The sequence below is a fragment of the Pinus tabuliformis genome, chromosome Q (genome assembly GCF_031772625.1).
Source record: "Pinus tabuliformis cultivar Carrire ecotype Pingquan chromosome Q, CPIR1, whole genome shotgun sequence".
In the NCBI taxonomy this organism is placed as follows: Eukaryota; Viridiplantae; Streptophyta; class Pinopsida; order Pinales; family Pinaceae; genus Pinus; species Pinus tabuliformis.
This window is the reverse complement of record NC_142296.1, coordinates 1,345,361,561-1,345,495,075: the sequence shown is the minus strand read 5'-3', so window position 1 is coordinate 1,345,495,075 and position 133,515 is coordinate 1,345,361,561. Positions and strand designations below refer to the sequence as shown.

The following is a 133,515-nucleotide window of genomic DNA, read 5'->3' as shown; positions in this document are numbered from 1 at the left end:
TTGGATGTTGGGTTACTTCAATGCCAAGATAGTAATGAACATAGCCCAAATCAGTCATTTCAAAATTTTTTCCTAATTCTTTCTTTATGGATGCAATATAGCTTTCATTGTTCCCTGTCATTAAAAGATCGTCTACATATACCACAAGATATACAACTGTTTTGCCAACTTTCTTGACAAATAAAGTTGCATCATCAAGATCAAAATGTTTGAATTTGAGTTTCAGAAGATGCTCAGTTAGTTTTTCATACCAGGCTCGTGGTGCTTGTTTGAGGCCATACAAGGACTTCACAAGTTTGCATACTTTGTGTTCATGTCCTTTCACAGCAAATCCTTCAGGCTGGGACATAAAAACATTCTCTTTTAGATCTCCATTCAAGAATGCAGTTTTTACATCCATTTGATGGACTTTCCAACCGTTCTGAGCAGCTAGTGCAAAGAGTGTCCGGATGGTGGCCCATTTTGCTGTGGGAGCAAAAGTTTCCTCATAATCGACGCAAAAGTTTCCTCATAATCGACCCCTTCCTTCTGTGCAAAACCTTTTGCCACAAGCCTAGCTTTGTGCTTGTCAAGTGAGCCATCAGCTTTGTACTTGTTCTTGTAGACCCACTTGCAGCCAATTGGTTTTGTTCCAAATGGAGGATCAACCAGCTTCCAAGTGCCATTCTTTATGAGGGCATCATACTCCTTCTGCATCGCTTCTTTCCATTCATCATGAGAAGCAGTTTCTTTGAAGGAAGTTGGTTCAAAATCTGTAGACAAGTTCAATTCACAATCATAAGTAACATCCATATCAACAGGTGAATTAGAGTTATCTACATCACCTCCATTTTGTCGGTTTGTATTTCTGGTTCCTGTTTTTCCAATTTCATCAGGATGAACACTTTCAAGTGTCTTTGTCAGCCATTTTGGGGGACCTTTCTGAGATGGTCCAGGCTGCTCTGTTGATTGAGTTGGGTCTGAATCAAGATTGAGTCTCCCAATTCTATCAATTACATCACTTAAAGCATCATCCGTTGTTGGAGTGTCATGCAGGGGAGATTGTTCTTCAGAAGAAGATTCCACATGTTGATCTAGTATAGGAATCCCCCTTTCAAGATGTGGAATCTGATTATCAAACTCTTGAAATGATTTCGGTTTTGTGAATTTATCCAAGCGATCAAGTTGCCGCTCAACAACACTGTCAGATTTGGATGATTCAAGAAAAATGACATCTCTAGATAAAACAAACTTTTTATTTACTTCATCATAGAGGCGGTATGCTTTAGATGTGTTTGAATACCCCAGGAAGATACACTTACGACTTCTAGCACCAAGTTTGTTTCTATGTACCTTTGGTATGAAAGCATAACAGGTGGAACCAAAAATCCTGAGATGTTTTACCGAAGGAACATGTCCATACCATAATTCATAAGGGGTCTTGTTTCTTATCGCACTAGATGGACATCTATTCTTTATATATGCAACACATAGAACAACATCAGCCCAAAACATTGTCTTTACATTTTTGAAGAAAAGCATGGATCGTACCATATTCAAAATTGTTCTGTTCATTCTTTTAGCTACACCATTCTGTTGAGGATTATAAGGCACAATTGTTTGATGTTTAATCCCATGTTGGCGAAGATAGTGTTCAAATTCATTTGATGTATATTCTTTTCCATTATCAGTGCGAATAGACCCAATATGAGATTGTGCATCATTTTCAATCCACTTATGAAAAAGTGTTAAGATTTTGGGTTGCTAAATCTATTTTCACTGTAAAAAAATAATTCAAACACTCCGAATTTACATAAATTCTCAAATCACATACTTCATTCATACAGATTTCATTTCATGATAATCACTAATAGAATTACCCCTATAGTTTGGTGAAATTGATCTTTAATATAGTGTCACTTTTATTTTAATGCTCCACAAGTTCTTTAATTTAATTCTTCATGTGTACATTTCAGTTTGTGATTATTGGTTTTATTTACAAACACTTCAACATTGTTATAATTGCGGTCTACTGTCATTCCATACAATTTTCCAATCGTCAAAACTTGGAGACACCCTTTCCTTCTCCAAACTCCACTGTAAAAATTCTCACATTTCACAATTCTTTCCCCGTCCATTGCCAGCGCACTGTGAAACTCGAATCTCAGAACTATTTCCTAGTCTATAAGTGAAACATTCCGAACTCGGTTACTAAACCTTTTTGCAATTGGCCTGTTTGTGAGTTCTCCGGAATTATGAATTCGCAAATATATAATACTCTGGAAATGTAAATGCTTGTTCTTCTTGTTTTTTTGCAGATTACAAGACCTAGTTTTCGCTCTAGTTTTTTGCAGTCGTGTAAACACTAAACTTATTAGCAGATTCTCTGTACAAGGATACAATACAGGTGACACAGGTATGCTGTATAAAGTCCGAAATCGAGGATGGCTTTACCATTCTAGGTTTTGTCTCATCTCTGGACTCTGTATAGTTTGACTTGTTTTTCCCAGGCTTCAAATCTTTAATTATCAAAAGTTTTTTAGATTATGTCGAGAGACTGTTCATAGATCCCATAGGCATAATTTTTTCTATTTGAATGATAAGGGATTGTCAGTGTTATTATTTTTCTGATTTTTAATCATCTTTGAGACTGGATTTCAAGAGGGATGTATGATATAGTCTATAGTAATACTTGAGAACTCCATATAGGTAGAGAATTATGATTTTCTTTTAAAGGAAGAAAATTATGTTTGTTTTACATATTTTTAAGCAGTACTAAAATCTTAGCAGAGTAGACCCTATAAAAAGAGTCTAAAATCTATGAAACTGTGTAAAACATCAACTGGAGGGAGAGGAACACCACTTTGAAAGAGGGATTCTTTGCTCGAGAATTAAGATCTATTGGACACCTAATCCTCAATGGGTTAATGTGGAAGCCGAATAGACAAAAGGAGTCTAAGAGACCTTGGGATGTGGAACCCAACGGCCAAACCATGTACAATAAATGTATATCACTTGTTAATAAAAATGTATTCTCATGTTTTATCTTTCAGATTATGTTGCTACCCATGTGTGTTTAACATGGTATCAGAGCAGAGGATCTCCTGCTCTGCTCAAGTGTGAGCCACCTGTTTCTGTGGCCTTTGTAAACCAAATAAAAAAACCTGGCAGCTCTCACGCTGACGCTTCCACTGGTCTGACATACCTGCTCCTGTCACTGCTGGATACCTGCTCCTGTCGCTGCTCCATACAACATACAAAAACACTCAGCCTATCGCTCTCCCATACAATCGATCCACTGTGGTATACTTTTCCCTTTCCATACGTTATACTTGCACCACACTGCGCCACGCTCTGCAAACACAATGAATCTGGTTTGGCAAACCCACAACTATCGGTTCCTCTCCCTTGAGCCTCTCACATTGGTTTACATTGTTTTTGGTGATATGTTGTGGGCATCCCTCTGTATCAAAGCCTCTTTTGACTAGATTCCAAATTTGGAAGGTGCGTGAATGTTGAAATCTTGCCATGATCACTGTCTGTAAATTTTCATGAGCCTATCTGTATTTGCGCACTCCTAAAGAAGTATACACCTCCTTATCGAATTGAAGCGGTGGAGAATAGAGCCGCTGCGTTGGACTCGGGTCACTGGAGGCATCGCGGGATTTCAGTCATAAATTCGGGTAGCATGAAGCGGCGGGGGAACCAGTTTCGAGCCCTGAGACCTCTCATTTTTCCCAGCCCGTCGACAAAGCCCACTTCTTTGCTGGGCTCCCCTTGAAAGGAGGGATACAGAAAGTTGGAGGTCGCCTGGGGCACAACCACCCGAAAATATTCCCACGATAGGCAAATCTCTGTCTTGTACAGGCTATTTGGAGAAACTCAGCTACTTGTGGCAGAAGTTTTGGAGCTCGTGCTTTTCAGCGTTGAACAAGCTACTTGTTTCGGAGTGAGAAACAAATTGGATTCAGTAATCACAATTCCGTCCATTACAATAACATCCTCTTCATGTTGTGCCGGCTTGTAAGTCGGTATCTTCATCCGCGACATTTTCATCGGAGGTGTGCTGAATGCCGAAAAGCATGAAGGGGGTGACAAACTCCCAATTGTGGTTTCGGTCATATTCCGAGTGCTTGAGAAACTAGATCGCCTGTTCCAGCCTATAGGGCTAATTACAAGCTCGAGTGACTAGGGGCTCACGAGCAGTGGACCTGTATTCTTAACACGCATAGAAGTGGCAGCGCCATCATTTAGAATATTAATTGAATGTCTATGATCAATGTTCTTCTGCTTTTGAATATGTGACTTTGTGTATCCCATTGCCTTTTTTATCTCAGAAAAGCATCGAGGCCACCAAAAAGAACTGCTTCAGGAGAAACACAGCTGATTTTCACTACAAAATGCATTAAGATGAGGTGAGGAAGGCCGGTGATGTAGCTCGCTGCAAAAATGTAATCCCAGGAACTCTGTTGATTGCGCTCATAAACGTTTTGAAAGGATTCACCCTTGAGTAGAAATAAATTACGAATATCAGGTATACAAACCCTGCTTAGTATTAAATTATTGTGTTTTTATTGAGGCTTGCTCGGTCGCGCTTGCATTTCTGTAATTCGAATTGGTATAGAATTCACATGCTACATAAACCAACGAGTAATAAACCTACATCAACATGAGAAACCTACAATGTTGCCTCTGAGATGTAAGAATGCAAATCAATGAACACCTACCAAGGAAGCTGTCAAATCTCTTGATGGATCCAGATAGGTTTTCATAGTCATTGATTGTGTATATCTGCGACCCCAATTAAGGCCAAAGCAGAGATTTATGTACTGTTTTGATAACCGTTTTTTTGATATATATACACGTCGTTTTCATCACTATTGTATTGACATATATGTGTTGTTCATCTTTGGCACACCACAACAAGCAATTTGCAGTTTATGAGATTATGTACAGCTCTTTCTCTGGGTATCTGTAATCCCACAATTGCAGCCGTTCCACATGCTATCATCAATGGTTACAAGAATGTATTAACAGTCGCTATGACTATTATTTTCCACTAGCCGAGAAAGTGGAGGAGTATTTGAAAGATCCAATTCAATTTAGAGTTGTTGCTTGTTCAATTTTCTTGTCCCTGTTGTGTAGTTTGGGCATAAATTTATGTGCAACAAACAAATTTGTTTTTCTCAACAGGGTTTAATAAGAAGGTTGCTTTAATTTTTGGGGTGATATCAATGTTATATGCCCCAGATTGTCTGCGATTTGTTTGCAACAACAATTCAGAGTTATGAGTGTTTCGCTTGTTGTTTTCGGCATTGCAATACAGTAAAAGACAAACACATGTATAAATTCCAGCATGTGCTAACTTGAAGTGCTTTCAATTTCCTTCAAATACTCGAAATATGAAGCCATTAAATTGAGGAAGGGAATTATTTCAAAGGGGACAAGATTGTTTTATATCGACTCCGCTGCAAGTGTCTAAATATTTCTTTCTAGAGAATTCAAGTGCTTAAAATTGTTGTCATTATTCTGCGTTTTTCTTGGCACTCTTGAACTGGAGAAAATGGGGAAAGCTTATGAAGTATTAGAGTTTTTGAAAATTTTGATACAGTGTACTACTAATGACACAATGAAAATTAGCAAATCCTCTCTGGCTGACATTAGAATTTGTCTGCAAAATGCATAAGAGAAGATAGAATTTTTGGAGCTTGAATCTCAGCTTCAACAAAAGGAATTGAAACAGAAGAGTCATCATTCTGAACCCGCTTCCTTTCAAAACATTAAAACAGGCTCCCATAAGAAGCAAGTTCATTATGATCCAGTGCCCAATAAAGCAGCGGTTGTACATGCAGAAGCAGAAACTCAGTCTACAATTCCCAAGCCCATCATCAGACCTTGGGAACAACTTGTCCATAACAAGCACAAAACTGGTCTTGGACATGAAAAGGACTTGTCCTTTCATATTCCAGATTACTCAAAACAAATCCAATTTCAAACCGCTGGATTTCTTGAGGATGATTCATCTTCACCTGTCCTTCAGGACAGTGCCATTTCAGTTGTGTCAGATTCTGGTTATCTTCCACAGCAACAGCGACAGCGACCACAACAAATTGTGAAATGCCAACACTGTGACCGAGTTGGCCATCTGAAAAATCACTGTTTTGATATTCATCCATGTAAGCACTGTCATAAAACCAACCATTCTTCAGACAGATGCTTCAGAAACAAACCTCCTGCAAGAACAAAGATTCATCTTGGATGGATCGCTTCTTGGCAATGGGCATCGACAACCAAGAAGATATTTCAATCACATGTCAGAACTTGTTCCAGAGTATTGAACAGTCTTGCAGTTGAGTTTTCTCCATCGTCTCACCTTGTCTCTGACAGGGGGGGAAATGATGGTCATCTACAAGCTTCAAAGTCACATCAAGCGAGCCTGAGCCACAACCTGCCACCCCAGTTTCAGAGTTGTAGCCAGAGACAAAGATGCCCCTGACCATGCATTCATTTGGTAATGCCTCTTCAAAGATCTGGGACACTTCTTCTAGTAGAAAACTTCAACTTCTTGCCAGTTTCGGAAGAATTCCAGGAACAAAATTGGGGACACTTCCTATAGCAGAAGACTTCAACTTCTTGCGAGTTTTGGAAGAGTTCCAGGAATTGCATTAAGCATTCCAAAGTTGTTGGTCATCCTTAAACCATCACAGGTTGAGACTTCCCTTTTCTTGTTGAAGTTCTCCCTTTTATGCAGGGTGAGACCTCCCTTTCATGGTTGAAGGTTTCCCTCTTCAAAACAATAGGAGCACTTCCTCTAGCAGAAGACTTCAGCTTCTTCCCAGTTTTGGAAGAGTTTCGGGAACTGCACTAAGCGTTCCAGTGTTGGTGGTCATCCTTAAACCACCGCCCTTTATACCAACATTATAAAGAGCACATTCAACATAGTGCTGCCATGCATTTTTGCACATTTTGTATTACAGTTCTCTTCTTGGACTCATACATAACCCTTCGGATTAAGGGGGGAATGTTGGACACGTAATCCTCAATGGGTTAGTGTGGAAGCCGAATAGACAAAAGGAGTCCAAGAGACCTTGGGATGTGGAACCCAACGGTCAAACCATGTACTATAAATGTATATCACTTGTTAATAAAAATGTATTCTCATGTTTTATCTTTTAGATTATGTCGCTACCCATGTGTGTTTAACAAGATTTGTAAGGCTCGACTGTTAAATTGCTTTGTTGTGAAAATTGATTGGATGATTGAAGGCCGACACTTCGAGTCTGCAACAATATTGAGACGATGGGGGCGTAAGGTGTCACATTTTTATTCTAACATTGTAATTTGTCTCGAGGTTAACCACAATTCCCATGCCTACATAGTTACGGTTCTAAAGCAGTACGACCCTAATCTTGCAACTGCTGCGAGGAAAAGATAACTGAACCTGGTTATCCTCGATTTTAGAATACGACTACTACATGAAGGGGGGCCCTTAATTGATCTTTGATATTGATGAAGCCCACCAGGAGAGGTTGGGGCGTAAACTGGGAAGACAAATAACATTGAATCAAGTGTTGAAGATAATGGAGAATAACCTAGAATAGGTAGAGTTGGTTCACGTAACCTCAGGGTAGGAATTAGTTTCTATTTCTTAGGATGTTGTTCTAACTTCCCTAAAACCATGTTTTCTATTTAATGTGTAATGTGCATAAACAATGTAGAGCATTCTGCAGAGCCAGACTCTCCTGGTTCAGAGTCTCTTTTGTAGCGCTGACCAGTGGGTTTTAATTTTTTAATATAAACATTGCCATTTTTATCATGGTATCAGAGCGTCAGGGCTGAGGAACCTGTACGCTCGCTGGTGGGTGTCACTGAATAGGAATCATCACTGTTTTGAGGAGTATAACTGCGACGAAACCGAAATCATCGCAGGTTAAGAGGAGTATCACTGCGACGAGTGCACTGTAGCTCCTTCACGCATATTTTTATTTTGGCCGTCGCAAGTATTCCATGTACCGCTGCGATGACGTCGCATATAAGTCATGTGCATCTGCGATGATCGTGTAAATCATAAAAGCTGTGTGGGGAAGCCAAGAACAAGGCTATTGCTGACAACCTTTTGGAGGCTGTGAAGGAAGCCACAGTGATCAACGGGTGTGCTGCGAGATCAAACAACATTGAAGATCAATGATATGTCTCTGTCACAGATTTGGGGTAAATCTAACATCTTTTACTTGTTGATTTTTTTTTTTAATCGCCAAGATGAATAACAATATGTTTGAAGCATGCTTGAATGAGCATAACAAGTTCGATGATTCCAATTATGCAAATTGGAAATTCAAGATGCAGACTTTGCTAAACGTGCAGAGTGTTTGGACGATTGCGAATGGGGATGAGCCAAAACTCGCGGCTAGATCAACATCGATCCCAGATTGGGAGAAGCGACAAGGTAAAGCAAGGACGCTGTTGAAGATGTCAGTGAAACACTGCATCATACCACACATTAGAGAATGTAAGACATCTAACGAGATTTGGGGAATTCTAAAGGATTTGTATGAGATCAAGAATTCAATTCGTCTTCTGTTCCTCAAGAGTAAGATCTTATCCCTGAAGATGGAGGAGAATGAAACAATTGCTCCATTCGTAGCAAGGATCAAAGACATGAAGAACAAATTGGCAGACATTGGTCATATAATTGACGATACAGATATTGTAACTGTTACAATGAATGTTGTCACTGATGATTACCAAATGTTCATCACTGGGATAAATGCCAGAAAGAAGATCCCGAAATTTGGAGAGTTGACAGAAACTCTGATGCAGGGAGAAGAAAGAAGATAGACTCTGAAGCCCCAGAGTGCCAATCTTGCATTGATGACGAAGAAAAACTTCTTCAAAGGGAAAGGAAGTCCACAACAGCGAAACAGAGCAAACTCACACAAAAGACTGAATCAGACCCAAGGTATGCATCCGAATAGAAACTGCTCTAAAATTAAATGTTTTTATTGCGGAAAACTGGGTCATATTGCCAGGGAGTGCAAGAAGAAGAAATATCATGAAGAATAACAGAAGCAAAAAAGACATGCGGTCATCTTGCGAATGACAATCATGTGTAGAATTTCAGATTGTTCATGGCAGATCGTGATGAGAATGTTGATGCAGACATCTGATATGTAGATTTGGGAGCATCAACACATATGACAGGGAACAAACATTGGTTCGAAGATTTTAAAGAAATCAACGAAGGAGCACAAATTTACCTATGTGATGATAGAAGTCATCAAATCAAAAAGTGTGGGAAAGTTTCTGTCATTCCACCTAATGGTAATATCAAATAAATTCATAATGTTATGTATGTGCGTGGTGTAACAAAGAACTTGATTTCTGTATCCATGATTACAGATCAAGATCTGAAAATTGAATTCTTTAAATCTAACTATTATATTAAAGATCTGCTAGATGGCATGAAGACAATTGCTACAGGAATACGAACAAGAGGACTGTACAAGTTGGATGTAAGACCTGCACCAGTTCGAGCATTGACAACAGCGAGCATGACTACAGAAGAGCTATGGCATCAGAGATTTGGCCACATCGACTACAATGATTCACTGTTACTACAAAAGAAGGAAATGGTAAGAGATCTTCCTATGCTAAAGCAAGTACATAATGATTGAGATTCCTGTACATTAGGAAAAATGCATAGAGAATAATTCTGTGTTCAAGTAGAAAAGACACAGAGATTTACTTGAATTAGTGCACACAGAGCTTTGTGGACCCATGCAGACAAAATCATTAAGAAGTGCACTATATTTTCCGCTGTTTATTGATCACTTTACGAAGTTTTCTTGGGTGTATTTCTTAAGTAAGAAGAGCCATACATTCGAATACTTTAAGCAATTTAAAAATTTGATTGAAAAACAAATAGGGAAACAGATAAAAATTCTCCGTTCTGATCAAGGGGTAGAATGCAAGAAGGATGAGCTTATCAAGTATTGTAAAGATCATGGAATTTTGCAGCAGTTCACAATACCCCATACTCCACAGCAGAATGGAGTAATAGAAAGAAAGAACAAAACACTGGTGGAATGTGCTAGAAGTATGTTGAAAGGTAAGAATCTTTCGAATTGTTTTTGGGTTCAAGCAATGAATATTACAGTTTATTTGAAAAATAGGAGTCCTACAAAAAGTTTTGACTCTAAAACTCCTTATGAATCATTATATGGATTTAAGCTTGCAGTAAAACACTTAAGAATATTTGAATCTAAAACATTTGCCCACATTTCAAAGGAAGATAGAAGAAAATTAAATTCAAAAGCCATCAGATGTATCTTTATAGGGTATTGTTCACAGTATAAAGCTTACAGATTATTTAATCCCTCTACTCACAAGATTTTTGTTAATAGAGATATCAAATTCCATGAGCAGGATCATCAAGAATCTGATGAGCACAATGAAGAATGGGACATTCCGTACTTGGTGGAAGAAGAAGCAGAGAATAATCAGGGTCAGTAGCAGAAAAAGACAAAGGATGAACAACAACAACAACAACAGCAGGAAGAAAAAGAAAATGATGATCAAATAATGTTTGAAGCCACCCCACCACTCAGGGGATCAGGTAGGAAAGTTCAATTCCCTGCACGATATAGGGAAAATGCTTTTATAACTAGTATGATGAATGTGGTTGAATCTTCTACTTATAAAGAAGCAAATGAAGGTAGTGAATGGAAAACAACCATGGAACTTGAATATGATTCAATAATCAGAAATAACACTTGGGAATTGGTTGAACTCCCTAGAGGAAAACAAACCATAGGTTATAGATGGTTATATAAACTGAAAATTAATACAGATGGAACCATAGAAAAACTAAAAGCTAGGTTGGTAGCAAAGGGGTACTCAAATTGAACACTATCAGAATGTTAATCGTTTCAGCGACTAAGAAACATTGGATGATGCACCAACTAGATGAAAACTCCGCATTTTTGAATGGAGAACTAAAGAAAGAGATTTATTTAAAACAATTAGAAGGGTTTGTCCAGAAAGGAAAAGAACATTTAGTCTGTAGATTGAAGAAAGCACTTTATGGACTAAAACAAGTTCCCAAGTCTTGGTATGAAAAGATTGATTCATTTTTTCTGCAAGTTGGCTATAATAGAAGTAAAAATGACCCTAATCTTTACACCATGAAAGATGAACAAGGGCACATAGTGTTGATTTCGTTGTATGTAAATGATTTGATCATTACAGGTGATGCTACATATCTAATCGATGAAATCAAGCAACATATGTCACAGGTATTTGAAATGAAACACTTCGGTGAACTCTGACACTGTTTAGGTCTTGAGATCTGGAGAGATTCAGGTCAAACATTTCTATCCCAAGCAATGTATATCAAAGCCCTGTTAGAAAAGTTTAGAATGGATCAGTGTAACACTGTCGCGGTACCATTGCAGCGAAACATCAAATAGCAGTGTGAGGATGGCTCAAAAGTAGCGGATGCAACACTTTATAGACTAGTTGGGAGTCTAATCTACCTAACCACCACTAGATCTGATTTGGCTTATGCAATTAGTGTGCTAAGTCAATTTATGTCTAAGCCACTTGAAAGCCATTGGAATGCAACGAAAAGTGTTTTGAGGTATCTACAAGGCACTATAGATTATGGTATTATTTACACTGACTCCTCTGATGTTAGATTGACAGGATTTGCAGTTTCAGATTGGGCTGGAAATGTAGATGATCGCAGATTTATAACAGGTTATGCATTCAGCATTGGATCCGGGGTGATCACATGGAGCAACAAGAAGCAGAACACAGTCTCCTTGTCCTCAGCGGAAGCAGAATATCAAGCCATGTGCAGCGACGTGTGAGGCAATTTGGTTGCAGAGACTTCTCCAGGATGTTGGGGAAGAACAAATAAACACAACAACAATGAGATGTGACAATTAGAGTTCAATCAAACTTGCCAGTAATCCGGTGTTTCACAAAAACACTAAACATATTGATACACAATTTGACTTTGTCAGAGAGAAAGTGCAATCCAAAGAAATCCATTTGGAATATTGTAATATACATGTGATAATGTTGCAGACATTTTCACCAAGTCTCTTGGAAAAGTTAAGTTTCAAATGTTTAGGGAGATGTTAGACATATTTGTGAACTCATTCTCCATTAAGGGGGAGTGTTGAAGATATGAAGAATATCCTAGAATAAGTAGAGTTGGTTCACGTAACCTCAGGATAAGAATTAGTTTCTATTTCTTAGAATGTTGTTCTAACTTCCCTAAAACCATGTTTTCTATTTAATGTGTAATGTGCATCAACAATGTAGAGCGTTCTATAGAGCCAGACTCTCCTGGTTCAGACTCTCTTTCGTAGAGCTGACCAGTGGGTTTTAATTTTTTAATACAAACAATGGCATTTTTATCATCGAGACAATAAAACAAAAATGATGGAAGGTCAAGAAAGAGATAGGGTTCTCGCCTACTCCAAATACTGGTCCAAAAAGACTCCAAATTGAAGGGACAATCCATAACCTAGGGCCACAAAAGGGGAGAGCACACCACCACAAAATGAACCCCTCTTGGAGCCATCTCTCTAGACGGAGGTCAAACACAAGGATAAGTTTGGCCCACCTTAGATGTGTTATAATGGACACAAGTCATAAAAATATTACAACAAAAATCTCTTCAATATAAAAATTTAAAACTATTTTCTGTTACATTAACATGACTTTAAATTATTGAAACAGATAAATTACTTTATGAAATGCTAATCTCTGAGTTGCTGGTCAACAAATCTATGTTCATCGTTTTTCAGAGTCCAAATTCAAATAGGAAAAATGTATAAAAATCTCTTCAATATAAAAATTTAAAACTGCTCTGTTACATTAACATGACTTTACATTATTGAACCAGATAAATTACCTAATGAAGTGCTCATCTCTGAGTTGCAGGTCAACAAATCTATATTCATTGTTTTTCACAGTCCAAATTCAAACAAATTCAAATAGGAAAAATGTATAAAAATCTCTTCAATATAAAAATTTAAAACTGCTCTGTTACATTAACATGACTTTACATTATTGAACCAGATAAATTACCTAATGAAGTGCTCATCTCTGAGTTGCAGGTCAACAAATCTATATTCATTGTTTTTCACAGTCCAAATTCAAATAGGAAAATTGTACGTCGAGAGAAACAATAAACATAAAACTTAAATATCCAATAAAACATATAAAATTTCCAGAACTCTATTATTTTTGTTTTTTTAATATTTTTCAGAGATTCATAATAATTTTTATTTTAGATTAATGGTTTAACCTTTTTTTGTTAAATTTGGTAGGACTCTCATTTTTTATTTTATATGTCCATTGGGTAGTACAAGATTCAAACCATTGCCACTCGAGCTACCCAAGGCGGACAATTGTAATGTTTTTAAATTGAAAACTTATTTCAAATAAATTTAAATTTAAATTAAAAAATCATCTTTAAATCATAATTCTACTTACAATATTTACCTTAATAATTATTTTTATTTTTTTAATCTTAAACATTGAATTTTATTAGTTTAATTTTGTTTTTCCACAATAATAATTATTAATTTTATTTGACTTATTAGACATAAAATAGAGATGGTGATAGGATATTTTGTTAGGCACAGGGAATTTTGTTAACGCATTTTTTTGGTGAAAAAATCATAACATACATGTTCCAAACTTGGTAGACAAAAATCCAATCATACTAGAGACCTACTTAAATTACTTAAATGTTCTTTAAATTACTTAAATGTTCTTTATTTGTGACTACAAAAATTAGACATGCCAGTTATCTCAAAAGTCATATTATCTAACGAACAAAAAATAATTTATTAATTTTATCTGAAATATTAATTTTACTGATTTTTTTCTAAATAATTGAACTAGGCTTAAATACTAAGAATTTATCGGCAGCATATGAGATCTACATTAACAACCTAATAGATATTCCTATCATCTTGTCAAGGCATTGGATTATTCTCGGAATAAATGCACAGACACCCTTCACAAGTTGAACATTGAGTTTAAGAGACGCACTAAATGCTACACAGACCATTCAATGTTTGTCATCAAATCTACACAGCTATACATTACTCGAGTTCTATTTTTTTTCAAATAAATTTATACTTCTAAACAAAAAAGAACACGTTCATCCAGGATCTTACACCCCCTTGATCGCAGAAGGAAAGCTAACATATCACACTTCCACGAAAAAATCAAGAGTCCATTTCTGGCATAAAATCTTTCGCATAAATGGCCACCGAGGCGACAACCACAATGCATTTTCCCGTTCCATTTTGCAACTTGGTCTTTATTTAAAGAATATCACTTTGCAGGCCTAGTCTTGAGAGGCTGCTAAGAGAATATTCTATCACAACAGATATTAGAGAACGCTGGAACGCTGCAAATAGTTTCAGGAGCCCTACCCTGAACAGTGAACACAAAAAGCTGGGCTTAAAAGCATTGAGATCCCATGGTACCCATTGGATTTTTAAAATAAAAGGTACCCAATCGGTGTTTTGATAATGGGCAATCCGTAGTCACGCTCATGCCCTGTTAGCTAATCAATGACTACCAGATGCAGTAGCAGTGTTTGGAATGGCATCCTTCAACTCCTTGAGTGAATCCTCGAAGCACTGGGCAAGAACTTCAGGATCAGGTATAACATCTTTTGCCACCATAATCTGGAACTTTGCTATCCCCATATAGCTGATCATGTGCAATGCGATAGCCTGCATATTGTCAATTATCAATATCTGCTTCAATTCTACAAGTCTTTCTTTTCTCTATCACCATTAACATATTATAATCCAACATTTGGTGAATTCTGCTTCAAAATGATAGAAAGAAGGGAAATCTTAAAATTTAATTCCAAACATTTTGATCTTAGCATTATACAATCAATGCAACCATAAACCCTTTTGGGTCCACGGAAAAAAATTAATCAAAGCACACAAATTGTCAGAGAAAAGGGCATGAGCATGGAGTTACTTGTGGTAAGCCAGAAACTGTTGCAGTCAGGGAAGAGATCGGATTTCCAGCAAACATAATCTCCTCCGATGGGCCCCGGACATTTGACAAGGTGAAAGTGGTATTTGACAAAGCTCTGTAATGAAGATCTGCGGCAATCTGAGAAAAATTACATTCATAACTTAGTTCTTCAATACCCAAGCATTAGAGGATGCAAGACATGCAGGCAAACCTACCACGAGAAGCATTTTACAAATTTTACGCCTTAATATTGTGATTACTCTGTATTTCAATTCCTTATTTCATACTTGTCGGATCTCTCAGCATCCTAATACCTTTGTTCCTACGAGTTTCATGATCCATAATGTAATTTTATAAGTTAAATATGCTTCGAGAGACGTCTTCTTGCGGTCTGATAAAGCCTTGGCATTCCGAACAGAATCAAGGGGGTTCTTGAACTTCTTAAGACATAACGGGATAAGAACATATCCCATGTCATTTCCCCACCTTGCATCTGGATCTCCTCTCAACATCTTCGACAGTTCCTGCAAAGTTTCCCTCAAAAACCTCGTTCAGTTGATTGTTGCATTATCAAAGCCCATTATGACTATCAAAAAGCTAGAAAGACGCTTTATTTCAAGGAAATAGACGACTAACCAACCTGTGTTTCCCGTGCCATTCTTGTATTCACCATGGATATGCCGGATAACCTGAGTTTCTCAATTAGACCTGCCAACAAAAGCCACTTAAGCTTAACCTACAATCACCCTTTGCAATTCTTTCATAAAATGAATAAAACTAATCTATGGTTTCTCTGTTTTAAAGTTGATGTCTTCACTATGTCTTTGGCTGACATTAATTTCAGAAAATGGCCTTTTTCATTTATCTTATATAGAATGCGGTTGGCGTATCTTCAATGATACGTTTAGCTGCCGAATAAGTCGTACATAAGCACTATGCTTCAGTACTTATATAAGGCTCCGACCCAAACATTATTGCTTTACAGCAACTCTTCCTATACTTAGGAATGATTTTAGGGGTGTAAATGTGAAGGTTTTCGGTGTCGGAGATTCAAGATGCTCCACCATTCTTATGGGTATCAGAAAATTCAAACTTCACTGTCCACTAGGAATTTGGTTTGAACACTATAATCCTATTACCTATGATCCTCATAATGCATTACTACCTACAAAATAATAACCATAACGACAGAAGATGATAAGCCTCGCTGCATGTGATGCTCCTATGCATTACGTTGCAAAAGTGTACACAACAAATGTTTTGTATAGGATGAATGATGATACCTTACAACTTCTAATATTCTTTTTAAGGTATGTTCTTTTCATTGAAACACAGCATCGCATCATAATAACATGTTGGCAGTGCTCAAGGTACGCACCTTAACTTTTAACTTTTAACAAGGCTAGATACAACGAGGTTTGTTATACCAAAGAGTTTGGGCAATTGAAGGAATCCACATTAAACCAGTAGTCCAAGTCACAAACTAATAAAACTACTCTTATTAGGTTTATGAATTTGCTTCCTATAGTCTCAACCTTCTCTAAGTGAAACTTCAACCATGAACCTTTTCCCTATCTTTATGTTTGTCTGAGCAGTTCAAGTCTACTACATACTTCCACCACTCAAAACTGCTTTCTCCAAGAATTAGTCCAAACTGCAAATCTATCTTGGGATCAAGTTTGCCACTTACATCCAATCCACAACAGCTTTTGAACTTTTTTAGGCAATTTGAAGCTAAGTTGTACTGAAACAGATATGGAAATGGGGTTTGAAATGGATATGGCGAATTTTCAAAAAATCCAGATACAATACAGTGAACAAACTATATATATATGTGTGTGTGTGTGTGAGACAAAATAAAAATTTCATATTACCATTCATCTTTTAGAGCCAAATTTCTATATTTAAAAATACATAATCATCATCAAAAAATCAACATAAACAAATCACCATCATCAATTCCGCATAAACATTGTCATCATCATTAGTTCTTATTATAACATTCAACATATCAACTTTTTGTTTTCAATTTCAATCATCAACATCATCACCAAAATTAATAATGCTAAATGCACACTACATAGCACAAATTACAAAATGAACTATCACTGGCAGTCTACTATCATATGACATATTATGGTATTCAATGTTCATTGTTCAAAAGTTTAAAACATCATCATAAATTACATTTACATATCGTCAAATATGTCTTCATCCATATAATTAAGATCCACATCAACATTTGGATCTTCTCCATCACTGGGATCATTATTGCCATATCCACTTGAAGATGCAATTGCTAGTGCATCCTCATCAAACAAAGTCATATGAGACATGGCATTCAACATCATATACAAGTCAGGAAAATATGGAAACGGATCCAAAACCCTTAAAAATGCTCGGACTGTTTCAAAAATAGGATTATGCGTTTCCCAAAAAAACTGGAACGTTTTAACGCTGTTTCTGATTTCGAAATATTGAACGACATTTCTAGAGGTTTAGAGGGACGTTTTCGGTGACTTAGCTTTGAAGTTGCAAGATTGCCTTTAACCTAGTGTTACTAAAACTGGACTAGAACTAGTGGGATCGGCCAGTCTAACTGGTTTGGGGGTCAAAATAGTCCAATTCGACGTCTTGAACCGGAAATGGTTGGTTCGATACCAAACCCACTAGTTTTGTAATGCAACTAACCAGTTCGGTACTAAACCAACTTTTTTGTTTGGTACAAAACCCATCGGTTCCGTACAATTTGACCAAAGATGTTCTAAACACAATTTTTTTAAAGAAAAAAACAATAATTTTTGAGTGGGACAGCCTAATATTCAAGCCTATGGCGCTAGTATTGCTATGCAATTCATGGTAATGTTAAATTCTTGAAATACAAATGACATTCTCCTTTATCTTTCATTTTCATCCTTTTACTTAAATTTTTAACATTACCATGAAATGACTCAGGATGTTTGAGAGTGGTTCCAACCTCATTGCATTTCATATGGAGAAAGTGGAATTTTAGATCCCACTCAAAATCTAGCAGACTTGATATTTTTCCAGGATTTTAGGATTGGTGGGATCGCAACGTTTGCATTGGATTTTGTCATATACGAGGGTATGGAACTAGTATTTAACAATGTTTCACCAAGACTTCAGGACGGTGAGATGCAAGTGCGGGGAAACGCGCAATGGAGATGTGTGGGAGTACCCTCAAATTTTAGGGAAATTTAGGGGGAACGAGGAAACATGGGGGTATATATATATATATAATGAAAGCATAAATACATTGATCCATACATAATTGAATTAAATAATGAAATACACTGATCCATATTCATCATTCATTATTCACCATTCTAGAATCTAAATTGATTTAAAAATTAAATTCACCATTCATCATTCTAGACTCTAAATTGATTTAAAATTAAAATTCATCATTTATTTAATAGAATTAATTAGTATTAACCAAAATAGGCTATAGTAGATACAGAAATCTAAAGACTCGAATAGTAAATTGATACAACTAAAACTCAAAAATAATAGTAGATACATTGACGAGTTTCAGAGTCAATCTAAAGTACACAAAGGGCTTGGTGCTCTTGATTAAATACTAATTTCATACCCTCATACATGAAAAAATCCAATGGAAACGTTACAATCCCTCTAATCCCAAATTCCTGAAACACTGTTAAGTCTGATGGATTTTGAGTGAGATCTAAAATTCTACTTTCTCCATATGAAATCCAATGAGGTCGAAACCACTCTCAAACATCCTAAGTCATTTCATGGCAACGTTAAAAATTTAAGTAAAATGATGAAAATGAAAGATAAAAGAGAATGCCACTTTTACTTTAAAAATTTAACATTACCAATAGTTACATAGCATTAGTAAGTCCTGAAGTTGACTATTAAGCTTCTCTATTCATAAATCATTGTTTACAAGCAAAATTAAGCAGGGACACCTTGCCCTTTTTCAGGGGGAACGCCCTTTTGGGGAGTCTTCTCTCGCACATTGGGGAAACGTCCCCATGCGTCTTCCCAAAAGGGGGACGTGGGGAAACATTTTCCTAGACGTCCCCTCGTCCTAGGTGCGTGAGGTGCGAGAGGTGCACGCACCCGATCCTAGGGGATGTGTCCCCGTGGAACATTGGTATTTAATCAAGAGCACCAAGCCCTCTATGTACCTTGATGTTAGTAGCAATGGTTGTTGAACTACCCATGAAAATGTAACCATCACTCAAACAAAATCTTGACTTTACATGCTACATATTTTCTATCTTATTTTAATGTTCGGAGGGTGACATTGATGACGAAGATCCCAATATAGGTAATAAGTAGGTATTTGTTGTAGCATATTTTCTTTTGGATGCTAAAGGCCATCGAGAGCCTATTTATGGACGTATATGGATTTCACTCTGCTATTTTGGTCATGTGCACCCTTACATGCTATATAGATGAGAACTTTTGCTTATTTGTGTATCTCTGGTTTGGATTCATATGGATGCACATGAATATATATGTTTTTCTTTAAAAATTGAATATTTTAAGTGTTTTTGGTCAACTGGTTCTGGTCTAGTTTTAATCGGTTCTCGGTTCAAAAGGTTTTCTAGTTTGATCACTAGTTTGGTTTTGATAATATTGCTTTGACCTAGACTTGGTGATTTAGACCTCAGTCCTACTAACTAAATGACTTAAGTCTCCAAGTTGGGCTTATTAGATTTGGTTGCCACAATCAAGTCAAGTTGAAAGTTGTCATTCTTCAGTGCTTGAACTCCTCCAATCTTGCTTCTCAAACTTGAATAAAAACTTGATTTCCTTCTAGCTCCACACTACCCACTTTATATAGTGAGGAGGTCTTACCTCTTCTTTGAACTAAGGTGGTCCCTTCCACTCCACATCTCCCCTTGTGGATCCATGGTTTCAACTCCACCTCAGGTTCGTTGTACATGGTGTGATGGGAACAAATTGTTCAACTGCCTTCACTATTGAGTTCACCACCTTGAATGAGGCCTTGTTGCTTTCAGTGTTATGATGAATTCCCTTAGTAGTCTGTTCGCTAGTGTTCACCAAAGGGCCACCACCTTCAATACACTTATTGTCACATTCACAAAGTAAAGGCCACCCATACCTTGATCTTGCAACTCACATTCTTGACCTTTTGCTACAAACTTGCCTAGACCTTCTATGCAAGCACTTAGAGCCTTCAACTTTTTCTTTGAAGTCTATTTCTCTTAGACTTTTTCTAAGGCTACCACCTTTTCCTTCAAAGGGTAGTGCATTAACAAAATGGTTTTGGTAACAAAGAAAGCATGCAACATTCTTACCTCTATTATTATGTGTTCTATGCTACTTAGTTGTAGTGTCCTTCAATTCACTACAAGACTCCCTTTTAGGTTGTGACTGCATCTTTGCTTGGTCCATCATAATATGTAATTGATAAGACAAAGAGTTTGATTTCATGTGGACTTATTCCAACATTACCTGGTGGTATTGTACAACTCCAATAGTTTGTTTCATTAGATCTCCAATGCCATAAACTCCCTTTCACCATCTCATTGTTCTTCAAAGCTTGGCTCTTTCTTGCTTCGACCTATTGCATTAAGTCTATTATTTTAGTAAATTGTGCAACTTTGAAACACAACGAAGGTGGACTTACCACAATCGAGTCTAGGTGGAACGATATGATCTTTCTTCCTTTGTTGTCTCAGTCTTCTTGAATCAATGCATCAGATTGACATTGGCCTTGGACAACAATGCACTTGTTCCACTTGAAAACAAAAATGGTCTTACCAAAATCTTCTACACTTAACATCTCTAGCAAGATTTCTTGTTAAGGAACGTTTTGAACATTATGTAAGCTTAGTTCTTTCAAGGCATCATGTTGCTTATTGACCACTTGTCAACGAAGGTGGACTTACCACAATCGAGTCTAGGTGGAACGATATGATCTTTCTTCCTTTGTTGTCTCAGTCTTCTTGAATCAATGCATCAGATTGACATTGGCCTTGGACAACAATGCACTTGTTCCACTTGAAAACAAAAACGGTCTTACCAAAATCTTCTACACTTAACATCTCTAGCAAGATTTCTTGTTAAGGAACGTTTTGAACATTATGTAAGCTTAGTTCTTTCAAGGCATCATGTTGCTTATTGACCACTTGTCACATCTATCATTGAAACCCATTACTTTTTCCAAGTTGAAGTGAAGAGGAGCACACTGTTTTCAAGCCTAGCTCTTGTAACTACCCATTTCCTCCCAAAACACGGTGAAAAACACTTGACTTTATTTAATACCACTTGTCATTATAGCGGCAATGGTGAAGAGCACCAAAATTGTCTCAAAGTCAAATCTGATCCACCTGTCATGGCCCTAGAGTCACCCACAACTTTTTTTCATTTTTGGGCCTCTCCAAGTCATGTCATATTACCTTACATCCTTCCTAGTGATTTGTTCACTCTAGGAAGCTTGCAAATAGCGTATGTGATATAATCCTAAGGGGAGCATATATGGGGTTGAATGTACATGATATGACCCCAAGGGAGGGCATATATGGAGTTAAATGTACATGTAATGTGTAAATGTATGTGTAATAGGGTTGCCCTAAGAATAAAGGGACTACATTTGCAATGTGTGAATAGGTATATATAGAGATCATGTAGTCATTACTGTGGACATGTAATTTGAATGTATGAATGTATTGCAGTTATTTGGAGGAGTTTCTATTATTATTTAAGGAGTTATTATGTAACTTATTTCACTTATTTGTCTTGGAATTGCACTCCACACTCGCATTGGTGTACATGTGTGTGTGTACTTATAGTATTTTGTGTATTTGGACCATAACATTTGGTATTAGAGGTATGATCCTAAGGTTTTGTTTCCTCAAGCAAGACATCTTGGCATTTTCGCTATAGCTTCATTTTGGGGATGTTTCAATCAACAAAATTTTGAAGAGGCTGAAGCACAATATCAAAGTATACGTGGTGAAAATTTCAAGTTCTGGTTTGTTACACTTTATGGGATATACCTTGTAGAAGTCAAGGGTTTGTGACTAGTCTTGAATTTCGTTTCGAACAAGTCATTTTGGTAATTTCAGTATAACTTTTTTTTTCTTCTAAAAATATTTAGATAGTGAAATTTTGAGGACACCAAGGGGACATATCAAGGTATAGGTTGTAAAATTTTCAGGGTCTTATTTATTATAATTTTGGATATATACCCCATGGAAGCTAGAGTTAGTGATCAATTAAAAAATCAATTTCAAACGAGACATCTTGGTGTTTTCACCGTAACTTTTTTTTAAAGAAGTTTCAACTGTGAAATCTTTAGGGGTCTGAGAAGACCTTATGAAGCACTTTTCATAGATATTTTAGAATCATATTTGAAAAATTGGAGACGACGCATTTTGTACAAAATCACTTTCAAGAATGGGCAAAAATTCAACAAGTTTTGGAAAAGTTACCATAACTTTCACTTGGTAGATCAAATTCATGGTCAGACCTATGTGATAGTAGAAATGACATACCCAAGCATTACAGGCCAAAATTTTAGAATTAGAAGGCACATAACAACAAAGAGACAATAGAATCAAGGTCAGCTAGAAAGATGGACTTCAAAACAAGGTTTTAAAATGTATGTTAACTTAAGACAATCATAACTTTTAATTGGAATGTCCAATTGGGGTGATTTAAAAGTCACTGGAAAGAGAAAACATAGAATATTATACTTGGAAAAGAACCATAACTTTTTGGGATCATTACTGTTAATATTGAAATTGTGGGTTGAGGGTTTTTGTTGGACCTCAATTAAGAAGCAATGCCAATACCTAAATCCAATGGAGATGAAGATAAAGATGAATTCAATCCTATTGTATGGTTGATGATATTAAAGGAAGCTATCAAAGTCATTTTTGGACAAGATGTTATTTTGAGGGTGAGACTTCCAAGTGGTCAAAAATATTTAATGGAAATATTAGATTACACTCCACATGGGAAGAATTTGAAGAGTTGTTCTAAAAAAAGTGGATCAAGGACTCAAAAGTGGAAGTAATGCATAAATTGAAGATGCATTAAAATAAGCTAAAGAAAAGGGTGCTGAGCTAATTAAGATACAAAACTTTAATGAAACACTCACTAAGGATAATGAACAATTAAACATTTAAAGAGTAGCAAGAGGAATTGGAAAACAAACGATTCAAGGGAATAATTGAAAAACAAAGATAAGAAAATATGTAGATTATGAAACCATAATCTACAACTACTAAAGGACATCACGTGATTGAAAGAAGAAAAGAAGCATTTTCAACGTCAAGAATAAATATGGAGCTTAGAGGAAGAAACTACCAAAATACTTGAAGAGGAAAATTACAAGAAGATTGAAGAAGACCTAAACATGATGAGGTAAAATAAAAAAAATGCATTCTAGAATTGAAGAAGGATGTCAAAATATGATAGATAGGGTCGCATTGTAGCTTCAAAAGGATAAAGAAGACAAAATTCAAGAAAATCACGATAAGATACCTGAAGAAGTTGAACTCCATCTAGAGGATATGCATGTCAAATGTAATGGTATTATCCCCAAGGCTAGAGTAACCAAAGACTACGCAAAGAGGAGAGAAGAGGCCATTGACTTTGAAAAAAGAGATGGATGAAATGAGTATGCAAAGTTAAGGAAAGCCATCAAACGTGAAACCATATCAACATCCTCATTACTAGGAAATATTTCATAGAAAATAAGAAAATCAATATCTCACCATTATTAGGGAAGAAGATGGAATACTCCACAATATTAATAGAATAGAACATCACAAAATCGTGATTCAACAAGGTAGACCAACAATTGCTACAAATAGGTGAAGTCACAACAAATATAAATGAAATCAAAGGAAATAAATTTATGTAACAACTAATCGTCGAGGATTAAGACCGAAAAGAATTGAGCTTGGATGGATGGATTATCATCAATGGCAACAAGAAAGTAGGAATGTAAGGATATCCTATTATTTGGTCTTGTTGCCAAAATATCCAGTAAGCTCAATGCAAGGCCTCACTTAGCGAGGTCAAACCTTATGGCAATAAGTGAAAGGGTTGCCATTGTCGCCTCAACAACCTTTCTCTTGCTTTTTAGTGGCAATCAACCACAAGGGAGGCTTCCTTAGATCACCTAAAGGATATTCTAATACTATGGCTCGAGGTGATGAATAAGAGTATCGGCAAGGCCAAGGAAGGCCTACATGTTCTATACTAGGATTCAAATGCACTATGCCTAAACCAAAAATAAGGTTGCTATAAGTTAGGGTTTGGTCGATATGCAATGATAAGGAGAACAATGTCATATAACAACCAATGAAAACACCTTCTAATGATAATCAACAACAAGGTATCAAATTCCTTCTAATAGATACTAGGGTTATGGTAGGAAATTAATTTCTATGACTATTAGGTTTGCATAAACAACAAAATAAAGGATGACGCCAACCCTAAATGAGGAAGATTTACCATGCACTATGCTAGATTTTTCCCTTATACATGGTAGTTAGAGGAAATAAGTTTAGAATTAACCCAACCAAAGTATAAGCATTATGAAATGGCCCAGTCCACCCTATTTGATTGAAGTTTGTAGTTTTATGGGAGCTACTTAGTGTTTGAGAAAATTTGTTGAACATTGTTTTTGGTAGCATCTTTATATGCATATGCCAAAGGAGGAGTGGAATCCCCATGGATAGAGTTATAAGAGAACCTTTAATATCTTGAAACAAAAGATTTATTGAGTGCTTATGTTAGATTTTCCTAACATGAACAAAGCATCTGGGATTGACGTGGATTTGTTTAGATATGCACTTGGAGCAATTTTAATGCTATATGACAAACCCACTATCTATTTTTTCTGTGAAATTCTTATAAACAATCTTGAAATATCCAATTGACAACAATGAATTGCATACTTTGTATTAGAATTAATTATCTTGTTTTCCCATGAAGCACTTTATTTTCAAAACAACTTCCATTAACTTCCATTTATGGCTTGCACATGTTTCAAGAAGATGGTACATGATGAAATGATGTTTTAGTATATGTTATTCATGAACTAAGCCTTTAAACAACTAGATTTCTACAATTTATGAGTAACAGTGTCATGTATATCAAAGTGCATTATAAGAATAAGAAGCATGGCAATTAGAAGAAAAAAAAGAACCTTTTTATGGAGATATGTTCAATTCCGTCACACATTAAGACAGGTAAATGTTATGCATGAACTAAGCCTTCAAACAACCAAAGATTTGTAATTCATGAGTGATAGTGTCACATATATCAAAGTGCATTGGAAGCATAAGAAGTAAGTGAACTAGAAGAACAAAATAGCCTTTTTGTGGAGATAATGTCAATTCCCTTGCATGTTAAGACAATGACTTCCATTGGATAGCTACATATCAGTGGTTCTTGAGCCTAACTCTTGAACATAAGCTTAAGAACAAGATTTGGACAACTAGTCTAGTGAATTTTGGGTGCATGCCCAAAGTTTTTGATTTCATGGAGTTGGTTTTTTAGTGTGCTTGTTGGTTTGATAAAAAAGTGGAGCGATTTCAGTCATAGTGGAAGGAAAGAACCCAGTCCTGCTAACTCCCAACGTTTTCAAAACAATGCTTCGACTACCCAATCCCAATAGAAGTCTCAAGCTTCTTGATGTTTTTGTTTTTGCTTTTGTTTTTTCTGTTTTTGTTTTGTTTTTTTGTTTGTTTGTTTGTTTGTTTTTTTTTTTTTGTTTTGTTTTGTTTTGTTTTGTTTTTTGTTTTTTGTTTTGTTTTTTTCTTTTTTTTTCAGATTCTGAGGGAGGTGGGTTGAACTTATTTAAAGACTTCATGTCTCCATCAACTAAGATGTTAGATGATCTTTTAGTGATTGATATATCTTTGTTGGCAAAACTATATCGAGGTTTTGTGTAGCGATTCACATGTTTGGTCAAATGAGATTCTATATCTCACATTGATAGAGGTGATCTTGAATGAGATTTACTAACAGCTGGCCAATTACTTGAATACTCAAAGATTTTGCATGACCAAATATCTAGTCTTGGTCGTTGTTTAGCGTAATGTTTTTGAGGTATTACCCTTAAGGATTAATCTAGATGTTGAAAGCAAACCCATTCAATTTCGATATTTAGTTCATTGGAAGCACAAGGCACTATTCTAATTTTACCTTATTTAGGATTAATTTCTTAAGGAGTTTAGATATATGTTGATTGGAGTAAAACTAACAAGGATAACTCAAGAAGCATAGGATTTCCTCAAATGAAAGTGAATTTTGTGCTAGATGACAATCATACTTACATCATTGTATGGATATGATGGATGCCCTTTCATTCTTCCTACATTTGTTTGTAATCGATACTTTGTTGTTGAAATTTGTAGGTAGTATAAGACATGGTCTACCCTTTTGGATAAAAAAAAAAAAAAGACAAATCATTTCCCTACCTAATGTGACAATAAGAAGTTCCTCTCATTTAATATAAGTTTCTGAAATGCTTAATGCTTTCAACCTAAAGGAAGTAGAATCCCTCAAAGGTCTTGACCTTAAAGATTATTTTTTGAACATTTGGTGCCCATGATGGATAACAATCTTTTCACAAAAATTGCAGAAGGCATTGACAACAACGACTCAAATACTCCTAACAAGTAAGAAAAGTGAGTATGTAATGATGATTTGGTCATTGAGATTAGTACAAAGACTCAATGCCTACATACTAGAACAAGGCAAAGAGGGAGAAATGCAACTAATGTACAATCTTCTTCTCCCCCTCTCCCCACCATCGATGTAGGAGTTCCTCCTCTGCCTAGAAGAAACAAGAGTCCAACTATAAGAAAATAACATAGTAACGAAGAATAATAAGCTGAAGGAGATGATGAAGTTCTCCTTCATCGTGTTGACATTGAAAGAACAAGTGCAGTAACACAACCGAAAAGAAAGAGAAGCCCAAGTAAGAAAGTCTTGCAAAGTTTTAAAGGGCCAAGAGATATTGATGACATGGAAGTCGACAATGTCACTAATATCAATGTACTTGATTGGGTAGCATTGTGAACCGCTGAAAAACAGTGGATAACAGAGTTGTTGACCCAAGAGCAACCAATTGCTTTCGAAGAGAAATTTTTAACAATGCACAGTGCCCAATATAATAAGGAGGAGGGTAAGTTGCAAATAGAAAGCATCCACATTAAGAATAAAAAAATAACTCAATAATGGAGTTTAGAAGCAGACATTTTGGGAGTCAGGTCCTCTAGACTCCTCAAATTGCAAATGACCATTGGAGATGCCCTTGCTCGCTCTCTTTTAGAGCATGAGCTAGAAAATGCTAGATTAAAAAGAAGAATTATTGAACTTGAGGACACCTTGAGTTGTAGACCTTTATTCACATAACCATTAGCTATTGTTGCTCCAAACCAAATGGCTCAAAGTACACTAGAGACATCAACATGGGTAAATAAGGCCACTAAATTGCATATCAGAGTGAGAATATGTGTTGCGGAAAACATCAATAAGTGATTACGTATTGTTTCAGAAGCCTAGGAGGTCAATTCAAATTTAAGGGCATTGTCATAATGGATCTCTGCTTGTACTAAATTGAAATCCCTGCAAGACTCTGATCCCTGTGTCCCTATTTCCTTGCGCAAACCCCAAGGAAATTCTCCTATAAATTTGTGCACAAGCCTCTCTTGATACGTTGATCCTCTCACAAGCTCACACACACAAACAAAATTTTGTGGTTTCTACGACCTTGTCTCACCAACTCGTGCTCACAGGGTAATTAATAAAAATGTGCCTTGATCCTTCCCTTAAGCTTTTCGAATAGGCTAAATCTGGAAAGTCTTTATTTTAGGAAATCAAACTGTTGGTTGAATGATTAACAAAGGCTATTAAGCTATTGTAACTCATCCTACCTTAATTTAGAAGAAAACCACTGAGTCTTCCACATCTGCACTAATCAAACTCCTTCATGCACACGTCCTAACTTCTAGGAATTCAACCTAAATTTTAGGGACTTGTCCTAATTTTTAGGAAACAGATCCTAACTCAAAGGGATTGGTTCCCAACTTATAGTAACTTGTGCACGCTAAGGAAAAATTTCTTCTGGTCCCTTTGACTAAGGCACAAGTCAAAGAATGATCTTTCTTGCTACTATTTTCAACACTCCACCTTCAAGGAATATTTACAAAAGCATTTGGGGTATGATAAATACTTTTATGAAAGTGGTTCAAGCACTTTTGTTGTGCGGGTGTCAAGTTTAGGTGATTTCCATAGAAATCAACAAGATTTACCTTCAAATCATAGAATACAACAAGTGAAAGTAGGATGGCTTGCAAGGATACAAATGCTACAAGATTTAATTGCCAACTATACAAAAATTAATGCCAAAATAAGTAATGCATTCTTTAAAGAGCTTAAAATTGTTCAAGATCTTAAGGGACGACAACTAATAAGAGACTCTGTGCTTATACCTAAGGAGAAACTGGAGATAAGTGTAATTAGAGCTTCATTGGCTAGTTAGTTTTACAATCTCATTAATTTTCCCAAGGAAGAAATTAACCAATTGTTAGGTACTTTCGTGAATGATCATGAAGATCATCTGGCATTATTTGAATAGCTACACTTTGAATTAAAAAAAATAGAGGAAGAAATGATTTCACTCTAAGTTAAGCAAGTTATCAAAATTCTGCCAATGAAGGAGTACATTAAAGAATAGCTCAAAAATTTGTTAACATAGGTCGTTAATCTAGAATAACCACAAGGCAGAAGTTATACCAAAAAGGCTCGATGTCTTAGATATATGTGTGAAGACCTCAACATCAGTAGATAGAGAGGGAGAGAATGGGAGAGATCCATGCATCCACTATTTCTCTGCTATTTTTGTGAGTGCATTTCTTTTTGAAGCATTTTCTTTCTTTTGTCCCAATATTCAATCATCCAAACTTAATGGTGTATTGTTCATTTATAAAGCCAATCCTTGTTGCATTTCCCCTTTTCATCCAAGTTTCCACTACTATTTTATTTCAACCACGGGAGCCCCATTCTAGTCCATTTGGACGATGCATTTATTTTAATCGTTTAAGTATCATGAACATTGTATTTGTGATAGACACACTTTATTGAAAGCCAACAACAAATTTGTAATTTTTTCTACTTTCATATTGGGTTATTCCAAGAGTTCATAACATTTGTGGTTTTAATTTTAAACTTTATATAAGCATGAGATCTCATGTAGGTTTCTCCTATGCATATTGCGATTTTAAATGAATGAAATCATTTAAAGTTCTTTGAATTTCATAGCCATCAATCTTATTTCCTGTGTATAAGTCTTGTTTTGAATCTTTTTCTCTTATTTAATTGAATGGATGGATGGGATGGAATGAATGTAGCGGTTTTGTTTATTGTATGTGAGGTTATTATTTTTTTATTATAATTTCTTTGTTATTTGTTCAGTTATCCCACCACCTAGTCTACTCACTGGTGTAGATATAGTGAAAGCTTGATTTTCTTGTTTGTAAAAGTATATTGAAAATACCTGAGGAGGTTTACTCGTGTCCCTAAAAAGAAAAGACGTCAACAACTACTAAGGGGTATTCCTAGCTCTAAGGACCCAGAGAGGACACATTGATGACATTGGTTTATTTCCCGAGTGGGCTTTTCTTAGGCAAGCTTAATGAAATATTTTTTACTAGGCTTCGATGGCCTCCAATCCTTTTAAAACTGAACCCAAGATCACATAATGCCTAAGAACTCAGGAAAGGTCATAATATGTAGGTATCCCACCCAATGTAAGAAGTAGCTTACATAGGGGGGATAGGGGTTGGGTTGACTAGTTATTGGAAACTGATGAGGGCCAAGAATTATAGGTAAACCAACAAGATTTGGTGAGTCTCCTAACAAACCCTTTGAAAAGCAAGAAATGACCGCCATAGAATGAAAGGGAGGCTTTTGAGGTAGAATAGCCTCTCGTCCAATGAATTAGTAGTATGTAATGAGGAAGGAAAAGAATTATCCATACTTTATGAATGTCAGTCTGAGTAGTGTTGGTCCATGGTGACTCTAATTGAGCCCAATATGATGTTGTGAGGTCCAAATCCTCGAGCAAGTCCTGATGCGGGCTTGTATCCTATTCTTTCATCAAATTCATGGCATAAAATGATAAAAAGATATTTTTTATCTTAATCTCTAAATCTCTAGGGGTTGACGAACCAACCATAGCCCAACATGCCTCCTTGCATGGCATTAAGGAGTTTGGGGACACTTGTTGTCCTATCAGGACAACTTCGAGCCCAAAATCTTTATTGGATTGGTGATCATCCCCTACCTAACCTTCGAAAATATTCTTAACTTCTTCATGAACCACTAAGGCCTCATGGACATCCTTCGCAATATCCCTGCGTACTCTTTTGTAAGTTGGTTTGTCTCATTTCTCCAAGAGATGAGGTTGACGAACCAACCATAGCCCAACATGCCTCCTTGCATGGCATTAAGGAGTTTGGGGACACTTGTTGTCCTATCAGGACAACTTCGAGCCCAAAATCTTTATTGGATTGGTGATCATCCCCTACCTAACCTTCGAAAATATTCTTAACTTCTTCATGAACCACTAAGGCCTCATGGACATCCTTCGCAATATCCCTGCGTACTCTTTTGTAAGTTGGTTTGTCTCATTTCTCCAAGAGATGAGGTTGACGAACCAACCATAGCCCAACATGCCTCCTTGCATGGCATTAAGGAGTTTGGGGACACTTGTTGTCCTATCAGGACAACTTCGAGCCCAAAATCTTTATTGGATTGGTGATCATCCCCTACCTAACCTTCGAAAATATTCTTAACTTCTTCATGAACCACTAAGGCCTCATGGACATCCTTCGCAATATCCCTGCGTACTCTTTTGTAAGTTGGTTTGTCTCATTTCTCCAAGAGATGACCTACATAATGACATGGAATGCATCAAAACAACACATTAACACAACCCATAATTTTCACATAGGATATCTCTCTACAAACAATGGTTATTGTCAAGCCCTAGAGTTGGTTGCACCTTTAATCTAGGTGTGTGCCATGGGTGACATCCCCATTGTACAATTTGCGACGAAGATATCGCAAGAAAAGCAACAAAATTGGAGGTTAGACGAGGGCACACCAACATGGGTTTTGAAAACGCAAGTTGAGGTTTCTTGCATATAGGCTTGGTAGCACAACCAAGACATGCACCCCGAGACGAGTCGTTTGAAGTGGTGAAAAACTAAACCCTTGTGTTGGCCTGAGACACCATGGACCCAAGCGATGGGCAAACGAGTGTGAGGGATTACACGATCGACAAGCTTGCGGTGATGACCCAAGTGGGTGAATGCATGAGAGGAGGACGAGTGGGATGACAAGAGGTTGGCCTGATTCAAGGCTATGTTGTGGTTCCAAGAGGCGTCATTGATTGTGAATAGATTGTGGCCATTGATTGCTCAACAAGAGATTATAAGAGGAGATCAATGGGGCTTTTCGAGACACAATGATTTGTAGTGATAACAAGGGTGCAGTGATAGTGTGGGTGACACCAACAATGAGGTTTTTGCGAGAGAAATTGAGGAGAGAATTTCCGGAGAAACTTTTCATACAGATTCCAGTTTTCCGAGAGAAGGAAGGAGGTTGAATTATTTCTGTGGAGAGAGGCAACATTAGCCAATGCGAGTTAATGGAGCTACAAATCGATTTTGAGTTGTCAGAAACAATTACTAGAGGAAGTACGAATGGCTTTAGTGAGTCGCTGGAGGCAATTTACTCTGTCAAAACGACTTTCCGGAGGCAATGCATGTTCCAAAAGGAGGTCGTGCGCATTTCTAGTCTCCCAATGCGAGTTGTTGGAGCATGTGCGAATTGCATAGAGAGGGCCGAGTTTGTTTGTGGAGGTTAGATTTGACCAGTGGAAGTGGGGGAGAAAAATATCGTTGGAGCTTTGCCAGTAAGAGGCAAGCAATTTATTTAATCTTTGATTTGTTGAGGAATAATAAAACCCTCACCTGTAGAGCTAGTTTTCCCTACACTGGGGGTTTTCAAGGTAAAATTTCTCCAAAAATATCGGTGTCTATTATTTTGTGTGTGCAATATTTTCTTAGTTTCTATGATTTAATTTTGGTGAAGTTGCAATAGTGTTGTATTTAGTATTTGCCGTATCTAATTTATAGAAGACATAATATTTTGAAGATAGGTGATTAATAAACAGATTAAATGCAATAATTTTAAAAATTTCACACATGGAAAGGAATATGAAGGGCTCCGAGCAGAGATCAAGAGATTAGGGGAGCCCTTGAAGCAGGTTCCTATTTTATTGATTATGCAATAAGACAAGCCTAGGTTCATAAGGTTTGGATGAAAGAATTGGAAGATTAGGCAAGGTCATTTGTGACACTCACAAGGGAGCAAGCAGATGCCATAGTAGTGTTGAAATAGACCATAGGGCAAAGTTCAACCATTGCATCTATGAAGGTAAAGCTTAAAGAACCAGAGATGTACAATGGCACTAGAAGTGCTAAAGTAGTTGGGGAATTTTTGTTGGGACATCGAACAAATATTAGAATCGATGAAAGTGTGTTTTGAAGAGATGAAGGTCAATGTAGCAGCGATGTATCTCATATTGACAACGAAGCTTTGATGGAGAACCCAAGTCGAAGATTTAGCAACCAGTTGCATCATGGACAAGATTGTGACTTGAATGAAACTAAAAGAAGCTTTGTATGTCTAGTTTAGACTAGGGAATCAAGAGTGGGTGGCAAGAGATTGTTTTAGAGGGTTGAGGCATATCGAGAAGATTGAAACCTACATCAAAGAATTCTAAAGTTGTATGTTGGAAATCAAAGACATGCATGATAAAGACAGAATGCATAACTTTATCAACAATCTCCAACTATGGGCAAAGAAGGATGTCATGAAATAAGGTATCCAAACTCTTGCAAAAACTATCACTGCAGCAAAGAAACTTCTAGACTACTAGACGGATGGGAAGGATAAAGGGAAGGTGCGGAGTGATAAGAGCAAGAAAAAGGACTGACAAAAGGGGAAGGCTTCCAAAGAAGGAAAACCAACAAGTACACCCAAAGAGAAGAGGCCCATATCATGTTGGGTCTGTGGAGAAGATCACTTGACAAGAAATTGACCCATTAAGTAGAAGGTGGCTACTTTACAGCGAAAAAAGTTAGGATGTTAAAGGTATTGGAGTAATATCTTCCCACAAGAAGAAAGTAGAAGACAAGGGTAAGGAAAGAACCCATTTGGATTTTTTTGGGGTAGAACTCGGAGGCATCCAAGTGACAACAATGGTAAAAAATGGAGCTACGCACAACTTTGTTAAAGAATAAGTTGCAAGGAAGCTTGGCCTTAGAGTCAAGCCCGAGAAGGCCTCCTTTAAGGCTATCAACTCAGAGATGTAAGGGGTCATTGGTTCAATTGATCATGTACCTATCTACATGGGGGAATGGTGGACCTTACAATAGTGCAACTTGATGATTATAACTCGATGTTGGGGCAGTTATTCTTGATTGATGAGCGAGTTGTTATTGTACCTCATATGAGGCATATGTTCATTGTAGTGAAGACTCAAAGAGGAGACTCGAATGCAACAGTGAAGATCGCCACCATCTTCGAAGATGAGCAATAGTTTTGTGGAGCTACATGTGGAGATATGAGCAGCGATGATGTAGAGTCTGTTTTGTCACAACATGTGGATATTATATCTATTTTGTCATACAAGATAGAGAATTTGGAGAAGAGGATAAGCACTTCAAAACATAAAGGGGAGATTGTGATGGCAACAAAGGTTCAAAGGTGTGACCAAGGAAGTGTGCCTTGGTATGTTGAGACTAAGGAGAGCGCTCGTATATCGACATTGAGCCTATGAGGTTGGCCACGAGACGCTGAGCTAGAGAGACTTGTTGAGGAGGTAGAGGGCAAGATTGGGTCATACCCACCTTTGCTGACCTATGTGACAGAGGAAGTATGGAGGAATGCTTCTGGGCAAGTAGATGAGGGATGTGGGTGGGGATCGCCATGACCACTGCATTGAGCCATGAGTAGATGGCTTGCTATTGCAAAAACTAGAAGACGAGAGGTCGATTTGACTTGAGGTCCAATAGTTGGTTCCGACAGACATGTGGACAACTAAGTAAATAACGAACGACGATGGGACAATGAGGGTCAACCCAGCCCGAAGCCATTGTACAAGAGAGGAAGCTGACTTGACATAACCAAAGGGATATGTGTTGAAAAACATCATTTGGCACAACTAAAGCGCTGTATATATTAGCACACAGTGGAGAGACGAACATCACACAACTTAAGGCATAACTTGCACAAGACAAGTGGAACGAGGGAAGTCAATGTTGGCAACATGGTGCTAGCATTGATGTCACAATGAGTTTGTTGTGTGATGGGCAATTAGGTCAACAATTGTAGGTGTTTATGCATGGTCTTGATACGTAACTGATGTGTTCGTGGTGCTGCAGATGGTGGTCATGATGTTTACACGTGTTATGATGCAGGTGTTGCTGGTGTGAGCAGATCTAGGCTGAAGTAGATAGTAAAGTCTAAATTTTGCAACCCATACGTGACTCTTGTGCGAGTAAGTCGTATACATACAGGGATGTCACAAAGAAAAGCCGCGTACATGATCTGGTGTGCGCAAAATAAGAAACCACAAGATTTCCCGCGGTATTTTCCCAAGGTATTTGGAGGCAACGAGTTGATTGATTTGATCCATAACATCTATGATTCATTTGGTCCAAAATGATGAAAGATAATGGAATGTAATGAACGCATGTTGATTTGGTCAACTAGGCAAGTTAGTTTAAATGTTGTTGTCATGGATTTAATCAGAGTTGGTTGTTGTGTGTTTTGGATGTTGAATGCATACACTAGTAGCTAATGTAACAATGATCAGAACATGTAACAAAGCATTAGAATGTCGGAGCGAGATTAGATAGACTGCTTATGTATGAAGAAGAGCGATTGATAGAGTGTGTTTGCTAGTGCAGAGAATAGAGTATACTACAAGGTTTTGTCACTTTGTATTGTTGACAATGTTTTGCATGGTGTAATTGCTATTGGTGATGACTAAGTTATGTGTTGCAGAGAGTTGTATACTATTGTAGCTATGAATTACAAATGTATTGCCTTGTATTTTGTATTACATATGTATTTTATGTCATGAGCCTTGTATAGTCATGTGTTTGTTGTATGGTTGCTCAAATGTAATGGCTTAGCGAGGATAGTGTTGCTATATCTTGAGAGTATGTGTATATGGATGAGGGAGTATGTTGTTATGTATTATTGGATCAGAATATTTGAGACAATTTTGTTGCTATTGTTGAGTATGGCTAAGTATTGAGTTAGGGTGTGTTGCTCAAGGTTTGATATCTACGTTGAGTAAAGGTTTGGTTCCATAGCTGTTTTAATGTATTGTTGTTGAGAAGAGAGATATATGTGGGTCCAACATGAAAATAGATGAAATGAGATCCATTATTGATTGATCAGAGTTTTGTGGGCTCAGTTTGAAAATATATGAAAAGTTTCCCAAAAGGGTTTGAAGGTTGGGGCCTTCAATGGCAAGTGGTGGCTTGCTGATTTAGGGAGTAATAGCTTCCTTCATGTGGTGGCCTAAAGATGCTATTGGAAGTTGGGGCCTGCATAGTTGTGGAAGTGGTGGCTTCCATTAGGTAGTGGCCTGGAGCGAGTGGTTGATCGCTTACATTGCAAGTCGAGGCTTGCACACTGGTGGTGGCCAGTGAATGATGTAAAAGAAGATTACTTAACAATAAGAAGACGAAGACAAAGAGTCCGTGGTTTTTCTCCCAAGAGGGTTTCCACCTAATATTTGGTGTCCATATGTGTTTGATGGTGTTGCATATGTTTTATGTGTTGCTCATGTATATGCTACTCTCATGATTTACTTGCTCATGTGTCATTTACTTCTAAGGTATCATGTTTAGATCCAATGCACATATGTTATGACTTCATCACTATACAATTAAATATGATAGCCATATGTGTGTTTTTGCTTATTTAAATAGTTCAGAAAGTTATTGAATTGTAGAGTAATGCAACAATGTTTATCGAAGTATACACTATTTGTGTGTGAGAACAGAGCGTGCATATGTGTATTATCTTTGGAAAAGTTGTGCATATATTCATGAGTACGCAAAAAGGTAAAAATCAATAATGATGATACATTTGCACTATATTGATTCACCCCCCCCCCGGTACAGTCAAGCTCCCAACAATTTGTATCCGAGAGGGTGTCTTCAAGTGAAGCGGTAGATCTAGGTAATTTTTTTATATTTATAATGGATCATTATGGTGTGCCTCTACTCAGTGCTACAAGCTACCGGGTTTGCAAAGCAAAGGTAAAGTCTGAGTTCTCAGCGTACGGATCTGATGTTTGGAAGTTGGTATGTGAAGGTTATGGCAAATATCCCCTCAGCAAAAGTGCAACAACATATGCTCAAGCAAAGTGCGTGATCTATAGTAATTTGCACAATGCAGATCTTGAGAAGGTAATGGATCTAACATTTGCAAAAGACATATGGGACAGATTGTAGGTGTTGTATGGAGGAAAACAACAACAGCAGAGAGAAGAAGAATAAAAAGAAAAAGAAGAAGAAGGACTCTCAAAAGAAAGAGCCTCAACCTCATGAGATTCATCCCTCTAGTGCAAATGGAGCAACAAATCATCAAGAGGAGAAATCTAGTGCAGGAGATTCAGATGAGTTACAGCAAAATATATCTGAATGTATGATGATGAGTTATTTCTTAGTTATGCATTAGATAGTTCTGACGATATCCATTTAGATTTGATCAGTTGAGATGATGATGTAATGGTTCTTAAAGTTGAAATTTTGTCGTCCATGGTTGTAATTGATAAGCTAACTATTCTAGTAAAGAGGCTAAGAGATCAAGAAAAGTTAACGAAAATCTTTGATGAGAAGGAGAATTAGCTCAAGGAGGAAGTCATCAGCTTGAAGACCTAGTTACAAGAGGCGAAAAGGATTGAAGATGTGATGGCAAGAAAAAAAGATTGAAGATGTGATGGCCAATCAACGAAAAGAAAAAGAGGTTCGAGTTGAAAAAGTAAACGCTGAAGTGGTCTTCATGAGTAAGCAGCTAGAACAAAAAGACAAACGACTTAAGTACGAGAAGAGCACCAAGGACATGGACAACATTCCTAGCAACCAAAGATCTCCCTTGATCAGATGTAGTCTTGGCTTTCAGAAGGGAGAATCTAGCTCATAGGCACATGCAAACAATAATGTAGATCCTAAAATCCCTGTAGCAGGTAATGACGATAACAAGCGCTGCAAACGACGAAGGAAGCAATAGATCCAACAAATGAGAAATATACCAAGAGGAGTACCTATGACAAGAAAACCATTTTCTCTTAGAGAAGAATATGGCAAATTTCAATAGAGGAAGCCCTTTAGTCCAATGATGGATGAGGTCGAATGCTACATCTACCATAACTTTGGACATTTTGCAGCCAACTGTAGAAGCATATTGTACAAATCTAACCAACAGAGTATGCAACAGGTTGTGTAGCATAGGAGATCAACAACCCTTAGGTATACTAACACATTTTCTAGTTATTATTTCTCATATAACTTGTTTGGCCATATGGTCGTTGTTTGCAGATCTCATGCATGGAGTAGAAGCATGATCAATGCAAGGTAGAGATTTGAAGTGATTAGCAGAAGATTTGACCCTCTTGCCTTACATCTCGGTCATGTGAGGTGTTACACTTGTGACAATTGTCACATGGCTATAGACTGTAAGTTGTCCAGTTTTTCAAAGCAGAACAAGCAAAAGAAGCAACTTACCCAAAGTAGGCCTAGCAAGAAGCTAGCGGTGAATGCACATACCAAGAAGCAGTGTACGACAATGTGGAAGAAGAAGGAGGAGCAACAAGTAAAGTGTGGAATTGCTCTATGCACGTTTGAGGAAGATGATGACAAATGATACATAGATAGTAGATGTTCCCATCATATGTTAAGGGACAAGAGTAGATTCCTCTCCTTGAGGAAAACTAAAGATGGACATGTTATTCTTGGAGAGAACACACCAACCAAAGTGTTGGGCAAAGGTATGGCCAATATTGGTGACAGGAAGACTAATGCGACTATTGTGTTACTAGTTGACGGTTTAAAGTATAATAACTTGAGCATGAGTCGAATGGTAAATGGAGGCAAGGAAGTGACCTTCAACTCCAAAGGTTGTTGCATCAGAAAAGAAAGGTCCAAGAGAGTAATTGCAAAAGGAGTTAGGACCCCATACAATGTGTACATGTTAAAGGCAAGAGTAAGAAAACGCAAGAGATTGAAGACAATCTCTTCCTCTTTGGACCTTGGGTACGAGAACTTAGTCCCCACTACAATCTATTACTCTCATATTTGTCCACATGAAGAATGTAGAAGAGCAATGTGGGGTGCATAGTCTCAGGGGGGGGGAGCGTATGGTAGCAACATGGGAAGTAAGAAGAAGTATTGCAGTAGAAGCATGGTGTGACCAAGAGCCTACAAGTCAAGATCATGTCCACAAAATCAATAAGAAGGTCAAAAGGTGCACGAGCTCAAGGGGAGTTGTAGCAAAGAGTCACAATTTATACGCTACCCATGTGAATGAAAAGCACATATGTATGCTATTTTATAAATAGACAGATGCCAATGTCCTCTTGTGGTGACAAGGATTTAAAGGTTTGCATTTTGTTTCCATCTTATTTTCATTTTGGTAACATATGTATATGTTTTGATCAACCATGCACAAAAGAGAGTCACTTGTTTCAACCTTGTAGGATAATGTATATTATTTGGCCAGCTGAATGGTAGCTTTGATAGAAAAGTAGAAGCAAATTAGTTGTGTAGCAATCATGAACAATGAATCACTTCAGGGGGAGTAGCTCAAGTATTGGTAGTCAAATATGTATTATGACTCATTTTATTTCATATTGGTAGCAAATGTGTGCATGCATATTTGAGTGTAAACAACAATTGGTATCCTGTTATAGCCTTGTACTACCATTACCTAACCTCATCACATCATTATTTATCATTTGATAATGATATGTTGAGTAATCCTTGCATTGGAAGGAGCAACCACTTGTTTGCATAAGGAAACTTGGGCAAAGAAGAAGTAATCAATCAAGTTTTTGACAATTGGTATCAGTCAAGTGGTTCATTAAACAATAACTTGCACAATTGATTGTAGCTCTAGTGCATGTTCAAGGGAGCACGAGCATGTTTAACAAGAGGAAGATCATTGTTGGCCTTGTTGTCATTGATGTCCCATTGGTTTCAAGAGTTACAAGTGTGGGAAACTATTTTTGTTTAGTTTCTAATGCTTATTTTGCATAACGCACTGAAGATGATTATGTCATCTGAAAACAATTTGTATCAACATAGTGAAATTGGTGTCAACATGGTGTTTTAGTGAGGTTTGGTTACCCTTTTCCATTGGTGTCAAAGGGGGAAAATGAGACCAACCACTAGTGGAGAATGAGACCGACCAAAAAAGAAAATCAATTATTAATGTGGTTGTGGTGTTGCCATAAATGCCAAAGAGGGAGATTGTTGGCAACATGGTGTTGGCATTGATGTCAACAATGAGTCAGTTGTGTGATGGGCATTGATGTCAACAATTGTAGGTGTTTGTGCATGGTCTTGATGCATATGTGATGTGTTGTAGATGGTAGTCATGATGTCTACAGGGGTTATGATGCAGGTGTTGCTGGTGTGAACAGATCTGGGTTGAAGCATATTGCAAAGTCTGAAGTTTGCAATCCACACGACTCTTGTGTGTGCAAGTCACTTACATAAGTGGAAGTCACGAAGAAAAGTCGCATACAAAATCCTATGTGTGCAAAATAAAAAACCACAGGGTTTCCCGGGGTATTTGGAGGCAACGAGTCGATTAATTTGGTCAATAATGTCTATGATTGATTTGGTCCAAAATGATGAGAGATAATGGAAAGTAATGAATGCGTGTTAACTTGGTCGATTAAGCTAGTTAGTTTTAATGTTGTTGTGGATTTAATAAGGGTTGGTTACCGTGTGTTTTGAAGGTTGAATGCATACGCCAATAGCTAATGAAACAGTGATCATATCGTGTAACAGAGCATTAGAATGTTGGAGCGAGATTAGAGAGGCTTCGTGCATATGAAGAAGAGAAATTGGCAAAGTGTGTTTGTTGGTGTAGAGAACAAAGTATGTTGCTAGGTTTTGTTAGGTTAATGTATTGTTGACAATGTTTTGCAAGGAGTAATCACTGTTTATGATGATTGAGTTATGTGTTGTAGAGAGTAGTATATTGTTGTAGATATGAATTACAAATGTGTTGCCTTGTATTTTATATTGTGGATGTATTGTTTGTCATGATCCTTGTATAGTCATATGTTTGTTGTAGTGTTGCTCATATGTATTGGTTGAATGAGGATAATGTTGTTGTATCCTGAGAGTCTGTGTATATCGTTGAAAGAGTATGCTACTATGTATTTTTGGATCTTGGTATTTGAGAGAGTGTTGATGTTATGGTTCAGAGTATGGTCGAGTATTGAGTCAAAGTGTGTTGCTTAGGGTTTGATATTTATGTTGAACAAAAGCTTCATTGCAGAGTTGTTTTGATGTATTATTGTTGAGCAGAGAGATATATGTGGGTCTAGTATAAAAATAGATGAAATGAGATCCACAATTGATTGATCAGAGTTTCGTGGGCCTAGTTTGAAAATATATGGAAGGTGGTCCACAAGAGTTTGAAGGTTGGGGCCTTTAGTGGCAAGCAGTGACTTGTTGATTTAGGTTGTAGTGGCTTAGTTTAGGTGGTGGTCAGAGAAACTATTAAAGGTTGGGGTTTGCATAGTTGTCGAAGTGGTGGCTTCCATCAGGTAGTGGCCTGGACCGAGTGGTTGCTCACATATATCGAAATTCGAGGCTTACACGCTGGTAGTGGCCAGTGAATAGTGTAAAAAAATATTTCTTAAAAAAAGAAGAAGAAGACAAAACGTTGGTGGTTTTTCTCCCGAAAAGGGTTTCCACCTAATATCTGGTGTCCATATGTGTTTGATGGTGTTGCTTATGTTTTATGTGTTGCTCATGTATTGCTCTCATGATTTACTTGTGCATGTGTCATTTAATTCTTATTTATCATGTTTAGATCCATTACACTTATGTTATGACTTCATCACTATACCGTTAGATTTGATATTCAAATGGGAGTTGTTGCATATCTAAATAGTTCAAAAATATGTTGAATTGAAGTAGAGTAAGGCAACAATGCTTATCAAAGTATATGTCGTTTGTGCATGAGAACAGAGTGTACATACGCATATTGTCTTTGGGAAAGTTGCGTATATATTCTCGAGCACACAAAAAGGTAAAAATCAGTAATTGATGATCCATTGTGCACTACATAGATTCACATACCCCCCACCCTAGTTAGTATATCCAAGCTCCCAATAGTCAAAGGACAACGAGGAGATTCGTTGCATGGTAAGGTGTGAGGAGTAGGCCACAATGAACAAGGGCAAAGTAGCTCGGTGGGACTGCAGTTTTACACACCTCGAGCGAAGGAAGAAGGTCTGAACTAAAGAGAAACAAGTTGGGTGGAAGGGACCCACGCAAGCTTATTTTAGGTAAGAGGGGTTGCATTTGGGTTTTGGCATTGCTTGTGATCTCTATAAAAGAAGGTCGGAGGGTCGTTTCATATACAATTGTGCATATATAATTTGTATGAATAATGATGATGTGATGTCTTTACATTTTGCTTATGAATGATTAATGGATGAATATTAATTGAAGTATAAGTGAATAAGATTTACTTGCACTATATTAAGGAATTATGATATTCCACTAAGTAGCCGATAATATATAGATTAAATAAAGTAAGCTTATTGTGAGGTGTAGTCTGGGTGGAGTAACTTTGCACTTCACTAGGCAATTGTGAAACACATTAGAGCCACATGCTCGAGGGGTTGCATTGCACCCACCAAGGTGCCTTGTAACCATAGGAGCCCCTGAGGTCATGAAAACTATAGTTTTCAAACAAGCCTTGCCTTGCATCAATGTCCATGTGTATTCAAGCCATTAAGCGGACATTGTTATCCTTGTATTCTTTGCCCGCTGCTATGAATGTGCCAACAACATTACCTATGGCCTTAAAGCTAGATTTATTCTGTAATTCAAGTGGGAGGTTGGGTATCTTTACCCAGATTCGAACACTAGAATCCACTTCAATCTTAGTGTCAAATAACGAATGCCAAGGCTTTAATATGAGAACGCTTCAATCTAAGAAACAACATTGTGCAAAAACCCTCCTAGCATCATCCTCACTATGAAAATAAATCTAATCCACCCTCACGATTGAATGTGAACTATGGGTCCATACTCTAACATGGGAAACCAAACCTCCTGCATCCATTGGTTCATATGAGCCATATTGATGTGCCACCCCATGAATTTTCCAACCATGATTTTCTACTAATCAAGTTGCTAAGCTAATCAATACAAGTATTGTCGCCCAAAGTAAGTGATAACCCTTCACCTTTGGCATTGGGTACCTCGTCGAAAAGCTCTGGAGACACACACGAGGAAGGTTGCACAATCTTCGTGCACAAACAAGAGAAGACTTGCCCTTCGACAAATTATCCTCCATATAATCAACTAGTTAGATTCCTCATTAGCAAAGAGAGATCCCAACACTCTATCCACGAGGACATTTGTGTCAGATCCCATATTCAGTAAGGTTTCCTATATAGCATTATCATCATGCATCCTTAGTTATTATTTTTTAAAAGTTGATATAAAATTATGTTTTTTTGTTATGTCTATAGGAATTGACAATTAGGCCGAGCTCATAATTGCATGATACAGCGTTGATTCCCACTACTACCACTATAACCTCTAGGTGCACCACACCCGACCCCCAAGCACAAGACATGGGCTAGGTGAGGATTGAACCAACGACCTTGCAAGGAGGCCTTAACAATTCACTCTATCACCGACAAATCCACAACACTCAAGGCAATATAAAATTATTATTATTATTTTTATCTATGGTTCATGGACCCCGGAGATCGGTGACCACTACATCCATGAAATATTTGAGCCAAGCAGATCCACTCAGAGGCATCACTTCCTGCCATCTCAACCACGGAGCTTGACCTCGAGAGTGTCAAGAGAATTGAACCTGTGACCTCTTAAGAGCAAAGGTGCTTTAACGACGGGGACTTGACCAATTGGGCTAACCCTTGACGCTGATATAAAATTATATTACTTGAGGTGGAAATTGCAATATTTTATTTATGACCATGATCGAAGTATTTTATGTTTATTAATATTTCTTTTTAAATGCCATGTGTCAACTCAGTATTGAACATGCAACGAATTACACATATCCCTCGAACTGGGTTATAATGAAATATTTATATATTTTTTAAAGTTTTTCAATTATACTAATTATGACAATTACACTGTAATTATATGGTTTCTAATCCATATATATATATATATATAACAATTGTAGAACTATTATAATTTAGTTGTTATTTGTTAGTGAGGATAACTATTATTGGTTGCTATCCACAAATGCAAGTTGACTCATCATTGTTATTTAAAGAAAACCACCCAACTTGAAGTAACCCATTGGTGGTCCATTAAAAGGGAAAACATTCACTCTTACTAAATACCTTTAAATTTTGGGTCATTAACTTGTTTCCTTATTTCTAAAGAAGACGAACTCTCAGCCAATTAGAAGTCTTGTTAGGTCTTACTCCAATACCAAAAGACTTTTAGACTAGGTAGTATTCACAAGAAAGTGTGGTCATTGTTGAAGGTATCTAGTAGGGTCATGTGCTTTCAAATAACATATAACCTTAATCTCATATGTGAAATAAGATATTACTTTAAATTGTAATTAAACTTCTTGCCCAACAAAATCATACATATACAATTTTATTATATTATAAACAAAGTTACATTCGCAGATGCTATGAGCATTTAGATTCAACAAAAACCTGCGATAGTTTGGCAACAAGCGGGCACGTGAATATGCATGCCACATAGTGATAAGCCAAGTAGATAATTGACTATGTACCAAGAGAGAACATCATCAAGGACCCATTTGATTTCATAGAATATACAAAACCACAATCGATAGGAATCTTTGTTAGTCACAATCTTATCAAGTATCTTGAGAATAAGTAGCGAGTGGTCAAGCAAAAAAACCGCCAATAGTCAAGCTAGTTTGAGTCATGGCTCATGAAGATATTTTGATAGGGTGCCATAGACATTTCCCTAAATACTCCAGATGCCTTGATCCAATGTCAGTAAAACTTTGAAGAGGTGATCTGCTTCTTGGTTTCTCTTTGTGTACACATGATCAAATGTAAGATGAATGGAATGCAATCGGTTGTGATTTATATATTGAACAAGAGGTTGAAGCACATAGTTCTATAATGTAATCGAGAGCCTCCATAAATATGGAGATGATATATTACCCTTCCCTAGCAAGAATTAAGAGAAGCTTTAAAGCCATGAGTTCAAAAAAAAAATTGTAGTTGATCTCAATCCGATTGAAAAGAAGATATAGTGGGAATCTAAAAGGAATATGATCCCCCAAACCCCTCCCAAAGAAGGGTCATCTTGGGATGCCCAATCAAAGAAATCGAAAGGATGATCATGTTGAATTTTAACATCTAAACAAGTCATGGGGGAGGTTTTGGTGTTGAATGACTATATGCTCCCAAAATGGCAAGGCTTAAAATGTCAATATGTTGTGGAGAAGGTGGATGATATTAAAAGATGGGGAGTGGGAGAACCTTATTTTTTTTTTTTTTTTGGGATATTGGGGGGTCACCCCAAGAATGTGGAGCTTATTCAATTGAGGTAACTTCTCACACAAAATAGACCCTAATCACACCTCGTCTTTCCTTCTAGACTTCTTTAGAGAAAGAAGAGTTAAGGATTAGGTGGGAGTCTATCTCATCCTCCATGCAAAAGAGGCAACATCTTGTCGGTTTGTGGAAATATCTATTCTAAAGAATGTCTCATTGTGGGGGCTTTATAATGCAATATAAACCACATGAACAATTTGGACTTTGCAAGACACTTTAGCTTCCAAAGCTTTTCCCCCACTGGGGGTAGGGTTGGGTTGAATCTCTTGTGCAAGATTAATGTAGTCAATCTTTTGAACATATCCCCTAGATAAGTTAGGGGGCATATATTGTGATCCACTTTGCCAAATTAAGCCAAAAAGGATTTTTGTAGGCCCTAATATAGGAGTCCCACCGAGAAAAATTTCCATCAAGATCCAGACAAAGCCAATGGATTCAATCGAAGACATAACCTCATCTCATTATGTGATTTAACAAATAGAAACCTTCACTATTCAGTGTTCAGATAAGTTAAGCTAGAAGGTGATTTTTTTGAATCAGTTCACAAGCATTTCCCAATTAAAACTTGAGAACCATCTCCAATATACCACATTATTCATTTTTCCAATAAGTTGAAAAGCTTATAAAATGACTTTCCAAATAACATAACCAACAACATTATTCATACACATTATTATCTATATTTTTACAGGTGGTTCACGGGGTGGCCGCTACATCCACGGAAAATTTGGGAAGATCAACCCCGAAAGGAATCTTTTAAAGCATGTCGACTAAACTAGCAGGGCCTAACCCCAAGGGCGTCGAGGAGAATTGACCCTATGACCTCCCGATCGGCAAGGTACTTAACAACGGGGACTCGACCAATTGAGCTAACCCTTGGGGCTCACATATTATTTATATTACTTATAAATAATATTTAATTAATTTATCTTTATTTCATTAATAAAAAATTATATATTTTATTACAAAATACTATAACATAAGCTCTTAAAAATACTTTTGAAGAGTTAACAAAAAAAACATATTTTAATAGAAAACACTTAGTTTTGGATATTGTCCTTTAGTTGAGTAGGTGTGCCATTAGAACCCCCTTAAAATGCTCTAGGACAAATACATAATTGCTTAAATATGCAAATATATATTTACATATTTTTCTCTTTTATTTATTTTTAAATCTTTGGGGTCTATGACATGTCTTCCTCTCCGTAAACCAAGTCACAATAAAAAAAAAATTGAACTTTGGATCTCTATTGTGTCTCTAAATTTTCTCAAGACTCACATTAGTTCAATCACCAATTAAGCTACCCATAAAACTCATTTATTCATATATTATGATTCATTAATTAAAATTCATTTGAACTCATTTATTACATTTATAGTAAAAAAATTAAATATAACTAAAATAGCTTTTTTTTTTTGAAAAATCTATCATAATTTAATTATCTTTTCTTTTTGTAGGTAAGCACCCATAGAAATTTTAACCAATGACCTATTGCAAGAAGTGCCTTAAGAGTGCACCCATTCACTGTCAATCCAAAACTCCATGGACTATCATAATTTAATTATCAATTTCTAATAAAAATAAAAATAATCATTATTAATTATTAAATATAAATGAAAAAAAAAAACCTACCGCCATTTAAATCTTTATACTTACCCCGTCTTAATTTCTATCTTTTTAACCAATCAAAAATACTTTGCAATATTGCTCCCCAACCAAAAACATCCTCGTATCTTACGTAAATCAATTTGTTTTTCATTATTTCATAAGAAAATGTTTTCAACTTTTTTATATATATACAGGGAGATGAATTTATTAACTTTAGTATTTTTTTAATGTAAGATTATTAATGATAAGGCTTTATTTTTACTGACTTTTTTTTTAATGGTGTATCTATGGGATTACGGTTAGGTAGTGGTAGTGGTGGATATATATGTGTAGGGTAATGTTATGCTATGCAAATATTTAGATTTAGTCAAATTAAAAAAATTAATTATTTAAAATAAAAAGTTATAATAAATTAATATGTATTAATGTTGTTACAGTAACTTGTAACTTAGGGATGTAAGAAGGGGTTTTGTATGGTATGGAAGGAAATATCATTAAGAGATAGGTAGGGATTGGGAAGAATGACTAACCACCAAAGAAAAATGTATAATTTATTACAAAATTTGATGCTGGCCAAAAATACACAAATGACAAATATCAACATTTTAAGTTACTTACTCATCACCATTCAACACCTACGTAAAAAGACTTTGCCGAGAGATAAACACTTGGAGAAGAGTATAAAAATGGAAGAAATTCCTGAAAAAAAAATCTTCCATATTCTGAGAAGCCAAAATGACAAAAAACTGCTAAGTGTGCAAACCCAGCGTGTCAGATTCATGTCGGACAATTGGAAATAAATGGAGATCTGGGATGGGGAAATTTGCCCTTATCTCAAGGACCAAACTATTGATTATGTCAGGTCTCATGGCCTATAAAGAAAATTAATATATTACTACAAAACCAAACCATGCACATAAGCTGGCAAGACAAGATAAGGACCAAACTATTGATTATGTAAGGTTTCATGGCCTATAAAAGAAATTAATATATTACTACAAAAACCAAGCTCATAAACTGTGCAAGACAAGATAATAAAACATGGATAGGGGGCCCGATGAATGTCATGGCACCCATGTAAATTCATTGCATGCATTTGACATAAACTTCATCAGAAGGATCAGGCTTAACTCGATGGCCTAAGTACGGTACTACGGTACTGGTGCAGGCCATCCACCTTCAGCGTTGATTACACTCAAAGACATGATAATTATGAAGAGTAATAATATATATATACTACAAAAACCATGCACATAAGCTCATAACTGTGCAAGACAAGATAATCCATAAGTTCATAAACTGTGCAAGACAAGATAATACATAAGTTCATAAACTGTGCAAGACGAGATAATAAAACATGGGGGCCGACGAATGTCATGGCACCCCATGTAAATTCATTGCATGCATTTGACATAAACTTCACCACAAGTATCAGGGTTAACTCGATGGCCTACAGTACTGGTGCAGGCCATCCACCTTCAGGGTTGATTGCACTCAAAGGCACGGTAATTATGAAGAGTAATGTTATGTTAGATAAATTTGATTTTATGGTGGAGTTGAGGTTATGTCCAACAGTTATAGTTTTGGGTATCTAGTATTGGTGACTCATGGTATTGAGCTTATTGTATTACATGTAGTTGAAGCTGTTAAAAGGTTTGTGTATTCTCCATTGTAAGTAGCCATGGTTGAGCAGTAAAAGTTGGTTTTTTCCTCAATTAGGATTTTCCAAATAAATCATGGTGTACATAGTTTGAAAATCATGGCGCACATAATTTGAATATTTGTTTCTTGATTGTTATATTTATTTCTCTTGAACCCTAACATATTAGGATAAGATTCCCACAGCTTGTGGGATTTATGAAAAGGCATATAATTTACAACTGCAACCTCATTGTTGCCCAGGATGGATCTTGTATTCGATTTTCAATTTGGAAAGAAAAACGCAGACGGAGATAGATATAGCAGGTTTCATGGTTGAACGGCAAATCCCAGGTTGGTGTCCCTCCTCCTTCCTCAGTGACTTCTTCCTTTCTGGTTTTAAATCTTCGTTTGAACCCTAGGACTCATAGGGCGTGGGGTCGTCGCTGACTTTGATGGTTGGATGAGAATAGCTTGGACTCTGGTCAATTTCCAAGTGGTCGCTAGATAGTTTGTGACTGTGTATGGACTAATCACTAACAGTGTAGCTCACGTAAGCATACTGCTGACTAATCACTAACAGTGTAGCTCACGTAAGCATACTGCTGAGCAGAATAGAAGTAATTGTGGGGGACACAGTTTGACGACATACATCTCCATCAAAACCAATTCGGGCCCAAGCTCACGAGTTTTAACACTGCAACCACGTAAGGGCCTTGGCAGTAGAGCAGGGTCGGATGGACTCTGTGCTTCTGGGTCGCGCATCTCGGCACATATGATACAACCTTGGGCGAGCGATAATTGGGCATGCCTTGAATCGTGGGGGACCGTTATTGAGCGTGACTGGATGAGTTGGCCGAAACGACCTTAGAGGGGAAGAGCTTACAAAACCCGAGGAGAGAGGAGAACGGAAATTCTAAGATGTGGAGAGGCCTGGAAAGTGCTTTTGGTACCAGTAGCGACGCCTGGTATACTAGTTGTAGCTGCAAAGGCAAGGTAACACAATTAATGAAGAAAATGGAGGTCCTTCAACTTAATTTGATCGTCATGAATTTGAAGCTCAAGGAGCAGATGACGACAACTGTGCAAGATATGGAGAAGGTCCAAGCCCTGACAGAAAAGATGGCGAGGTAGGAGGACAAGATAAAGGCGCTTCCTAGATAAATAGTAGAATTGCAAGAGCAGGTTCAAATGTTTAGTACCGGACTGAATGATTATGACAATGCAGATCGGATTCCGAGAGGACAATGTCCCGATCTCAATAGACCTCAATCGGAGGCAACCGATCACCTAAATTGAAGTATGTAGGGTTGCAAATTTTGTTCTTTGTTGGGCTAATTTGGTAGACAGTATATCTTTAGAAATGTATTGAAATTTAAGGCAATATGTAGATTTCCATCGGAGACAATATTATATATAAAGAGAAGAAAGAAAACTAAAATGTAAAATTTCACTAGTATTTCAAGAAAAATTGAGGTTATAGAGTCAATTTATTATAAGAAAAATTGAGATTATAGAGTCAATTTATTATAGGTGGTTTTTGGGATCTGTAAGTTTTGACAAGTCATGGTTTTAGATAGAAGAGGAATGACCTGTTATAGAGTTTTGTGAACCCAACGTTTCGGACTACCAAGTGAGTCCATTATCAGGGGATGCGTCAATAGATATTCAACTTATTTTTAGTGTCTTCTTTTTTTTCTTTATTTATGCTGTGGTTCACGGGCACCTTGGGTGGTGTCACTTATAACAAGACCTGACCCCAAGAGCTTTCAGGAATTGACCCTGTGACCTCCCAAACGGCGAGGCCTTGACTTAACCGATTGAGCTAACTCTTGGGGCTATTTTTAGTGTATTTTTATATGCAAAATTTTCTCTTTTTTTTCAACCAGTATATTTTTATTTAATGATTTTTCTAAAAAAAATATTATTTATAAAATATATATATATATATATATATATATATATTAATTAAAAGATTGGTAGCTAAAAACATAAAAGTTTTTTTGAAATATTAATTAATTAATTTTATATTATATAAATAATAATAACATATAACCAAAACCATTTAAAAGGAACATTACCAAGACCAGCCTCTACATAGATACCTATATGACCTCACCAACCATGGCTACCAAATACCATTATCAATGGACTCTAATTCCCTGCAGTGTTGTTTATGGTATATTGTAGATTATTTATTTATTTACTGGCAAAATTAATCTCCTTAGGTGTTGCCCCCTTAATGGCGAAAATTAAATTACATATGTAACTTGCAAAACTTGAACTCAGGAATAACATCGCTGTGTTGAAGTATTGGAATGGAAAAACTCGGAAATATTAAAAAATTATAATAAATTTTCCCTAATTAATTAAAATATTAGTTACCATTGGATACCGAGTATGCCCTCTAGGACACTTTTGCTATTAGCTGAGGCTCCATCAATAATCTCAGTCAACAACCTTGTGTAAGCAAAATGAGGGACTATTAACAGTTTGTAAAAAAATTTATGGTTGTTTTTTTGAAAAGTCTCAAGCGATTTCATTGGATTTGATTTTTTTTTTAACTTGCGATTTCTTTTACTCGAAATGTTGGAATCTGCTATTAAATTTCATATCCATTCTCGTCACGTTGATCAGTTTCCCCCAGAAAAATTCATAACACTCCATTTCACCCTGGAAATAAGTAATTTACTAATTTGTGTACCGATAAAATTTAAACTAGCTATGTAAGTGCATCTCATTTCAATATGCAAACTTCTATGTAGCAGAATAGATTGTTGAGGATCTAACCTTTTTTGGAAAGTTCAGGGCATTTTATCTCCAGGTATCTTCTGAAACCAGATTGAAGAATGCTCAGCAGCACATCATTTATTGTCTGCCACAGATGAATATCATGATCAGACAATAATTCTTAGAAAATACACAACTAACATTAGCCTTGAAATCTTATACGCCCTTATAGAATCCAATTTTTCCTCCATAAAGAAAGCATTTGTACGCCCCAATTTTCACAACAAAAACTGAATATGAGATGAGCATACCCCGTCGACTGCATTCTTCACAGCACGCATGTCATCAATACTGAAAACAGCAGTTGCCAACTTTTTTGGCCAAAACTCTACTCCCGCATTGCCTTTGATTGGCATCTTGCTGTCTTCAAGGCCCGCGATACGTAGGACAAAATATATGACGTCCACAAGTGTATGCCATGCAAAAATCATCACTCTCCACAGGATAAGTAACCAGGCAATGACCCTAAACTTATGGACAGGGGCGTTCGGGAGTTTAATGGGATTAGAAAGTACTATTGGAAGATCTGGTTTATCCACTCTTTGACACCTTGCCAGTACATAAGACAGGAGAGAAATTCCATCCCCAACGCTATGATGTACTCTGAAGATAAAACAACCTGAAATATCTTTACACTTCATACGGAAAGCATGAACTTCCCAGAGGGGTCGTTGCTCATTAAGGGGGCGAGTAAAGATCATATCAGCAAGATATCTGTTAGGAAAAGTCTCATCTTCTGCATCCTGAGGAGATAATTCTTGAACCAAAATATGTTGATCAAGGTCTATTTCTGATTTTTGCCAACGCTTTCTTCCTTTCTTGTCTCTAACCTGCAGTGTCATATCAGTTAAAAAGTGAAAACCAAGTGATACTAGAGCTGCATCAAGCAATGGTTAATGAGCTTCATCAACGATTTGGTTAATTTGTAATGAAATTATAATATTGTTATGCTATCTGTGTTCAAAGATATTACCAATGATACAATACGATATGCAAAACCATGGAAGGAGAATTGGTTTTAAGTAACTATCGGGAAATCAAAAGCACTTTACTGGTAAATAGGCAGCTGCACTAGTGCTAAGCTTTCAGTGCCAAAATTGTATGACAATAAACACAAATTCAAATTTATATAGCATTTTGTTGGCAGAAACAGAGATTTTCAATTTGTGTTCTTCGACTTTGGAAGATTTGAGTTGTCATATTGTATTTTGAAACATTACCAATGATCCAATACGATATACAAAACCATGGAAGGAGAACTGGTTTTAAGTAACCATCGGGAAATCAAAAGCACTTTGCTGGTAAATAGGCAGCTGCACTAGTGCTAAGTTTTTAGTGCCAAAATTGTATGACAATAAACACAAATTCAAATTTATATAGCATTTTGTTGGCAGAAACAGAGATTTTTCAATTTGTGTTCTTCGACTTTGGAAGATTTGAGTTGTCATACTGTATTTTGAAACATGTACGAGTCCCATTAGCATATTTAACTTTATAAATTATCAATTCCTCTTAACGTATAAAAAATGGTTGCATGCACAAATCTCCAATTGGGATCCCAGTCTTATCAATAAATGCTTCATTCATCTAGCAGTTTGAAAATACACGGGCTTATTCAATTTAGAATTTCAAGATAATCGACTTCCTATACGATTTTGCGACTCCTTTTAAATTAAACTAGGTAACAACTATTTCATAGCCTATGCTATCAACCTCGTCTTCACTTTTTCTCTTGGACCTTGGCCAAAATCAAGTCTCCCTTTAATGGTTCTTCCATCAACGTGAAGAAACCAATCCCTTTAGGGTTAGTTCTTAAGTTTTATTGATTAATGAATATTAAAATATATAACTAGTTGGGTTGCTAACTGGTTACTTGGTAAATCCAACAAAAAGGAAAAATATAGTTTGTTTGTTTATAATGTCCGAGACAAAGTTCAAAATCAATAAAGTATCAGAATAAATCTTAATAACCTGTGTATGTTAAGATAACACTCCATTAAAGTGTGTATATATATATATATATTTTATTAGCTATGGTATAGAACTTAGCACCCGTCTGGTGTTCTTCATGGCCAGCAACATGCTTGACAGGAGTTTGAGAAGAGAAGAGGGGACCTTTGAGTTGTTTTCCTTGAGCTGAAGAATAACTTCATCCAAGTGCAACAACACTTCCCTTTTGGCTTTGTCATTGTCTTGCAATTATTTTGCTACTATGGCTCTGGAATGCCTATAAAGCTCCAGTCCTATCTCTGAGACTCGAATTCCCAAAATCTGATACCCAGTTGTCAATTTCTTTCATCAATCCCAATCATGCATAGAACTCCTATCTGTTTGAATTTTGACCTCAACAATTGCAACATGCTCTTGGATGTTCGGGGGAGTCTACTCCTAGTATAAACTCGCTGCTTCCTGGGCAGGCTTCTTGGATCTAAGAGCCACATGGGCCTCTACGTCCATGGCAACCCCGTCTTCCAGACATCTAACGTGGCATGGAGATGCAGAGCAAATGGAAAGACAGATAACAGGCTTGAGCAGAACGAAATAGAGGAAGCAGATTCTAAGAATTAGAATAAAGCTTATGGCAAAACCATTGCATAAACCTGTTTTAATCTCGGGCTGTATAAAGCTTGAGTCAACAAAGACTGTCTTAGGACGAAAGAAACAACAGCCCAATATACTATACATAGGCCATGAAAGTGGCTTTGAATTTGGTATAGCCATGGACGGGTTCAAGTCCCCTTTTGTCATCAGAGATGGGGGCCCTGCATACCGAAATTCAGATTCAGTCATCCATAGCACCCGATTTTGGTGTAATATCCCCAATTTCCTAAATTGCTTAGGAATAGCACAAGTTTGACAATTTTTGGCTTTTGGGACTTAGGAGACAAGGGAAAATCGCAGCCTTAGTGGAATGTGGGGTCACAATGGGAGAGAATTCGGCCCCAAAAGACAATTCGCACTTTTGGAGGAAGAGTCAAAGAATGGGGTGCGAGTTGGTGGAGGATGGGGACCATTAAGGGAGAGAGACCAACAATTATATAAATAATTGGAGGAAGAGACAAAGAGTGTGGTGCAAGTTGTTGGAGGATAGGGACTGCCAAGGGAGAGGACCAATAATTATAAATAATGCAGGGAGGCCTTCATTTTGGAAGTTGTTGGAGGATGGGGACCGCCAAGAGAGAGGACCAACAATTATAAATAATGCAGGGAGGCCTTCATTTTGGATCTTTTGTTTTGTTTATCAAACTTCAGAAAATTGAACACTCTTGGAGCTGTTAAGCACAAAAGCAGTAGTGTTGTTTAGCACAAGAGTTTTAGGTGAAATTCGACCCTCATTTTGGAGAACTTCAAGTGTCTCCCTAGTGAGAAATTTTGGGAGTCCAATTTAGGGCTTTCAGGGAGCTTGCAGGAGTTTGTCCAGTTTTGTACACTTCCTGGGTGTAGAGGCAGTTTGTGGGGCACAAATTGCATCAGTTGGAGTGGGTTGGAGGATCTAGTGATTTACAAGGAGATTTACCACTTTGAGACCAAGATTTTGATATCATTTAGCAGGGCTAGAGTTGAGGCTATTTTGTAGGCCAAATTTCCCTTATTTGGGCAATGCGCATAGCTCACTGGGCAAAGCTTGCGCAGGAGTAGAGGAGGACCTACTACCAAACGAGTTAAGGGTTGGAGGAAGAAGGGAGTTTCTGGAGGAGATTTTGCAGAGAGCTTGGAGGCTTTTCAGTGATGGATTTGGGCATACAAAAACAGAGCACTTCCTGTAGTGCACACAACCATCCAGAAATGGCAAATCCCACTTTTTGAGAGATTCCTAGTCAACCAAAATCATCCCAAAACATTTCTGGGCTTTTGTGGATTTGGTGAGAGGAGTCCGGGGCTAATTTTGTAGAATTTTCTGAGCAATATTACAGGTAGAAATCTCTATTCCATTAGCAAGCCAGTAGTAGAATTTCAGGGTAGTGGATACTACCGGTGGGGAGCCATTGCTAGCACTTGAATCAACATAATTTCACCTGGGGTTTGCATAGCTTGCTCAACAAGCCCAGGTTCCCTCTTTCCTATCACTTGATATACTAATCACCCATTATTAATAAAATGGCTCAGCATTTTCACCCAATTTCTTTGGAGTATTGATTTATGTGTGTGGTTTTAATTTTTATTAGTTCATGTTTTTGGTATTCGTTGTTATTTTCCACTTAGGAATATTACATTGAAGAAGACGTAAATGAGTTTGAAATCTTCTTTTTGATTAGTTTACGTAGGATTTTGTATAAATATAAACAATTTAATATTGTTTTTAAATAATTTTAAGTTTTAAAATAGTTAATAAAATTTAAAAACTACTTTTGCTAAGAGCCGTAACAAAACAGGTTACAACCCAAGAGCTAGAGGCATTTGGCAGGAGTGAAAGCCTATCCCCCCTAAACCTAGAGGCATTTGGCAGGAGTGAAAGCCTATCCCCCCTAAACCTAGAGGCATTTGGCAGGAGTGAAAGCATATCCCCCTATTGAGCGGGTATTTCAAAGTCGCATGGTTTTCCTGGCTTTCCTTGAATAACAGTGGCAGGAGTGCCTATCCCCCTAGACCTAGAGGCATTTGGCAGTAGTGCAAGCATATCCCCCTACTGAGCGGGTATTTCAAAGTCGCATGGTTTTCCTGGTTTTCCTTGAATAACAGTGGCAGGAGTGAAAGTATATCCCCTTACTGAGCGGGAATTCCAAGTCCCCTAGTTTTCCTTGAATAACAGTGATGAGTTGGCTTGCATTCATAAATAGGCATCATTCTTTAGTTGGTTTGACAACCAAGTTATGATAGGTTTTCCCACTTTTTCATATATATTATTATTATCCAATTTCAAGGTCACGGCCAAGCCAGACACCACATTGGTGTATGTAACCCCCTTGTTTGTGGGATAATTTATTAATTCATGAAAAATTAAAAGAAAATAGTTTTTTTTCAAGTATTATATATCATAAAATAAAATAATGAATTACGATAATTAATTTAATTATCGTAATTTGATAAATTTAAATTAATTTAAATAAATAGTGATTATAGTACATTTTGTGTGATTTTAATGATTGATGGCATGTGTTTTCTTTCAAATGGTCTTTCAAATGGTCATAAGTTCGAGAAAAGATAACATATAATTATATAGACTTTAGTAATCAAAACCCTGGAAGCCTCTTATCCCAAACAAAAAAATCTCATATATCAATTTGATGTCTACTCCATTATGATCTTTAAAATCATTACTACTATAAACAATATTTTTATTCATATTGTTTATTAATATTATAAAACAATTAAATTTCAAAATATATTTTTATTATTTCATTTAAATTAAATTTGGTTCTCAATACAAATATAATGTTGAAGTAAAATATGTTTTGTAATAAACTTTTAGTGTTCCTTTCTCGGATACGAGTCATTAAAATAATTAAGTCAACAGATTCATGTCATTTTATCAACCTTGATTTAAGTTAAGTGATACCTTACCTTCTCGATGGTATCCCTACTAATGGTAATGAACTAAGGCATTGGGGAAGAGGTTACCCCATTTATGGTTCTTAAGATTTGACCATCGAAACAAGAGGTCATATTGTCTAATTGGTCTAAACGGGTCTATGTATTGGTTTAGCTCTTATAATACATGATAATATTTTGGTTTCATTCTATATTCAACAAATAAACATTACAGATTTGTCATTAGTAGGAGATGAAGTACTATGCATCAATTTAATAACCACACCTTAGTACCAATGACAATTAGATTCCTTATTAACACTTATTGATAAAGAAATAGTGCCTCAGTTATTATTTGAGGCTCTTTCCCAGCCCTATTGAATTCTTATATCTTAATTTCCCTCAAAATAAAAAACAATTACCCCCAAAACCTATCACCTATCACACTTGATTTAAAGTTGTTGATACACAAGTGAAAAGGGATATGCATTTGCATTGATGTTACAAATTATGTAGAAGTTGAGATTCGTAGATGTTTACAAGAGAATCAAATGGAATTTTTACCCACCAAAAGTGGGTAACCCCAAATAGAAAACTTTTCTCCTCATTTGATAGCTAGTCAGCTAGCATCCCCATGAATGTCAACACATGGCACTATACCAGATTTCTCCACCTATTACTGTGGCCAAATATCTTTCTCATCTAACATTTCGTCTTGAGGAAAGTGGGTCATCTATCAGAAGGTACTCTAACCATTTTTGCAATCATATGCTTTAATTTAATGTTATGGTCATATTAATATGGATCACAGGGAAAAGGGGATGATTAATCAATCTCAGTTGTATTCTTGTTCCCACTCTTCATCTGGGAGGTTGGTCTTTGATTCTAGTCCAATGGGACATCCTCTGAGGCCTTAGGGTTTAGAAAGGGCACTACTAGGAAGGCTCTGATTGATATAGCATGTCCAAGATAATCCATACTTGCCACTTTCCATCTCTCATGATTATCCATCTCCATTCTGTGGGCTAGTGGTCATTGGTCATTGGCATCCTTCATCCACATCCTTGAGTCATGGCCCTAGAGGTTGATGCAACTAAAATGAGGATAAAAGCATATAGAGCCACAATGGAAAGAAAATGTAAAATGCGAAAGGTTGGGATAGTATTTAGCGCGTTGGCAAAAGCCTAGCATGAGCTCTACCCCCCTCATTAGCCATCACCCAATTCCTCAAGCTTTTAATGCTTCATCTCAAAGAAAAAAACTCTTGAAAGTCCCAACCCTGATGAGTAATCAAGTACATCTTAATAAGGTATTGGAAAAATGCAAAAGCAAGCTTGGGCTCTTAAGCTATGCAACAAACAAAGACAAATAATTAAAGGTGCACTCAAGGGTTTTGGGGGGGGGGCGTGGGGAGGGTTAAGCAAGTCGAGGAAGGGGTAACTCATGCCACCACAATTGCTCCCTCCTTATATCAGTACACTTAGGATGTTGTACACCCATTAGCTGGTCTTATGGGTGTGGCACCGACTTTTAAGTCTCTCCCACTCCATGACCACCATTCTTGCATACAACTATGGATTGATGGGTTGAACTAGGGCATGTCACTCCCCTTGAGGTTGGAAACACCTAATAGGGTGGTTGACCTAAGCATCCCTGACATAAGTGGGGTAATTTGCTTATAGGTCCTGATCTAATTAGACATTTAAAGGTGAGTTTCGTGTGAAGTATTCTTGTGCCCTTACCATTAGATATGGTCCACTATGATGTTTTAATGGTTTTTGTCCCTAATGATCGTCAATCTTACTTGATCTTAATAGGTTTGTGCTAGGTTGTATTATCACAGCAGCAAAGATCCCTTGAGGCATGGGCTTAATCTTCTTTAGCACCACTTCAGAGGACGTTTTGCCCTATTATGAGGGTAGTCATAACCTTGATGCATCCACATTGCCCCTCCAGAGTTGAGTGTTGGGATTTGAGATGATTCGACATGGTACTACATCGCCTCATGTACCCCTAAATATTTAAACATTGACCGATAGAGCTTGGGCATTGGATTACCTGATGATGTGCCCAAATGGACACAGGATGCCCTAGGCGGGCCTTGACCCTATTTCATGGATGTTGGTTGTTCTGAAGCCTTGATGAGGATAATTTGAATTGTAAGACCTTCCACATTATCCTTGGACCCCAACGCTAGCCTTGCATGATGCCACATCATCCCCACAAGCCTTAGAAGGGTGATGCAGGCCACTACATGGACGATGTCATGGTTGAGAAGCACTTTTGGAAGATGTACCCATGTAGTTTGAGTGTTTCTTGGAGTGAGGAGCACTCATGGGCCTATTCATCACTCATTTGATGGATCTAGATCAATTCTAGGGCTTGGCATCATGGTGGAGACATATATTTCCCATGTGTGTAGGCTATTAACATTTCTTTTATGTTTTTGAGCTATTTTAAGGTCAACTTGTGACCTCTTGAGCTTGTTGAGCACTCAAGTGAACTTTTTATGTGTTTTGCTTGTAAACTTATGAAAATGAGAATTGGTTTCCCTTATATAAATAGAGGGAGGTTTCATTTCATTTGGATCATCATTCATCAACACACACCTCTCTCTTTTAGAGGTGCACATTAGTTGTGTCTCTCTTCTACTTAGATAATGTAGCTTTATGGTGCGAATTTCTCTTCAAGGTGGAAATTTTGCTTGAAATTGGTAACCTGGGATTGATTGAAGAGATTCTTGCAAAAATTTTGTAAGTTTATTGCATATTTTCAATATTTTGCATGTTACATTGTTTGAAGTATGGTTTCTACATGTGCCACAATTAAAATTTCTAAATCTATTTAGAAATCATGCTCATTTATGCTATGTAAAATCATTTCCCTTGAATCCTTTAAGAGAACTCCAAATCGCGCATCTATTAAATTTAAAATCTCCTTAAAAAGTAAGTCGCTAGAGTTTGTAAGTAGATGCCTTTACCATCTCACCCACTTCAACAAGGCCTTCAATGATCTAGAGGAGGTTGTCATGGTGGAGACATCTATATCCCACGTGTCGACTATTTTTGACATTTTTGTTACATTTTTTGAGTTATTTTAAGGTCGAGTTGTGACCTCTTGAGCTTGTTGAACACTCAAGTGAACTTTTTATGTGTTTTGCCTGTAAAATTATGAAAATGAGACTTGGTTGCCCTTATATAAATAGAGGGAGGTCTCATTTCATTTGGATCATCATTCATCAACACACTTCTCTCTCTTTTAGAAGTGCACATTAGCTTTATCTCTCTTCTACTTGGATGTAATGTAGCTTTACAACACAAATCTCTCTTAGAGGTGGAAATTTTGCTTGAAGTTGGTTTCTTGGGATTAACTAAAGAGATTCTTGCAAAAAAATTGTAAATTTGTTGCATATTTCCAATATTGTGCATGTTACATTGTTTGAAGTAGGGTTTCTACATGTGCCATGATTAAAATTGTTAAAATTATTTAGAAACCATGCTCCTTTATGCTATGTAAAATCATTTCCCTTGAATCCTTTAAGAGAACCCTGAGTCCTACACCTCTTAAATTTAAAATCCCCCTTAAAAGGAAGTTGTTAGGGTTTGTATCTCACCCACTTCAACAAGGCCTTCCTCATTGAATTTGACCTAGGTGACTCCATTGCCCATTTAGATCAAGGCACTAGTATAGGTGGTGGTGATCAAACCCTCTAATTTACTAAATTTTCTCTTCTCTCTATTACATTCTAGATATTTGGGGTTAGGGTTAGGATTTTTATGTGATATTGCTGAAAAAAGTAAATTTATTTGATGTGTGATTGCTCTCCAAGTAAGAATTGCATTAAATAATTGTATAAAAGCAAAATCTAGCATTTGTTACATGTTAAACCCTATTTCTAGGGATGATGTCATCATTTATTTGTTGTTTTATGCATGTTTCAGACACAAAAATTTCATTGCAAATGCTAAACTCTACATATCTAATTGGTAGTCTTGATCCTATGTTGATTTACCATTGTAAGAATATTTCTTCTAGTTGTTTTTTTTTTCCAGTGGATTTCTTCTAGTTGTTATATGACATTGCATACCCTATTATTGAAAATCTATAAACCCTAACTTATAACAACCCTGTAATTTACTTATGTCGACTAAGGACAAAGTGTTTGAACTTTAGTGAAGATTATCTTAGCCCTCCACGATCTGCTAGTAATCTATCCCAATCATTAGACCTAAACCATCAGCTTGAACTATCCTTATTGAATATCCTTTAGGTGATCTTTATAGGGAAGCCTCACTTGTGGTATAAACACCACTAAATAGTTGGAGAAAGGTTGTCGAGGTGACAATGGTAGTTGATTTCTTGTTGCCCCGAGATCTAGATCTGGCTCGTAAGGCTTTGCACTAGACCTACTAGATTTTGTAGTAACATTTTTGGCATTGTTGTCAAGGAGGATTTGAGTACTCCTCATGTTCCGAAGTTTATGCTTCAATATTTGTTGATAAGAACATCCCAAAAGCCTAAGCTAATATTTTTCATGTGGCAACTCCTTTAGAAGAACGAATCACTAGTTCTTCATTGATCTTCAAAGATTCCATGCTTGTAGGGTGAAGCAAGCATCCTTTGGCATTTAAATTCATCCTAGCAACTCCACAATTGATTGTTATGCAAAATTAAAGACAATGGCTTTGGTTAACTTGTTTGAATTTGACTGTTGTGACCTGCAACTTGTTTGTAGAGATCTTGTCCTTCAATCATCTTTTTGCTCATGCCACTCTCACCATATCCCTAGTGACATCAATGAGAGTTGTGTTCTTGAAATAGCTTTTGGGAAAGAATGCTTAAAATTGATCATTGATAACTGTATATTCAAGTTGCAAGAGAAGATCTAGTAATGTGAGCAAAAAAATTATTTTCCCCTTTCACCCTCAATCTGTTCAAGCAAGGATGAGCTATGGTTGATTTATTTTCCAACCACCCACCCATACTACTTTCATCCGATCTTCATGCATTATGAGATAATGGTTAATGATTGCACAACTTCTTGTTAATCTCGTAATTAAGCATAAATGTAAGAGGTATAATATTGCTATGTTGCCATGTTGGCTTCACTAGTCGCATGATTATACTTAATTGTTGGGTTAGCATAGGTTATGCATAAGATTGTGTTTCTTGTGTTCTTGTGTGTGCATCCTTATTTTGATATTGTTCATGCTTGATGTGTCTACATAATAGTTAGATATCATGTTTATTTTAGCTCAAGTTTTGCTTTAATATAATCTTATTCTATATCACAAGGTTGACTATACTTAATTATTGTGTTAGCATTGGATTGTATATCTTGCATTTTTGTGTGTGCATCCTTCTTTTGATATTGTTCATGTTGATGTTTATACATAATAGTTAGATATCATGTTTATTGTAGCTAACACTTTGCTTTAGTATTATCTTATCCTATATCACAAGGGTGACGACCAACACCATGCTTAGATGTTATCAACAAGTTGTTGTGAGTGTACATGTAGCAACCCTTGTGAGCACCATGGATTGTTGGGATTCTCATGCGCTCCTCATTCGAGCAAATGGATCATGCACCCTACAGTGAGCACATGTCCCTGAGTTGGAGCTAGATGTTACCCGCCAAAAGTGGGTAACCCCTAGAAGAAAAATATTATCCTCATTTCAAAACCAAACATATAGCCCCATGATGGTCAACACATATCGCTATCCCAAATTTCTCCATTTATTGCTTTGGTTAGATCTCTCTCCCATTCAACATTTCTTCTTGAAGGAAGGTGGTTGATCTATCGGAAAGTACTCTAACAATTTTTACAATTGTGTGCTTTCATTTAATGTTATGGGCATATTAATACAGATCATTGGGAAAACTAGATGATTGAATGATTTTTTATTGTATTTTGTTCCCACACTTCAGCTCAAAGGTTAGTCTTTGATTCTAGTACAGTGGAACCTCCTCTGAGGCCTTAGGGCTTAGGAAGGACACCACTAGGAAGACACTAGTTGATATAGTGTCCAACGGAAATGACACCACTTTCCATCTCTCTCGATTATCCATCTTCATTCTTTGTGTAGGTGATGATTAGTCATCGGGATTTGCATCCTTCATCCACATCCTTGAGTCGGGACTCTAAATATCAACCCTAAAAGGTTGAGGCAGTTGAAAGAATGATAAAAACATACAGAGCCACAATGGAAAGAAAATATAAAATGCAAATGATGGTTGGAACAATATTTAACACATGGACAAAATCCTAGCATGAGCTTTACCCCCCTCATTAGCCATCACCAAATTCCTCGAGCATTGAATGCTTCATCTCAAAGAAAAGAACCCTTGAAAGTCCCAACCCATATGAGCAAGAATTGATACATCTTAAAGGGGTATTGGAAAAATGCAAAAGCAAGCTTGAGCTCCGAATCTATGTAGCAAATAAAAACAAATCATTGAAGTAAAAGGTGCACTTGAGGGGTGGAAAAAGCAAGTCGAGGAAATGTGCAACTCATGCCACCACAATTGATCTCTCCTCTCCTTACATCAATACACTCAAGATGTTGGATCCCCATTGGTTGGTCTCATGGCTATGGCACCTACCTTAAAGTCTCTCCCACTCCATGACCACCATTATCACAGATTGGCAAGTTGACTTGGGACATCCCACTCCCCTTGGGGTTGGAAACAACTATTAGAGTTGTTGACCTAACCATCCCTCACATAAGTGAGTTAACTTGTTGACAGGTCCTAATCTAGTTAGACGTTTAAAGGTGAGTTTCGTGTGAGGCATTTTTTAGCCCTTAGCTTTAGATATGGTCCACTATGATGATTTAATGGTTTTTGTCCCTAATAATTGTCAATCTTGATGTTGATAGGTTTGTGTCGAGTGGTGTTATCACAATAGCAAAGATCACTTGAGGGACGAGCACGAGCTTCTTCAACACCACTCGAAAGGACATTTCCACCATTCTAAGAGTAGTGATAACCTTGACACATCCGCATTACCCCTCTAGAGATGAGAGTTGGGCTTTGAGATGATTTCACATGATACTACATCCCCTCATGTATCCCAAATGTTGAAACGTTAAGCCATGGAGCTTGGGCATTGGATACTTGATAATGTGCCCAAATATACCTAGGACACCCTTAAGCCGACATTGACCCTGTTTGATACACATTGCTTATTCCAGAGCTCAAATGAGGATGATTTGACTTGGGAGGGCTTGCACATTATCCTTGTACCCCAACATTGGCCTTGCATGATGCTCATCACTGATTAGGTGCTCAAAATTAGGCTCAAAAATCAAAGTGTCAAAATCTTGATAAACTTAGCTTCAGATCGAAGAACTCATCATTCTGATTCCAACGGTGCGAACGACACTCAAATCCAAGCTTTTATGCAGAAGTTAGAGAAAGTCAAAGTTCAGGTTTGACTTGCTCACATGGCAGGGTTAGATGATGTGGCAAGGTCCTTCAACGAATGATGAAGCACTAAGTGGCAAGCTGCCCTTGGCCCCACCATGTTGCAAATCACAATCGCAGGCAGGTCGGCGTTAAAAATCGACCCCCGAGCAGGGAAGCGTGCGATGCGATAAGGCAGGGGGAAAAGTTTTCAAGAATCGATCAAAGGTGAGATGCAATGGATTGCAATCGCAGATCGACGAACGGTCGATGTTACAAAATCGGCCCCCGAGAGGTTTGGGTTGCAATGTGATATCGCAATGGTGCAAAGTCCCACATTATGATTACCATTGAGGCACCACTGAACTATGATTTGCAATAAGTTCCCGAATGTGAGATGCTCATTAGTTCCAGTTTATAGTGTCGTCGGGTCTGCCACATCGCAATCGCACAATCAACCGCTGCATACACAAACCTTAAGCCTGCTAGTCCTTGCCGATTGCGATTTGCGATGGATAGTCGGTGCCGACAAATTGTGGCCCACCACGCGGCAAAATTCTCACTGGTTAGCAGATTTTTGGAGCGAAATTGTGGGTTCTTGTCAAATATGGTGCAATTTGTGGAACGAATAATGGAAGAACTAGGAGAAGTCATAACTTCTTCAGTTTTCCACCAAATTGGATGCAAAAAGAGGCTAGATAGCCATTTTTGACATTCTAGGCTAATTGGAGCAGGTTTCATAAGCATTTGAGCATTGTAAACACAAACTTTTACACTTTTGAGCATAATAGAGAGGCCTAAGCCATTCGAAGCTAAACCAAGGAGATATAGCCCAAGAGGTGTGAACTCCTTTATCATGTGCTTGTTGTAATGTGTTTTTGATGATATTCTATGCATGTTTATGTTGTTGTTCAGTTTCTGGTTTATGTTAAATTGCTCATAAAATTAACATAAAAACTCTTCATTTCACTACCAAAAATTAATGAATCCTTAAGCACAATGAAAGCATTTTGTTTATAGTCCGAGGAAGGTCTTAGCACTGCAAACTAATATTCTAAATCATATCAATTTGGTATCAGAGCACTAGGTTTTGCTTTGTGAAAGAAGGATTTAATTATTTGCAAGTTTATGTCATGCTTACAAAGTTAAAACTCAAAAGAGGTGAAGGAAAGCTGGTTGGAAGCCCTGAGGTTGGGTCAAGGGGAAGGAGAGCAAGGTTGCCACAATCTACAACACCAGTTCAACCTCAAGTTGCAGTTGAGACTTCAGAGATCATGTCTGATGAAGGAGAACCTACAAACATAACAAAAGATGAGAATACCTTCAGAAAGGCTTTCTTTGATATGACAGAGATGGTCAAGGTCCTTTATGAAGAGAGGAGTAGCAGATTGCAAGGAAAAAGTTCCAAACCTCCCAAAGGAGAAGGCTCTTCAAGAGGAGGCAATGGAAAAGGAGGTAATGGGAATGGAGACAAACCACCACCGCCTCCACCATCTTCTTCATCTTCTTCTTCACAAGCATCTTCACACTCTTCCACTAATACAACCCTTACTCGTACTCATCATTATTCTTCAAAAGGAACTGGTAAATCACCTTTTTTAAAACTTGATGTTAAATTCGAGTTGCCTGTGTATAATGGTGAAGTGAATGCAGAGAAGCTTAATAATTGGATTCGTCAGTTGGAGGTCTATTGCAGGAATCAAAACCTTCAAGAGGATGGCATAAAGGTTCAGTTAACTTCCTTGAGAATGGACGGTGCAACACTAGTATGGTGGGAATCAAATACCGAGAGGAGATTAAAAAACACAGTAAGATCTCAATTTCTTGGAATGATTTCATCGCTACAATTAAAAGACAATTCTACCCTCTAGCTTATATGTAGAAATCCATCATGAATTGACAGAACTTTAGACAGCTTAAAGGTCAAAATGTGCGAGATTACACCTAAGAATTCAAAAAAAGGTCTCTAATGTTAGGTGTAGATTTGCAGTCATAGGCCATTTTGTTTAAGTACATAGGGTGTTTACACAATTACCTTAGACATTCTATCTTAATGTTTAATCCCAATAATCTAGATGATGTATGTGTGCAAGCCACTCATCTTTAGGCAAGAGGGAAGAACACCCCAAAAGAAGGTAGTTAAAAGCGATTTAAGAGTAAAGGAAAATAAAAGGTTTTCAAAGGGAAGGCAAAGAAAAATGCGTCTATCAAAAAAGGAGAGAAAATTACATGCAAACACTGTTCCAAAGAGGGTCACAATGAAGCTTACTATTGGAAGCTTCATCTCAAAATGAGACCAAAAAGAAACAATAACAAGGGAAAACAGAAGACCTGCAACCACTCAACAAGATATGGGATCTGATTCAGGTGATGAAACTAAAATCACAGCCATGGGGTTAAAAGGAAAAGAATCCATTGCCAACACTAGTTCTTCACTCACAAAATGAAACTCCAAATGAAAAGAGGAGAATAGAATTGTTACACATAAGGGTGATCTCAAAACATAACAAGATTGATACATTGTTCGATAGCTTTTCTCAAGCGAATCTTATCTCTGAAAACATTGTCAAGTGTTTAAATCTAAAAACCGTTCCACATCATAAACCGTATCCACTTGGATGGGTATGTGTGACAATGAGCAATTGCAAGTTACTAGAAAGTGTAAACTGAGATTCGCTATCACTGCAAATTTCATAGATGAAGTGGAGCTTGATGTTGTGCCGTTAGATATCTGTGGCATCGGTTTGGGCAACCCATACCTTTATGACAGAAAAGCTATCTTCCATCGACATGAAAATAAATATCATTTATTCAAAAATGGAGTCGAATATATTGTGAGAGCTCACAGCAAGAAATCAAATCTTTCGCTTGTTAATGCAGGGCAGATGAAAAGACTAGTGAATTCAAGCAAGAATTTTGTGCTTCTCATGATCAAACCCAAAAATTATGTTGATAATGAAGCTTTTAAAGGTTGTGATTCGAATTTGACATCTGAATTGGTTGACGTAGTGAACCAAAACGATGAAATGTTTCAGGAACCAAAGGGGTTACCTCCCAAGAGAGGAATCCAACATGAGATACAGTTGCAGCAGGATTGTCCTCTTCCTAACATATGGAAAGCGCAGGAATTAAGAAGCAAATTCAAGAGTTGTTGAACAAAGGGATCATCCAACCATCTTCCTCGTCATGTGGTTCACCTATTGTCTTGGTGCCAAAGAAGGATGGAACATGGCACATGTGTGGACTTTCGTGCATTGAACAAAATTACGGTAAAGAACTGTTACCCACTACCCAGAATAAATGATTTACTTGATCAATTGAAAGATGCAAAGTATTTTACTAAGTTGGACGTAAGAAGAGGCTACTATCAAATTAGAATAGTTGAAGGAGACATTTGGAAGACAACATTCAAAACAAAACAGGGTTTGTTAGAATGGCTATTTATGCCGTTTGGTTTATGTAATGCTCTTGCTACATTCATGCGTGTGATGATGTGTTGAGGCCATTTCTTGATGAATTTGTCATAGTCTACTTAGATGACATCTTAATTTTCAATAAATCTCGTCATGAAAATGTCATGCATGTAAGAAAAGTACTTGATGTCTTGAAAAAAGAACAATTGTATCTTAAGATGTCAAAGTGCCAGTTTGGAAAGACTTCTTTAGTTTACTTGGGTCATATTGTTAGAGGAGGTGAGTTGAAAAATAGATCCCTCCAAGGTTGATGTCGTTGTAAATTGGCCAAGGCCCAAGACAGTTACAAAGGTAAGAAGTTTTTTGGGAGCAGCCCAATATTGGAGGAAATTTATTGTTATTTTTTCTCTTATAGCTGCTCCTTTGCATGCGTTGACTAGTGTGAAAAAGGTTTTTCAGTCGAGAGGCAAACAGCAAAAGGCCTTTGATGCATTGAAGGAAAAGATCAGTTTAGCTCCAGTACTCGCACTTCCAGACTTGAGATAGTCATTTGAGATTCAGACAGATGCTAGTGACTATGTTATGGGTGCAGTCCTCATGCAGCATGGTAAGCTTATCTATTTTCATTCAAAAACTTTTAATGGTGCAGTGATTAACCATCCTACATATGAAAAGGAATTGTATACATTGGTGCAAAGTGTAAAAAATTGGAAACACTACCTGATGGGTAAGGAAACAATCATTCACACTGATCATAAACCATTCCAATACTTGCAATCCTAATCAAAGTTGCAACAATCAAGGCACTTTCGATGGATGGGTTTCCTTCAACAATTCCACTTGGTAATCAGGTATAAGAAAGGTATCTACAATAAAGTTGTTGATATGCTTTCTAGGCCGATTGTTAGTGCAACTACTTTACTCAAGCATAATTATGTTTTACATGAAAGTTATATTGAGCAATATGCATTAGATAATGACTTTCAAGATGTTTATGCAAGCTTGAGTCAAAGTAACCAAGTAGAGGAATTGGATTATCATTTGCATGATAACTTATTGTACCATCTTGGCAAGCTTTGTATTCCGCAGGGAGAAAGAGTTAACATCATAAGAGAGGCACATACTTCTCTTATTGTTGGTCATTTCAATGTAAGTAAGACGGTGGCACATCTACAGAGGTATTGCTATTGGTCTCGTATGCTTCAAAGTGTGTCTCGTTTTATTAAGGGATGTTCGTTATGTGCAATCAATAAGCCTAGTAATAGGAAGTTAGGATTGTACACACCACTTCCAGTTCCTTCACGATCGTGGGAGAGTGTTTCTATGGATTTTGTAGGAGGTCTTCCATTGTCAAAAAGAAGTCATGATTATTTGTATGTAGTTGTGGATAGGTTCAGCAAAATGTGTATTTTGATGCCATGTGAAAAGCAAGTTACAGCTGAACACACTACTCAATTACTCTTTCAGAATGTTTGGGTGCATTTCGGATTGCCTACATCCATTGTTAGTGATCAAGATTCTCGCTTTGTGGGGAGTTTTTGGTCAAACTTGTGGCAATTCATGGACACCAAACTGAAAAGAGTACAACCTTTCATCCACAAACAGATGGTCAAACAGAGGTAGTGAACAGAACAGTGATACATCTTCTTCATAGATATTGCAGCAAGCATCCTAAGTTGTGGGATGAACATTTGCACTATTTTCAGCATGTTTACAACCGAGCTAAGCACTCTTCCACTCAAACTTCACCATTTGAGGCATGCATGGGATACTTGCCTAAATCTCCTTTAGATTTTATTTTTGGCAAAGATGTTGCTATTGAAGGGCAAAATGACATAGACAAAACAAGAAAGTTCATTGAACAAATACAATTAGTACACCAAAAGGTTCAATAACAACTTGAGAAAAGCTAAGGCAAGTTCAAAGCAAGGCACGACAAGCATCGTCAAGATCACAAGTTCCAAGTTGGTGATGAAGTTTGGCTTCACATTAACAAAGAGAGGCTCCAAGGAGAAGGTAAAAAGCTAAAACCAATTAGATATGGTCCATTCAGAATTTTGGAAAAGATTGGTAACAATGCCTTCAGGTTGGATTTGCCTTCATATATGCAAATTTATGCTATTGTTAATGTTGAGAATTTAAGGTTGTATGAGCCTCCTTTGATTGAAGATCAAGGAGAGAATATTCAAATTCCATCTATTGAAGACTTTTCTCCAGAATTCCTTGATGTGCTTCAGCAAGACACTATACTTGACAGAAGAACAAGGACAACAAAAAGGGGAAGTATTGATTATCTTCGAGTGGGGCTCAAGGGTACAATTCCTTCAAAAGCCAAATGGATAGAGGTTGGAAAGGTGAGGGAACTGTACCCTCACCTGTTGAACAATTGAAAGTGATCATTTTGGGGTCCAAAAGGCTTCCAATGGGGAGGAGTGATCAAGTGCTCAAAATTAGGCTCAAAAATCAAAGTGTCAGAATCTTGATAAACTTAGTTTCATATCGAAGAGCTAGTCATTTTGATTCCAACGGTGCGAGCGACACTCAAATTTGAGCTCGTATGCAGAATTTAGAGCAAGTCAAAGTTCAAATTTGACTTGCTCACATGACAAGATTGGATGATGTGGCAAGGTCCTTCAGCAAATGAAGAGGCACCAAGTGGCAAGCCGCCATTGGCCCCCGCATGTCGCAAATCGCAATAGCAAGCAGGTCAGCTGTAGTGGTTCCAGCTAGGGTACTAGACTGGACTCTATATTTAATATCGACCGAGGTGCGTAAGCTTAGAGGCGTGGTCTAAAATATATAGACATAAAGAATTACCGCCCAGGTGATTATGAGGTAGATTGCAAGGCTTCTTTACGGAAGACCGTTATATGCAGCCTATCCTTCACACACCTAGATTACCCTACTGATATATTTGACTACAATGCTGGTTATGAGATGCATCTATCAAGGCAAACTATGAATCTAAGTACTGTGTATGACTGTGGCAATGATTCTAACCTCCTTACAGAGGTATCACTCAGAAAACCTTTGCTTGGTAAACACACACAGCATGCAAGATATTTACACTATTAAACTATATAAAAAGAACATAAATAGACTGTAAAATGAAGCAGAGTTTATGAGCATGCATCTATAAATCACACAAGGACCGAATCCCTTACAAGACTCTCGTTCCAGATCCTAGTGCTGACCATTCAACATAACCATAAACCCTTCATATGCGCACACCATATACATGTAATGAAATTCAAAGGATAAAGGAATCGAAAGCTTAGATGACTGCAACCCGTATGCTATGTAAATCAACAGTTATGTAAATCGAAACTATGATGCAACCCATGTGATACATAAATCGAATCCAATACAACGCTGTGCAAACATATAAATCGAATCTAATACAACGTTGTGCAAATATATATGAACTGAAATGTAACAAAACGAAGAGCAGTATACCAAACGAAGAACGCAGGGCCCGTCCGCGCCTAAGGGTATACTGACTACCACCGTTCAGCAATCAACCAATGCAAAAGGGTATACACACGTTGTGACTGTAAATGGTTCTGTGTATTAACTAAAACTCTGTTCTGAGAAAATGTTTCAACGATTGATTAACCTTCAAACATTGAACTAACTGTATTTACACATGCGTACACACAACCATATCATCAATACATTGAATGTACATAGTGATGTTGCCGCGTTTATTACATAGCCTTTTCAAAATGTTTCCATACCATATGTTTCAAAAAGAACAAAAATCAAAATGAAAATAGAACGATGCTGTTGCTGCTTTTATGCGCCAGAGTACCCTGCTTTGACTGAAGTTGACCGCATGCATAGGAGGCTCGATTTGGCTGGGTGAGAGGTGTTTGTCCATGCTTGGACATTCTGCTTTTCGCCCATGCCTTTCGTTCTGGCTCATCTGCTGCGCCACATGTCAAACGGTAAGCTCATTACAGGATGTGGGTACTTCCTGTAATCATGTCATAAAAAACCTCTAATTCTGGAACATAAAACCCCTAAATTAATTTCTATGCAATTTAATAACTATAGAACAATTAATAATCAATATTCAAGGATTTTGAGGGATATATGATGAAAATGTATGGAGAAATGATATGTTTTTGGGAAGGAAAAAGGGTCTTAGGATGATACCAACATCTCTCCCCGACTTAAGGACTTAGCATGTCCTCATGCTACCCCAGAAGTACTCCCCTTGAACTCTGTGCCTGCATGGATCTCTGCTGCCTTGAGCAAGGTATCTACATTCTTCTTCACCTGGTGATCCTTCTGTCCCTTGAGTTCCTGCTTTAACTTTTTATATTTCTCTTTAAGAGCCTTCTTCTGATTGTACCACTTAGTGGCCCAGTTGGAAATCTCAGATTGCTCAGTCTCCAACTCACTGATTCTTTCTTTGAGCTTTTCATTTGTCTTCTGTGTTTCTTTGCTTTGTGCCCTGAGCATTTCATTTTCTCTTTTAATAACCTTTTCCAACATGTTAGCTTCCATGAGCTCTTCTTTCAATTCCTCAATTTGTTTTTCTAACTTCTTCTGTCTTTTGGTGGGAGGTGGTGAACATTTTTCCTGTTTGTTATGGCTTTGTGCAGGGGCATGAGATTCGAATTGGTCTTCTTGCAGCTGAGTTTTTGGTGTTCTCCTTGTTCTTCGGGAGTAGGTGGTAAAAATTTTGTCTTTCTCAGCCCTCTTGGCATCCTCTTTTTGCATGTTCCTGGTCCTTATGCTGCCCACAGGTTGAGGTGCTCTGCTGGCCTTGGACACTGGAATTTCCTCATCTATGTCCTTCATAAACCCAGAATCTTCTTGCACTTCTTCTTTTTCCTCCTCATCTCTGATTTGGTTGACAGTTAAGAATTCTTTCCATGGCTTCCCTCGCTTCTGCAACTCATGTTCAATGAGGATTTTAATCAGGCCAAAATGGTACAGGCTTTTATCCTCATTCCCTTTTTGTTTCTGGATAGTTTTGGCCATCTTTGTTAAACTTTGCAGCAGAAAATATGGCACACTGATTACACATTGTTTCTTTAAAAGGAGGAGTAGCTTGATGTGATATAGATAAACAATGTTGTATCTACCTTCACAGGTTATAAACTTTTGGATAATGTAAACCATTTCATCCCAAGGATGAACTAACCAGCTTCTTGGAACTCCCTTCTTCCAGTTTACTGAGGAAACTCTAGACCTGGACATGAACTGTGTCCATGATTTCTCCTTGAATTGTTTAGTTTTAAAGTACTTTTCTCCCTCAGGGCTGAGTCCAATTGCCTGAGCTATGGTATCCTCTGAGATTCTGAAGGGGAAGGTGCCTATTAGGGCCTTTTCTCCATTGAAGGTAAAGGCAAATTGTTTTGTGACTTCTTCATTACTCCCATGGAATTTTTCCAAAAAAGGTAACCACTGTGCTTCTCTAAGAATCTCAATGCAATCGTTATGGTATTGTGAGCTATCAAATGTACTGGGTTCGACCCTATTAGTCATGGTGATGGCAGAGGGTTATGCCTCGAACCCTTCTTTGTCTATGCTCTTTAAAATTTAAACACATAAGTGTCAAGTTGGTTACCTGGCATATATCGCTTCCTCCAGTCTTCAATTATGGTGCTTAGCTGGTCGATATGACTGCTGTGGGTGTTAGAAGTAGAATGGTGATGCTTCCCTTTTCGGCGCTCACCGGTTTCACTGTGTAAACCGACCCCAAACAGTGATACTCCCCTCGGCGCTCCTTGTTCGGATTTTCACTTTGTAACCCCACTCAAATGATAACAATCTCCTCGGCGTTCCTTGCTTCACTCTTTTACTTTGTAACTCTACTCGAATGATAACAATCTCCTCGCGTTCCTTGCTTCAAACTTTTACTTTGTAAGTTATGGGAACCGAGGATGTGAAATACCCTGTACTTGCCTTATAATGCAATCATTCAAAAAAACAGAGTGTTGTACGCTTGTATGCATGTTAGCATAAGAACGCTGAGAGCGTACCCATAGTGCTGAGCTATAATGCTGGGTGGCGAGGTTATGATTCGGGTGTGTGCGGTGTAAAACATATAGGCCGCTTGTTATAATTTGACTGTATGGAGTGAAGAATATATATAGGCCGCTTCTATCTCATCCTTTATATTTTTTTTAAAAACAAACACACAGCTCACCACGTGCCCTTTTTAATTATACTCGGTCATGTAGAGAATGTTGGTATGCCTGGAGGGTATATGACATGGTGAATGTGTTGGTGATGGGTTTTAGGGATAGGTTGATGTAGGGAAATGATGAAATTTGGTGGGATAAGGGTGATGAGTGGATGTATGAAGATGTCCTTGAAATCAATTACAACAGCTTATAGTCACCAAAATTACATTAAAAACTAATCTAGGAAATTAAATGCCCAAGAACAGAAATACATTACTCTTTTGTTGATCATTTGACATGCTGAGTTGCTAATCCTTTTGACTGTTCTTTTTGACAGGTCCTCTGAGGGAGGTTGAATACACAGGTCCTTTGAGAAAAGTTTTGAAGATGTAACAGGTCCCTCTGAAAAATTGGAATGTACAGGTCCCTTTTTGAAGACTGAAGATGCAATAGGTCCCTTAAGAAAATTTGAAGATACAGGTCCCTTGGAAAAACTGAAGATGTTCATGCAGCTCTTTGTATTGTTACAGGTTCACTGAGCTTGCAATTTGCTGGAAGTCTTGGTGGAAGTCTGTTGAAGTAGCCTTTGATGTCAAGAATTTTTTTTACAGGTCCCAACTGAATGTTTTAAACAGGTCCCTTTTACTGCTGGTTGGAATGTCTCGAACAGGTGTCAATTGCTTTAACAGGTCCCAACTGAATATCTTAAACAGGTCCCATTGCTGCTAGTGTTAATAGCATAGATGTCTTGAACAGAACAGGTCCCCCTGCAAAATATTTATAACCAGGTCCCTCTGAAAATCATGACAGAACAGCTTATTTGTTAAAGTCTGGAATGCTGGTAACAAGCTGCTGTTGGAAAGTTACAGTGAAATATAGAATAAGAAATCTGAAGAATTTACAAGGGAGAGATAAAAGTAACAGAACATGTGTCTCCCTCTCCCCGACTGAAAGTTTGACTTGTCCTCAAGTCATGATGCAACTGAGAAATGAAACAATGAACAACAGAAATAGAATTCATACCCGCCAATAAATTGGTTTTCAGGTAGGAATTCGGGTTTAGATTGTGCCAGATACTGGTTTTCACATCTAACCCATTGTTATTTTTTTTTTTAGTTTTTGTTTTATTGAGTTTTTTTTTTTTTTTTTTTTTTTTTTTTCTTCTTGATTTTGAAATTGAAAGAAAATGAAACTAAGGCAGTGATACTGCAGCTGAGGGCTGCAGTACCTCAACCTCTTCTTGCTGAGATAGTGTATTGAGAAAATCTTGCTTGCTGATGGGCTTGTTGTACAGCTTCAGGCGATGACCATTGACTGTGAAAGAATGACCTTTGCCATCAATAGTTTGGAGTTTTACTGAACCATTGTCATAAGCCTGAACAATTTCATAAGGGCCCATCCAATGGGTGGTGAACTTAGCTTTATGATCCTTGAATTTTGAATCAAAAAGCAGAGCCCAGTCACCTTCTTTGAAGTTCTTCTTCTTAATGTGTGAATCATGCCATTGCTTCCGGTGCTTTTGCATGAGGGTGGTGGTTTGTTCTGCTTGCTGCCTCATCTCATCCAGCTGGTTCAACTGCTGGATTCTCTCTTTTTGTGCTTGATCCAAATCAATTAGTAAATCTGCAGCTAATTTAAAAGTGTGAATTTGGAATTCAATAGGAAGCATGACATCCTTACAGTACACCAACTGGTATGGTGTAAATCCGGTGGTATCTTTCCAAGTAATCTGGTAAGCCCAGAGTGCCTCCTTGAGCTTTTCTTCCCAGTTTTTGCGGTTCATTGCAACAGTTTTGGTAATGATCCCCTCCAAAGTCTTGTTGGTTGATTCCACCTGCCCATTGGCCTGTGGATGGTAGGGGGTACTTTTCCTATGCTTTATTTGGTACTTGTCTGTGATGTCCTTCATGAGCTTGGAGGTGAATTGGGTACCTTGATCAGTGACAATTTCTCTTGGCACCCCATACCTCACAAAGATCTCCTCAAAAAGGAAATTGACTACTGTGTGTTTGGTTGCTCTTACCAGTGCTTTTGCTTCTGCCCACTTTGTGACATAATCAGTACATACTAAGATGTACTTCTTACCATTAGAGGTTGGGTTGATAGGTCCTATGAAGTCCAGAGCCCACTTATCAAATGGTTCCAAGTGAACTTGGGGCTGAAGGGGCATCTGATCGGTAGCTGTGGGTCTGCCCATCCTTTGGCAGCTGTCACAACTCTTTACATACTTCTTGGCATCCTTGAAAATGGATGGCCAATAGTATCCAAGAGTTAGAACTTTGAAGGCTGTCCGCTTCGCTGCAAAATGCCCACCACACGGTTCATCATGGCAAGATTTTAAAATGTCAATTACCTCATCATTTCGTACACATCTCCTAATGATCATATCAAAACCAGTGTAAAAGAGATCGCCATTGAGCCATGAATATCTGGCACTTTGTTTGATTAGTCTTTTCCTCTCCTTTGCAGTGAAATGTGGAGGTGTCCTACCTGTAGACAAGTAATTAGCTAAATCAGCAAACCAAGGAGTTACTATGGAAATTGCAAATAAGTGCTCATCCGGAAAAGAATCCTCAACAGGAACAATCTCACCTGGATTTTGCAGTCTAGACAGGAAATCTGCCACCTGGTTTTCTTTGCCTGGTCTATCTAACACTGTGATGTTAAATTCCTGTAACAATAGTAACCATCTGGTAACTCTGCCACTAGTTATTGGTTTATTCATAAGATGTCGAATGGCAGAGTGATCAGTATGTACAAAGACTTCATAACCAGTTATGTAATGGCGAAATTTATTCACAGCATAAATGATGGCAAGTGTTTCCTTTTCTGTAACTGTATAGTTTAGCTCGGCAGGTGTGAGATTTTTACTAATGAAATAAATTGCATATGTACAAGATTCTTCTTTTTGGCCTAAGCATGCACCTATGGCAGTGTCAGATGCATCGGTAAAAATATGAAATGGTAAACTCCAATTAGGCCCTCTCAGGACTGGTGCAGTAGATAGTTTCTTCTTAAGTTGTTCAAATGCATGTTGGCAGTTCTCAGTCCAATTGAAAAATACATCTTTGGCAAGAAGTTTAAACAAAGGTAAGGCTATCTTGCTAAAATGTTCAATGAATCTGCGGTAATAGCTAGCATACCCGAGAAAACTTCTTACCTCTCTCTGGTTCTGTGGAATAGGCAAATCGGCAATAATCTGTATCTTGGCTGGGTCAACCTGGATGCCTTGAAAAGAGATATAATGGCCCAACACTATCCCTTCATTTAGCATCATGAAACACTTTTCGTTGCTGAGGGACAGGTTAGCTTCGATACACCTTTTCAAAACTCTCTCTAGATTTTCTAATGCATGTTCAAAAGAATTGCCATATACTGAAAAATCGTCCATATACACTTCAACACAATCATGTATCAAATCAGCAAAGATAGCTAACACAGCTCGCTGAAATGTAGCTGGAGCGTTACAAAGTCCAAATGGCAAAACATTGTAGGCATAGGTGCCCCAAGGACAGGTGAAGGTGGTTTTGTCCTGGTCTTCAGAGGCAATCCGGATCTGGTTGTAGCCACTGAAACCGTCAAGAAAGGAAAATGATGATTTGCCGGCTAGGGTGTCTAACACTTGGTCAATGAATGGCAGTGGGAAGTAGTCTTTGAGCGTGGCTTTGTTTAGCTGTCTGTAGTCCACACAGATACGCCACTTGCCATTCTTCTTAGGCACAATAACCAATGGGGATACCCACTGACTGTCAGAAATAGGATATATAAAGTTGACTCTCAAAAGTTTTTGCAACTCCTCTCTGACAATGTCTTGGAGCATGGGGTTCATTCTTCTTTGTGGTTGCCTCACCGATTTAATGGTGCTGTCAGTGTAAATGTGGTGAGTGCATGTGTCGGGGTGAATCCCATGCATGTCAGTGTAATCCCATGCAAAGGCTTTTTGGTACTTCGTCAAGAGTCTAATCAATTTTTCTTGTTGAGATGAGTCAAGGTGGTTACCTATGTTCAAAGTTTTGCCTGGACTGATCTCTATGACTTGACTCTGTGCATTGGTAATGGATTGAACTGAAAGATGTCATGAAATGTAGATTGCAAGGAATGGATAGTGCATGTTTCTTGAAAGTTTTGAGCTAGAAGTACATCTGCAGCATTTATTGTTCATTCCTCACATTTTCAGATATATCAGGCTGTGAGAGAAATAATTCTACCAAATCAGTATTGTCTTCATGGAAATCATAGATCTGGTCAATGCTAAAAACAGATTGTACCTCCTCTTTGTCATTAAATTTGTCATCAAGCCACAAGTTATGTGTCACTGCAGGTGATTGTGCCGATGGATAGAGGGTGAGTTGTTTCCTTTCGGTCCCTCTAGAGATAATCATGTTACCTGATCGGCATCCAATAAATGCATCAGCAGTCGCTAACCATGGTCTGCCTAGAATGATAGGATGTCCTCCTAGATTGGATTTGGGTTGAAGGACTAGGAAATCCACCGGATACTCCCAAGAGTCCAGTGAAACAATGATATCTTCCAAAATCCCCTCAGGAATGACTTTGGACCTATCAGCTAGTTCAAGAATAATTGTGGTATGTTGCAAATTCACAAGCTGGAGTGTTCTCATAGTTTCAAGGGTCATGACATTGATTGCAGCTCCAAGATCTATCAAAGTGTTTGGGATCCGTATGTTGTTAATGATGGTGGTCACTTTTGGAATGCCTGGATCAACATACTTCTCCATGGAGATGGTATTGGTCATAAGGCCTGCTAAATTTCCTAAAACATGAATGGTCTGAGGATCAATCCTCTTTCTAGCAGGTTTCTTGAGACACATGTCTTTGATGGCTTTGGTGTAAATAGGAATGTCCTTTATAGCTTGCAGCAAAGGGATTTTTATGTAGACATTTTTAAGTTCGTCCAAGACATCAAATTGTGGTGGAGGCAATGGTGGTTTTACTTGAACCAAACGGTCCGGAAAAGGTGGTTGCAGTGATTGCATCTGTTTGTCCTTGGTTTCACTGCTTGGTTTTGTTTGAGTGGTCATTTCATTTTCTTTTTCTAAGTTTTCTTCTTGCTGATCTGTTATTAGAGAATCCTTCTGGAGCACCCTACCAGACCTCAGATTAATGTTTTGCAAAGGCAGTGTGGAGTAGGAGGTTCCTTCCTCTACATTATAAACTGGCCTCTCTGCTCTATTGTTCGGATTTGGGACAGTTTGAGCAGGTATTTGTGTGGGTCTGGGAGGTTGTGGGTTAGTTGGAAATTGAAGTTGTGGTACATTTATTTGTGGAGGAGCAGGTAAGGTCTGTTGAGAAGGTTGGGGTTGATAAACAACTGGCTGAGGGTGCTGCTGATATGACTGTGATTGTGATGGATATGGCTGTTGGTACTGCTGATATGACTGTGAGTAAGGTGGGTATGATTGAGGATACTGATGGTAGGATTGGGAATACTGTTGAGACGGTCTCCATTGATTTTGTGATTGGTTTCCATGCTGCCATGGCATAGGTATATTCCATGAGTTTTGTGCATACATCTGATCATTCATAGGAAATTGCATATTTTGATTAGGAAACATACCTTGGGGTGCTTGCCTTGGTTGCCATGGTCGCTTTGCACCCATGTAGTACACGTTCTCCATCTCTGTGCTGGCTGCCATGTTACAGTTCTGCACAATTTTAACTTTAGGACAGTTAAACATATCATGATGCTCAGTACAGAAAGCACATACTTGGATATTGTCTAGAGGACAGTCTTTTAATGCATGCTTCTTGCGACACTTGGGGCAGAAAATAGCCATGATATTGTCTTCTTCCTCCTGTTTCTTTTTGGCTTTTAAGGTATCAATTTGGTTTCCTAGAGTACCCAACAAATCTGTTTTGAACTCTTCTAAAAGATTACCAATTTCAGCCCGGGTGACACTAGCAGAGGCAGTTTTTATGACCCTGGATGACAAGGTTCTCTTTCCCATTTTGGCTTTACTTCTTGAATATTTTTCACACAGTTCAGCTATTTCTTCAAAGGGTAAGGCAGAGATATCACCTTTGCCCATTAAGTTGAGATCATCCATGTATTCTTCCCTGATACCTTTCAAAAAGATTGTGCGGACTAGATCAGGAGGCATGGTTCGGTGTTTAGATTTTTGCAAGTTATAGACAAACCGTTCTAGATATTCTTCTAAGGTTTCATCCTCCTGCTGACTCATTCTAAAGATGTCATCTTTAGAGTCTTTGGATCTGCAATAAGGCTGATATTTCCTCAGAAATATTCTCCTCATGCCATCCCAATCTACTATGGCATGCTCACCTAGCCCCATAAACCATTTCAAGGTTGCTGCCTTTAATGTGGCTGGAAACAATCTCAGTCTGTGAGCATCATCTGTATATCCATAAGTTCGACACACAATATCGAACTCGAATAAGAATGAGTCCGGATCCTCTAATGCCATTCCATAGAAATTGGGTAGCACGGATGGGGGTATATTTTTCATTTTAATCTCCTCATCCTCCTGTGTTTCTTGTATAGGGAATTTAAAAGTGGATTCCTCCTCCTCTTGATGGGGAACTGATCCATATCCCTCCTCAGCCATTCTACTTGGTCTCTTAGTGTCTCTTGGTGGAAAAGAGAGAAAGGAATATTGTTTGGTAATGGTGCTACTTCTCCCTTGTGTAGAAGATTTAGGAAAGGGTGGATGTTGTGATTTATGTGCAAACAGAGTTTCTCTCTCAGCAAGAGTAATGTGTTGTCCTGAATAAAATTTCTCAGCTATTGTTTGAATATCCTCCTCAGTTGTATTCCCCGGAGAGTCTGCTCCTGATGATGATGGGTTAGTGTTGAGATGGTGGGGGGTTCTCACAAATCTCCCTTGAGTGTCTCTAAGTCTAGGCATAAATAAACATGATTTCTAACTGTGTTTTTGGTTGTTTTTGTGTATTGAAATTTTTTTTCTTTTTGTTTGAATCCTTTACGTACGCCTCCCCGGCAGCGGCGCCAAAATGTAGTGGTTCCAGCTAGGGTACTAGACTGGACTCTATATTTAATATCGACCGAGGTGCGTAAGCTTAGAGGCGTGGTCTAAAATATATAGACATAAAGAATTACCACCCAGGTGATTATGAGGTAGATTGCAAGGCTTCTTTACGGAAGACCGTTATATGCAGCCTATCCTTCACACACCTAGATTACCCTACTGATATATTTGACTACAATGCTGGTTATGAGATGCATCTATCAAGGCAAACTATGAATCTAAGTACTGTGTATGACTGTGGCAATGATTCTAACCTCCTTACAGAGGTATCACTCAGAAAACCTTTGCTTGGTAAACACACACAGCATGCAAGATATTTACACTATTAAACTATATAAAAAGAACATAAATAGACTGTAAAATGAAGCAGAGTTTATGAGCATGCATCTATAAATCACACAGGGACCGAATCCCTTACAAGACTCTCGTTCCAGATCCTAGTGCTGACCATTCAACATAACCATAAACCCTTCATATGCGCACACCATATACATGTAATGAAATTCAAAGGATAAAGGAATCGAAAGCTTAGATGACTGCAACCCGTATGCTATGTAAATCAACAGTTATGTAAATCGAAACTATGATGCAACCCATGTGATACATAAATCGAATCCAATACAACGCTGTGCAAACATATAAATCGAATCTAATACAACGCTGTGCAAATATATATGAACTGAAATGTAACAAAACGAAGAGCAGTATACCAAACGAAGAACGCAGGGCCCGTCCGCGCCTAAGGGTATACTGACTACCACCGTTCAGCAATCAACCAATGCAAAAGGGTATACACACGTTGTGACTGTAAATGGTTCTGTGTATTAACTAAAACTCTGTTCTGAGAAAATGTTTCAACGATTGATTAACCTTCAAACATTGAACTAACTGTATTTACACATGCGTACACAGCCATATCATCGATACATTGAATGTACATAGTGTTGTTGCCGCGTTTATTACATAGCCTTTTCAAAATGTTTCCATACCATATGTTTCAAAAAGAACAAAAATCAAAATGAAAATAGAACGATGCTGTTGCTGCTTTTATGCGCCAGAGTACCCTGCTTTGACTGAAGTTGACCGCATGCATAGGAGGCTCGATTTGGCTGGGTGAGAGGTGTTTGTCCATGCTTGGACATTCTGCTTTTCGCCCATGCCTTTCGTTCTGGCTCATCTGCTGCGCCACATGTCAAACGGTAAGCTCATTACAGGATGTGGGTACTTCCTGTAATCATGTCATCAAAAACCTCTAATTCTGGAACATAAAACCCCTAAATTAATTTCTATGCAATTTAATAACTATAGAACAATTAATAATCAATATTCAAGGATTTTGAGGGATATATGATGAAAATGTATGGAGAAATGATATGTTTTTGGGAAGGAAAAAGGGTCTTAGGATGATACCAACATCAGCGTTAAAAATCGGCCCCCGAGCAAGGAAGGGTGCGATGCGATAAGGCAAGCGGGAAGGTTTTCAAGAATCACTCGGAGGTGCAATGCGATGTATTGCAATCACAAATCGGCGAAGGGTCAGCATTATAGAATCGACCCCCGACAATTTTGGGTTGCAATGCGATATCGCAATCGCATATCTCAACGGTGCAAAGTCCCGCATTATGATTATCGTCGAGGCACCACCGAACTGCGATTTGTAATAAGTTCCCGGATGTGAGATGTTCATCAGTTCCAATTTATATTGTCGTCGGGTCCGCAACATCACAATCGCACTGTCGCCCGCTGCGTACACAAACCTTAAGGTTGCCGGTCCTTTCCAATTGCGATTTGCGATGGACAGTCAGTGTTGACAGATTATAGCCCACAGCGCAGAAAAATTCTCGCTCGGTTAGCAGATTTTTGGAGCAAAATTGTGGGTTCTTGTCGGATATGGAGCAATTTGTGGAACGAATAATGAGAGAACTAGAAGAAGTCATAACTTCTTCAGTTTTCCACCAAATTGGATGCAAAAAGAGGCTAGATGGTCATTTTTGACATTCTAGACTGATTGGAGCAAGTTTCATAAGCATTTGAGCATTGTAAACACAAATTTTTACACTTTTGAGCATAATAGAGAGGCCCAAGCCATTGGAAGTTGGACTAAGGAGACGTAGCCCAAGAGGGGTGATGAACTCCTTTATCATGTGCTTGTTGTAATGCGTTTTGATGATGTTCTGTATATGTTTATGTTATTGTTTAGTTCTTAGTTTATGTTAAATTGCTCATAAAATTAACATAAAAACTCTTCATTTCATTAGCAAAAATTTATGAATCCTTGAGCACAATGAAAGCATTTGATTTAGAATATTAGGTTGCAGTGCTAAGATCTTCCTCAAATTAATCACCCCCCAAGCCCTAGAAGTGTGATGTAGGTCTCTTAATGGATGACATCATGGTTGAGGAGGCAAATTTTGGGAGATGTACTCATGTATTTTGAATATTTCTTAGAGTGAGGAGCACCTCTAGAGGAAAGAGCCTTGCCTCGTTAATTAACCAAACCTTTACCTTGGTTAATGTTTGACTCCCTTGGAAGGGTCAAGAATGGGAAAGGGTGATGACTAAGATTGTCCAATACTAACCTTACCAGAGTCATCTAAGGGTAATGACTAAGTTTGTCCACCACTAACCCTAGAAGATCCTACTCTTACTTTTACAAGCTTCAATGCAACTTCAAGGGAAGGTTCTCCACTGGAACTCTTCCTAGGGTTTACAAGATAGGATCTATCCAAGAATAATACAAGTAGAATGCACCCTCACCATAGATAAACACATTTGCACTTAATACCTTCAACAAATAAATCGACAAGGCTTAGTAAGAACACTAAATAAATCATTGCTCATCCATAAACTTTAGCTATGAATCATCCATCAAACTTAAAAAATTTACCACAAACCTTTTTCCAAGAGGTTGCACTAGTTATTCGTCCATAGCTAAGATAAGAGTATAAGTGTAGACAAGTAGTGCTTTATCTCCGCAATGATCCCAATTAAAAAATCACTTCCTCTACTTACATGACGAAACCAAGCGCTATCACTCTACAAGATATAATATCCACTAAAATCACATAGAAATCCATGATGTGAGGTGGATAAAATGCCTCTATAATTAAGAAATAATGCTCGATCGTCAAGTCATCTTCATTTAATGCTCCATAAACATCACATATGGGAAAAGTGAGCACATGTGAGTAACACCTTCTCCAAAATATGGTAATAATGCTCCAAAAGTCATGTTGCTTCACCAAGAGGTGCAATGTCTTATCATAAGAAAGTGTCAAGTCATCATCCATCAGACTAGCTTGGCTCAAGTATGGTGATATATCATCACAAAGGTGCAACATCCCATCATAAATGCAATGTCCTCAAGCAAGAGCATGACATCATCAAGGTAAGCAGCTCCACAAACTATCCAAACAGAGTATGCCATCATGAGAATGCTCAATGTCCTCATCAAGGGTACAACACTCATCATCAAAGCTAGAGCATTTCAACAAGTCATCATATCATCTCAATGCCTCAACGCTCTCCAAAGGGTATATAATGTCTTCAATGAAGTGTGAAAGAAGATCATCAATGTCCTTCAGAGGACCATGTATGTGTTATCATCAACAAGTATGGGCTACAAGAATCAAGTGAGACCAACCAACATATATACCAGAGTCACTGTGACATAAAAGTGGGTCATGTTTAATGTAAATTTCGTAAGTATATTACAATGGTATTTTCTTCAAACTTCACAATAGCTCGTGAATTTATGCAATTTGTGAAGTTGAGGTATGGGCAAACCATTATAGAACCCTACTAGGTGTGTCAGTATCCAAGAATTCCATGTTCCAAGTCATGTGGGTTTCATCACCAATATCCTCTTAAAGACTATGTACGTACAAGTATGGCATCATGAAGCACAACTCTAGGAATCAAGTGAGATCAATCTATGATGTATACAAGAGTTAATGAAACATAAGAAGTAAACAATATTCACTGTATAACCCATGTAAGTAGATCACATTAGGTATCTTCTTCAAACTTGACACTAGCTTATGACCTTGTACAAGTTCTTAGATTTAGGTATGGGAGGCTTATCAAGATTATCAACTACCCCTTTTAGGTGCTTTCGAGCTCTAGGGGGAGAAACAATTCTTAGGTCGATGCTTCAATTAATAGTTGAGTGTGATGTGATATGGTCAATAGGGTGGACTTATATAAGAGGTGTGCTAGTCTTATACTGGGTTATACAAGACCTTCATTCATGAGTGCCTTTATGGAGGGAGTACTTGTGTTTCTTGAGGGACCCCTTGACACTACTTTTTCCGCCCTTTTCTTAGCCTTTTACTTTGATTTAATTAGCTTGTTTTGCAAGATTCATTAACATCATTTAAGACCTCCTTAAGATGGGTAGTTCATTACTCATAATGGTTGGGATGTTTTTCAAGTCCCTTTTACTTTAATAGGTGTGATATGCATAGAACTAGGGTGATGGCCTTACATGAAGGGATATAGCTCAAGTTAACTTCGCTTTTAATCATCATTCATCCGTTGCCACTTTTTTGCATTTTAACATTTGGCACATGCTCTTATTTATTTCTTTTAGTACTCATAGGTTGATGCAACTACAAAAAGAAATAAATAAGAGCATGTGCCAAATGTTAAAATGCAAAAAAGTGGCAATGGATGAATGATGATTAAAAGCGAAGTTAACTTGAGCTATATCCCTTCATGTGAGGCCAACACCTTAGTTCTATGCATATCACACCTATTAAACTAAAATGGACTTAAAAAACATCCCAACCATTATGAGCAATGACCTACCCATCTTAAGGGGGTCTTAAATGATATTAATTAAGCTTACAAAACAAGCTAATTAAATCAAAGTAAAAGGCTAATCAAAGGGCAGAAAAAGGAGAATCTCACTTTTACTTCAAGAAACTAACATTACCATGAATTACATAGCAATACTAGGGCCATAGACTTGAATATTAGGGTTCCCCACACAAATTCTTGAAACACAAAAGGGGTGTTTTTGGGCGTCCCCTTTTGATAGGGTGCACCCAGAAGCACCGCTTTTGGTGAGACGCATCCCCCACATTGGGAAAATGCTTCCCCTGCAACTCCCCAAAAGGGGGATGTTCGGAAATGTTTCCCAGGGCGTCCCCGTGACGCCCCAAGTACATGTGAATCATGGGGTGCATGCACCCCACCTTGGAACCCTATGTAATAGTAATATATTTGAGAGTTGAAGTAAAACTTATTGAAAAGAATGCTTACATTATTTCAATATGTTTTTCCCTTTTCCTCTTGATGTCACGATATCACCCTTCAAGTTCTTAAACTTCTCGATATACTCATCGGTCCATTCAAAGTCACCCATCTTGAAATTGGAAAGCTTGGTTTTGACTCTATTAATGAGACCACAATGTTCACAATTTCAAAGAACTTCAGGATCCCAAATTCAGTTGTGCTTTTATTTTCTTTGGTATGATGAATCATATTTGGCTTTATATTTAGGGTTAGCCCCAAAGATGTCCTTTTTAAACATATGAAGATATAACCATCATTATGAACTGGAGGGCATAGTTTTGTCAAAGACGTCCATAAGCTCTTAATTTGAAGCACAACAATTTGGTCTACCCAAGCATAATATTAGCCAAAGCCATTTTGAGTCTTATTGAGTTTAAAAAACAACAAAAGAATAAATGGTTGTACAGTTTTCATAAAATCACCTTGATAAAGGTAAGAAATGAGAGGTAACTACTACCTTCCAAAAAGAAAAATATGCAACAAAAGAGAGTAGTTCATTGGTTGTAAAACCCTAGGAAGAAAGAGCCATTGACATTAAAACATCAGTTGAATTGTTTGAGTGAGGTTCACAAAGACAAATAAAAACAGTAGTTCATTGGTTGTAAAGCCCTAGGAAGAAAGAGGCATTGACATTAAAACATCGGTTGAATTGTTCGAGTGAGATTCACAATCACTTTAGTGAATATTGAAATTCACAAGTGTGGCAAGCTAATAAAATTGAAAAAAAATCCAAATTCTGTAAACGAGAAAAAAAAACAGAGATAAACAATATCAACGAGCTGAAGATAAGTATATCCCTGGAAAGAAAGAAACCAACACAAATGTGCGAAAGAGAGAATTAACCCAAACACAAGAAAGATAAAACTAAAAACAAATAAATATAATGTTTTGTTGTTGTTCTAAAAGCTAAATCATATGGATATGAATAAATAAAGGAATAATTGCAATATCTGAAAATACAAACAAGAATTATGTATTTACCCACAAGACTACAAGTTACAAAATAAGATGCTTGGCCCAAAAATGATTGAATCTACATTGAGTGGATTGAGTCTACTTAAATATAACATAAAATTACAGATGATATCGACTTGCAAAATGTGAAAATCACACCTTAAATAAGAGAAACGCTCAACATAAGTTATCTTACCCAAATTGTGTGGTTTCTGAGCACAAACATAAAGAATGTGACTGTATTTGACATTTGTGACTCACTCTTATACATAAACACAGTAATCATATACATAAATACACAGTAATTTTGGAAAATAAACTCAACATAGTGTTCATATCTATTCCGTGTTTGTGGTGATTTTAAAATTCAATTCTTGTGGGAACTCTTCAACTCTACCAGAATGTTCATATCCTTGTTGTAGACACCTTTTTAAATTCTTCTCAGCATTTAATAAATCTACCATCATGTAATGGATCTGGATCTGAGTTTCAGAATAATTTATTATATTGGATACCTCTCTTTGTTTCAAGCTTGAGGAGTCAACCAATTTGGGTGAATACTTGAACTTTAACCTGGCTAAATACTACAGTTAATATAAGATCAAGATTGAACATTAGAAAATGTAGATTATCAATTCAAACAGCCTAGAGCACTACTTACAACTACCAGACTAACAGTGCCATCGAATATCAACAGGTAGCTATGAGGAGAATATAGCATACTGGCTAGTCATGAATCCAGAACCTTGACTAAAAGTTGGTATAATCGATGTATCCTGTCCTCGGTCGTCTTCAACCAGACTCAGAAAACGAAATGAACGAAATGAGAATAGAACGCTAACATGCTGTGTGTATTGAATCAGCAGGCTGATAACCCATATTTTCATGCATTAAATCTGTATTGGCTTTCACTACTTTAAACTAATGGTAGACTAACGAGGAGAGTTAATGAAAACAGGTTAAATACCATACCACCACACTCTGGAACTTCGGGTTGCAATGAATACTTTCAGCGAATTTAGACCTGAGCAAGTCTTCATCCGCTTCGTTCCTCAAGTAAATAATACCGTAAACCACTGTATTCCAGCTGGGTTGCAGAAACACTCTGCCCATTGGTGTCACTGGATCATTATCCTCAACAGCAATATCAGTAATATCATTATCCTCCACTTTAACTCTAATTTCCCTACATAAACCTCCTTTCTGGTTTTGTTCTGTATCAGGTCTTCCACCATCACCATCCCCCATCTTCGAGGACTCACTGTTCATCCTGTACAAGCAGCTTTGGCGAATGGGAACGAACTCACAGAAAATATATAATAATCTCCTGTTCAAAGCCAACCATGTTCGAAATATGTGTGTCAATTTTATACGTGCATGAAGGCATTCTCAGAGTGCCAGTATTTACTGCAGTTGCAGGGTAGTAGGTGTCATTATTTAATGTTGGGTCCGTATTGTATTGATTTGGCCAGACTTAACAAGCATTTTTCGTACGATTCTGCAGGAAAGATTTGAGTGGCGCCGGGAGGAATGACGTTCACGTCTTTTCGTTGAGCTACTCTACTTTACTCTATTTCCATTCACTACAGTCAACTAATTCTGACATGGCAGAGTAGTTCTGGCTGGCTACATTGAATCCCTGTGGACTCTCGCAAGCTTCCCACGCGCCAACAAAAGCTTAGCTGTGTGGATAGCATTCGACCGAAAACAACGATCAGCTTTCTTATCGTCGTTTATTTCTATTTTCAGGCATTTATCTTTCACCGTAGTCAAGAAAAGCTATGAAGTTTTAAATGGATCCAATAAAACTTCAGTAGATTTTCAATTTTTTTTACGGCAATGAAAGCTTTGCTGTGGGTATAACTTTGGGTCAAATAGTAATTAAATAAGTTTAATTGGAGTTTATATGAGCAGTTAAATTATTTTTTAATTAAAATTTATTTATTTATTTATTTAACTATATATAAATTTTAGTTATTTAAAAATTCCTTTTAAATATATATATATGAATCCAATTCTTCACAAATAATATTCTGAGGTTTGGCATTATTATGTAATTAAAATTAAAAGGAGTTGTCTATAATGTGATTTTTTGGAGATTCCGGTGGCGGAATCCGGCGGAAGAAATTGAGGTTAAATCTTGATTTCTTGTAGTTAAAATGGTTTTTTAATTGCATATTTGGATTCAGCACCCTCGAAAACTCTTGGGACGCTTTCATTGTGCAGAAATTAGCTATCAAACTTGCGATTCCAATAAATTCCTGCCGAATTTCAACCGGAAAAACCCACCAAAAAACTTTCAAAAAATCGCATTATAGACAACTACAAATTTCTAAGACATCTTGCCGAAATGTGTAACCCACAGTACTCTTTCCACCTGAATAATCAAAAATAGAATTCAATCAACAGATTTTTGAATGACCTAATTCCAATGAGGTGATTTAATTTGCTTTTAAAAAACGCCGTTAATAGATATAATCATGCCGTAAAGAATAATAACTCACTGAATTATGAGTACCTACGCCTTCGGTTGAGCTCATCAAAGTTCACCAAATATACTACCAACTCTGAAGAGTGAATAACGTGAGTCTTCATATGAAATTAAATGCCTTGTTCCCGTTATGTGGGTCATGTCTCAACATGAAATTAAATGCTTTGTTCTAGTCATATAAATTTTAATATTGAAGAGTATACAGATGGAATTAGATGTTTTGTTATATAGATTTTAATATTGAAGAGTAAAGTGTGTATGAAGATCGAATTAAATGTTTCGGTATGGGTTATGTTTGTCATATTGAAGAGTAGAGTGAAAATTAATATAGAATTAAATGTGGGGTAAGAGTTGTGTTTTTTTATATATATTTAAGATAATTATAAAAGTTTTGTAAAGGTGATAAAATTTAATAATATTAAGAAAAACAATTATTATTATTATTATGATGATGTCACTGTTAAGTTGGATATCAAATTTGTGCATGAGATTTTTCTATTTGTAGGATAAGGTACTCACCTAGATAAGTTGGATATCAAATTTGTGCATGAGATTTTTCTATTTGTAGAATAAGGTACTCACCTAGATAAGTTGGATATCAAATTTGTGCATGAGATTTTTCTATTTGTAGGATAAGGTACTCACCTAGATATTTGTATATGAGACCTTTTTTATGGGAAAGGGACTCACTTCCATGCAATAAAAAGTCTCAATATGAAATTAAATGCTTTGTTCTAGTTATGCTTGTCATATAGGTTTTAACATTGGAGAGAAATTCTACATGAAAATGGAATTAAATGTTTTGTTATCAGTTATGTTTGTCATATCAAAGAGTAGAGTGAGTATTAATATGGCTTTAGTTATGTTTGTCATATCAAAGAGTAGAGTGAGTATTAATATGGCTTTAGTTATGTTTGTCATATCAAAGAGTAGAGTGAGTATTAATATGGATTTAAATGTGGGGTAAGCGTTGTGTTTCTTATATATATTTAAGATAGTTATAATAGTTTTGTAAAGGTTATAAAATCTGTTTGAATTTAATGCTATTAAGAAAAGCAATTATTATTACTATTATTATTATTATGTCAATGTTAAGTTGGATATCAAATTTGTGTATGAGATCTTTTTATTTGTAGGATAAAGGACCCACCTAGATAGCAAATTTGTGTATGAAACATTTTTAATGCGACAAAGGACCACACCTCCATGTAATGATTTCACTATTAAAGTCTTCATAGGCATACATACTCTATTCTCATGCAGGAAGCACATGTTTTAACCATTATGCACACTAGACCTTTCATATATTAATGTTTATTTATTTTTTGTAAGTTTAAATTACTGAAAGATGCTTGAAACTAGACCAACAATAGAATTGCAAGTTGGCAGGTCACGTCTACCACGAGTATTGCTTGTGGCAATGGCGAACTGATTCCCCACGACCTCTGTGACATCATCAATTACCCCCATCAAGCAATAATATTTATATTACTTGTATATATTAAAAAAAAAAAACCCCTTAAATATTTAATTGACATATAAGGGAAAATTTTAAGGATGGAAATTGATCTTAAAATTTAGAAACCTTGGCAAAACTTACTAGTCCCTAATATGCAAACTGTAAAATGTTTGGCTATATTTTTGTAAAAATATTCAAATTTCTAATGATTTTATATAGTCTCCATACAATTTTGGTGAAATTTAAGATAAAATAATTTTATACTTTAAAATTTGGGCGAATAATTTTTATAAAAAATAAAATTGAAGAATATTATTTTTTAGAAAAATCATGGAAAATTAGCCCACCTATGAATATTTGCCTCTAAAATTTTCCTTGATTAATATTATTTACTTTATATATAATATCCATAAATCATATTTATATGATACCATTAGCCTCGAGGGTTAACTCAATTGGTCGATTTCGTGTCGCTAAAGCACCTCACTAATGGGAGGTCACAAAGTCAATTCTCCTCGACGCCCTCGGGTTTAGGCTCTACTAATAAATCAGATGTGATCCCTTCGGATGGATTTGCCTCGATATTTCCTACAACAACAACAACAACAATAAATACATTTAACATCCCTATAATAATGAATTGTAAGTATATTTATTTACTCCCAATAAAATCATATTATAGATGCAAATATTTTAATAATTAAAACATTTAAATATATCACTTATTTAGATAGTTTTTTCCCTTGAATTTATATTCATATTTTATTAACATATAATATTATTTATTTTATATATAATATTTATAAACCATAGCCTCTAGGTTAGTTCAAGTGGCTTAGAGTGAAGTTCTTTGATATTGTTGCTAGTTATTGTTGATCACTTGTTCGACTCTCTTTGATTCCCTTAGGGCGAGGCCCCCTTAATCAGAGGCAATGGTTTAAATGTGAGAAATACTCCGAAATTTCGCATGCTTTCATTCCGAAAAAAAAAACCAATCAAAATTCTAAATAATAAATAAATATTATTTACATGATAAATTTAACATCATTTTTATAAATATATCTATTTACTCGCAATAAAATCATATTATATACATAACTATTTTAATAATTAAAATATTTAAATATATAAATACATATTCCATTAATAAATATATTTATTATAATTTACCTATTAAAAGAAGTACTACTCTTATATTCAAACCATAGAATATTTAACCTTATATAAATGAAATGAAATGATATTTTAAGGTCCACGAGACTAAAAATAGTCTATGAGTCCATTAGTTTCCTGTCTTTCGCTTTTTGCAATTTAATCATTTTCTTATTCAAATTGATGATGAGTTGGCTCAACCTTCCAACAATCCCCTCGCTAAAAAGACAATGCCAAGAAACTGATGCTAACATGTTCTCATAACTTTCTCTGATGTCTTTGAATGCATCACATTCCAAAGTGAAATGTTTTTCTAATTCAACAGAGGTACAAAATGTACACACCCGTTCTTTCCAAGCTTCTTTAGGCCTTTTCCATTGTCATGTTTCACACCGAAATTGATGTGAGTCGGTCCTTAATTGAGCAATAAGAACTTTTGCCTTCCACAAAATGCTAGCTCCAATAAAAAAAAATTGTTGTAAATCACACATAAAGTTATACAAATGAGAATCAATTTTTAAACCTATTTATGCCCATATTCAAACCATATGAGAATCAATTTTTTAACCTATTTATGCCTATATTTATAGCATATAATATTTAGCCTGATATAACTGAGAATCAATTTTCAAACCTATTTATACAATCATAATATACCAAACCCTTTCTTTAGCGTCATTTAAATCTATACCATGTTAAATTCAATAAATGATAATGCACCAACCCTTTATTTATACCAAACAATGTTAAAGTCAATAAATATAATATACCAACCCTTTATTTAGCGTCATTTAAATCTATACCATGTTAAATTCAATAAATCATAATGCACCAACCCTTTATCTAGGGTCGTTTAAATCTAAGGAGACACCCACCCTTTATTCATGGTCATTTAAATATAAGGATACACCAACCCTTTATTTAGGGTCATTTTTCTATGGATTACAATATACTATGTTATTCCTCAATGATTTGACTATGTTCTCTCATGATTCGATTATAAAAATAATCTTGATTTCTTATTTGTAATTTTAAAATATGCTTATTTATTTTTTAAAATTTAATTTTTTAAATGTATATAAAACATAAAAATATATTTATATTTGGAAATTTTAATAATTGAAAAAGATGATGAAAATAGATTTAAATAATTTTTTTAAAATATCAAAATTAAAATAAAAAATAGATTTATATAAAATCATTATATCTAAAACCAAATTAAGATTTTACAAAAAGTGCATCTTATATATATTTATTTATTTCAAAAAATGATAATAAAAAAATTGGATTTTTATTTTTTTTCCTTTGGAAAAAGTCGTAATTTCCATTAATAATAAGAAATTACATTTTGTAGATGTTGTACCATATGCATATTGTGGTTGATAGCCTGTCAGATGAGTGATACAAAAATGGTACAAAAAACATGGTCTCCTCGCAGGGAGTGCTGTAAAACATCCCAAAAAATGGTGACTGTCTCTTCACAGAGAATGATAACTATAAACATCCAAAAATGGTAACTGTCTCTTCACAGAGAGATCGATAATCTGTACTATATGTTCAAGTGCATCATAAAAAGAAAGCAGACATAAATATATACAAATGTTCAAAAACTATGATGGGCTTATAGCCCCTGATGTGCATGCAGATCGATGAAGGGTCTATGATAATGCTGGTAGAAAACTCCATCGATTTCTTCCTTAATTAACCAATCATCATCCTGCCTGAGCGCTACCTCTTTTGATAGGAAGTCTGCCCCTAAGTTGCGCTCCCTGTAAATGTGATGACAGACAAATGAATCAAAAGATGATATAAGTCTGTGAGCCTCAGCCAAAATGTGCCTCAATGAATATGCAAAGCAATGTGATGTTTTATTTAACCAGTTGCATACTATTTTGGAGTCCCCAAAAAGTTGAAGATGATTGCAATGTTTTTCTAGTGCAAATTGTATGAGATATTTTGCAGTGCATAGTTCAGTGAAGTTATTAGTGCCCCTCCCTAATCTCATTTGGATTTTGAAGTAGTGAGATTCATTAATATATAAAATGCCCCTCCCACATCCCCCTTCCTAAGTAGATCCATCAAAGTATGCCCATGGGATGGATTTATCAATGGTTTCAGGCTGTATAATTCTAGGGGGAGGATTAGCGTCTTCTTCAGGAAGGAGGTCAAAGTCAGCAATGACCCTGGTCATTATGGAAGGCCAATGAGGGGCCTTAAGGTTGAATAATGATTGATTTCTAGCAATCCAAATAGTCCAACACATAATTAATGGCATGTCCCTGTCCTTGCCACTGTGTCCACTACACCAATTGTTCCAAGCTTCTGTAATATTCCTGCCCTGCCATGATTTAAGAGAAGGGTAATGAGCTGTGATGAGATTCCATTGTTCAGTAGTAATAGGGCATTCAAGAAAAAGATGCTCAATGCTCTCATCATCCCTTCTGCAGAGGTGGCACCATAAAGGTCCATAATATGATCTCTTCATCAAGTTGAGTCTGGTCGGGATCTTGTTGAACAATATAGTCCACATGAGCATGCGTGACCTAGGAGCAGCCTTAAGTTTCCAGAGAGCTTTCCATGAGTGCTCAATTTGCTGCGGTTTAACAGGTTCCATCAGCTTCAAATATCCATCCTTAGGTGAATATTTCCCATGTTTGGCGAAGGCCCATATAATCTCGTCCTCGCCATCAGTAATCCGAATATGGGCTTGTGTAAGAGCATCTGTGTAATCTTTCCATTCCTGATGCCACTGAGCGGGGAGATTAATCTCAAGGGAAGTTTTCCAAGCCTGTTGGAATAATGTAGTGTTGTTATGATCTGCAATATGGCTGATATGAGAAATGCCCTGACTGGATAGATATCTATCAGATCTACAGATAGTCTATGAGCATTGCCACATCCAATCCAAGGATCTGCTCCAATACGAACTGCATTACCATCTTGAATTCTCCAAGTTAAACCTTCTCGAATAAGAGAGATAGAGTTTATCACCGCCTTCCAAATAATAGAAATGCTGATGCTATTCCTTTGATTCTACCGGACCCAGTCCATGATATTAGCAGGGCTGATATATTTGGCATAGGCTACCTTGGTCCATAAACTGTGAGATGAAATGAGCTGCCAGCCCAGCTTTGCTGCGAGAGCTTTGGAAAAAATGTCCAATCTCTTTATACCCCAACCTCCCCAACGCTTAGGTATTGCAATGGTATCCCATTTAACCCATGCAAATAGTCTCCCCTGCTGATTGCCTTTCCACAAAAATCTGCAGCATATGTTTTGCAATCTAGCCAATATTCCCCTGGGAATCCATGCCAAGGTCATCCAGTACACTGGTGTTGCTTCCAGGACAGCTTTGATAAGGATAAGCTTGCCTGCTCTTGAGAGGTACCAATGGTACCAGATATTAAGACGTTTTTCAACCTTTGAGATTAGCCAAATCCAATCTGCGATTTTGTATCCTTGAGGTTTCAGCCTGTATCCAAGATATCTCAAACCATCTTCTATATTATGGAGAGTAAATGGAAAACGTCTTGTAGCAAATTGGATTTCATGCTGAGAGCATCCAGGAGCAATCAAAGCAGATTGGTTGACATTGATAGCCATAGCTGTAGCCTATTGAAAAAGGCCAAAGGAATTCTGAAGTGCAAATATATCTCCTATGCTCCCATTCAAGAATATAAGGAAGAAGGTGAGTGAGGGTGCAATTATCTATGATTTTGATGCCAACAATATGACCCCTTCTGTGTTCAACACTTATGATTCTGCTTAGACCTTCCATGATGAGAAGGAACAGTAGAGGGGATAGAGGGCACCCCTGCCTGAGGCCTCTCTCCGCAAGGAAAAAGGGAGTAGCAGCACCATTAAGAAGTACACTGAATGTGACATTAGTAATGCAGCACATAATCCATTTAATATAAATAAAGGGAAATCCCAGATGTGTTAAAAGCATTCTAATGTATAGCCAATTTACCCTGTCAAAAGCCTTTGATAAGTTGACCTTTAAAATCATGCCTTTCAGTTTTCTCAAGGGAACTAAGTGAAGTAGTTCTTGGGCTATACCAATGGCTTCATGAATCTATCTATGTTGGAGAAATGCAAATTTCTCTGGGGATATATGAGCTGAAAGGACAGGTTTGAGTCTATTGGCAATGATCTTGGCGATGATCTTATATAAACAATTGCATAAGGATATAGGGAGAAAGTCATTGAAAGATGAGGGATTGTCTGATTTGGGGATGAGAGCTATAAATGTTGATTTAATAGCCAAGGACATCCTGCCATTCCTTCTACATTCCTCCACCACTTTAAGTAGATCATTACCTAGGATGTCAAAAAATGCAATATAAAATTCGATAATCCAACCATCCAAACCCGGACTCTTATCCTTATTGAATCATTTAATAGTGGCCTCAAGTTCCCCCTTTGTCACCTCCTTAGTGAGCTCATCAGCTTCCTCCTGATCAACAAAACGTGGGAAAAGCTCTGTTGTACGCATAACTTCCAATATATTGGCTCCTAGGGGGGCCTTGTATATATCTTTAAAATGAGAAGTGGCTAAGTTAGCCAAGTCTCTGGAGTTGTTAACAATGAGTCCTTGTTCATTTTGAAGCTCCCAAATAGTATTGATGGCCTTCCGACCATTGGAAAACTTGTGATAAAACTTGGTATTGTCATCTCCTTCTTTTAACCAAATCGCCCTGCTTCTAAGTCTCCAACTTTCCTCTCTGTCTTTCAAAATTTGAGTTCTCTGCTTGATGAGGGAGGAGATATGATCTTTTTGTTCCTGAGAGGTATATGTGCCATCAGTGTTTGCTTCAAGGTTTGTGATGGCTTGCTCCGCATCTCTCAGTGTGTTGTCATCTTGCTTCCTTTTCTTGTGCACCCATGCTTTGGAAATGCCCTTTAAATCCTTAAGTTTGCGAACAAATCCATCAACAGTGTCCTCATCATCCCTAATCAGATGAGTTTGCCAATATTCAGTCACCAACTGTATATAGGAGGGATCTTGAAGCCATGAGGAGTTGAATTTGAATGGAGCTCTGATTCTGTGTATACTATCATCCAGCTCCAGATATATTGGTCGGTGATCTGATATTCCTCCTGAGCCAACCCATTGTTTGATACGGGGGTGTTCAGAGAGAAATTCTTCCTTGATGAGGAATCGATCCAATCTCCTAGCCAGATTGTGTTCACCAATGCAATTGCTTTTCCAAGTATATTGAATCTTAGCTAATGGGATGTCAATCCAGTGGTGATCCTCCAACAGGTTTTTGATAACATTAGTTAGTCCATCCACTTGTGCCAGGTGTCCCATGATTCCATGAAACCCAAAGAGAAATTAAGGTCTCCTCCAAGAATGATGTTATCAACCTGCATGAATGAGGTGTTGAATAACCATCTCCAAAATACAGCCCTATCTTGACAAGGACCATATACGTTGATTACTCTAATTTCAGTCTCCAGGGTTGCAGAGTATATGTCTGCCCCTAAAAAACCACCACCACCCCAGATACTCTTTAAATCAATAGTCTAGTTCTGAAAACTAATTACAGTACCTCCAGATCGCCCAGATGCATCCAGAGCATGGAACGTCGAACCCGACATCCATGATTCCAGCAAAGGTGTGATCGAACTAGACATACTCAGGGTTTCTTGTAAGAAAATGATGTCAACAGAAACAGATGAAAAGAGTCATCTCAGAGGTAGTTTTTTGGCAGGGCTAGCTAACCCTCGACAATTAAAGGAAAAGATCTCCATGGAGGGGGAGGGGAGAGGAAATTCCTTGCTCTAAGAACCATATCAATGGTTTTCTGTTTCCCAAGGGCCACCTCCTCCCCAATCTGAAATTTAGCTCTGGTAAGAGATGAGGGGCGACCCCTCGTAGGCTTATGAGGAGCAGGAGAAGCTTCAGTGTCCAAGCCAACTACATCCAGCCCTCTATCTTTGGCTTTTGAGTGCAGAGGGTATCTTGAGGAGGAGGATACAGAGGGGGGAGGTGGATGATGAATGGGAAGCGGATAAGTGGAGGGATGACAGGAGGTGTAAGTCGGAGGAGGCGGAGGCAGGGTGCAGGACAGATAGGAAGACAGAGCCTGTCCTGCAGGATGAAGGATCAAATGATCCATCGAGGCAGAGATGGAAGACAAGGGGGAGTGTGCAGGGGGAACCAATGCATGATTATATAAATGAGATGAATGAGATGCAATATTACAAGATATAGGTGAGTGAGAAAAATTGGACATACACGATGAGAAAAATTCACCCTAAGCTGCCTTGGATCGTGTCATTGGAGGAGAGGAAGGCTGGATAGGAGCCTTTCCACGCTTTTTCTTCACACCATCAACAAATGCCTCAACTGTAACACCAGAGGTCTTTAATTGTTCCTCTGTATGATCCACTACAGCAGGCTGTTGAGGCTGATCAACTAAGGTTCCATATCAATTTCCTAAGCAATCTTTTTGTCCTTTTATTTGAGTGGACAATCCCTGAAGAGATGTCCGACCTTATGGCATCTTCTACATCGATATGGAATACCTTCATAATCTAACAGCTATTTGCGCGAGGAAGATCTCCACTGAATCGTGATATGCTCCTGCAGTCCACCTCTGGTATGCAAATGAACCAATATCCTCGTGAATGCCATCATGCCCGTAGTTTGAAAGGATTTATCATACTCCATGTAGGTACCTGGCAAGTTTCCAATCCTTCTGAAAATGTCCTCGGACCAAAACTATAAAGGCAGTCTAGGTAGCCTAATCCATATAGGGCCAACACCAATTTGCTTTGTCTCTGGGTCAAATAGTGGCATCCAACGCTTTAATAACACAGGGGCATGTTCAAAGGGCCAATAGGAGGAAAGGACCCAGTTCGTATGATCTGCTCAAGCAAATCTCAACGCGAACCATCCCCTCACAAATGTTTGAACAAATGGAATGTCTGTCAGGTGATGACCCCAAATCTCCGATGCCCAGATCTTCAAACGAGCTGCCGAGTAGTTTCGACCTCTGATTCTGCCGACAAAAACCCTATCAGCGTAGTCCATAGTATCACCCCACTGTATGTCCTCCTCAAGTTTTAGTATCACGTTGTCAGCCTTAGTCTTGAAGCATTTATGCTTCTTCAGGGGTATGGGCACAAAGGTATGTGGATGCTCATGAACCCTCGTTGTATCAGGGTCCTCGGTCGAATGGTTAGGGTTTGTAGGAATTGCAAGGATGGCATCCGAGAGCAATGGTATAGTGGTAAAATAGTCCGAGGGGGGAGCGGAAATGGAGGAGGGATTAGGGTCGTTGTGCGGGGGCTCAGCAGAGGGTACGACAGCGGATTGTTCGGCCAGGTGAGATGGCGGGTCCAAATTAGGGGCTTCCAATTCCGGGGAAGGGTTTATACAACTGGTACTAAACCCTAATGAAGTCGGTGACGACGGAGGCGATGAGAAGGCCGACCAAGAGTGAGGCTTGTCCGGTAGAACAATAACAGAATTGGAAGGTCTAGAGAACTGAGGGAAAACATTAAAATTGCCAGTAAAACCTATACTGTAATTTAACATACCTTCAGAGGCGACATACGTGGACTGCCAGATGGAACCCTCCTCCAACAGTTCATCTGAGTAATCCACAACATCAAGGTCCATAACGACAACTGCGCCGAGAAAGAAGTAACTGCCTCGAACAAGCTAGTCGACGAGAAACGACACCGACAGAGGTGTAACAGAAACAGAAACACAGTGAAAACGATGGGGAGCAGTAAGCCGGCGCAGAGGTAAATGGTAACATGTAAATGCTCAGGTAAGTTGCAGGTATTAGCGGAGGAACCCAAATGCATAAGACCGGTGAGGTGAAGACCGAACCCCTCAAGCGTAAAACGTAAAATGAGAATGTTTAGGATCCGGGTGAATGCCGAGGTAACCTAGGGTAGCTGCAGGACAGGTCACGGTCTGCAGCAATACCCCATACTGCTAGCAGAAACCCTTGAACTTTTTCCGTCGCTGTCGCTCCATCGCTCTAGGATTTTTTATTTTTATTTTAAAAAATTATATATTTAAAAATCATAATAATATAACATTGAAATAAAAAATAAAAACATAACTACTATAGAATTATAAAGAGATATTTATTTATTTTATTTATTTTTATTTTTTTCAAAAACTTATTAAACATTAAAAATCATTATAATTACAATTAGACTAATATTTATAAGAAAACCTATAGACATTTTATAACATTTTTAAAATGAGTACAAAGTAAAAAGTTTAATTAACTTTAAATAAGATAGAAATAATTGAAGCTAAATGATCCATATCATCATTTGTTAACATAAGGTAGCTAGTTGTTTGTGATTCACCAACAAGCAACAATCCCCATCCATTATCATTCTTCTCCATAGGAAGTTTGGCCATATCTAGATGGAAAGCAAGATGCATGGCACTTTATCAACAAAACAAAAATGAGTATTGTTCTATGGACCACATGGCCAACTTTGCCTCTACTTGCGCACCTTCCTATTTGTTCAATGATAAGGCCTAATTTATCTTGATACTTGATGTGAGATTTGAGATGACGTCGATGATCAAGATCTAGAATGTTTAGGAAGACAATGCAAAACGTAGCTAGCCTTTCCCTAACACTCTAAGAATTGTAAATTCTCAAGATCCAATTAATATTCTTCAACTTAGATTTGGATTTACAAAGACAAATTGGCCATAACAAAAACCATGGTAGGGAAACAAAATAACATACTCCTTAGTCTTAAACTTAATTTAATTATGAGTCCTCTCAAGATTATATAGGGTTTCCACCCTAAAGGCATGAAGGATCAAAACAAATCCATTGCCTAGACTCATTTTTCGTTAACCAAGTCAACTAAGAATGAATGTAACAATTAGAAAATCCTTCCACCCATTTCCACACAACTTGGGCCTTAAAATGATACCAAGATATTTATGAGAGTCTCAAAATGATCATAAATAACACAAGCAAAGCATGCCACTCCCAAATGAAATATGTGATGATACTTCCCTACTTGAACAACACGATGTTGGTGTCATAATAGAAATGTGCTAGGCAAGATATATAGAAAAAAGTACATGTTTGAATAATGATTGAATGTCTTTACAATGACCCTTTTTGTTTTAATATTATTATTATTATTTTAAGTGTTGTTTCACGTCTTTTTTATGTATTATTATTGCAATACCTTCTTCGTAGAAAAAGCTTTGTTCTCCCATGATGCATATTTTCCCTAGATAAGTTCTCCCATTTGATGAGTTCTCCCGATTGATGGGGTGCTTAGTTATTCTTATGGATTAGAGCCCTTTTTCTTGGGTTGTTAGGATGCCTCTTAGTTCTAGAACGAGCTTACCTTCTTCATCGGGCATAGGGATTTTAGTTCGTACAAGGTGTTGATGTTTTATCATCTTCTTAATACATGAAAAATGAAATACATTAGGAATGTGATTCTTGCCTATTAGTTCCAAAGCATACATTATTTGACTAATCATTTTGATGATTTGCTATGTACCATGAGACTTCTGGCCCAATTTGTCCCTATTGCTTTTGGGATAGTTGTCCTTCTTATTTCTATGTCGAATATGCAAGGGGTGCAATAATCCTAGTCATGGAATGCTTAAATTTTGTTTCTTTGAAATAGGTCACATTATACTACATATTTTTTAATGTCTTTGTGCACACCCTTATAGTGGAATGATTGTCAAGCATTGTAGTAAACCTTGAAAAAAGACCTATATGTTTTATAGCTAGATAATCATGAGCTTTTAATGTTCTTAGTTTAAACTTTGAATATGAGGTAATATTGATACTTCTCTAAACCAAAAGGTATTATCCTTCCATGTAAATTTTGGGTTTGGCTTGATGTTGATTATGGAACATGTGTTAGGGTTTTTGGCATACTCCATTGGCATGCCATATTAACTTGTATGGAATTAATATCGATATTGTGTAGACCAACATCTTTTCATGACAATGCATTTACCACTCATTTTTTTTGGTGATGAATTCAAGATCAAAAGTTGGAATCTTCACTATCCTATTTTTATTGTTCTACAATTAACCTTTCTTATTGAAATAAGTTTACCACAATTTGAAACTCTGTGAAAACTTTTATTGTTCTACAATTAACCTTTTTTGTAGCAATAAGTATACCATTTTTTGTAGCAATAAGTATACCACAATTTGAAACGTGCTTCCAAATTGATATTACACCACTTAACTCATGCATACATGAAGGCTAACATATCCTTGTTATAAGTGCATTTTGTTGACCCAAAATATGGTCCCATTGATTACGAATTCTACAAAGAGTTGCAAGTCTCTAAATAAAACATTATCTCATCATTTCGCCTAAAAATTATTTATGAAAATGGAATACAACGTAGGCAAGCGTACCACTAAGATATGTATCATTTTTGTTGAAGGCATGTATATATTTCTTGAAACAAGAATGGCTTGGGCTATACTTTCATCCACATATTATTCTCGTAATTTTTTTACCATTTATTGCATGATAATAAAGGCATGTCTCCGAGTTTAATTGCAAATTTATGTATAAGGCACTAATCCTGCATTTGGGCTTCATGAGAAAATAGACTCAAGGTGGTGATAACTTATGGCTTCTTGAGAAGTACATTATAGTGATGGGAACTTTTTCGATATTACATTATAGAAAGGGAGGGATATGGAAAGGGATGTATGAGCATTGTGGCATGATTTTAAAGTCATAAATATATTATAATGGCATTGTAGTTTGAAGTGGTGGCATGACATTTTAGTTGTAAAAATGGTGTAATGTACAAAGCATATCGTAAGGCCTAGAACAAATACACTATAAGCTTGGATGTGAAGTCGGTAGTATGATGTGATATGTTTTGAGTTCATGGCATAACATATAGTTGGAAGGTAGTATATGTAGTGTGTTGATGGAAATTTTGTAATCTATTGTAAATATCTTTCTTATTCTCTTAACCAATAATTAAATATAAATATGAACAAAACAAAACAAAAAACTAGTAGGTAGGATCTTACTTTAAGATTATTACATAAAAAGTTTATGGTGTATGCAATAATAGAAGAATCATATTTTTTTTCATATTTAGATTTCGATCATAAAGGTGAAATGTTCTATTGTGAATATGACAAATAAAAAGAAAGACCTAAACATACATATACTGATAAATAGGCAAAGGTGTTAATTTCCATCAAGCATAAGAATGAGGACTTAAATTTGTAAGCTTTAAAGTTTTGTTGTTATACAATTGAAATAATTTCCAATATGGAGTTTGGGAACTATCCTTGCGACACTTCTGATACGAAGTCACATTCACTTTATTGCTTCATATGGTCAAGACATGGTATATTTCAAATGTTGTTTGAGGTCTTAGAATGGGTCCAAAACACTACATATACATATTGGTGGTCACAACTTTGTATTTATAACATATTTTGGCAATGTTTATAAGATCTGAGTTGCGCGCATTGCATGCTATAATATATGATTTGAGGTGGTAATGTAATTCATATTTGAACATTAAACTTTTGAGGGCTTGTTTATACACATCTTGATGTATTTCTTGACTTGTGAAAGCATGTGATGAATCAATCCACTAGAAATCAAGAGTCATGCTCGTATTTGTTTGGTTCGTATGTGGCACTGCTTGGCAATACAACCCAAAGGTTTGGCAAGGAATGGTTGTCATATTTTTCACAAACATTGGCTTACATGGCATTTGAGTTTTATCATTTATGGCACTTATAATCACTGGTCCTTCCCATAATCTATATCCAATTATCAATTTTAATGTTGTATCTTGTCCTTACCCTCCATCAACAACATAGTATCTCAACTCATTTAATTCATTGGCATTCCTCGTAAACAAATGAAGCTAATGTGCCTCCTTGACCTCATGAACAATCTTGCATGGTGCATATGTGTCTACCATGATCAAAGGCCACCATCCTCATGCATCCTATGTGCCATTAACGATCCACCTTGGAAACCATTATATGTGCTTTCACTCCAACATTTACTCTCCATTACTCATATTTCGATCATTGCACATCATCTTTCTTTCTGCCTACAACTTTTTAGGAGCATAAAACATGCTTGTTTACCCTATGCTCAATTGTTTTCTCTCGAAACTACTTGTAACCACTGCTCAAAGCTGAGGAAAGAAAAAGGAATTCTTGGACATCAAGGTAATTGCTTTCTTTTGGAGTGTGAAATTGCAAGGTAGTTGCTTTCTTTGAATTTTTGACGATGTGTTCGAACAAAAAAAGGGGATTTTATTGTCCAAAAATAGATTACAAGGGTTTTGTCATGAAATATATTATAAGGGTGTCATCATGACAATCCTCCATGAATTTGTAAAATTAAAAGGGGAACCTCGAATCTTTGTGTATATCATTGCTCTTTCACTCCTTTTTACGTTATGATATGATGCAGACCTATTTTCATTATAGGGTTGTTCTGCTAATGTATCAAGTAATTACCCCTTTTCTGTGCAAATTTCTTTTCCTAGTTGTATGTTATTTGAAACTCATGTAATAGTAGATTTGTTGATATTGAAATACTTTATTTTGGCATGACTTGCATACTATTTCTTTTACAACATGAGCTTTTATAACAAAAGTAGGGGAAGGGAAATAAATAATAGAGACACGGGTATGGGAATAAGAAGAGAAAGAATACCTAGAGTTTTTGTCCATTTTGATGGAGATTTAGAGGAACTAAGGCAACTGCTCCAAATTGGCATTGTAAATCTAATCAGCTAACCTGTTGCTTAGTCTTAGCAACATTCCATACATAATAGGGTTAGTATCATAATCCTTGTACCACCTCACAATTTTTCCCCACTTGCAGTCACTACCAATGATGGTTGGCAAAGCATTATTCAACCACAACCATTGAGTTTTGTTCAGGGGTGGCCAATAGCTTCACTACCTCCACCTCCTCCCCCTCTTAAACCTCATATGGCACATTAATTATTATTAACTCATTCTCGTATTGTTCCCACGCCACAACCAACAACCTAGTCCTCCATGCTTGTCGGTCTGCATCCCTCGTCTGTTGCTCAACCTTATAAGCATACTATTATCCTTGCTCAACTTGCTTCTATACATGAGAAGAAGAAGGTTCAAGTTATGAGATCATACTCATCTCATGATTTTCTCACTATGTCACATCCCATCCCCGCCAACAGGAGAAACAGGCTGAAAGTGCTACATTTCATAGGCCAGAGTGACAATTTATGGATATTTTCATATTTAGTTCTATTTATAGATGGATTATGCCTTATTTTTGTTATTGATAAGTTTAATTTCTAAGTGTTATTTTACACAAGCTTATGGTAGTTTGTATGCATATATGGATTTTGTACAACATTTATTTATGGATGGCATCTCTTTTGGGATTTTTATGATTTATTTGTTATATATTCTTTTGAGGGTGCATGTACATTTTTGAGGATGTATTTATGTATTGGTCATCATGATGCTAAATTAGGGAGAGACAAGGGTATTTTGGGAGGCACAAGGAGCTTATCTATAGTTGTTTGACGACGGTTACTTCGACATGCATAAATGATGATGACTTTGTTTTTTTATCGAGGCATAGAGACTATGTTTTCTTATGCATATTTTATGGCAACATGATTAATTTATTTTTGAATTATATGGCACATGTGTTTTATAATGATTGTGTTATTAATAGTTAAAAGTTTATGTCGATAAGTCATATTAAATTACTCATATTATGGAATAGGAGGGTCCCACCTACTAGGAAATTTAAATATAATAATTATAAAGCTAATATTTTTAGATTTCCCTTTAGAACTCCCACCCTCGAACTCTAATCAATACTTGATTAGAAAATATACTATAACAAATGACCAAAGTGGTTCAATTGTCTAACCACTTTAAGGAAGCATAAAAGGAGGAGGGAGCTATGAAGGAGAAGAGAGAAGACTGCAATGGGAGGCATGCATTGACCTTTAAGTTTCCATTCCTTCCTCCCGATTTTGATATTTTGTGAAGTACAAGAATTTGAATCAAAAGGTGGCATCATATCATTTTTGAAGGGAAGATATAGTCAAATGAGCAACTCCACTCACCCTTTGAACATATCATTTTAGGTAACTTGTTTTTCTATCATTTTATTTGTTGTTTGAAGGTCTGGTTTTTACTTAACCAATGCCAATAGCCATTAATGTTGCAGAGAAACATGTTGTCAATCATTGTATTAGATCATCTGAAGGTGTTTGAAGGTTGTCTCATCTTTTATTTTCTTTCCAAAACTTTTGTATATGATTTATTTACATTGCAAATGTTTAGAATCTGATTTGGTCAATGATTCTTCACAAGAATATTCCTTCTGATTATGTTGTACTCACAAACTTTTGGTTAATAAATCAACTTTTTTTTCTCTCTATATTGGTTGTGTATATTTCTCACAAAAATATATATATTATTAGCAATATATTCTCTTTAATTTACAAATTTAATGCAACTGAGGCTCTACAGTTGTTTGGGGTCGTTGATTTTTAATGTGCATACTTATATTTCAAAACTTTTATGAAATTGCAGGCATCATTTTGTAAATATCAAGTTTTAGTTTCACTTTTTTGTTTAAATCCATTTGTAAATAATTTTTGTTAATCATTAAAAAAATTGTAATTCCTTTTAAAGATTCAATCACAACAAAGGCGAAGAACCAAGCTTCCAAACATCCTGGAAATCCAAGAGCTACAAATCCCTCGATCTCCCGCTATATTGTAAATAGAAACTCTGCATCTCAAAATGTACATTCTCCAATCCCCTCTTCATGTCCCATGTTGCCCAAACTTGACATTCTCAAGCAAATGGTAACTATCAAAGATGATGCCTCCTTGCTTGACATGGAAACAATTCCTGAAAAACAACGACAGTTGAAGGGTTTCCTTTATGGTAAAATACCTGCACCAGTTAATGCCCTAGAAATGCAACTGAAATAATAAGATAATCAGGGCAAAGTCCTTGTTTTTCATGACCATTCAACTTCTCTTAGAATGCCTCATTTTTATGTCTGCATGAAACTTCTTGACAAAATAACACATTGTTGCTTGGTTGATGGAGGCTACCAACCTAATGTAATGCGTAAGGTTATAATTGAAGAATTAGGGAAACAATGCTTTGAAGACACCACAAGGAAAATGCTTGCATTCAGAAACTCTCTTTAGGAAACAATTAGTCAAATCAAGGATATCACGTTAGTTGTCTGCACACATCCCAAAATTAGAACCACTTGTAACATAGAAGTCACGGACATGTCAATCTCTGATTATTCAATAATTTTGGGAAGGGATTAGCAAGTCCGAACTAGTGGGTACATTTCATTCGATGGCACACATATGACCTTGCTTAAAATGGAAAAAACATTATCATTTACAGGGAAGGTCGTATCACACCATACATCAAAGGTTCACCCCAACTGCATGTTAACTATGTAGAAGAGGACATTGGTGTTTACTCCCTTTTCACTAAATATGAGATGTCTCCTCCTATAGAACCCATCAAGAAGATAAGCTCTGGCATTTACATTTTGACGGGGCATTTTCTAATGAATGTAATGGTTTTGGCATAGCCTTGTACTCACCTCTCGGGAAAATGCACCAATACGCATTTAGGCTCAAGTCCCAATGGACCAGTAACATTGCGAAATTTGAAGCACTCATTTTATGGATATAACAAGCCTTAATCTTGGGTTTTGAGTACTTGAATGCCTTTGGGACCTCTGATGCAGGTCTAAATCACTTACTAGTGATTGGCCTGGATGTATCTCCCAAGTTTACTTGTCTAACACTTGGTGCTCCCTATCAGGCCAACAGGTAACTCCTCAAATGAATTATGTTTATTCATTAAGATTACTCATGGTTATATACATGAGGGAGTACCTCTTGGGCTTCACCTCTTGGGCTTCACCTCTTGATGACTTTTCATTTTCCATAATTTACTATTTACATTATTTACAAGTGTTCATCCAATCCCAATGATTAGGTGTCAACATTCCACCCCTTAATCTAAAGGGATGTTGTTGAGTCCAAGCATCATTTTGAATCTTTCAAACTTTTCTCTTCCAAGCGCTTTGGTGAAGATGTTTGCAATTTTCTCATTAGTGGAACAATGGCATAGATGGATTGTCTTGGCCTCAACATGATGTCGAATCAGATGGTATTTTATATTGATGTGCTTTGTTCGATCATGGAACTTTGGGTACTTGGCCAACTTTATTGCAGAGGTGTTGTCAATCATGAGTGGAGTTGAATGTACTTGTTTTACTTGCAAATCTTCCAGAATTTTCCTAAGCCACACAATTTATTTTGTTGTCTCAACTGTTGCCACATATTTTGCCTCTATTGTGGAATCTGCTGGAATTGATTGTTTGCTTGATCTCCAGGAAACAACTCCTGATCCAATACTCATAGCATAACTTGAAGTAGATAGCCCAGTTTCTTTGTCCCCATCGAAGTTTGAATCAGAGTATTCAATCAAGTTGAAGTTTCCCACCTGTGTATACTTGAGTCCAAAGTCTTGGGTTCCCTTCAAGTACTTTAGAACTTTTTTTGCAACAAACCAATGTTGCTCACAAGGCTTTTTCATAAACCTGAAGAGGATTCTGACAACAAACGAAATTTCAGGTCTGGTAGTAGGCAGGTAGTTGAGACTTCCTACAAGCTGTCTATACTTTGTTGCATCCTCAAATTATTTTCCTTCAATGGGTGCGAGCTTTGAGTTTTGTTCCATTGGAGTAGTCAGAGGATTTCACTCAAGCATGCCAAACTTGTTCAACAGATCTCCAATGTACTTCTTTTGAGAGAGAAATATAGACTTCGGATGTTAAGTTACTTCAATACCAAGATAGTAGTGAACATAGCCCAAGTCAGTCATTTCAAAACCTTTCCTCAATTCCTTCTTTATGGATGCAATGTAGCTCTCATTATTCCCTGTCATCAAAAGATCATCTACATATACCACAAGATATACAATTTTTTTGCTAACTTTCTTAACAAACAAAGTTGCATCATCAAGATCATAATGTTTGAAGTTGAGTTTCAGAAGATGCTCAGTTAACTTTTCATACCAGGCTCGCGGTGCTTGCTTGAGGCCATACAAGGATTTCACAAGTTTGCATACTTTATGTTCATGTCCCTTCACAACAAATCCTTCTAGCTGGGACATAAAAACATTTTCTTTCAGATCTCCATTCAAGAAAGTAATTTTTACATCCATTTGATGGACTTTCCAACCATTCTGAGCTGCTAAGGCAAAGAGTGTCCGGATGGTATCCCATTTTGCTATGGGGGAAAAGTCTCCTCATAATCGACCCCTTCCTTCTATGAAAAACCTTTTGCCACAAGCTTGGCTTTGTGTTTGTCAAGTGAGCCATCAACTTTATGCTTGTTCTTATAGACCCACTTGTAGCCACTTGGTTTGGTTCCCAATGGAGGATCAAACAGCTTCCAAGTTCCATTCTTTATCAAGGCATCATACTCCTTTTACATCGCTTCTTTCCATTCATCATGAGAAGTGGCTTCTTTGAAGGAAGCTGGTTCAAAATCCGTCAACAAATTCTGTTCACAATCGTAAGAAACATCCATATCAACAGGTGAATCAGAATCATCTACATCACCTCCATTTTGCCTGGTTGAATTTCTTGTTCTTGTCTTTCCAGCCTCATCAAGATGAACACTTTCAAGTGTCTTTGTTAGCCACTTTGGGGGACCTTTTTGAGATGGTCTAGGCTGCTCAGTTGACTGAATTGGGACTGAATCAAGATTGAGTCTCCCAATTCTGTTAATCACATCACTCAAAGTATCATAAGTGGTTGGAGTTTCATGTGGGGGAGAGAGCGTTTTAGAATAAGATTCCACATATTGATCCAGTATAGGAATCCCCCTTTCAAGATGTGGAATTTGATTATCAAATTCTTGAAGTGATTTTGCATGTCCGAATCTATCCAAGCGATCAAGTTGTCGCTCAGCAACATTGTTAGATTTGGAAGATTCAAGAAAGATTACATCTCTAGATACAACAAACTTTTTATTAACTTCATCATAGAGATGGTATGATTTGGAGGTATTTGAATACCACAAGAAGATGCACTTATGACTCCTTGCACCAAGTTTGTTTCTATGTACCTTTGCAAGTATCAAAGCATAACAGGTGGAACCAAACACCCTGAGATGCTTTACCAAAGGAATGTGGCCATACCACATTTCATAAGGATTCTTGTTTCTAATAGCATTAGATGGACATCTATTCTTTACATATACAACACATAGAACTGCATCAGCCCAAAACATCAAATTTACATTCTTAAAAAACATCATGGACCGTACCATATTTAAGATTGTCCTATTCATTCTTTCAACTACTCCATTTTGTTGGGGATTATAAGGCACAATTGTTTGATGTTTGATCCCATGCTGGCGGAGATAGTTTTCAAATTCATTTGAAGTGTATTCTTTTCCATTATCAGTGCGAATAGAGCCAATATGAGATTGTGCATCATTTTCAATCCATGTATGAAAGTTCTTGAATGTTTGAAAAGCATTAGATTTAATGGATTGTAGGTTTCTGTGGTTCGGTTTTTTAGTATTTACACTCGGATATTCCACAGTTTTCATCTTTGCTTTGTCGACATTTGTACTTCAATAAATAAACCCAACACATTCTGGTGTAGTCATCAATAAATTTCATCATATATTTATTTCCATTTGCAGAAGGAACAGGCATTGGACCACATAAATCTGAATGAATGAGTTCAAGTTTTCTATGTGCTCTGGAATGTGAATCATGAAAAGACTATTTGCTATGATTTCCTAGAATACAAGCATCACATTGCTTAAGTTTCCTAGGATTTGTAGGCAAATCAGTAACACAAATTTTCTTCAACAAGCGAAGGTTGTCATAATTCAAGTGTCCAAATCTAGTATGCCATAAAAGACTTGATGGAAATGTACCTTCATTATATTGAGAATTTTATGAGAAATTTTGTGCACGAGCAAAGGTACCTTGTAGCTTCATAAGTCTTTCTTCTTCTATCCCTGTCATGACAAGTGAGTGATCTGATGATTTTCTCACCTCAACCTTGCCATCAAACATATGAATGGAGTGTCTTTGCTAGAAGATGTGGACCAAGCACAACAAGTTTCTCCTCAGTTGTGGGAGATATAAAACATCATGCAAAAGAAATTCTAGAAGACCAGGCAATTTGAGCTTGATTGTGCCAAGCCCTGATGGCTTGAGTTTTGATTTGTCTGCAAAGTATACTGCTCCATCACTATTGTCAATAAATTCTTCAAAAAAAATCTCTTCTAAAAGTCATATGACAAGTTGCTTCTGAATCAAGAAACCAATCATTTTTCCAAGAAGCAAGTGAAGCATTAAACAAGTCTTCATTTACTCTAATATTACAATGTGACACAACATAGTGAGCGGATTTAGGTGCTTTACCTTTCTCTTTGTAATTGGTTTTACCTTTGGCTTGATTTATTTCCTGCTCAATTTTGTCCTAAAGTAACTTGCATGTGGATGCATCATGTGATCCATCTCTATTGCAATGTATGCAATGAAGATAAGATTTTTCTCCTTAAGAGTGTCTGCCCCCCCTGCCTTTGAAATTTCTTCTTCCTCTCCATCTTTGACCACCTCTTTCTCTGGAAGAATATTGAGCATGATTCTTCTCTCTATGTGCAAGACACACAACTTCTTTAGAAGACCGAGGAGATGTCTTCTTCCCAAATTTTTTCTCTCTCTCAACAAATTTATTCACAAGGGAGTCAAAGGTAATTTCTTTGACGTTTCCATTTGCTTGGAATGATTCAAGATAATTAAAATAAGTGGGATAAATTGCCTTGACAAAAGATATCAGAGGAATTTCTAGTTCAACATTAGTGACTTTGATATAATGCATAATAGATATTACTTCTAATGCTAGATCAACAGGATCATCATTTTGTAATTCAAGACTGAACAATTTAATCATCAATTGGACAACTTCAAGCACAAAGTGTGAGTCATAGAGTTCCTTCAGCTTATGTAAGGCTTCAAAAGCATTTGAAAATGGTGAAATATGGCGACTCACCTCTTCATTTACAGATGCTGCAATCAAGGCATAGGCCTTGCTGTTCTTATTTTCCAAATGGCGAATTCCTTGTATGAGGTAGGCTTTGCAGGTTCATTATCCCCTTCTCTTATACAAACTCCTTTCCACAACCCATTGAAAATGAAAGTGTGTTTGATCTTTCGAGACCACTTAAGATAGTTCTCCTTCTCGGTGAGAACCACTCCCATAATAGATATTAATGAATGCATTTTAAAATCTGTGTACAGTGGAAAAAATACTTTTGCTGCCAATATATAAAAAAATTGCACTCCTGAGGGTAAAAAAAATGCAATTCTAGTATAAAATTGTAATATGATATATATGGGACAAAGGTAATATTTTGGGAGGTTGTATGTGGGGTAGGGAGTATGTGGGGGAATTATTAATTGGCGGGGAGAGCGATATTAAGGTATGCGTTTATAATACATAGGAAACAAACTAGAATATGCGTTAAAATCGTCGGTGCATATGACAGCGTATGGGAGGGTGGTATTAGAGGGTGGATAGGGAGATGTGAAATGGAGCGCGGTGTGTAGAGCAGAGATGTGAACCAGAGTCGTATGGAGGGGAGTTGACTGTGGAGTCCATGGTGAGTGGGAGCACTGTATGGAGGGAGCGTGTAGTATTGTGTAATAAATGGTATGGCTCCGAGAAAATGAGAATCGGGGGTTTTTCTATGCATCAGATACAGCCGAGGCGACAACAATAATAAAAACCACGTTAGTGTTATCCTGGAGACAGGGCCACACACAGGCCACACCCCTGCATGTCGCAACGACATTGCTCAGTTCGGATTCGTGTCTCCTGCGCCGCACCTGCTTGCAGTCCCGCAATGGTACATCTCTGAGTGTTAATGCATAGGAAATCAGGGAGTATGGAACTAGAGTATGTGTTTGCAGTGAAGTATGGGTTTTGTTGCACAGTGGTATATGAATGTCGATATGGAGTGGTATATGAACCAGGATTACTAGTAGCGGTCCAGAGCGCTGTATAAAAACACAGTGTGTTAAAAAATGAAAAGTGGTGGTGAGGCAATGTTAAACAAAATCTAGGTGTACACCAGTGAACAGATTATAAAACACGCAAATGACAAAGAGCATAAGAATGAAGAATATGGCAGATTACAGAAATGGGAACGCTGCAGAAATGGTAGAAGGGAGTTACAAGGGCAGGAAAGCTAAAAATGGAGCTGGCTTTGATACCATGTTAGGTTAGGAGGTAACTCTTCAAATGAATTTTGTTTATTCATTAAGATTACTCATGGTTATATACATTAGGGGGAATCTTGGGTTCACCTCCCGATGACTCTTCATTTTCCATTATTTACCAGTGTTTACCCAATCCCAATGATTAGGGGTCAACACTCCTTATGTCTCCTTATGCCTTACCAAGGACCTCCACTAGACCTCCACTATTGATGCTCAAAGGCTTAATCAGGTTTCCTTCTACTAATGTCAATTTCCACTTACCCAAATATGCTTTTAAGAGGTTTTTCCAATCTACTAATGTCAAGATTATCTCCTCAGCCAAGATCTGTAACAAATATATGATCTCACAAGATATCAATAATATGTATATGGTGCAATTCCAATTTCACACACACAAATGCTCATACACAAACTCCAACCAATATCAAGATGTAGTTCACAAAGAACCCTTTGTGTATTTGGATTCCAAATAAAAACTAAGAGCATGTTACATAAACAACCCAATTCACAAAGCAATGGCATTTCTGGGTAAGTTGGAGCTGAAGTTATTTGCAACATCTGACGTCATCCTTTCTTCAAGTTAATTGCTTTGACAATTTCCATCACTTACCATTCATCCCAAGCTAAGTGTATTCACGATATTCCATGCTATTAAATGCACATATGACCAGACTTCACCGAGCTATGCACACTCACAATATTTGGGCATTTTACTTTACATATCTCTACAAAAGACAATTTAGAGAGCCTTGTGAGTCTCTTCAACCAAGTTATTTCTCATGAAACTACTCACTGATCACATAATGGTCATCATTTTGCATCAAACCCAGATTGTGAAATCTTCAATTTTGTTTTCATTTTCATAGAATTTGAGTCACAAGTTTATTGATGTTTTTCCCTCTTCGTTTTCAAGAAATCAAACCTGCTCTTTCAATGGATTCACCTTTGTGATATTTTTTTCTTTTCAAATTCAATAATTCTCTTCCTCAAATGAAGTCTCCACTTTTGTGCGTTTGAACTCATTTCGCCAGGATTTATTCACATTAAACCCTAATATCTCCACCTGCGTTCGAAATTCTTCTTCGACTATGTAAGACTATTTTTTATCTGTCATATGAATTCCACATGCACATAGTTATACTTGTTTCACCTATGGAGAATAACATATAGAATATGGGTTTCACTTCTACAACCCTAATTGTCTCTAACCCTTCTCATTAATATAGATTCCCATTTATCATTTATTCAATCATAGAAACAAAGATTAGATTGATAATCCTCAATCAAATATGTTGGAATTCTAACGATACACAGAGACAATATACATAATATGAAATTATATTTCATTAAATAGAAGTTTGTTCATACAACTATACAAAAGTAAACTCTCGGTTCTCTTCTTCGTGGCCTGATCTAACAACATGGGCATGCAACCTTGACATTTTATGCTCCTGACTCGTTACCCTCCTCTTCTTCTTCTTCTTTTTTATTTTTTTATTTTTTACATATTTACATAAGTTGATTATGAACCAAATTCTAGTTCAAATCCACAATCTCCTCACCTAAACTCCTATCCTTAAATCCTTTAGATCCATAATCTTCTTAAGAAGTCTAACAAACCCTTAAATCTCTCCAGTTCCTTCAAATATTCTCGAGATTTCTCATATTTACAATATTTATCCGTTATATGTATTTTATCATGAAAACATACAATTAAATGAACAATTATAAACCCCTAATCTAGTCTAAACGAATTTTGACTTGGAGGTAAGATGCTCTTGCATCATACTCCCAAGGTAGAAAACTTTCATGGTATCTTGACCTTGTGCTGATGAAAAACCCTCCTGGATCCCAGGCCTTATATTGTATTTGATCATTTTCTCTATTATGTTGTTGTTGTTCTGTTGTAGCTTCCATCCTTCTTCATGGTTTCCTAACTTTATGTTGCTTTTTCCTGTTTTCCTTGCTGATATAAAGTTCTTATGTCAGCTGCTCCTTATTACTAATTGTCCTCCTCTATATGTTATATATTTGCTTGAATGTTTCCCCCATAAACATCCACATTTCATTGATCACTTTTTCAACCTCCATCTTACTATCTTTACTGTCCACAGATTGTTGCATACCTTTTCCTATTATAAAATTATGTCGATCACACCTTGCAGTCTTGCTGATGTGGATATGTTCCTTCCTTTTTTCTGCAACATTTCTCTTCAGAGACATTTCCAGTCTCCTCCTATCTTCAAATTCTATGCTCAATTTATCTCCTGGCTGGTACATGTCACTATCCTCATCTGATATCCTGATGCTTAAAACTTTTCCAATTTTCACTTGCATTCCTTTATTATATCTCTATCGGGACTTACTATCATTGTTGTCTCTTAATTGTTGCATTTATTCCATGGGAAATTTGTCTCCATCTTCCTTTGAGCTGTTGCAATCCAACATAGTTTTATTTCCCCACACTCCATCTTCAGATAATTTATCCAATCTTCTAAAAATTTTAGGTTTGCTACAACATTTCCCATTTTTACTCTATCACAATTTTGTATGACCTCTTTTAAAGGTTCTTGTACTTCATTAGTTAAAGTACCTCTAGGCCATCTCATTGTTCTTTGTACAACCTTGTTCACTTGACAATTTTCATTACTTATTCTTATTGCATCTGCATATTTCCCTCTCTCACTGATTGGATGAGATAGTGTTGCCTCTTTTATTGAAATGACAGAATTTTGAGTTTGTCCATCCTTGCATTCTTCATTACCTACATACACAAACCACTTATTGGTTTTAAAAACGTGAGACTTTGAAGTCTCTTTAGATGCTTTTAGCAACAAATCCTCCTTTAATATCTTCAAAAAACTTAATAACCTTAGGTACCTTTCCATGAAATAAAAAATGCTCTATTTCAGGCATTTCACTAAAAAATAAAAATCCTTCTGCCTCAGGCTTCCCTTCTATATTTACCCATGGCATATTATCTTTACTTTTACTGCTTGTGCTAGACAATTTTGTATTTCTTCCTCCTCCAAGAGAATTTACATCATCATCATTTTCCATTAATTTTTCATTTCTAATATCTTCATACAAAAACTCCTTCGCTAGCAGCTCCATTTCTTTATCCATTTACAACTCCTCATCTTTGCACACAACAAAGTTAATACTTGATTCATCACTTAGTTAATACTTGATTCATCATTGCAAGCACACCACCTAATTGTTGATTATTACTCATCAAACCTACAACCACACACCAATTATCAAATCTAACCTCAGTAAATGACTTTGTCCTCATATGTTGATCTCATAAACAATTGATGAGTCTCTTAAAAGGTCTCCTTTCAACATCTTCATCATTATCATCCTTTCCCAAAATTGATCCTTGTTCAGGCACAAAAATACATTTTGCCTCTTCCTTATTTGATGCCTCAGCCATCGTTTCTCCAGACTGATTCGAATTATTCCAATAGTCCATCGAGTTATCAATAAAATTTTCCTCAATGTTCTTGGCTTCCTCATCCTTAAGACACAAGTTCCTTTCAATAGTAATTTGATTATATTCTTCCTTTGTTATGTCATACTTCCGCTACCTTAGCTCCTTCTACAATGGAAGCCATCTTACTTTATTTTTCTTCAATATCCATCCATAACACTGGTTTGTTTCTCTGTCTTAGAGCTTCTACTTTATCCTATCAAGTTCTGCTCTTATCTCTACCATTTCATTCTCCCTTTTTCCTTTACTCCATTTCTTGTAAAACTGCCTTGATATTTTGCCTTCTTTGGTTGCGACCTTCCTCTGAACCCATCATATGGCCATCAATAACTACTTGCACCTTTCTTTCTTGTGAACTCTCCTTGTTCATGTGTGAGTTACAACACATATTTTCCATCTTGTAACAGTCTGCTACTTGTCACAGTACCAAGTTATTCTCTTGGTAACTCATCCCTTCTCTTCTTCTTGACAATTCTACCCACAAGAAATGCAGAATTACCCTTGGTAACTTCTACCCAACCTCTATTGTTAGAAGTTGTGCTTTTTTTGGTTGTTTGTAGTATAACCTTTCCTCATTCTTTCTTTGAGAATGTCTACTCCTCAACTCTCAAAGTTGTCAGGCTATTGCAGCTTCAATTGCTCACTTCATTTTCTGAGAACATATGATGTCCTCATCTCAACAATTCATCTTGCCATTGGGTTCTGTCACAATTCCTCCTTTTAAGGGCTCTACTACTCCTTTTTCCTTTGTAATAGATTCACTTTTTGTATGGTTGCTTAGCCGCAAACATAATTAGTTATGGCCAGTGTTAACATCAATACTTACCAAAATTTTATTCCTTTGACAATCCTCATCACCTCTCTCTTTCCCTCTTGCATTCCTCTATATATATTCTCGAAATTTGAGAGCATTTTGACCTGCTTCAGTCTCTGACACTTTTTTTTGCAAAATCCTTTTAAAATCAACTTCACGGGGAAATCAATTTCTTATTCATTATCTACCTTTCCAAATCAAATCTCCTCCAAGTCGAAACAAATATCAAATTTATTATGTATCTTCAAACTCTCTCTTTCAAACTTCTACAGATCTCTATTTCAATAAAAATAAAAATACCTCAACTAACCTGTTGTCATGCATCCTTATTTCTTTGAGAGTTCTTCCTCCTCTGTTGCAACATTTTCCAAAATAAATTTCTTCAAGAATGCATCAATCCTTTCAAATTCTTACCATGCTAGTTTGGGTTGCAATAATTGGTTTCAATGAACATTGTTCATACTCTTAAACAATTGATAGTCACAGACTTGCTGCTGTAAGGTTGTCCACACATAAGTCAAAATCCACTATTTATTACTTCAATTACAACTTAGACAAAAAATGCAACCTTCAAGTTGATTTAATAACTAGGTGTTGTTCCAAATGTTGAACATTGTTACCAAACCATGCTGGGTGCATTCATAGGGAGGCTCTTTTATATTTTGAAGGCATGTTATCGACTTGTGATGGGGTAGACATTTATGATCAACTCTAGGGGATTGAGGCATACCCTTGCATGCTCACAGAGGCATCAAATGTTGCTATGTGTATATCTGTTTCCATCAACGAGATATCCTTCGTTCTAAAATCCTTTGCAAAGAACAAGTGCCTCAGACTAGATGGTTAGGTGATGGAACTTTTTTTGCAATACTTCAATATCATGTGGCAAGATCTTTTGAATATGGTTGAGGAATCTCAAATATCTGGTCGAGTCTCCACTGTCATTTCGCTCATACCTAAATCCTCTCGCCCGCTTTCTTTCTAGGATTTTAGTTCAATCTCCCTCTGCAACATCACACATAATTTGATCTCTAATATCATTGTAGGCATAATTAAGGATGTACTTTCAAACCACATATCTCCAAAACAGTTCAGTTTCCTCTCCAATTGTTAGATTCATGATGTTGTTGCTACTACCCAAGAGTGCATCCACACTCTTCATACCAAAAAAAAGGAGGCTCTAGTAATGAAATTGGCTTTGCATAAGGCATATGATTGTGTTGGTTGGTCTTTTCTTCGCATGATTCTCACGAATATTGGGCTCCTGGTGGAAAATGTAGGCTAGATCATGGCATGTGTAATGTCTACAAATTTCGTTTTTTTGATAAATGGTTCCCCATCGATTATTTTATTTTATTTTATTTTTGCGGGCTGGAAGAGGTCCATGACAGGGATGCTTGTTGTCCCCTTTACTATTCATTCTGGTCATGGACGGTTTGAGCAAGAACATTGGGAGGCCCGTATATAAGGAATGTTCTATGGTTTATAGGCATCCCGTCGAGTCTCTGTTTCACACTTGCTCTTTGTTGATGATGTACTAAATTTTGGTTAGGTCTCCTAGGTAAAATGGAGTGTTTTACATTCCATCTTTGTTAGATATGGTGCAACATCTGGATTGGTTACAAATGGTAACAAATCGATATTTATTCACTCCTATGGTGATATGGAAGAAATTGCTAATATAGCCGGTTAATTTGGAGTTGAAACTTCACACATTGAAGATGGACTCACTTATTTGGGTTTCATATTGAAACCAAACAATTAGAATTGTGGATTGGAGTTAACTATTGGAGTAGTTCCATAAAAGACTATCATTATGGGCAAACCATTGGCTCTCTCTAAGAGGCAGGTATACTCTTATCCAATCTCTCTTGCAACAAATTTTAATGTATTGGATGCGATTCTTCTTGCTTCCAGTGAAAATCATCTAGCAGATAAAGGCTATCATGACACACTTCCTATGGTTGGGGAACAGGGGGTAAAAAAAATCCATTTGGTTAGTTTTGATGCTATCATGAAGGAAAATGAGTATGGGGGATGGAGTATTATGGATCTACGAGTTTTTGGTTGATATTTATTAACAAAATCACTATGGAGAGTGTTTTTTGGCAAAGGCCTTTGGCATGACATCATCCTTGGAAAATATATGAAGCACAAGACGATTTTGGAATTGTTCAAGAGGGTTGAGATTGGCGTGCAGAATGGGTCCTATATATGGAAAAGTTTACATAAAATTAGAATATGGTTCCTGAAAAAGCTACATCGATCTTTTGGTAGAGATGATAAAACATTGTTTGGGGTTGACTCAATTTTAGGGGTCTATAACTCACACGTGATACCTGATGGGGTTATTGATTCACTACATGCCAAGCATTTTTTATTTCTATATCAAGACATTGATCATTGGAATGATTCTTATTTGACTTGGAAAAATGTTGCGGAGGTTGGTTTTTTTGATGATAATGTGGCTTGCTTGCAACACTTCATACATGACCTTCAACTAGTCGACCTTGTTTCGAAGGCTCATGGTGATGCTCTAGCCTGGCATGGCGTTATGTGAAAATGTACTATGGTGGTCACAAACATATATAAATATATTTATTACAAGTTAAATCCCATGTCTGATATGTGTTGGTATTAGAAAGCTCAGAGTTGGGATGTGCCTTTAAAGATTATCATTTTCTATTGGTTAGTATGGAGGAACAAAGTTCTCACCTGAGACAATGTTTGTAAAAGGGGTTTCCAAGGCCTGGGTCGGTGTTCTTTCTATTGACAGTCTCAGGAAAATTTACTTCACGTTTTCTTACAATGTCCCTTTTCTATGGAGGTGTGTATGCGGGTTCCGAACTTCCTTAAGCCCCCCCCTCTCCACCTTTTCCTCTCGCTAGAATCATGCTATCAATGGTGGTCCAACAAGAGTGGAAAGCACATGACTATCCCACTGTATATTACATGGGAGATATTTTGTGCTAGAAATCTTGTGATTTTTGAAAAAATCACATGGATATATCCAGGATTTGTTCTAACATTTTGGCTTTGTCGGTGACTGGTCGAAGCCACAAATAGGTTGATAAGATGCCTAGGTTGATGTTAAATCACATGTAGGTTGATTTCCTGGCCAGATTCTTCAATGTTGCTACACAGACTGGTAGATGTGGTTGTGGTGATTGGTTGAGATTCAATCCATGGGTTCATTACCTTCTCTTTTGGCATGGTGGATAGGACACAAACTCAGGAGTTGAGCTTTTGGCTCTTTGGGGACTGATTTTTTTTTTTTTTTTGCCAAGAGGCACTAACTGGAGTGTATTAATATCTATGGGGATTCCATATCCAATATCAATGGGATCACTGGATGGCCCAATTTATCGCCCCCCAATTTAGTCAACTCGCTAGAGTGCATTGAAATGTTGACACAGTCCTTTGTGGACATCTTGTTCTAGCATGTGTACAAAGAATTAAATTCTATGGTTGATGGCTTATCGAAGAGAGGTCTATTGGTAGTTACTGACACACTTTATTTCAGGCTTTGTTTTGAGGATTTGATGGTGGATCAGGGTGAATTTCCCTTAATTAATCTGTTTTTGCATTCCCAAGTTTCTTTTTGCTATGATCTAAATCTTTGGATTCTCATGGGCCATGTGTTTTTTTTTATCAGTTACAATTTTTTTAGATTTTGATGTGTCACTCTAGTACAAGGATGGGTGAATTTAGATCCCTTCTTATCTCGGGTCCATATGTATTCCTTTTTGGGTGGAGATGATGGATAATGTATGCATAATTCTAAAATATTATTGGAACATATACGCATTGGTTTTTGGTTAATACAAATCCAACGTTTTTTTCTTCTGAAAAAAAGTGGTCCATGCCTTCAATGCAACAATTCCTTGGCGATTTCCTCTCCTTTAGAAATTGACCACACAAAAAGGCTCCAATGTCCTTTCATTTTGGATTTACATAGAGATTCACATATTCTAATGCACTTCCAAATGGTTTTAATCTACTTGCACAAAATCTTCACACGACAAACTTGCATATAATACATAACAAAAATATCACTCCTCTTTTTGGCCAGATTTTCATTCTTTGTGCCACTCATACACATTAGTAGGCTTTCATAGTTTTAATATCCTCTTGCTCTTATACCACTTGATGCAAGCCTAAAACACTTACCAGTGATTGACCTACATGTATCTCCCAAGTTTACTTGTCGAACTTTTGGTGCTCCCTATGTCTCTATATTCCTTTCCAAGGACCTCCATTATTGATTCCTAAAGGCTTAATCATGTCGCCTTCTACTATTATCAATGTCCACTTACCCAAATATGATTTTAAGAGGTTTTTCTAACCTACTAATGTCATGGTTATCTCCTTAGCCAAGGTCTGTAACGAATATTTGATCTCACAAGATATCAATACTTTGTTTGTGGTGCGATTCCAATATTACACACACAGGCACTCATACACAAAATCCAACCAATATCAAGATTTGGTTCACAAATAACTTACGACTCTACATATTTGGATTCCAAACAAAAACTAAGAGCATATTATATAACCAACCCAATTCACAAAGCAATGACATTTTTGGGCAAGTTGGAGTTGAATTTATCTGCAACATTTGATGTCATCCTTTCTTTAGGTTAATTGTTTTTACAATTTCCATCACTCACCATTCATCCCGGGCTAAGTGTATTCATGATATTCCATGATATTAATTCACATATGACCAAACTTCACTGAGTTGTGCACACTCATAATGTCTAGGCGTTTTATTTGACGTATCTTTGAAAAAGCCACTTCAAAGAGCCTTCTGAATCTCTTCAACCAGGTTAATTCTCATGAAACTACTTGCCTGTCACATAATAGACCTCATTTTTCACCAAACACAGATCGCACAATCTTCAATTTAATTTTCATTTGCTCATAATTTGAGCCACATGTTCAGTGACATTTTGCCATCTCTCTTTTCAAGAAATCAAACCTGCTCTTTCAATGGATTCACCTTTGTGATATTTTTTTCAAATTCAACAATGCTCTTCCTCAATTGAAGTGCCCCCTTTTGTTAGTTTGAACTCATTTCATCAATATTTATTCACATTAAACCCTGATCTCTCCACCTGCATTCAAAATTCTTCTTTGACCATGTAAGACTATTTTTTCTCTATCATATAAATTCCACATGCACAAAATACTACTTATTTCACCTATGGAGAATAATGTACAAAATATGGGTTTTGCTTCTACAAACCTAATTGTCTCAAACCCTTCTCAATAAGATATATTCCCATTTATCACTTTTTCAATCATAAACATAAACACTAGACTAATAATCCTCAATCAAACATGTTGGAATTCTAACAATACACAAAGAAAATATACATAATATGAAATTATCTTTCATTAAATAAAAGTATGTTCATACAACTATACTAAAGAAAAATCTTGTTTCTATTCTTCGTGGCTAGATCTAACAATATGGACATGCAACCCTGACCTTTTCAACTCTTGATTCCTTACCTTTTTTTTTTTTTTTTTAATTGTAGAAATGTTGAATAATATGACACTTATTCATGGAGATTATCCTGATTATACACTATTGCGGAATACATGCATAATACATAACCTCCTCTACGTTGATCATCAATTTAGGAGCATTAAAAACAATGAAACATCAATCGCATGCGCACATTAACACAATATGTAACCCGGGGAAAGCATACAGCTGAACACCCCACACTATCTGTATATTATATTGATTGAGAACATGTAAAAATACATAGTACAATACTCCTCACATTTAGTCAGTACTATCTCCACTTGTTACACACAAACTAGCTCAGATCTGAATCAATCACAGGTTCAAATCTCCTCCACTGTCTGCCTGCCTCCACTGCGCAATCCTGCATGAGAATAATGATGAATGGCTGAATCAAACTCATATTTCCTTGGCTGAACCACACAATCCTCATTGGCATTACTCAATCCCATTGATTGTGCAAGATCTCATGCACAACTATAGTCACAACTGATAGCAATCTCAACCTCTAACACCTGTCTCCACTGAACTGTCCATGCACTGAGTTAACTGATGTATTCTTTAGTTGCTTTATGAGTTAATAATTAGTGAATTAATTAATAATTAATTCACATCACTCATCACTAGTGTATTCTGCAGTTAGACTAAATACAACTAGTTTAACCAAGTCAAACTGAACACAACTCCATCAACTCCACAATCAACTCCACCAAACTCAACCACATGAGTTCTAACTGAAGTCCTGCATGCAATAGCTCAACTGACCCACAAGAAAAGCGTATTTCCTTCTGACAGCTGCATGTGCCACATCTGTAGCTCAAACTGAAGTGCTCCAAGAGGATAAGATAATGTTTATAGTCTAAATATTATTATAAGCTAATAATATTCGATTGTTCTATTTTTAGCCTGGTAGTCTAAAAATAGAAACTGCCCATATGTCTAAAAATAGAAGTCCATCTGTTTTTACCAACATGACCAATCATCCACAAATAGCATCCTGCAACTCATAGACCATGATCCATATGTCTAAAAATAGACATAGTCTAAAAATAGACTTTGCGCCAAAAATAGCCTGTGGGCCCACTTAGTGAAGGCGAATTCTTTCCACTAAGCTCCATCATTAGTAGAGTTTAGGCTTCTGTGATCCATATCAAGTTTACAAAGGATTTTTCGGTGAAGATCACATGAGATATCATTTGTCGACGCGTTTCGAACCAACCAGTGTGGTTCATCGTCAGGACAAGTTGAAGAAACAGATCCAGCTTAGCAGGTTAAATAGACAGAGCAAAGCCTCCAACGGCTAAAAATACAACAACTGCTTTTGACTAGGTCCTGGGATCAAAACCCTATTTACTAAAAATGTTAACCCAGGGGGACTGGTCCTTTAAATAAAAATAATAATATGATTAAAAATATTAATAAATAATTAAAATATTAAAAATAATTAAACAGTTATGTTCGATTAGTACCTAAAAATAATTCCTAATAATAGTTAGTTAAAGATTCTCAACACTCCCTCTCAACAAGATATGGATTATCAGCAACCCCTATCCTGCCTCGACGGTATTCGAATTTGCTCCTGGTGAGCACCTTCGTCAAGATATCAGCATCCTGATCCTCCGTTGGAATGTATGAAAGTAACATGATTCTCTACTGCACATAATCTCTGATATGATGGTACCTGATGTCAATGTGCTTAGATCTATCATGAAATACTGGATTAGCTGAGAGTTTGATGCAACTCTGGTTATCACAATAAATCACAGTAGGCTCCAAGTAAGAACCGAGCAACACGACCAGGATCTTCCTCATCCATATAGCCTTGCATGCAGCCAAACTTGCTGCCATATACTCGGCCTCTTCTGAACTGAGTGCCACGGATCTCTGCTTCCTGCTGTACCAAGAAACTGTTGTCGACCCGATACTGAAGACCCCTCCAGATGTGCTCTTTCTGTCTGTTGGGCTCCTTGCCCAATCTGCATCCATGAATCCACATAGCTTCACCTCATCCTCTTGTCTGTACCACAATCCATATCCCGATGTGCCTCTCAGATAACGCAATACATGCTTGCCTGCCTTCCAGAAGAGCTTGGTTGGCTTAACCATAGCTTATGAAAGCTGGTTAACAGCATAGCATATATCGGGTCGTGTATTGACAAGATACATAAGTGACCCCACCAACTGTCGATAAACAATGGCATCCACCACTTCTGCTGAAGTAGCATCCTCCTTCCTCCAACCTCCAGGAAGAGGAGTATCAATAGGCTTGCAGCCATGCATGTTGAACTTCGCCAATATCTCCCGAGCATACTTACCCTAAGAAACAAATAGTCCATGACTGCGCTGCCAAATTTCCAATCCCAGGAAATAATGAAGGAGGCCCAAGTCCTTCATCTCAAACTCCTTAGCAAGGTCATCCTTGCATGAAAGTATCAACAGCTCATCACCTGTTAGAATCAAATCATCTACATAAAGTACAATGATAAGCAACCTACCCTCCACCACAATCTGGTATAGGTTAGGATCCGCCTCACTCTTGGAGAATCCAAGTCCGGTGAAATAACTGTCTATCCGTGTGTACCAAGCACGTGGTGCTTGTTTCAACCCATACAGTGCTCTCTTGAGCCTACACACATGCGACTCGCTACTGAATATCTCGAAACCTTCGGGCTGCTCTATGTACACCTCCTCCTCAATGACTCCGTTGAGGAACGCAGTCTTCACATCCATCTGATGAATGTGCCATCCCATCTGCGCTGAGAGAGCAAGAATCGTCTGTATGGAAGAATACCTTGCGACAGGTGCAAAGGTCTCCTCATAATCGATCCCCTCTATTTGTGAAAATCCTCGGGCAACAAATCTTGCCTTGTACTTCTCCACACTCTCGTCAGCTGCCTGCTTAACTTTGTAGAACCATCTCGAACCCACCACTGATTTCCCTGCCGGTCTTGGGACAATCTCCCATGCACTGTTTCTGACAATCGAATCATACTCTTCCACCGTGGCATCTACCCATGCGGGATCCTCCACAGCTTCCTCGAAAGAGGATGGCTAAGTCACAACACATTTTGTCACAAGATCCATGTATCCAGTGTACCGATCAGGTGACTGTCTCTGTCTACGTTGAGCTGTAGGTGGTCCTACAACCTTCTCTGCATCTTGAGCCAGTCACTCAGCTTCTGTCAAGCGCTTTCACCCTCTGATGGTTGGCGCTGCATGAGTGGTCTCTTCCACTCCATGAACTTCGTCCTGTGTCTGATCCACATCCTGAAGCTCATCCTTAGGAAATAATAGCTCCTCATCTGCATGCAAGTGTGGCTCCCTCTCAAGCAAACACTTCATGGCTTTCTCCTCCTGAAATTTTATATCCCGTCGCACAATAGTCTTGCGACTGTCTAGCAAATACACACGATAATTGTGGAGCGTATCAATGTACCCCACAAATATCCCAACCTCTGCGGTCGGCTCTAGCTTCTTCTTGGCATCCTTCGTCACATGCATGTAAACGTTAGAACCAAAAATCCTCAAATGAGAAATATCAGGCCTCTTACCAGAATAAGCCTCCTCGGGTGTACTCATGCCAAGTATCCTGTGAGGACAACGGTTCTGCACATATACTGCTATATTGCATGCTTCTGCCCACAAGTGAAGGGGTAGGGCCTGATCATGCAACATTGCCTATGCAGCACCCACTATCGTTCTGTTCTTTCGCTCAGCAACCCCGTTCTGTTGTGGGTTATGGGGAGCTATGAGCTCTCTTCGAATCCCTTCTATGCTGCAGAAGTCCTTGAACTCGCCAGAGATGTATTCACCACGATTGTCGCTCCTAAGAGCCTTCACCTTCTTCCTCGACTCCTTCTCGACTAGTGCTTTGAACTCACATAACTTTGAGTATGTATCGCTCTTCTTCTACATGAAGAAGATCCAACACTTTCGAGAGAAATCATCAACAAAGATCACATAATACCTGTGCTTTGCTGTCGAAGCTACTGAGAAAGGTCCACACACGTCTGTGTGAATTCTCTCAAGGATTGTCATGGCGCGACTATCCTTCTCGTGAAAGGCGGTTTTCACAAATTTTCCCAAAGTACACCCCTTGCACTGATCTGACTGCGTAAGAGTGCCTTTAGGAAGCCCAGTAGTGATCTGCTGCAGTATCTTCAAGGCTCCATGGTGAAGGTGACCCAATCTCCTGTGCCACAGCTCACCATCATCCCGGCTCACCAATCCTTCTGCCTTGCATGCCATCTACATGAAACTGATAAAGGTTCCTCACTCGAACCCCTATCTTCTGGGTTTCTCCAGTTGTCTTATTGTGCAGGAAAGCCTTTCCCTCGCTGAAAACAAAATCATATCCCTTGTCTTCTAACATCGCCACAGAGATAAGATTCTTCTTCAATCCTGGAACATGCATCATTTCCTTCAATACGAAGGGTTTACCAGACTCCCTCTCAAAGGAAATGGTACCGATACCGGTCGCACTCTATCTACCATCATCGCCCATCTCGATGTGCACTCCAAGATCTTTCTCCTCCAGATTAGAAAACAAATCTCGATCTTCTGTCATGTGAAAAGACACACCACTGTCCAAGAACCATACAGATCCCATCACACTTGATACCAAGCATGCGATCAACGAAAAATCAAGCTCAAACTGCGAGGCTAAGGCCTCTCCAGCTGCAGATCCAGCAACTTGCTTACTTTTCTTCTTATGCGGACAATTTGTGGCATAGTGTTCGTGCTGGTGACAGTGAAAGCACTTCACCTTGGACATGTCTTGCTTCTTGCCTTTCACACCGGAATGAGAAGCTTTCTTGTTCTTCCCCTTCTTTGCTTTGGCAGCCAAAGCGCAATTTTCTTCATCAGGTCCCTTTGATGAAGATCCGTCCCTGGTATTCCGCCTGATCTCCTCCTGCACAAGATCTGACCAAAGTCTCTCCCATCCTGGAAATTTCTCCCGACCATTGACAGAGTCCTGATAGGAATGCCAACTCTTCAGAAGACCAAGGAGAGCCAAGCTCACTAAGTCCTCATCATCGACAGTCACCCCCACACTTCCCAGCTCATCCCTGTACTAAGTGAACTTCGTGAGATACTTGGGCATGTTGTCTCCCTTCTTGCACTTAATGTTTCTAAGTTTATCCTTGAGCGCCAACTTCCTCTGGTCGCTCTTGCTTTGGAATAGATCTGTCAACACTTTCCACATCAAGTATGGAGAAGCCTTTCCATGCAGGCTGGACACAACGTGATCCTTCACGCCCTCCAACAGAATCCTTCGACACTTTGCTGTCTTCTTTTGCCAAGCATCAACTTGCGCAGTATCAGTAGGCTTTGGGACCTCAGCCTCTATGAACTCCTTCAACCCATTATCATCTAAAACCGCCTCCATCCTGTCTTTCCATGCAGTATAATTCGAGCTGCCCTTAAGAGCATACTCCAATCGCAATCCGTTGAAAGACATTGCCACGTTGACACCAAGAAAACACTGTTGCAGATTCGAATTCCACCAGCTCAAAAAACTCAACTGCCTCTGATCTAAAATTCGTGAGAACAAAGTATTTCTCGTACAGAGATTGACTGTATGGGCTTTTACCGGATATCTCACCTTCCAAAGGAAGGATGAATCCAGAGGCTACCTGGCCCGATTACAGACTCTGCCTGAAGAAATAAAATGTAAACACTTTCTGAATAATAGATCTGATGATCAACTGCTCTGATACCATGTAGAAATTTTGAATAATATGACACTTATTCACAGAGATTATCCCGATTATACACTATTGCGGAATACATGCATAATACATAACCTCCTCTACGTTGATCATCAATTTAGCAGCATTAAAAACAATGAAACATCAATCGCATGTGCACATTAACATAGTATGTAACCCGGGGAAAGCATACAGCTGAAAACCCCACACTATCTGTATATTATATTGATTGAGAACATGTAACAATACATAGTACAATACTCCTCGCAAGTACTCAGTACTATCTCCACCTGTTACACACAAACTAGCTTAGATCTGAATCAATCACATGTTCAAATCTCCTCCACTGTCTGCCTGCCTCCACTGCGCAATCCTACATGAGAATAATGATGAATGGCTGAAGCAAACTCGTATTTCCTTGGCTGAACCATGCAATCCTCATTGGCATTACTCAATCCCATTGATTGTGCAAGATCTCATGCACAACTATAGTCACGACTGATAGCAATCTCAACCTCTAACACATGTCTCCACTGAACTGTCCATGCACTGAGTTAACTGATGTATTCTTTAGTTGCTTTATGAGTTAATAATTAGTGAATTAATTAATAATTAATTCGCATCACTCATCACTAGTGTATTCTGCAGTTAGACTAAATACAACTAGTTTAACCAAGTCAAACTGAACACAACTCCATCAACTCCACAATCAACTCCACCAAACTCAACCACATGAGTTCTAACTTAAGTCCTGCATGCAATAGCTCAACTGACCCACAAGAAAAGCGTATTTGCTTCTGACAGCTGCATGTGCCACATCTGTAGCTCAAACTGAAGTGCTCCAAGAGGATAAGATAATGTTTATAGTCCAAATATTATTATGAGCTAATAATATTCGATTGTTCTATTTTTAGCCTGGCAGTCTAAAAATAGAAACTGCCCATATGTCTAAAAATAGAAGTCCATCTATTTTTACCAACATGACCAATCATCCACAAATAGCATCCTGCAACTCATAGACCATTATCCATATGTCTAAAAATAGACATAGTCTAAAAATAGACTTTGTGCCAAAAATAGCCTGTGGGCCCACTTAGTGAAGGCGACTTCTTTCCACTAAGCTCCATCATCTTGTTGCATTCTTAACATTAATTACATATTTACACAAGTTGATTCTGAACCAAATTCTTATTCAGATCCACAATCTCCTCACCTAAAATCCTATCCTTAGATCCATAATCTTCTCAAGAAGTCTACTCAACCCTTAAATGACTCCAACTACCTTAAATATTCTAGAGACTTCTCATATTTATTGTAATAGTCCTAGTGAAAATTCCATGTAATAAAAATAATAAAGGCAAAAATAATAACCACAGTTGATGGGGCACTTATTCCAAGCTGAATGTTGGGCAAAACATCCTAGTAGGTATTCATTTGGTTCTTTATGGCTAAGGAAATTGGCAAAGGCAATGGCTAAGGCTTTGGAAAGACAAAATGGCATTTTTGGCACATTTATTTATTAAAATAATGGAAATTAGGAGAAAAGGGAGGTGAAAGGTCAAATGTTGCATGTGAGGAGGAAAATGAAGAAAATAGAGGCCTCATTCATAAAAAGGCTTCTGAGGATCATTTAGTAACCTTGTGTCAGTTCAGTTTTGGAGCTATCTCATTATTCTCTCTCTCTCACTCTTGTACACTTAGAGTTTTCTTGGAGCATTTTGGCATTGGATCAAGAAAGGAAAAGAAGGTAAGAGGAAGCAAAGATCAAGCAATAAAGGCAAGATCAAGTAGCTACAACAATATTTTTTGCAGGTATCGATTTGCATGTGTATTTTCCTTGCTAGATTTGGCATGCATGGCATTGCATATGGTTCTTTTTCTATTATGGCATGGCCAAGTGTGACAACGTTTTCATCCTAGCCTTTCCATTTCCAGATAGCCATGGTGTGATGTGGTTCTCATGTTTTGGTTGAGCTAGATTGTCGGATGGAAAGCTGAGTGAGGTGGATCTCTGAATGATAGAACACATAGCCTTGTGGTCCCTGAACTAGACTATGGATCACAGTAAAGCCACTGGTCTAGTGACCCCTGATCCATATTGTGGGTTGAGGTAAAGCCAGGATTGTGTTGCTTTGGTGGGCCTAGGAATCCTTGTCGGTGAATGGAAGGATATACGATAAAGCCAAGAGGTGGTTTGCTCTCTGTTGGGCCTAGTAATCCTGGGTTTGGGATATGCGGTAAAGCCTAGAGAGTGGGTCTTGGTTTAGGGCCTAGTGATCTAGGTCTGGATTGTGGTAAAGCTTGAGAGATTAGGAGACATGAAAATTCCTCAAAGTGTAGGTGGAAAAACTTGGTGGCATCCATGCTTGTTTTGGCCTAGTGATCGGGTGGAGATCATGGTAAAGCTTGTTATGACATGTTTGTTATGTTGGCCTAGTGATCCAAGATGGATTATGGTAAAGCCTAGTTTCTATTGATGAGGGTAAGGTGATTTAGCCTCGGGATGCCTGGTTGGTTCTTTTGGTTTGAGTTCCACATTCATGATTGGAATATGTCATGAGGGTGAATGACTAAAGAGAGATTTGGCTCAGCCATTCTATGTTCGGGTGGAACATGGTAGTCCCATCTCGGGTTTGGATTTTGCATCATTAATGAAAGGCTATTTCTCCTTGTATTTATATGAGTATTATACTGATTTATATGTGGATCATATGGTTGTGATTTCATTAGTATTTCTACTGCTATTATGATGGTTATATATGTGTTTTATGACAGTGGCTATGTATGGCTCTCATCATGTTTTTACTTGTAAATGAATGTACAATGTATCTATGACCTAATAGATTACAATGCAACAAATGGTATGAGGGAACAATCATTCTTAGCGATTCTTAGATAAGTATGAGATCCCTATGCTTAATTCTATTGTTTAGACTTGTAGATTACATGTTTGTGATATGTTTGACGAAATTCCTGTCATGGCTAGTAAGGGTCTCGTTAAAGGCTCGTTCAACTATTTGCTTTAGCGTCATTTTTTCCCTGTTATTCTACTGTTTTGGAGATGTCATACAATTATGGGCAGTGAACTGGGCTCTGGGCCTGAAAAAGTGGCTTAAATCCCAGAGACACTGACACAGAATTGGACAAAATAGTCCATGGACGTTGGCATGCCTATAGCATGAGAGCATTCAGAGCCTCCTGGACACTGACATGCCTATGTCATGAGATCGTCCAAAGGTCAAGTGATAAAAAACTTTAGTGGGACCTAGGGGCAGGCTGCCTGAAGTGTTGGTATCGTTCTCAGGGGTCCTGAAGCTTATGTGGAAGGTCTTTATGTTGCGTTTCCGTCGATTCCATTTCCTTAAGGTCACATAGGAGGTTGAATATGATCATAGTAGCCTTTCGTCGCATGTTTACCCTTGTTGGCCGGTTACTTGGGTAGATGTAGGAGGAGTGTGTTACATTTAAAATATTTATCTCTTATATGTATTTTCTCATGAAAACATACAATTAAATGAACAATTATAAACCCCTACTAGTCAAAAGGAATTTATATTTGGAGGTAAGATGCTCATGCATCAGACTCAGAGCTAGTATTCAATTTAATAAATAAAATCTATTCTCCTTCTAACAAAATCATTGAAAGGTATACTTGAATTGTGTGGGAAAATATCTTCAAACTTTTAGCCTTCAACATTATCCATGTTTAGAGGGAACTTAGTTCCTTTGTTGATTAGTTATCTATGTATGAAACAAGTCCTTCTCGTCAAATATTAGGTGAAATACCTATTGTGTTTTATAGTCTCTTTACAAGCCTTATCTCCCAAACAACGACGATGACTGACACGTCTTCTCTGACAATGAAAGTATTTGTGATTTCATCCAAAATCAACCTTTCAAGCAAGATGAGATCATATCTTTAAAGGAAAATAAATACCTAGTTGGACTTTCTCCCCAAGAAATTTCATTCTCACCAAGTGACATTCAATATTCAAAAGAAACACATGAAGAAGGATCTAAAAGCAGATTTGGACAAACAATTTTGATAAATATTGGTGTTATCACTTAGAATTTTCTTTTGGTTGTGCACAAAAGAATCACAAGGTAACCTCGAACCAATCTTTGGGATTGGAAACTGGCCTTTCTAATCTAGAGGGGGCTCCCTCTACGAGTATGCTATCCAATGTCACTTCAACAACAACTCGTGTGTGAAACATTGGCCAGATCTTCGAATAGGATAGGGCTTTATAGATGTGGTAGGGTAGAGAAGAAAATAACCATCGGGCATGGAGTCAAGATAACTGAGTATAAATCAAGAGATTTCCAAAATGTTAGTTTGCAAAGAAATGAAATTACAAAGGCAAGGTAGGAAATATTTGCTTAGACATTTGAGTCATAAGAGCATGGTTGTGAAATAAAGAAGATATTTCATCAAAACAAAGGACCTGAAAATGATGAATTCTGTGATGAATTTAGAGTGAAATAATGTCAATATTAGAATCTGATGAATCCACAGAGCATCAATGATGAATACTATAATTCATATGGCTTTCATTCAAATATGGATATAATACATTAAATGAAATATTTAAAGTAACACAATCACATGAAGAAAATACAAACTAGAAAATATTGACACAATAATCTCTAGAATAAAATTCTCAAGTACTTCTGATCTTGGAAAACTTTGATTTTAATTAGAAATATTTACATACACACAATCATCTTTTTCTAGAAAAACCGAACCCTTCTTACATTCAAATCATTTCTTTTATAGAGTTTACAAAAATGGTGATTTGACCATTGATAGCGTAA

The 133,515-nt window shown here is 37.3% G+C and overlaps 2 protein-coding genes and 1 long non-coding RNA gene across 3 annotated transcripts; 1 reads left to right on the top strand and 2 right to left on the bottom strand.

The window, feature by feature from the left end:
* Positions 1 to 13,960: 13,960 nt before the first annotated feature.
* On the bottom strand, positions 13,961 to 88,044 carry LOC149224858 (wax ester synthase/diacylglycerol acyltransferase 11-like). The gene is made up of 7 exons (XM_089386305.1): positions 87,655 to 88,044; positions 51,224 to 51,802; positions 50,973 to 51,057; positions 15,647 to 15,714; positions 15,321 to 15,530; positions 15,007 to 15,144; positions 13,961 to 14,747 (listed from the first exon to the last, which is right to left on the bottom strand). The coding sequence occupies exons 1-7, from the start codon at positions 87,949 to 87,951 to the stop codon at positions 14,580 to 14,582; spliced, it is 1,545 nt and encodes a 514-aa protein (XP_089242431.1). The 5' UTR covers positions 87,952 to 88,044; the 3' UTR covers positions 13,961 to 14,579.
* On the top strand, positions 14,540 to 88,587 carry LOC149224857 (uncharacterized). The gene is made up of 3 exons (XR_016249549.1): positions 14,540 to 14,674; positions 48,447 to 48,536; positions 88,187 to 88,587. It is a non-coding gene; the product is annotated as an uncharacterized LOC149224857 (long non-coding RNA).
* Positions 88,588 to 96,177: 7,590 nt separating this feature from the next.
* LOC149224856 (uncharacterized) lies at positions 96,178 to 97,098 on the bottom strand. Its single transcript, XM_089388297.1, has one exon. It carries the CDS (start codon positions 97,096 to 97,098, stop codon positions 96,178 to 96,180), a length of 921 nt encoding a protein of 306 aa, XP_089244423.1.
* Positions 97,099 to 133,515: the final 36,417 nt, after the last annotated feature.

Excerpts from the sequence above, each read along its gene's own strand:
- LOC149224858 (XM_089386305.1), bottom strand. The coding sequence starts at position 87,951 with ATGAACAGTGAGTCCTCGAAGATGGGGGATGGTGATGGTGGAAGACCT. Across the intron at positions 15,715-50,972 it reads CCCTGAACTTTCCAAAAAAG|GTCTAATTGAGAAACTCAGG; the intron begins GTTAGATCCTCA and ends TTTTGTTGGCAG. Across the intron at positions 15,531-15,646 it reads GAATGGCACGGGAAACACAG|GAACTGTCGAAGATGTTGAG; the intron begins GTTGGTTAGTCG and ends GAAACTTTGCAG.
- LOC149224856 (XM_089388297.1), bottom strand. The coding sequence starts at position 97,098 with ATGGGACACCTGGCACAAGTGGATGGACTAACTAATGTTATCAAAAAC.